The sequence below is a fragment of the Rhamphochromis sp. 'chilingali' genome (genome assembly GCF_963969265.1).
Source record: "Rhamphochromis sp. 'chilingali' genome assembly, chromosome: 3".
Classification (NCBI taxonomy): Eukaryota; Metazoa; Chordata; class Actinopteri; order Cichliformes; family Cichlidae; genus Rhamphochromis; species Rhamphochromis sp. 'chilingali'.
This window is the reverse complement of record NC_137931.1, coordinates 29,213,982-29,331,434: the sequence shown is the minus strand read 5'-3', so window position 1 is coordinate 29,331,434 and position 117,453 is coordinate 29,213,982. Positions and strand designations below refer to the sequence as shown.

Sequence of the window (117,453 nt, the reverse complement as noted above, 5' to 3'; positions counted from 1 at the left end):
GTGAGCAACGTAGTGACAAGCAAACCTATCAAGTCACATAAGTTGGAGGAAATTCGTAGAGCTACACAGAGGGACCCAGAGCTTCAAAAAGCAATCATCTTCATCAGACAAGGGTGGCCTCAGAGAATGGCAAAGAGCTCACCACTCCAAGGCTTTTATGCAGCCAGAAGCCACCTTTCAGAATCAGATGGTCTAGTGCTCTACCACGATCGCATCGTAATTCCCACAGCACTTAGACCCAGTATCCTTGACCAATTACATGAAGGCCACCAAGGACTAACTAAATGTAGAGAGCGCGCAAGATCAACAGTGTGGTGGCCCAACATTGGACTTCAAATAACACATAAGGTGAGGTCATGCAACTTTTGCAGAGAGCACAAGCCTACACAGCGACGGGAACCTCTCGTGACTACTCCTCTGCCCAATGGCCCCTGGCAAAAGATTGCAGCTGATCTTTGCGAGCTTGAGGGTAAGAACTTTCTTGTCGTTGTTGACTATTTTTCAAGAGACATTGAGATTGCTTCCCTCACTACAACAACCAGCAGACAGGTCATTAACAAGCTTAAACACATGTTCGTTAGATGGGGCATCCCGTTAGAACTGGTCAGTGACAATGGGACGCAGTTCACATCATCAGAGTTCCAAGACTTCAAACTGAGTTATGGCTTCACCCACACTACGTCGAGCCCTCATTACCCCCAGTCAAATGGAGCTGCTGAAAGAGCTGTCCAAACGGCCAAGTACATTCTCAAACAGCCTGACCCCTGCTTAGCCTTAATGAGTTACCGCTCTACACCAATTGCAGCAAGCCCAGCTCAACTTATGACAGGACGTCAAATCCGCACCACCGTCCCAGTACTCGAAAAGACATTGCTGCCCAGTCCAGTCAATAGGGACACAGTGTGCCAAAGAGATGCTGCAGCTAAGGACTCTTACAGATTCTTCTACAACCGCAGACATTCAGCTCGTCCACTTCCTGAGCTTCTCCCAGGCCAGGATGTTGTAGTGAAGCTTGACGGGGAAAAGGGGTGGACGACTCCAGCCAAGGTCATCAGTAAGTCTAAGGAGCCGAGATCCTACTTGGTGGAGATGGCGAATGGGAACGTGACTCGCCGCAACAGACGACACCTTCAGCCTGTCCCAGGCACCGCTGATCCTGAGGAGCAGCAGCAGAGCACTGTTCCAGCTACATCGACTACTCCAACTAAAGGGGCGGCCGCTTCCCAAGAACCACCAGTAAGGCAGACATTGCCAATCCCTGTCCCGGGGTCTCCTCTCCACCCTACCACACCTGTGAGAGTGAGTTCCAGGGGGCGGGAGATTAAAGTACCTCTCAGATTCAGAGACTGAGGACTATCTCCTTTCTATGTTCTAAGGGCAGAATAATCCCTTATCAGGACTGAGGGTAGTCTACCCCTGTGATGTCCTGCGTTCTGACAACACTGTTTTATGTTTAAAGTACTTTTGTTAAAGGGGGAGATGTTGTGAAATCTGTTTATGTTGTCCTAGTAAGGCTACCATGAGGGCAGCCACTAGAGGTCGCTAGGAGACCGGTGTGTATATGTGTTTTCCAGAAATTGATGTAGCCACGTACACTGCTGCTACAATTGAATAAAAAAGTGGTTCGTGCTTGAGAACCCTGCGTCTTATTGCCTCCGAACATGACAGGGAGGGATAACCATTGAAACAGCTCACATTCAGCTATCACACCTTTTCTCCTCATAGGGGTAAAAAAGTTTTTACTGTCCCCCTTTCCTGAGGAAAAGAAGCCAAATGCCAGCACACATCTGAGAGCGCATGTGGAGTGTGTAATCTGAAGGTTAAAGAAATAAGCTGTTTTACTTTATCAATTGCCGGACGCATTAATGAATCTTTTACAGTGACTTGCCTAATTTCGAGTTAGGGCTGATACAAGTGCAGGTTGGTTTCCCTTATATACATAACTTGTTATTTTACTGGAAAGAAATATTTATGTAAATTTCAAAATATTCTTCTAACTTTTTTTCTACATTCAGAATGTTATTGGGTTTTTTTTTCATGAATGCTGTTAAAAATTGACTTGACCCAACACAAATAATAACTGGTTGATTACTTTACATAATTTCAGTTGAGGTGTGGAAATGTGCTAGCATGTTCTTTTAACATTTCATGAAACATGTACTTATGCTTATAGAAGGATAGGCTCACACATTTTTTGTGCATGTCTCTTTGAGAGGTATTTTGATATGTAAGTGTTAAAATAGAAGTGATCACACTTTTGTTTAATCATTTTTTTGAACTTCCATGTCTGAGTCCAGGCTCTGCACAAGTCATACCACTGAAGACCAGTAACATGAAGCTGGCCTTGTACCTGCCAGTAGTAAGCATGACTTAATTAAAAAATCCAATTTGACATCTGCAAATACTTTCAGTTGATACAACCTTTTACATTTTGACATTATGCTTGGAGGTTATGCTTGATTTCCACAGCATGTGCTAGTTCTAGACATGGCTCATGGTAACGAATCAATTTGTGGGCCATATAACTGCAAACTTTACAAATGCAAATGTCCCTCTTCAGTGAATACCCACACACATTGCGTTGGTGACAGATGACGGGTATTAAGAGGAAGACACGGAAAAGGTGAAGCATTCTTATGTAACTCTAGGCATCAGATTAGGGGTTCAGGCTGCTGTAGGACAATACGTTTCCTGTCTGCACTAGTCCAAATTTAGATCCGACAAGTGGTTTCTCCATACTCATGCCCATTGTTTTCACTGGTGGCATATGCAGCGGGTCAAAGTCACTGTATGCCTCTGCTACCTGAAGCACTGACAGGTCAGGAAGAGGGCTAATCATTCTTCTGAAGAAATTTCAATTCAATTCAATCTTATTTATATAGCACCAAATCACAACAAAAGTTGCCTCAAGGTGCTTCATAGATACAGAGAAAAACCCAACAATCATATGACCCCCTATGAGCAAGCACTTTGGCGACAGTGGGAAGGAAAAACTCCCTTTTAACAGGAAGAAACCTCCGGCAGAACCAGGCTGCGACCGGTTGGGGTGAGAGAAGGAAGACAGGATAAAAGACATGCTGTGGAAGAGAGACAGAGGTTAATAACAGATATGATTCAATGCAGAGAGGTCTATTAACACATAGTGAGTGAGAAAGGTGACTGGAAAGGAAAACTCAATGCATCATGGGAATCCCCAGCAGCCTACGTTTATCGCAGCATAACTAAGGGAGGATTCAGGGTCACCTGGTCCAGCCCTAACTATATGCTTTAGCAAAAAAGAAAGTTTTAAGCCTAATCTTGAAAGTAGAGATAGTGTCTGGTTTATTCTAGTTCTGGTTCCACAGAAGAGGGGCCTGAAAACTGAAGGCTCTCCCTCCCATTCTACTTTTAAATACTCTAGGAACAACAAGTAGGCCTGCAGTGCAAGAGCAAGTGCTCTAATAGGGTGATATGGTACTACAAGGTCATTAAGATAAGATGGGGCCTGATTATTTAAGACCTTGTATGTGAGGAGCAGGATTTTGAATTCAATTCTGGATTTAACAGGAAGCCAATGAAGGGAAGCCAAAACAGGAGAAATATGCGCTCTCTTTCTAGTCCCTGTCAGTACTCTTGCTGCAGCATTTTGGATTAGCTGAAGGCTCTACAGGGAGTTTTTAGGACATCCTGATAATAATGAATTACAGTAGTCCAGCCTGGAAGTAATAAATGCATGAACTAGTTTTTCAGCGTCACTCTGAGACAGGATATTTCTAACTTTAGAGATGTTGCGCAAATGGAAGAAAGCAGTCTTACATATTTGTTTAATATGTGCGTTGAAGGACATGTCCTGGTCAAAAATGACTCCCAGGTTCCTCACAGCGTTACTGGAGGCCAAGGTAATGCCATCCAGAGTAAGAATCTGGTTAGATCTGATATTTCTAAGATTGTCAGGGCCGAGTACAATAACCTCAGTTTTATCTGAATTAAGAAGCAGAAAGTTAGCGGCCATCCAGGTGTTTATGTCTTTATGACATTCCTGCAGTTTAACTAATTGGTGTGTGTTATCTGGCTTCATAGATAGATAGAGCTGGGTGTCATCTGCATAGCAGTGAAAATGAATGCTATGTCTTCTAATGATGCTGCCTAGGGGAAGCATGTATAGTGTAAACAGAATTGGTCCTAGCACTGAACCCTGTGGAACTCCATAATTAACCTCTGTGTGTGAAGAGGACTCTCCATTTATATGTACCAATTGGAGTCTATTAGATAGATATGATACAAACCACTGCAGCACAGTACCTGTAATACCTACAGCATGTCCTAATCGCTCTAATAGGATATTATGGTCAACAGTATCGAACGCTGCACTAAGGTCTAGCAGGACAAGCACAGAGAGAAAGAAAGTGTTCCTTTGAATAAAACATATCACACAAGCGTATTATATTGACACCACAATGTGTGAGGCAGAAAAACAGCAAAAAGTTTCTGTGTTGACAATATTTACTCTAATCCTTCTCTACAGACTTGGCCCTGTACAAGCTTAACTACCAGCATCTTTGCATGTGGACCTGGTTTTATACCCAGTGAAGTTGAGAACTACAGATCCAGAGTAAAGGTTAGGTGCAATGTAATTTTTATTTTTACAAATACATTATAGTCATACTTGAGGACTGTCAATATAATAAACGTAGCTCAGAGCTAGCTATTACTGTTTGACAGGCATTTAAATTAACTATCCAGTAAGAAACATACACATGTGCACCACTTTAAAAGTTACATCTGTCCGAGGTTTGTGCCATTGCTGTTCTGATTAAGTACAGGTGTAAACCGGAGGAACCACTGGCACACTGAGCTGGGAGAAGTGGGCTGTCTGGAACAGCAAACCAACTGCATGGCTGCCATGTGCAAGCCACACAGGAGCACCTGCACATCATCATAATTACAGGAACTGCATTGTGGAGGACTACCTGGGGATGGGTGATTTTCAGTCACTGGTGCAGGGTGGTGGCTTGAGGGGCAGTGCCAGGGAGGCTGGCAGGGCAGCTGAAAGCAATTCAATAATTATGCTCTCCCTCTTACCGTGACGCCGGGAGGAAGGAGGAACAGGTCGAGACAGCTGGAAAGCTGTCAGGATAAGAAACTAAATAAATAAAATACAAAATTGTAAATAAAACCAATCACAAACAGTGTCTTGGGGTCTTACTGTGATCAAGCCATATTTTGCACAAACTGAACAGCTTGAACTGTAAACTTTCAGAACACTTCAAGTCGATCTCAGTCAGATTACCAGTGCTGCCCTATTTTACATTATGAGGCTTGTCGTGCTACTTCATGGATCTGAAGCAAAAAGCTGGTACAGTAATCTCTCCAGTTACCCTGCCTGTTTGACACTAACAACAACAAACACAGATTAAAGCAATAAGTACAAATAGAAATTTAAACCTGTATGATCAAATCTTACTCTTGAAATTATATCATTTTCCACTTTACTTCTATAACTTCTTTTACATCTGTATACTATTAACACAGAACACAATACCTGCTTCCTGTATTTACATCATCCAATCAGCGTGCTGAACATTCTCACGTGGTTTGCAGTGACGCGTTTAGGTTCGCTTGGAGTTCATTTAGATTTTTCTCCGTGTGAAAACCGCAGGATAAAGCTATAAGTTGACAAACTCGTCGGGTGAATCGGACCAGAGTAAACGAACTACATGTGTGAAAATTCCACGAAAGAGTGCCACCGTACACAGAATGCATCATCATCATCAGGAGGGGCGGGTTCCTTGGCAGCTGAGATGACGCTAACAGCAATCTCTCTAGGTGTTTCCTTCCTGCTCAAAGTTTCTTCTTCCTGAGGTTACTGTCTGATGATCGTGTCCGTGTGAAGGTAATGTTAGCAGTCTGTAATGTTTTCCTGGCTAACATTAGCTGTGTGCAGAAAGTTATTCAGGCTTATGATATTTCAACCAGCAGTTCGTAGCTGCTGACTGTAGTATAGAGACTTCTGGTAGACCTTAAATACCATTACTTAGCTTGGCTCTTAGCTTTCCTGTCAGCTTGGCACAGTTTAGAAAAGCAGTGAGACCTCATAACACGAAGCCAACATGACTTTATCAGTCCTGTATCAGTGAACTAATTAGCTTCCTCTGCTCTCACAGGGGCATGAGTCTATGCACCGCTGATACCTACAGTACAGTATCCATTAGACTGCCTTCAGACAGCGAAGCCTGTAACAAAACAGGTTATTGAGTATATTGAGACCATTTAAAGAAGATCGCATATGACTCACAGTTTACAGCTCAATGGAAGAATTCAGATGTTGAGATGCAACATATTTAAAATAGAATTTTTACCTTTTCCTTGCTTAGCTTAGTATTTTGAAAATATTACAGCTTGTTTTCTCTTCTTTTAACAGTCTTAAAATATTCAGTTGCCCCTTTTAAACAATAGAATAGCTACACTCTTGTTTTCACCACAAATGTTTAACATTTTATTATTACCTGGTTTGTTTTGATATGGCTGCATATCTTAAGGGCAGTTGCACTGAGTTATGCTGAACTCTTTGAATTTACTGTGTGAGAATGCTGGGCAGTATGCACAAAAAATAATCTGTTTTTATTTCTATTTCATATATAAGGATAACAATACATTTCATTATTTCTATTTTATATCTAATATCTCTGCTTTTCTTTATCTATATGGGTAACACCCCCTCCAATCCATTATCAGAATAGTTGTCCAAGAGCCAAGGAGCACTTGTGGAGAGTTATACAGGGAATGCAGAATTATTAGGCAAGTTGTATTTTTGAGGAATAATTTTTTTATTGAACAACAACCATGTTCTCAATGAACCCAAAAAACTCATTAATATCAAAGCTGAATGTTTTTGGAAGTAGTTTTTAGTTTTAGCTATTTTAGGGGGATATCTGTTTGCAGGTGACTATTACTGTGCTGGCAAATTAACAAAAAACAAATATATACCCATTTCAATTATTTATTTTTACCAGTGAAACCAATATAACATCTCCACATTCACAAATATGCATTTCTGACATTCAAAAACAAATCAGCGACCAATATAGCCACCTTTCTTTGCAAGGACACTCAAAAGCCTGCCATCCATGGATCCTGTCAGTGTTTTGATCTGTTCACCATCAACATTGCGTGCAGCAGCAACCACAGCCTCCCAGACACTGTTCAGAGAGGTGTACTGTTTTCCCTCCTTGTAAATCTCACATTTGATGATGGACCACAGGTTCTCAATGGGGTCCAGATCAGGTGAACAAGGAGGCCATGTCATTAGTTTTCTTCTTTTATACCCTTTCTTGCCAGCCACGCTGTGAAGTACTTGGATGCGTGTGATGGAGCATTGTCCTGCATGAAAATCACGTTTTTCTTGAAGGATGCAGACTTCTTCCTGTACCATTGCTTGAAGAAGGTGTCTTCCAGAAACTGGCAGTAGGACTGAGAGTTGAGCTTGACTCCATCCTCAACCCGAAAAGGCCCCACAAGCTCATCTTTGATGATACCAGCCCAAACCAGTACTCCACCTCCACCTTGCTGGCGTCTGAGTCGGACTGGAGCTCTCTGCCCTTTACCAATCCAGCCACGGGCCCATCCATCTGGCCCATCAAGACTCACTCTCATTTCATCAGTCCATAAAACCTTAGAAAAATCAGTCTTGAGATATTTCTTGGCCCAGTCTTGACGTTTCAGCTTGTGTGTCTTGTTCAGTGGTGGTCGTCTTTCAGCCTTTCTTACCTTGGCCATGTCTCTGAGTATTGCACACCTTGTGCTTTTGGGCACTCCAGTGATGTTGCAGCTCTGAAACATGGCCAAACTGGTGGCAAGTGGCATCTTGGCAGCTGCACGCTTGACTTTTCTCAGTTCATGGGCAGTTATTTTGCGCCTTGGTTTTTCCACACGCTTCTTGCGACCCTGTTGACTATTTTGAATGAAACGCTTGATTGTTCGATGATCACGCTTCAGAAGCTTTGCAATTTTGAGACTGCTGCATCCCTCTGCAAGAGATCTCACTATTTTTGACTTTTCTGAGCCTGTCAAGTCATTCTTTTGACCCATTTTGCCAAAGGAAAGGACGTTGCCTAATAATTATGCACACCTGATATTGGGTGTTGATGTCATTAGACCACACCCCTTCTCATTACAGAGATGCACATCACCTAATATGCTTAATTGGTAGTAGGCTTTCGAGCCTATACAGCTTGGAGTAAGACAACATGCATGAAGAGGATGATGTGGACAAAATACTCATTTGCCTAATAATTCTGCACTCCCTGTAGAAAGGAATCAGCATGTATCAGTGTTTCAATGCACTTAACCACCATCGACTGTATGAATGCTCACCACACATGATTCCATAGCGGAAGAAACGGCATGTTGAAGTGTGTTTTTGAAGTTTACTGATCAACATTTAGACAAGCCTGTGAAATGCTAGAAGAATAAAGTCTGATCATGTGAGACCAAAACTGAACTCTTTGGATGCCACACCATGTTTTGAGATCAAAAGGCACTCCATATCACCCAGTGAAGTCTGGAGGTGGGAACATCAAGCTGTGGGGCTGTTTTTCAGCATATGACACTGGCAAGCCTTATACAATTGAATGGAAAATGTATTGAGACATTCTTGATTTAAAAAAAAAAAAATCTGCTGCCGCCTACCAGGATGATGAAGATGAAACCAGTGTGAACATTTCACCAGGACAATGATCCCAAAAAGAGATTCAATGAAACTGTCAGTTGGTTTTGGAGACAGAAAATTAAGATGCTAGAATAAACCAGCCAATCACCTGACCTTAATCCAACTGAAAATCTATGGAAAGAACTAAAGCTCAGAGTTCATGGAAAGGCTCCACTAAACCTTCAGGATTTGAAGACCTTGTTTAAGAAAAATTAAACAAACTTTTCACATTGCGAGTCTAGCTTTTTCTTGTTGCGTTTGTATGCTTAACAAACTGATCCAAACACTTTCATCCTTGAAAGATTCTCCCTGTTAGTGTATAGTGTGGCGTTTGTACTACACATTTTTTTTTTTTTATTGCAAGAATGATACCCATCATTAATTTCAAAACTTATAGTGGTTAGATAGTAAAGTCTGTCATACAGTTGTTCTTGTGGATGCACCCGTTCATTGCACCCCTCACAGAGAGTGACTGAAGCTGCAATGGCTATCGCTGCTTTGACCAAGAAGATGTGGATATGAAAACAATGATTGTACAGCACTTGTCTCAGAGTTCCTGATGACTTCAATTCACCCCCTTCAATGCAATGCCAGTCCTTCTTGCTCTGCCAGTAAACTCCAGAAAATACTGTTATGGTTTAAAGGTCTCATTAAAGTCTATAAACTTCTCAATGTCTGTTATTATGTGTGACATTGCCCTAACATCAACCACAAGTCCTTTGTTTCAATCCGCAAACTTAGAATTCACCTATCTTGAATGCTAATGTGTTGTCTTCAGTGCCAGTTGTTTGTTTTGCATTGGCTTTCTTTCTTCATCTCCAGTTTGAATCTTTATGAGTGGAAGGGAAAAAAAAAAGTGCAGCACCATTTCTGTCCTCTGGACTTGCCAGGTTATTTATTTTTTTTGGCCACAATTATATCAGGTTAACATTACTTTACATTACCTCCTTCTATTTGTCTGTCCTTCTTACTGGGACACTTTGCCATAGTCTTCTTCATTTTTGTCATCTTTTTCATTGTCTTAATCCTCATTGGCCTCTCTCTTCCTTTAGAGGCACGGGTGGGGAACTCCAAGCCTCAAGGGCCGGTGTCCTGCGGGTTTTAGATCTGTCCTTGATCCAACGCAGCTGATTTAAATGACTAAATTACTCCCTCAACATGTCTTGAAGTTCTCCAGAGGCCTGTAATGAGCTAATCATTTGTTTGACCCAGGGTGATATCTAAAACCTGCAGGAAACCAGCCCTTGAGGTCTTGAGTTCCCCAGCCCTGCTCTAGAGGTGCCCCAGGAACTTTGCCTCACATAACACATAGTTTTTGTCATCTCTGTAGATGTATAATCTGTGTTAACTGCTCCCTTCTGGACTCATAACCTGTTGGCACAGCCATCATAATTAGATTTTTTTTTAATTTAATTTATTACACATGCACACTCATACATGTCATAGGTCAAGGTGTAAGTGTAAGAGCACATCCCCAACAATTTGTGCAACACTTAACAAAAGCTGAGTGTCTCACCTTCAAGTCTTTGTTTATAATTAAACTATGACTTGAATATGGTTTTGGTGAACACCTCAAATAAAAACAGCTTCTATGTCTGATCATAAATCCACTGAAGTTGATCAATAAATCCTCTAAATGTTTCATTGAGGCTGCAAAAAGTTTTAATGTTTAAAGTATCACCACACTTTAGAAATACTCAATTAAAGTGTGACTGCATTTAGAGTATGACTTCCGTTATATGCGTACATACTCATATAAGTTCTCAGCTGTGCTCTAATATTAATGTCACTGTAGTTTTCCGCGTGAGTCCATGGAGTTAACAACAGTTCAAAATCAGGACTTAATCTCTGATCATAAATAGTTATACAGAAGAAGTTCTCAGAGCTGCTATCAGTTTTCTGAATCCTCCTTTTTTCTGATCCTAAACACCACATTTAAAAGTTTGATTCTGTTCATCTGGACGTGGTGTTTTCATTGGGAGAAACGTTTCGTCACTTAACCAAGTGACTTCTTACGTCTCGGGTGACTGCAGGTTTCCCCAACCTTAAACAGTACATTTCCATAAACAATGAAACCAGCCCACTGAATGAATAATGGGCTGTGAGGTCAGTTTCTTGATCATTAATATGCAAACAGTCATGATCATTGATAAATAGCCATGAGTACCATTCACAGAGAGTTGGGGAATGGCTGCAATCACAACATTGTAAGATGGCAAAAGATGTACCCTTAGGCCCCCTCCTTGACATGGTCTTTCCCTTTTCATGTAAATGGCCGCCTTGTCTTGAGAAGGCCAGCTGTGGCAGAAAAGAAGCAGCTGATATGTGGACAGCACACACGATGAAAAGTAGGATTTCAATTGATGTGCACATGAATGATTTGTGTTTTCTCTGCAGGCAAAGGTAAAAAATGTGTGTGAGCTGATGTGGATGTGAATTCAGCAGCATGGATCAGTGTGAGGACATAGAGGAGGGAGTCCCTCCCTCTAAAAGAGACAGAGAGAGCCAGGACAAAGGTCAGAGGTGAGATGACCATCTCTAAATGTCCATGACTCTTCTCCATGTCACAGATCAGCACTCACATCACTGCACCATCATTATTCACAGGAACCAACCTGGACCTGAACCCAGCTGTTTTTCCTTCAAGAGTGACCAGTCGATTCCTTTTTATATTGGGTTTAAAGAAGGCTGCTGTTCTCCTGCAGAGAGGTAATGTGTGTCTTAATGCTTTTGGTGAGTTGGTGTCTGTGAATAAATCCTCCATCATGTTTAATGTCAGCTCAGCTCTTTCTTACACACATTTTTACACACATTGTCCTGCTGACAAGTTTGTTTTTATGGAGGTTTGTGGATTCTTGCAGGGATAAAATCAAGAGCAATTCAATTTATTTATATAGCACTCTTCACAGGATAAAAACCACAAAGTGCTTCACAGTCATATAAAACAGATATACATAAAATACACCAAAAATCAAACATACAGCAAAAAATCTAATTAAAAGCCAGTCTAAATAAATGAGTCTTAAACTGCTTTTTAAAAGAATAAATATAAGCAAGAGCATTAACGGTGAGCACTGAACATTTAATCTAAAACCAGAAGAAAAAAGTTTAGACTTTGTTTTGTCTAGAAACTGGTGTACTATAGTACAGTAAGTCCCTCAGTTCCAGCCTTCGTGTACATCCCCTCAGTGGCTTTAAATTGAAGCTAAGTTGATACTCATGTGTTTGTCTGCTTTAACAGAAAGAAATGGCTAATTAGAATAGTTACCTGTAAATATATCCAAAGATGAGTTACACAGGTTACCCGAGTTATTGGATAATTATATTTCTGTGAATGTGTTTCTGTGGTTGTCACTCACTCTTATTCAGTTTCCTGTTAATGAGCTAACAGAGAACAGCTTTTCTGCTGTTACTAAAGAAAATATTTCCCATCAATTTGTCAAAATGATAACTTAACTTTATGGTGACCTTTGAAGTTGCCCTATGGCATAGGCCCAATCCAGATCAGTCAAACGTGGCATGGTTTTAGCCAACCCCACTGTAGCAGGGTCCATGCTCACAGGCACCAGTCAGCTTCTGATTGTCAGTATCTGGGATACCAAAACCTCAAAACGGTAGTCAATAGCAGAATAATCTGTTTGAAATTAGCAGAGAAGACTTGGTAAGTTTTTCACTCATATACTCAACTATGCTGCTCAACCTATACCATGTTTGGCAGCACAGCATGACATGAACTTTGTGTTAGTGTTTTGAAAAACATGAGTCGTAAAGAATGCAAAAAGCCACTGACCTTCACTTAACTGTCTTTGCGTCAGATACTACAAGGCACTTTTAGAGCCCCAAGCATTCGCAGGAGACAGCTGTGTTGCTTTTATTTATTTATGTTTTCTTAAGGCACTGAGAACCATAAGCATCCTGGATAGCCAGCTCTATGTTTTCTCATTTATTCTTTACAATTCCTCCACAGGGTGGACCAGCAGAGCTCAGAGGTTCCCAGTGATCAGTCTGCCCAGCAGCATCAAACACAGCTGGACTCCATATTTATGGTCTGTACATGTACAACTGCTACAATACTACAATTCTTTTCTGTTCACTCATCTCCATGCTGGGTGTGTGGATTGTGTTGTAGTTTAGGAGATAGAGCCAGTTGCCTAGTTGTCTGCAGTAGTGGAGATGAGGTGAAGAAAATTGTATGAACAACCAGGCATGACCTATAGAGCAACACACACACACACACACATGCAGCACACACCTCATTGAATGGTTTTACTTCATTTTTACTACTTTCTACATTGCAGATATATACTGAAGACATCAAATACAGTGTCTTGAAAAGTATTCGACCCCCTTAAACTTTTCCACATTTTGTCACATTACAGCCACAAACATGAATCACTTTTATTGGAATTCCACGTGAAAGACCAACACAAAGTGGTGTACACGTGAGAAGTGGAACGAAAATCATACATGATTCCAAACATTTTTTTTACAAATAAATAACTGAAAAGTGGGGTGTGTGTAATTATTCAGCCCCCTGAGTCAATACTTTGTAGAACAAGCTTTTGTTGCAATTACAGCTGCCAGTCTTTTAGGGTATGTCTCCAGCTTTGCACATCTAGAGACTGAAATCCTTGCCCATTCTTCTTTGCAAAACAGCTCCAACTTATTCAGATTAGATGGACAGCGTTTGTGAACAGCAGTTTTCAGATCTTGCCACAGATTCTCGATTGGATTTAGATTTGGACTTTGACTGGGCCATTCTAACACATGGATGTGTTTTGTTTTAAACCATTCCATTGTTGCCCTGGCTTTATGTTTAGGGTTGTTGTCCTGCTGGAAGGTGAACCTCCGCCCCAGCCTCAAGTCTTTTGCAGACTCCAAGAGGTTTTCTTCTAAGATTGCCCTGTATTTGGCTCCATCCATCTTCCCATCAACTCTGACCAGCTTCCCTGTCCCTGCTGAAGAGAAGCACCCCCAGTTGTTAACAATGGCTTTCTTCTTGCCACTCTTCCATAAAGGCCAACTTTGTGCAGTGCACGACTAATAGTTGTCCTATGGACAGATTCCCCCACCTGAGCTGTAGATCACTGCAGCCCGTCCAGAGTCACCATGGGCCTCTTGGCTGCATTTCAGATCAGCGCTCTCCTTGTTCGGCCTGTGAGTTTAGGTGGACGGCCTTGTCTTGGTAGGTTTACAGTCGTGCCATACTCCTTCCATTTCCGAATAGTCGCTTGAACAGTGCTCTGTGGGATGTTCAAGGCTTGGGAAATCTTTTTGTAGCCTAAGCCTGCTTTAAATTTCTCGATAACTTAATCCCTGACCTGTCTGGTGTATTCTTTGGACTTCATGGTGTTGTTGCTCCCAATATTCTCTTGGACAACCTCTGAGGCCGTCACAGAGCAGCTGTATTTGTACTGACATTAGATTACACACAGTAATCACTCTATTTAGTCATTAGCACTCATCAGGCAATGTCTATGGGCAACTGACTGCACTCAGACCAAAGGGGGCTGAATAATTACGCACACCCCACTTTGCAGTTATTTATTTGTAAAAAGTATTTGGAATCATGTATGATTTTCGTTCCACTTCTCACGTGTACACCACTTTGTGTTGGTCTTTCACGTGGAATTCCAATAAAATTGATTCATTTTTGTGGCTGTAATGTGACAAAATGTGGGAAAGTTCAAGGGGTCCGAATATTTTTGCAAGCCACTGTATATGAAGAAAGATGTCAAAGTATCCACCCTTTGGCACTATAAACCCTTGGTCTTTTCTCAATGAGCTTCAGTCACCTGTGTAAGGTTTTCACTTACACTTGTTTCTTGTCATGGTTCATTTGTGGAATTTCTTGCCTTCTTAATGGGGTTGAGACCATCAGTTGTGCTATGTAGAAGCTTAGGCTGTCAGGTATTGTTCCAACCTATTTGAAAACTGTTAGCTGATTAGTTCTTGCCATAATATGAATTCTAAGTATAGAGAACAACAGTCCATCATTACTTTAAGAACTGACACTTTGAATGTGTCCCCAAGTGCAGTTGCAAAAATTATCAAGCGCTACAACAAGACTGGCTCACATGAGGACCGTCCCAGGAAAGGAAGACCGAGTCACCTCTGCTGCTGAGGATAAATTCATCAGTCACCAGCCTCAGAAACTTTCAGAACTTTTTTCCATAATAAATGAAATCATCTGTATAGATTTACTTTGGTTATTAGAAGTTTCGTAGTTCCCAGGCTTGTCAGGTCTTTGGTATATCTTTTCCACTCACCTTTTGCTTCTGAAGTGGTTGGTCAGGACAAGAGATGGCACCTTTATACCTGTATGCAAAAAAAAACACTGCACCCAAAATATGTCATAGTTGAGCAATACTGATCAATCTAATAAACTTAAATCTACACCATCCTCCGTGTTCTGGTATTCTAAACAGTGATTTGCAGAAATACTAAACAACCTAAATAATAGGGTTGCCAACTCCCAGCAAAAAAAATAGGGAACCACCTCCCCACCCGCCGCCTGATGATGCTTAATCAATGTAATCGACTTTTTTTTTAATGCACGTGTTTAAAAAAAAAAAAAAAAAAAATGCACAGAAATCAATTATTTTCCTACAATAATTAAATAGATTCAACATCTTTCTTCAACAAAATTGCAGACTGCACAGATGGTACCTTCTGGTAGTTGCACGTGAGTGAGTGTGTGTGAATGGGGGGTGCGGTTGTGTGACTTCCTGCTGATCACAAAAGGGTCACCTCCCTTACGATGTATATGGCTCAATTACTGTAACGGTCTACTATACACAAACACAGGTGAGGTCATAAATGGCAAGAAGTAAACATCCTCACTACATAAGAACAGAAACCGAACCTTCACATAGGATGTGCCTGTAGTTAAACACTATAGCTAATTACCCATTCAACAGGCTAGGGAGGAGGATAGAAACAGAAGAATGTCTTTGATCATACAGTTTAAGGCAAGGCTTACAAATGTAAGTAACACAGTGGCAACATTTAACTATTTCAACCTAACACCGGTAACTGCCAAATTTATTTGCCATTAAAACAGAAGGATGGTATCTCCATGAAACCTCTCTTGACATGTCTAGATGATATTAAAGTTTGGTTGGCTTTAAACCTTTTAAATAACCTTTTTATAAAAAGAAAACAGAGGTGTTGGTGTTTGGACCCAGTGGTCCCTGTGAGCCTTCCTCTGTTGATTTGGGACCCTTGGAAGTTTATTTTAAACCTGTTGTTTCTGACCTAGGTTTTAAGTTGGACAATGGTGGGTTTTTTTTTTTTTTTTTTTTTGTTTTTTTAAATTGGCCAGCCAAATTAGAGCAGTGAAGTCCAGCTTTTATCATTTAAAGCGACTGGCAAGAGTGAAATCTTTCTAGGCAGCACCTCGAAACAGTGATCCATGCATTTATTTCATTTATTTCTTTAATCAGTTTTCCATTTGACGTTTATTCAGCAGTGTGAAAACTTTAGAACTTTTAATCTCAGCCAAACTGGTTTACTCACAAATAAATAAAACACTGAAAAAAGCCAAACAATAACATTTTTAAGTTATATAAATGACCTATATTTATCATGTTTAACCTGAGTAGCGAAAAATGGGGTTTTAAAACGATGTGCCGGTAGCTCGCTGTTTTCACTGGCTTTAGTGAGCTGGCTAGCTATGGAGCTAGTGGGTAACAGACGTCTCCAAGACATTGGGAGCACTTTTGCAAGTATGTGATGTCTTGATAAACCGAGCAGATATTTGAAGTTTACACAGCTACATTCTCGCCTGAAAATATGTTAAAAATGTAATTTGTGATCCAGAAAGAATAAGAGTAATATTAAAACTAAGTAGCTGCCGCCATTGTTGGAAACTGCAATTGGCTGGGCCGCGCTATGAATTCTGAGATATGGTGGGTCATGAAGGATACACCCTACCCATCTTTCAAATCTGGGGAAAAGGAGGAAGCATTTGTCAACCGCATTTGGAGGAGTCTACAAATTTGGCCAGCCGCGTCGCTGTGACGTAATCGGCCTACAAATGCGGCCTCAGGAGGATGCAGCCCATGAATTTGGAACCCCCCCATCACTCTCTTAGGTCAGCTGACCAGCTGCTCCTGGAAGTACCGAAATCCAGAAGGAAGCTTGGAGGGGACAGGGCCTTTTCTATCGTGGCTCCTAAATTATGGAATAACTTGCCCTTGCACAATAGAGAGACCCCTTCACGCTCCACTTTTAAAACACATCTTAAAACAAATTTTTATTCTTTAGCTTTTGACCTCATTGAGACTCGTAATTAAATTAGTTATTTTATTAATTATTTTGCTTTTTCTCTTATTTGGCTTTGATTTAGATAAACCATATCCTAGTCATGAGAGATTAGGGATGGGTATCGTTTAGGTTTTATCCAAACCGGTACTTTTGAAACGGTGCCAGTGCTTAAACGGTGCTCGAACCCTTTAAAGCCGGTCGGAGTGGGCACGCTCTGTTTTGTGTAACTATTTTTAAATCCCGGTAGCACTGCAACCACGTAAGCTAGTGCAATAATTTTTTTTGAATATGAAACCAGAGGAGTTGTACTTACATCTTATGCCATCAGCTTGTCCTAGGTCACAGTTTCCTTCCACACATAGCTTTGCAAAAACTGCATAAAAAGTACTTGCAGCAACAAAAACATAATATTCCAGAAACACGCTTTGCTGATCCGATTAGTTCTTCTTAACACTTCCTACGTCCATCAGCGCGAACTATCGCATGTCCGCCATGACCTGCCCAAAACCGGAAGTGATGTCATTTTGCGGAAATGTAGTTTTTTACCATCAGGGCCTTATGAGCCTATACTGGTCTTTTTAAAAGTTATGTTTGACTTTATGACTTTCTGTGTCGTTTCTGGGATGCTTAAGACTCATATTGCACTGCTGGAAATAGTTCATTTTGATGCATATGCTGTTTTTTTGCAAATTTGCATTATAATATTTATTTTCGTTTGTCCTGCAGTATATAAAAAAACATGTATTTCAAAAATAAAACTATGAAGACACTTGAAATAAATTTCCTGTGATGGGAAACTATTTTGTGCAACTTTTTTGTATTTACAGTTTTGAGGGATAAGCCTCTTAAATTTCTCTAACTAGAAATATATGTTAAAAAAACAAAAATGATTTTCAAATTTTTTTTGTAGTTTATTGCAATTATTTTTGCAATGTATGTAATTACTATGCACTTAATGCATACATATTATTAAAATTTGGACTATAATGGTTGTATTGATGTATATCAACTTGAAATGCTCCCAAAAATGGCTCCACAACATGTAAAAATATAATATAAGCTCTGGCGGCCTTGGTTCTATGGTAGGTCTTAAAGGGTTAAAGAATGAAGAACACAAACTTTGTCCAAAAACCTATTATGTTTTTACTTTTAGCAGTCTCCTTTTTTTCCGCAAAATGATAACTAAGTTAGCCTTTTCTATTGATACAACATACCTCCTTTGTTTGGAACCGGTGCTTAAAAAATGGAAAACACAAACTTTGTCCTAAAACCTCTCATGTTTAATTGTTTTTTTTTGTTTGTTTTTTTTTTGTAAAAATATAACAATGTTAGCCTTTTCTGCAGCTATAGGGCATATATGGTATCACTCTTGGCTGGAAGCAGTGCTTAAACAAAAACACAAACTTTGTCCAAAAACCTCTCATGTTTAGCTTTTTCCTCTTTTTCTTTGGTCATTTTAGCCTTTTTGGCCAGGGTGAAGGGAGTATCTGCCATCAAACAAGAAGACAGCCGCATGTAACTACGACTGTGTTTGCTAGTTCACCTTACATGCATTAATTTAATAACATGGTGTGGTGAGAATAAGGCACGGTGGGTCCAGGGATCAGTGTTTAAAGCCATTTTATTTCCATCACCTCACACCACAACCACCCAACCCCTGAGTCCTCGTGTTTTTAACTTGGCGGACGTGATTAAGGATGCCGTGCAGGTGCGTCCGCCCTCCCTACACGGCACCGCTGGCCACGCCCCACCACATACCCCCATCGCCCGACTGAGGCCGGGGAGCCATCCGGCCGAACCTACTCATCCCCCACCGCAAGCGGGAGAGGGGATCAGCCCGGACCGTCGGCACCCCCGGACCCTGGCCTAGCGAGAGGGAGGTGTCTGTTCTGGTGGCCGCCCACTCATCCAGCGGCGCCGGTCATGAGGTGGGTCCGGGGGTCGCCCACGTATCCAATGGCAGCCCCGGAGCTGGACCGGAGGCGCAGCCGGCGTGACGTTGAGCCGGGGCTCATGGGCGGCTGAGCAGGCGTCCAGCACGCCGGACCACACCACACGCCGGCCTCTGGTGGAGGCGAGGCCGCTCTGCTCCGCCCGCCGACCTCGGGCTTCGGTGACGCGGACTCCCCTAGCACGGGCACCTCCGACATATCCCGCGGCTCCTCGGGCACCGCCTCCGCGGCTGCGGCTGTTGCTGCCGCCTCTCCTTCCAGCCGGCGCAGACCCTCGCCCACCTCGTCCTCTGCCTCCGATTGGAGCGGCTCCTCCACCGCTCCCGGCAGGAGCAGCCCTTCACCCGGCTGTTCCTCCTCCTCCGGCAGGCTCGGACCCCCGCGTGACTCGTCCACCACCTCCAGCTGCCGAGGTGCCCCACACAGCTCCTCCACCGCTTTCCCACAGTCAGTATACCCCGGTGGGGGTGGCGGCGTCGAGGTCGCCCAGGCCTGGAGCATCGCGGCCAGCTCTGCCATCTTCCCCAGGTGGCGTTCACTCTCCTTCCGCAGCTCTTCCTGTTGGCGACGCACCTCCGCCGCCTGCTCCCGCTGGGTGGCCGCCATTTCGGCCACCATCTCGGCCAGCTCTTTCCTTCCCTGGCTCTGGTAAGTACCCGCCATGCCGCCTCCTGGGTTTCGGCACCAGTGTGGTGAGAATAAGACACGGCGGGTCCATGGATCAGTGTTTAAAGCCATTTTATTTCCATCACCTCACACCACAACCACCCAACCTCGTGTTTTTAACTTGGCGGACGTGATTAAGGATGCCGTGCAGGTGAGTCCGCCCTCCCTGCATGGCACCGCCGGCCACGCCCCACCACACATGGTTAGCCTACTCAACATAAATTACAAACAAACAACATTAAGCTACTCACCCAGAGAAGAATGGCTGCTGCTGCCATCATCATCCGTCATCATTTCTGCTACACTGGCAGGTAGCAGAAGGTTCTTGGGGGATATCAGTACCCATCCCTATGAGAGATGGCATCCAACTTCACACTGTGAAGCTGGCATATAGAAATATACTATTTTTTATTTTTCTGTTAGGGCTCTGTATTTTTTTTTCTTTGGTTAGTTGTGAGTATTGCATGTTGTTTCTAGTTCTTGCACTGCACTGCAGTGATCGAAAGATGTTTTGCCGAATGTTTGCACTGGACATTAATGGGAAAAATGCAGCAGAGGTGAACCAACACACAACAATGACAACCTATGGATATCATAAACTATCCCTTAATTGTGTTGCTATAAGCTCAGGCTGAAAGGGGATTTCCTGTGATGCACTGAGCTTTTGTTCTTCACTGCCTTCTTTTTAATCCACAGGTGTTTCTCTACCTATGCCATTTCATTTAACTTAATTTAATCCTGCATTCTGTTCTAGCTTCTGGAGGAAAACATCATCACCTTTGTGAAGAATGAGCTGGGCAAGATCCAGAAGGTTCTGAGTCCGGATTATACGGAAGCCTTAGAGAGTCAGAGGGAAGATGAAGGTGATGAGCAGAAGTCGAGCAGAAAGGCATTTGTTGAGATCACAATGTACTTCCTGAGGAAAATGAAATATAAGAAGCTGGCTGATCATCTACAGAGCCGTAAGAAGATTCCTTTATTTAAGTGTGTGTGTGTGTGTGTGTGTGTGTGTGTGTGTGTGTGTGTGTGTGTGTATTTTTTTTCTTTTTAATCTATTGTTTCTTTCAGGAACTTGCACTAGGGATTACAAGTGGAGCCAGCATGAAATTAAATCTAATCTGCAGAAGAAGTTCCAGTGTGTGTTTGAGGGGATCGCTAAAGCAGGAAACCCAACCCTTCTGAATGAGATCTACACAGAGCTCTACATCACAGAGGGAGGGACTGCAGAGGTCAATGATGAGCATGAGGTCAGACAGATTGAAACAGCATCCAGGAAACCAGACAGACCAGAAACAACAATCAGACAAGAGGACATCTTTAAACCTTCATCTGGAAGAGTTACACCAATCAGAACAGTGCTGACAAAGGGTGTGGCTGGCATTGGGAAAACAGTCTTAACACAGAAATATGCCCTCGACTGGGCTGAAGACAAAGCCAACCAGGACATCCAGTTTATATTTCCATTCACTTTCAGAGAGCTGAATGTGCTGAAAGAGGAAAAGTTTAGCTTGGTGGAACTTGTTCATTACTACTTTACTGAAACCAAAGAAGCAGGAATTTGGAGGTTTGAAGACTTCCAGGTTGTGTTCATCTTTGATGGTTTGGATGAGTGTCGACTTCCTTTGGACTTCAACAACACAGCAACCCTGACTGATATTACAGAGTACACTTCAGTAAATGTTCTGCTTGTAAATCTCATCAGGGGGAACCTTTTTTCCTCTGCTCGCATCTGGATAACCACACGACCTGCAGCAGCCCATCTCATCCCTCCACAATGTGTTGATATGGTGACAGATGTCATGGGGTTCACTGATCAACAGAAGGAGGAGTACTTTAAGAAGAGATTTAGAGATAGGAAGCAGAGAAAAAGGATCATCTCCCACATCAAGACATCACGAAGTCTCCACATCATGTGCCACATCCCAGTCTTCTGCTGGATCACTGCTACAGTTCTGGAGGATGTGCTAAAAACCGGAGAGGGAGAACGGTTGCCCAAGACCCTGACTGAGATGTACATCCACTTCCTGGTGGTTCAGACCAAAGTGACGAAGGTCAAGTATGATGGAGGAGCTGAGACAGATCCACACTGGACTCCAGAGAACAGGAAGATGATTGATTCTCTGGGAAAACTGGCTTTTGATCAGCTGCAGAAAGGAAAGCTGATCTTCTATGAATCAGACCTGACGGAGTGTGGCATCGATATCAAAGCAGCCTCAGTGTACTCGGGAGTGTTCACACAAGTATTTAAAGAGGAAAGAGGGCTGTATCAAGACAAGGTGTTTTGCTTCATTCATTTAAGTGTTCAGGAGTTTCTGGCTGCTCTTCATGTCCATCTGACCTTTATCAATTCTGGAATAAATCTACTGGAAAAACAACAAACAACCTCCCAGACGTCTGAAACAAGCGAGCCTACATTCTTCTACCAGAGTGCTGTGGGCAAGGCCTTACAGAGTCCAAATGGACACCTGGACTTGTTCCTGCGCTTCCTCGTGGGTTTTTCACTCCAGACCAACCAAAGTCTCCTGCGAGGCCTGCTGATACAGACAGAAAACAGCTCACAGACCAATCAGGAAACAGTTCAGTACATCAAGAAGATGATCAATGAGAATCTGTCTGCAGAGAAAAGCATCAATCTGTTCCACTGTCTGAATGAACTGAATGATAGTTCTCTAGTGGAGGAGATCCAACAGTGCCTGAGTTCAGGACTTCTCTCCACAGATGAGCTGTCTCCTGCTCAGTGGTCAGCTCTGGTCTTCATCTTACTGTCATCCGAAAAAGATCTGGATGAATTTGACTTAAAGAAATTCTCAGCCTCTGAGGAGGCTCTTCTAAGGCTGCTGCCAGTGGTCAAAGCCTCCAACAAAGCTGTGTAAGTAAATATCCTCTTTTTATTTCTAAAATGTTAAAGCTATTTAAGAAGAAAGTCATGCAAATCAAAATCTAATCCTGTTAAAAATGTCAAATTTTTGAATATAATGATGTAATCACAGTCAAGTAAGTTTTAGTTCTAGTGTTTCATAACAGTAGAAAGTGCAAGTACTCCATATGACCCACCCAGGCTGATGAACAAAATCATATTTGTTTTTCTATTTAAAGGTTCCTGTTGCTGGATATAAGAAAAAATGTACTGATTCATGAAAAAAAAATCTATTTATCCAGCTACTCATTATACAATACATTCATTTTGTCCCTGTCATCAAGAAATGTTATCAATAGTGCTCCTGGAGAAATATTTTTTTTATCTTTTTCCAGACCACTTTGGTACACTTCCTTCAGATTAGTTCAGTTGTCAAGACCAAGCACCTCCATAAGCCATTTTACCAAAATAAGAACAGGTCTGAACACTCAGCCCCCTGTGCCTCAGGTTTTAAATTCACACACTTGACTTTAAGACATTCATGTAGTTTAACTTTATTGGTTTGTATCTTCTGTCTTCATGAGTAGACACAGCTGGATATCATCTGCATAACAATAAAAATGTATCTTATGTTTTTTTTTTTTAATAATACTGCCGAAGGAAGGCATGGATAATGTAAATAGAACTGATCCCATCACAGAACATGTGGAACTCAATGTGAAGAAGACTCCCAATTCACATTAACAAATCTGAGTTTATTAGATAGATGTGATTCAAACCCCTTCAGCGCAGGACCGTCCAATACCTATGGCATATTCGAATTTCTATAGTGAAATATCACAGCGCTGGGGTTGAACGCGACAAGAATAAAGGTGAGTCTACAGTCAGAGTTCATAAAAAGACCATTTGTAACCTTTAGACAAACCATTCTTATAAAGATGATCAGTTTAACTGCTCTTTTAAATATAAACGAAAGGTTCGAGATTGTCCCAGAATTAGCCTAGACAGGTGGGACGAGTAAAAGGTTTTTCAGCAATGGTTCAGTTGTGGAAATCTTAAAGGCCTCTGGTACATTATCCATCGATGCAGGTTAATTGATCATTTTTAAGATTTGGTTAAATTTTGTCGAGTCTTCTAGGAATGGTGTCTATGTACATCTTGATGGCAGTTGGTATGTGATTATATTATACCAAGAAAATTCAGTCATACAATAACAATATTTGCCTACGTTTCACGCAACTCAACAGCTGAATTGTAACGCAAAGTCCACCCTGAAACTGTTGCAAGGATACAGACTAAACATAATATCACAGACTTCAACCATGTTTCCCTCTCGTTCCACCTGATTGGATACACATCATTTGTTGACTGTCCTACACGAGAAAATAAAACCCTTAATCTGCAGTATGCCAATGTCAGTAAAGCTGACAATGTTACTACCTTGCCGCCACTTTGTAGAACAGAGTACATCAACTTCTGTGGAGACACAATTGTACCAACAAAGAGTGTATGCTGTTTCCACAACAACAAACCGTGGAACACAAGTAACATATAGACAAATCCTCAACCAGAAAAGGTCACTTTTAGAGATGGTGACAAAGATTGGTTCAAACAGGTGCAACATCAGCTGGTGAAGAGATTAAAAATAGCAAAAGTGGAATACAAAAAAACATTGAATGGAATCTACAATACAGCAGCATCCGTGAGGTGTGGAGAGGATTCTATATCACCTCTGACTCCGTGGCCACACCCACTTCCACTGCTTCTCCTCAGCCGGCTTCTTCTAATTGTCCTCCACAAGTGTGCTTCTCCACCACAGCTTCCCCTACTCGCATCTTGCGAGTAGAAAAGTATTTCTTTGTGCCCCCCTTTTCCCTGTTAATGCCCTACCTGGCCCCCTGGCAAAACTTTGCTAGACCCGCCCCTGCACAGTTACCAGCTGTCAGCTACTTAGAAAAGGATCCTGGTGTTATTTGTCTCTCAGAAACAGTTCATAACTTGCCTTCAACTCATTCATGTCACCTAAAAGGTAAACCTGTTTCATCTTCATGTTTCACTCACACCACATATCCAAACCTATATCATGGCCATCAGCTTACAGCTGTGGCTCCAGCAAACATCAGCTGATACTAGAAAGTAATATTAAATAAATTCTAACAACAGCTGATCAAGCTTAAACATGCTGCTGTTGTTTAATGCAACCTCTGCTGGTTTCCTGTTTCTGGCGCAAAGTGGGCGACAAACAAACAAGTACCCTCAGCTTTGGGGAAGTAGCAACAGGAGAGGGAGGGGGAGAGAATGAGAGAAGAAGAAACAGCTGCAGCGTAAAGATGCAGAATAACTCCAGCTTTGTGTCTTTTTCCATTTTAGCTGAAGTACAGGACAAAGTGCGTTCCTTTTCACCTCAATACGAAACGTGGAATATTTTCTCTGAATACGAGACGATTCCGTTTTTTACCGGATGGTAACTCTAATAACTAAACCTTATGAATGAAATAAAGTTCACTATCAGTAACATCATAGCACCCACCCAGCCGTTGGCTGTATAAAAACTCCGTCATGCTATCTAGTACGCAGTACGTGTTGTTGTAACTGACGTTAAAAATTCAGCACAACGAAAGTAAACTACACCTAAACTTAGTTTATATCTGACCCAGATAGACTGCAGGTCATAACTTCTTACTTGAAGTTCAGCTCATCTGACAGCAACCGCCTCGGGTCTCTCCTCCTCCTGCCTCCCCTTTCCCTCATCCACCTGCAAGCCCCTGTGAAAGCTCCGCCACAGCCACCACCAAGAGTTATTTTTACACATCAGCCAGCATCTGGCCAATCCCCACCACCTTTAATTGTTTATAGTATTAAATTCTGTTCTTTTGGATTCTTTAGGGCCAAGAAAGACACAACTCAAAAGTGTTCTTTTTACTTTAAAAAAAATTATCTTTATTTTACATACCCGGGATATGGAGACCTGAACACAAAACACACAACCTCAGGTTTGAAGTACAAACGGAAGCCTAGGTATTTATATACTTGCTCTGGAGTCTGGGCCTCTCTTATATAAACCAATATAATCAGCATATAAGCATTTCATTTCAATTCAATTCAATTTTCTTTATATAGCGCCAAATCACAACAAAAGTCGCCTCAAGGCGCTTCATAGATACAGAGAAAAACCCAACAATCATATGACCCCCTATGAGCAAGCACTTTGGCAACAGTGGGAAGGAAAAACTCCCTTTTAACAGGAAGAAACCTCCAGCAGAACCAGGCTCAGGGAGGGGCGGCCATCTGCTGCGACCGGTTGGGGTGAGAGAAGGAAGACAGGATAAAAGACATGCTGTGGAAGAGAGACAGAGGTTAATAACAGATATGATTCAATGCAGAGAGGTCTGTTAATACATAGTGAGTGAGAAAGGTGACTGGAAAAGGAAAAACTCAATGCATCATGGGAATCCCCCGGCAGCCTATGTCTATTGCAGCATGACTAAGGGAGGATTCAGGGTCACCTGGTCCAGCCCTAACTATATGCTTTAGCAAAAAGGAAAGTTTTAAGCCTAATCTTGAAAGTAGAGATAGTGTCTGTCTCCTGAATCCAAACTGGAAGCTGGTTCCATAGAAGAGGGGCCTAAAAACTGAAGGCTCTCCCTCCCATTCTACTTTTAAATATTCTAGGAACAACAAGTAGGCCTGCAGAGCGAGAGTTAAGTGCTCTAATAGGGTGATATGGTACTACAAGGTCATTAAGATAAGATGGGGCCTGATTATTTAAGACCTTGTATGTGAGGAGCAGGATTTTGAATTCAATTCTGGATTTAACAGGAAGCCAAGGAAGGGAAGCCAAAACCGGAGAAATATGCTCTCTCTTTCTAGTCCCTGTCAGTACTCTTGCTGCAGCATTTTGGATTAGCTGAAGGCTTTTCAGTGAGTATTTTGGACATCCTGATAATAATGAATTACAGTAGTCCAGCCTGGAAGTAATAAATGCATGAACTAGTTTTTCAGCGTCACTCTGAGACAGGATATTTCTAACTTTAGAGATGTTGCACAAATGGAAGAATGCAGTCTTACATATTTGTTTAATATGTGCATTGAAGGACATGTCCTGGTCAAAAATGACTCCAAGGTTCCTCACAGCGTTACTGGAGGCCAAGGTAATGCCATCCAGAGTAAGAATCTGGTTAGATACCATATTTCTAAGCTTTTCAGGGCCGAGTACAATAACCTCAGTTTTATCTGAATTAAGAAGCAGAAAGTTAGCGGCCATCCAGGTCTTTATGTCTTTAAGACATTCCTGCAGTTTAACTAATTGGTGTGTGTTATCTGGCTTCATGGACAGATAGAGCTGGGTGTCATCTGCATAGCAGTGAAAATGTTTGCTATGTCTTCTAATGATACTGCCTAGGGGAAGCATGTATAATGTAAACAGAATTGGTCCTAGCACTGAACCCTGTGGAACTCCATAATTAACCCCAGTGTGTGAAGAGGACTCTCCATTTACATGAACAGATTGGAGTCTATTAGATAGATATGATACAAACCACTGCAGTGCAGTACCTGTAATACATGTTCTAATCGCTCTAATAGGATATTATGGTCGACAGTATCGAATGCTGCACTAAGGTCTAGCAGGACAAGCACAGAGATGAGTCCACTGTCAGAGGCCATAAGAAGATCATTTGTAACCTTGACTAAAGCTGTTTCTGTGCTGTGATGAGCTCTGAAACCTGACTGAAACTCTTCAAATAAACCATTCCTCTGCAGATGATCTGTTAGCTGTTTGACAACTACTCTTTCAAAGATTTTTGATATGAAAGGAAGGTTGGAGATTGGCCTATAATTAGCTAAGACTGCTGGGTATGGAGATGGCTTTTTGAGTAAAGGTTTAACTACAGCTAGCTTGAAGGCCTGTGGTACATAGCCGATCGTTAGAGATAGGTTGATCATATTTAAGATCGAAGAATTAATTAATGGCAGGACTTCTTTGAGCAGTTTTGTAGGAATAGGGTCTAAAAGACACGTTGATGGTTTGGAGGAAGTAATTATTGAAGTTAACTCAGAAAGATCAATTGGAGAAAAAGAGTCTAACTTAACATCAATGGTACTAAGAGTAGCTGTAGATAATATTACATCTGTGGGATGATTACTGGTAATTTTTTCTCTAATGATAAAAATTTTATTTGTGAAGAAGTTCATGAAGTCATTACTAGTTAACGTTAAAGGGATTGTTGGCTCAAAAGAGCTCTGACTTTTTGTCAGCCTGGCTACAGTGCTGAAGAGAAACCTGGGGTTGTTCTTATTTTCTTCAATCAGTGATGAATAGTAAGATGTTCTGGCTTTGCGGAGGGCTTTCTTATAAAGCAGCAAACTATTTCTCCAGGCTAAATGATGATCCTCTAAATTTGTGACACGCCATTTCCTCTCCAGATTACGAGTCATCTGCTTTAGGGTACGTGTTTGAGAATTATACCACGGAGTCAGGTACTTCTGATTAGAGACCTTAGTTTTCACAGGAGCTACAGTATCCAGAGTCGTAACGTAGTGAGGAGGTGAAATTATTAACAAGATAATCGACTTCTGTTGGGGTAGCGTTCAGATAGCTGCTCTGCTCTATGTTGGTACAGGGCATTGAAGATGATAACAGTGGGTGGATTATAGTCTTAAACTTAGTTACAGCGCTTTCAGAAAGACATCTACTTTGATAAAGTCTACTCTCCACCGCTGTGTAATCAATTATTGTAAATGTAAATGTTATCAGGAAATGATCAGACAGGAGAGGGTTTTCAGGAAACACTGTTAAATGTTCAGTTTCTATGCCATATGTTAAAACAAGATCTAGAGTGTGATTAAAGTGGTGGGTGGGTTCTTTTACATTTTGAGAGAAACCAATTGAGTCTAATAACAGATTAAATTCCATGTTGAGGCTGTCATTTTTAGCATCTACATGGATGTTAAAATCACCCACAATAATTATTTTATCTGAGCTCAGAACTAAATTAGATATAAAGTCTGAGAAATCAGACAGAAACTCTGTGTAAGGCCCAGGTGGACGATAGATGATAACAAGTAAAACTGGTTTCTGAGTTTCACAGCTGGGGTGGACAATGTTAAGCATCAGGCTTTCAAATGAATTAAAAGTCTGTCTTGGTCTTTCATTAATTGATAGGCTGGTGTGAAAAATTGCTGCCACACCGCCCCCTCGGCCTGTGCTTCGAGATTTCTGGTAGTTAGAATGACTCGGGGGTGTTGATTCATTTAAACTAACATAATCATCCTGCTGCAACCAGGTTTCTGTAAGGCAGAGTAAATCAATTTGTTGATCAATTATTAAGTCATGTACTAACAGAGACTTGGAGGAGAGAGACCTAATATTTAATAATCCACATTTCACTGTTTTACTCTTTGGTTCAGATGTGGATACTTTATTGTTCTTTCTTTGTAATAGTTTATGTTTAAGTTGTTTGTTGCTGGTTTTTAGTTTGTTTTTTGTCTGTTTGGGAGCTGACACAGTCTCTATGGAGATGGTTTTTTTTGGGGGGGGGGGGGGGTAGCAGGAGGAGAGAAGCTGCAGAGAGGCGTGTAGGACTGCAACTCTGCTTCCTGGTCCCAACTCTGGATAGTCATATTTTGGGGGGTTTAATAAATTTGTCCATATTTCTAGAAATGAGAGCTGCTCCATCCAAATTGGGATGGATGCCGTCTCTCCTAACAAGTCCAGGTTTCCTCCAGAAGGTTTGCCAATTATCTATGAAGCCCACATCGTTTCTGGGACACCACTCAGACAGCCAGCAATTTAAGGAGAACATGCGGCTAAACATGTCACTCCTGGTCTGATTGGGGAGGGGACCAGAGAAAACTACAGAGTCCGACATTGTTTTGAAGTCAGTCACAACATTTAAGATTATATATTTATTACCTAACAATACCGTTACAAAAACAACAAATCACCATCACCGGTATGCCTGATGGCCAATCCAGCTATGGGCGTGCCATCAGTTAACCCTTCTCGTGCCAGCTGTGGCACGCGTGCCCAGGGTTGCCGACCCCTGTTCTACACTGACTGAGACTGATGTCAAAGACAAACTTGATCTCAGAGAGTGTGTGTACAAACAACACAATGAAGTGAATGATGCTCTTCCCTTACATCCTTCACCTCTACATGCACACATCCACACCCTTTCTCCATTCCTTTCGACATTTTATGCAGCAGACTTGAAATACAGTGGCATTTTCATTTGAGTCGTGCCACATGCAGAAATACTCAGATGACAGTGGCATTGTGGCATGTATGAGGAATGGACAGGAAACTGAATATAGGAATATTGTATAAATCTTTATCGATTGGAGTCAGTTGGGGGACCTTGGTCTTTGTCTGTGTTGGTTTTCCTAGTGGTGCAGGAGTTGGTGACCGTTGTGTTGCTCTGTCCTGTTTTGTCCACAGCTCTGAAATTGCTCTGTTATACATGTACTCATGTGAATAATAAGAATAATAATGAATAAAATAAATAAATAAACATGTGCCTTTAATACATTTAGATGTCTTTAACAGTGCATTAAAAGTATGATTCTGAGTCGAAAAGCTGATTTTTTTTTTTTTAATTTATTTGTTTTTTAAGAAAAAGAAAGGAAACGGGGGGGCAACTTTGTTTTATTGAGCTTTTTATTGAGCTTGTTTAACTTTGCTCAAGGCTAGAATTTAAAGGTTTTTGGTTAACCATGAATTTTAGAGCACAACGACACACACACACACACACATGAAAGACAGAGAACAATTCTTGACATATTTTAATGATAAGTGTTTTTTCTTTTTTCAGACTGAGTGGCTGTAACCTCTTGGAAAGAAGCTGTGAAGTTATGTCCTCAGTTGTCAACTTCCACTCCTCTACTCTGAAAGAGCTGGACCTGAGTAACAATGACCTACAGGATTCAGGAATGAAGCTTCTGTCTGCAGGACTGGCTAGTTCTCAATGTACACTAGAAACCCTCAGGTCAGAATTCAGAATTTTTCACAGATTGTTTATAATGTTACTTGGATTTTTTTCACAACTAACCCTTATAGAATTGTTTAGTGACCTATTGGCAGTTAAAGTTACATTTGGTGTTTTTGTCATTCTTTTCACTGCTTTTTGTTAACAGAGCAAGGAATTTTCAATATGGCATTTCTAAATATACTAGTGTTGTTTAAAAAGCACAGATTATTTATATTTGCACGTACTATTATTTCAGAAAAAAAATATTATGATCAACATTATTTCCCCCAAAAGAAATCAGTGTAGACTTGAGGAAAAATAATTGATATTCACAAATCAGGAGATGTATATACAAAGTTATCACAGCATTTCAAAGTCTCAAGAACCGAGACCACATGCTAGACCATAACAGATTTTGCTCTGTGTTAGCGTAAGGAGGGTGAAGAATTCTTCTGTGACTTTTAATCACCATCTAAACAGCCTCAGCTTTGGAGTGTTTGTCTAATTCAGCTCCAGGTGAACACACCTGGTTAAATTCTTTCCATTTCTCATTCACCTTTTGTTTATGAAGGCACCTTTCAAAACTGAACTAAACACTATATCTAATATAATATGGCCAGTAAGAGAAGAAATTGTAGAATGATAATCCAGATTTCATTATGCATATAAAAATTTTAAAAATAAATAAATAATTCTCTTCTCGCCCCTGCGGGCATTCTATCCTTCAAGCTTGGGTCCTCTTCCAGAGGCCTGCAGCTTGAGGGTCCTGTGCAATATCTTTGCTAATTCTAGGACTACACTCTTCTGGACAAAGATCTTGGATGTTGATACTTAGATCTGCTTGAGCCACTTGCCTAGCTTCGGGGGTCACTGCACTAGGTGCTCGAATTACCACTGGGACCACTATTGCCTTCACCCTCCACATCTTCATGAGCTCTTCTCTGAGCCCTTAGTACATTTCAAGCTTCTTCAGGAACTCATCAGGAACTCAGTGGGGATGTGGCATACAACACTAGAGGCCAACTTCAAGCCCATAGCACAAGTGACCATCAAGTGCAGGATCTCCCAAGGAGATGCTCTCTCCCCACTGTTGTTCTGCATAGGCCTGAACCCCTTTAGTGAGCTCATTATCAAGACTGGCTACGGATACAGACTATGGAATGGAGCAGTTGTCAGCTACCTCCTGTACATGGATGACATCAAGCTGTATACCGAGAGTGAATGAGACATCAGGTAATCAGAACTCAGGGGATCCAACTACCAGAAGGCAACATCGCAGGCAATGTGGAGAGCTACATGTACCTGTGAATCCCATAGGCAAATGGGAACTACAAAGAGGCTGCTAGGAAAGCTGCAGTGACCAAGTACCTGCAGAGGGTCAGGCAAGTCTTGAGGAGCCAGCTGAACGGTAAGAACAAGATTCAGGCTATCGTGATCAGGTATCCTGCTAGGATAATAAGCTGGCCAAAGGAGGAGATAGAAGCCACTGACATCAAGACAAGGAAGCTCCATCAACCATGCATGGAGGGTTTCACCCCAAGTCCAGCACCCTGAGGGGTGTATGCTAAGCAGAACCCGGGAGGCCGGGGACTAGTGAGTGTCAGCACCACAGTCTAGGATGAGACAGTGAACATCCATGAATACATCAGGAAGATGGCCCCAACCAACTGCATGCTCAGTGAATACCTCAGGCAGCAAAAACCCAAGAAGGAAGAGGAGCAAGAGGAGGAGCACTCATTGAAGGACAGGCACTGTATGTATCACCGGCAGATGAGGAATAGGCTGACATCCAGAAATTCTATTAGTGGCTGGATTGAAAGACAGCACGGAAGTACTAATCATGGCAGCACAAAACAAGCTCTCAGAACAATCCATAGAGGCTGGGGTCTATCCGCACCAGACAAGACCCCCAGTGCAGGCTGTTTAAAAAAGTCCCTAAGACTATCCACCGCATAACAGCTGGGTGCAAGATGCTAGCAGGCAAGGCAGACATGGAACGCTATAACCAAGTTGCCGGCATAGTATACAGAAACATCTGTGCTGAGTATGGCTTGGAAGTCGTGAGATCAAAACGGGACTTCCAGATACAGACGGAAAAAATGGTAATGTCTAACCAACCAGACATAGTAGTGGTAGACAAGCAGAGGATAGAGGATAGCTTGTGATAGACATAGCAATACTGACAGCAACATCAGGAAGAAGGAACATAAGATGTTAGTGAAATACTAAGGGCTCGGAGAAGAGCTCGAGAAGATGTGTAGGGTGAAGGTAACAGGGGTCCCAGTTGTATTCAATGCAATTGATGAAGTGACTCGCAAGCTAGGCGGCTGGCTTCAGCAGATCCCAGGAACAACATCCGAGATCTCTGTCCAGAAAAGCACAGTTCTAGGAACAGCAAAGATGCTGTGCAGGACACTCAAGCTACCAGACTTCTGGTAGGGTACCTTAGATTGAAAGATAAAGACCCCTGCAACTCAGTATAGTACAGTATAATACTACTCCATTCAACAAGCAACCTCTAACCCTGTAAGATTGTTTTAAATAGTCTGGTCAGAAAGTTCACTGCTCTGTCTCCTAGATATCGCCATACTGATACGAGTATGTCATCTGGACTGCCTTTAATCCTCTTTCTAGCTGCCATCACTTCTACCTTACTAATCCTCTGCACTACCTGATTCTAAACTAGATCAAGATACAAATCTTTTTTTCATCCTTCCTCACACATACACGTCTTTTCCTTTGCTTTTGCTATTTTTCTTTTGCTATACACCTTCCTATACCTTTGTCTTTCTTAATTTCTATAACTAGCCCCCTTTTCCTTTGTTAACCTCTTTCTTTCAATATTTGTGTGTATATTGTAATTCCATTATAAAGTAGAGATGGCACGATACCAATTTTTTATGTCCGATACAAGACCGATATCATAAATTTGTCTATCTGCCGATACCGATATGAATCCGATATAGTCTATTTTACAATCAATAAAACTGTTTTGTTTTTTTTTTATATCTTGCTGCATTTTGTATAGGTTCATACCCAAATTTAAAAAGACAAAACACTAAAGCTATTCTATTACACTCGTATGCAAAAAATACACTGCACCCAAAATATTTCGCAGTTCAGCAATACTTTTTTTTGAAGGACGGGGATAAAGGGCAAAAAACAAACAAAATAAGCAGACAAAAAATACATATATTGATCACCTTGATCGCCTGTTAATTAAGAAAAAAAGAGAAAACGAGCAGAAGGAAAAAAAAAAGAGCAACATAATAAACAACATCACGATGATCTATGGGAATATCACAGCATATACTAAATATTAAACATTATTGTGCAGCACATAAGATCGACAGCGCACAGTGTGCTTTGAGGTAGGAGCCAAAAAGGGTGTAGTTTGTGTGTGTGAGCACCCGTGTGTACACCTGTGAACATGAGCGTGCTTGTATTTAAAAGGTTCCTTCATGTAATGATCTGCTAGAGGGTGTGGGGAGCCACAGACCCGTCCTCCAGGGCATGAAGCAGGTATGGAGGAGATCAAAACTCCAGACATCCAAAGGCCCTCAGAACACAAGAGACCAAGGAAGACCAACAGAGGGGCAGCCGTGTCACTATCCCAGAAAGAGCTGAGGAGAGCCCCAGATGAGGGGTCACTCAGCAGCCGCGGAGCAGAAGCCACCACTTCCCCTGCCTACTGGCAGGGGAAGTGGTGGCGAAGATAGGCCTCCATACCTTGGAGGGCCTGAGATGTCCCTAGAGAGGTGGCGTCTGATACCCAACCTGACATACTGTTTAGACACAGACATACAGGCACACACAGATACAGACATCCATTCCCACCCTCATTCTCTCATATGCAATTACTCAACACTCACCCAACGTGGAGACAGACATAAAGAGACACTGTACACACAATCACACTCCCCAAGCGTACTCTATACCCCAGATCTAGGTACCCTTGCCCCTGGAGGGGGGAAACTGCACCCAGACCCAGATAGTGTTACCCTTTTCCCTGGGGTGAAGAGAAGCAGACTGCCCCGACTCAGGAGCAGCAGGGAAGCCCCACATTCCAGACCCTAATCGGATGGCCAACTCCTCCTAGCCTCCCCGCTCCAACAGGCAGCAGAGAATAGGGGTGTGTGAAGACTCCAAACCTCCCTCCGCCCGCTCATATGTAGTGTTGATGCATGTGTGTTCTAAGGTGCATTTATACTGTTCAGTTCAGCAATACTGATCTTTTTATTTAATCCTTTAGCAGAACTTTAAATCTTAAGTATTTAAAGTAATATTCAAAACGTATTTTAAAATGCATGTTTTATGCAGATTTCTAAAACTCTTCTGAAAGAAAGAGTTCTGAAAAAAGAAGTGCAATATCAGCACAAAATAATGTTTATAATTCACAACTTAAAAAAAAACCCAAGTTGTAGAATGGACCCTTTTATACTTAAAGTTTAACATAAATAGACATCCAGAGTGTAAAGCAGTACAAATCAATGCAAACACAGCTTCATGACATCTTTTATCAAGATGAATGTCAGTGTAAGCTGCTTCTATCACATTTAACCTTAAGTTGAATTTTATATAATTTCGATACAAAACTTAACACAAGTATGGGGGGGGGAAAAAAGTGTTTTTCATAGTTTTTTTTTTTTTTCTCAAACCAAGAATCTGTTTAACCTGCAACTCTGTTCTTTTCAAAGTAAAACTTGACTCTAACCATTGTATAGTCAGACTTAACAATCACAACGCACAGATGTCTCTGCTCCACATATCAGTTGTTAAGCTTAACGTGGGAATGCTTCACAAACATTCAGAGATGAACTTACACACTTGCTTTACTTCTCTGGGATAGCTTTCTGAAATGCCGGTTTGAAAGCATGTAGCGAGGTTGCAAATGCTTTCATTGTGAAGTAACGCCACACCGCCAACAGGTCTCGCACGCAACAGCTGCTCTATCATGTGACAAATACTGCTCCGACGTGCTAAGGTCACTGCCTGGGCTATGCCATGTGGCAAGTTTTGTGAGGTGCTTTTGTGATATTTAATGGATTGGGTTACATTTTTTATTTCTCACCCATATCCGATCCAATAATTTAGGAAAATATTTTGTTTTTGTTTTTTTATAAAGATGATAAGCTACGTCCTCTTCAGTTCCAGTCCATTTAATTTCACAACCCTTCTCCTGTCCTTCTATTTAGCAGTCCAGCACTCGCAGGGTCCCCAGGTTCTCTTTAACAGCTGCAGCACTACTTCTCCCATACGGGTTAACTGGATAGAATCATTTCTGTTCATTATCGATCATTTCCTCACTTTCCAAAAATAACAAATTTCCCCACATTTTTTTAAAGGAAGCATGTTTACTCTTTATCATGGACGTGAGTTTCTCCAAAGCAAGGGATTTTGACAATGTCGATAACCAAGTTCTCAAGTGTGGTCTACTAGTGGATCTCCATGATTTGGCTATGCTGTATTTCGCCTGTAGCAGGCAGAAGATTGTGGTTTTTTGGTTAACTTTTCTCAGCTGGATTTCGGCGGGGAAAATTCCTAGGATGCATAGTTTAGGGCATAGATTCAATTTGACACTTGTGATATGTGCAATTACTTCTAAAACTTCTTTCCAAAACTTTTGGATTTCTGAGCATTCCCACAGGCAGTGCATCAGTGTGCCTTTTTCCCCACATTTAACACATATGTCCGGAGTTTGGGGGTCAAATTTGTTTAATAATGTTGGGGTAATATATGTTCTCATTAACCATTTGTACTGGATTAGTTTAAATTGAGTGTTTATAGATTGTGTTTGGGCTTTCAAGCAAGCTTTTTGCCATTCCTCTGTAGTTATTCTGCACTCTAAGTCTTGACACCATGCAAGTCTTTCTTTTTCTGAGGATGTTTGAGAGCCCTCTCTGAGGTTACTGTAGAAGCGAGATATTAAACCCTTCTTCAGCTGATGGTTTATTGCTATATCCTCTAATGAGTTTAGAGTGGGCAATGTTGGGGATTTTTGGGTTTTTGAAATGAAGCTTCTAATTTGGAGAAATTTAAAGAAATGTTTGGTTGGGATGTCAAATTTCTGTGTCAAGCCATTGAAACATAGTAAGGTATCCTTGTCAAATAGGTCTGCAACTTTACACAGGCCTCTGTCGGCCCACATTTTAAAGCCCAAATCTTTCCAACCGGGTTTAAAGGCCCTATTGCCCCAGATAGGTGAGAATTGGGATAGTGCTGGCATTTCATTTTTAAACTTGAGTGCGTCGAACCACACACGAATGGTATTTTTAACGAAGAGGTTTGATGTATCTTTCATCAGATCTTTATACTTTGCAGAGTACAAGTACGTGCTGAGTGGTAAGGGGGTAGTACTTGTCCTTTCTAAATTTACCCAGGGTAGGGTTGTTGTTGAAAACCAGCATGAGGCCGCGGAGAGCTGTGCAGCCCAGTAGTACCGTTTGAGGTTTGGAACACAAAGACCTCCCCTGTCATACGGAAGATATAGTAGCGAAAGACGCAGTCTGGCTCGTCTGTTATTCCAAATGAATTTAATGAATATTGTTTTTGCCTTTGTGAAGAAGTCATCTGGAGGGCTGAGAGGAATGACTTGGAAGAGATATAGAAATTTTGGAAGGACGTTCATTTTGAGAATATTTACTCGTCCAATCAACGAGATTGGCAACATAGACCATCTATTGATTAAGTCAACAACAGAGTTGATAGTAGGAGAGTAATTTGCATGTACCAAATCATTAATTTTTGGAGTGATTTTTATACCTAGATAGGTAAAACTGTCTCTGGCAATTTGGAACGTTGTTTGAATAGGTGGTTTAGTTCTTTCAGAATGATTAAAGAAGAGGATGGCCGATTTGGATTCATTAATTTTATAACCGGAGATCTTGCCAAAGGAGTTAATTGTTTTAAGTAGCTGGGGAATTGAGCTCTTTAACTTAGATAGCATTAAAATAATATCATCCGCGAATAATCCAATTTTTAACTCAATATTATTTGTTCTAATACCAGAGATATTTTGATTGTTCCTTATCGCAATAGCCAATGGTTCTATTGCTAGGACGAAGAGAAGAGGCGAAAGGGGACAGCCTTGACGTGTACCTCTACCTAGATAGAATGGTCTAGATATGATGTTGTTAGTTCTAACTGAGGCTATAGGTTTATTATATAATATTTTGACCCAGGTCATGAAGTAACTGCCAAAGCCGAATTGAGACAGTACCTTATAGAGATAGTTATGTTCGATCCTATCAAAAGCTTTTTCTGCGTCTAAGGAAAGCAAAGCCATGTCTAGATGTTCTGAGTTTGAGTAAAGTACATTCAGTACTCTGCGAATACCATGCTGCGTTTGTCGGCCTTTTACAAAATCATTCTGGTCAGTATCAACGAGAAGATGAAGGTACCGTTCAAGTCTGTTTGCCAGTACTTTGCTTATTATCTTGGCGTCAGAGTTTATTAATGAGATTGGTCTATAAGATTCACATTTTGAAGGCGGTTTCCCAGGCTTAGGGAATACCGTTATGAGTGCATTACGCAAGGAAGGGGGAAGCTCTTTTAGATCATAACTTTCCACCAGCATGTCGTACAAAGGGGATATTAATTTGTCTTTAAATATTTTGAAAAGGTCTAGTGGAATTCCATCTGGGCCGGGAGTTTTTCCCATTTTTAATTTATCAATTGCGATCGACAGTTCATTCATAGATAACTGAGAGTCTAATTCACATCGAGCTTCTTCAAGGAGTGAAGGGGTACTTATTGAGTCAAAGAAGGATTCTAATGATTCTCGAGTCGTATCTCCTGTTGAGGTATATAGTTGTGAGTAATAGAGTTCAAAGAGTTCATTTATTCTATAAGGATCTGTGGTGTTTTCGTCTGCAGTTCTAATTTCATTTATTGTTTGTTCGTTCAGTAGCGTTTTTATGCGCCATGCTAAAAGTTTTCCTGCCTTTTCCCCTTGGTCATAGTAGGTCTGTCTCAGTCTAATGAGTCCTCCTGAGGCTTTCTCAGTAGTTAATTTATCATATTTTGCTTTTAATCTTAAAAGTTTTTGTTGGTTTTCTTTAGAGTCATTCAGGTTTATCTCAAGTTCCATTTCTTTTATTTGACCTTCGAGGTCCAACATCTCAGTATAATTTTTATTTGCTTTGCTTTTGGTGTAGCTTACCATCTGCCCACGAATAAAAACCTTAAAGGCTTCCCATCTTACTGAGGCTGTGGTTTCGGATTTATTAAAGTAAAAATAGTCATCAATATTTTTACCTACATATTCCAAAAATTTTTGATTTTGCAGCCAGTGTGGTTTTAAACGCCAAATAGGGTTACGTCTAAAAGCTGTTGTAACTGAAAAGTTAAGCGTAGTTAATGAGTGGTCAGATATAAGCACACTTTTATATGAACAGCTGTTAATTCTGGAAATAAGAAAGTTTGAAATCAGAAAATAATCTATGCGACTGCGGCTATTATGACTGGCTGAGTAGCAAGAGTATTCTCTCCCTGTTGGATTTCTTAATCTCCATATACAGTGGGGCAAAAAAGTATTTAGTCAGCCACCGATTGTGCAAGTTCCCCCACTTAAAATGATGACAGAGGTCAGTAATTTGCACCAGAGGTACACTTCAACTGTGAGAGACAGAATGTGAAAAAAAAATCCATGAATTCACATGGCAGGATTTGTAAAGAATTTATTCGTAAATTAGGGTGGAAAATAAGTATTTGGTCACCTCAAACAAGGAAAATCTCTGGCTCTCACAGACCTGTAACATCTTCTGTAAGAAGCTTTTCTGTCCCCCACTCGTTACCTGTATGAATGGCACCTGTTTGAACTCATCATCTGTATAAAAGACACCTGTCCACAGCCTCAAACAGTCAGACTCCAAACTCCGCCATGGCCAAGACCAAAGAGCTTTCGAAGGACACCAGGAAAAGTATTGTAGACCTGCACCAGACTGGGAAGAGTGAATCTACAATAGGCAAGCAGCTTGGTGTGAAAAAATCAACTGTGGGAGCAATCATCAGAAAATGGAAGACATACAAGACCACTGATAATCTCCCTCGATGTGGGGCTCCATGCTAGATCTCATCCTGTGGGGTCAAAATGATCATGAGAACGGTGAGCAAAGATCCCAGAACCACACGGGGGGACCTGGTGAATGACCTGCAGAGAGCTGGGACCAAAGTAACAAAGGTCACCATCAGTAACACACTACAACGGCAGGGAATCAAATCCCGCAGTGCCAGACGTGTTCCGCTGCTGAAGCCAGTGCATGTCCAGGCCCGTCTGAAGTTTGCCAGAGAGCACATGGATGATACAGCAGAGGATTGGGAGAATGTCATGTGGTCAGATGAAACCAAAGTAGAACTTTTTGGTATAAACTCAACTCGTCGTGTTTGGAGGAAGAAGAATACTGAGTTGCATCCCAAGAACACCATACCTACTGTGAAGCATGGGGGTGGAAACATCATGCTATGGGGCTGTTTTTCTGCCAAGGGGACAGGACGACTGATCCGTGTTAAGGACAGAATGAATGGGGCCATGTATCGTGAGATTTTGAGCCAAAACCTCCTTCCATCAGTGAGAACTTTGAAGATGAAACGAGGCTGGGTCTTCCAACATGACAATGATCCAAAACACACCGCCCGGGCAACAAAGGAGTGGCTCCGTAAGAAGCATTTGAAAGTCCTGGAGTGGCCTAGCCAGTCTCCAGACCTCAACCCCATAGAAAATCTGTGGCGGGAGTTGAAAGTCCGTGTTGCTCGGCGACAGCCCCAAAACATCACTGCTCTCGAGAAGATCTGCATGGAGGAATGGGCCAAAATACCAGCTACTGTGTGTGCAAACCTGGTAAAGACCTATAGTAAACGTTTGACCTCTGTTATTGCCAACAAAGGTTATGTTACAAAGTATTGAGTTGTATTTTTGTTATTGACCAAATACTTATTTTCCACCCTGATTTACGAATAAATTCTTTACAAATCCTATCATGTGGATTCATGGATTTTTTTTTTTCACATTCTGTCTCTCACAGTTGAAGTGTACCTCTGGTGCAAATTACTGACCTCTGTCATCATTTTAGGTGGGGGAACTTGCACAATCGGTGGCTGACTAAATACTTTTTTGCCCCACTGTATCTTTAAGATTAAATTCCGACATAAAGTGTTGTATGGCTTGTCTAGATTTTGGGTGGGAGGAGTCTAAACCTGATGATCTATCAAGCCTAGGCTCCAGGGTACAATTAAAGTCCCCCCCAATAATAATCTCACCGTGGAGGGCTGCAATAGAGAGGAATAGATTATTATAAAAGCTGGGGTCGTCAATATTGGGGCCATATACATTAACTAATATTAAATCTTGGTTCAGTACGGAGCATTGTAGAATAATGAATCTCCCTGCAGGGTCCAAGATGGTTTTTTTCATACACATGGGCACTGATTTATGAATGAGTGTTGCCACTCCTCTAGCATATGTTGAGAAGTGGCTAAAGAAAACCTGACCTGGCCATCTCCTCCTTATCCGGTCAGTTTCACTCGCGAGTAAGTGTGTTTCTTGAATAAAAACTATCTTTGGGTGATATTGTTTTATTCTATCCATTACTCTTTTCAGTTTAATATATTTCCTAAGGCCTCTTACATTCCAGGAAATTAGTTCAATATTTGAATAACTACTCATACAGTTTGTGCCCTTAGTGACCTGGGTTTGACTACATCTCGTCTCTCCTGTCGAAGCTCACAAATTCTTATTTCAAGAGCACTATACTTTAAAAACAATCTCTTATAAACAAAAAAAAAAACAAAAAACAACAACCCAGAGACCTCCCATGGGTGTAGGTCTCAAAACCTTCCCCCCCAAAGTCATTGCGGCTTGGTTATGCATCAGATCCATGTAAAGGAGCTGATGAAGCGTCCTCATGATTGAAGCTTCAAACTTAGGTCCGACCATATTAACTAAAGAAGTGGCCACACAATGTAAATGAATGAAAAGATTTAAACATAATATATCTAAGGCCATCTATATCATACCTGTACACCAGCAGCCATTGTATGTCCAATTTGGAATTGTTCATCAGAGTTACACGTATTTGATATGGTAGCGTTTCTGAGTGGGCGTGAAGTTTATCCCTCGTTTTGTTGCCGGACTTTTCGTATGAAATCTTCCACCTCCGCTGGTGTGTGGAAAAGGAGCCTGTTGTCATGTTGGAAAATCCTCATTTTTGCTGGAAAGATCAGTCCGAAGTTTATGTGCATTTCACGGAGTTGTTGTTTTACCTGGTTGTATTGTTTTCGCTGTTTCTGGACCTCCGTTGACAGATCAGGGAAAAACATAACGTGATATCTGTTGTGCGTTATTTTTCCCTTCAGACGTGCCGCTCTCATCACCCTCATCTTGTCTTGATAATTCAAGAATTTCATGATGATCACACGAGGTGGGCCAGTTGGAGTGTTTCGGCCTTGTAGCCTGTGTGCTCGTTCAATGATAGGTGGGGATAGGAGCGCGTCCCGTCCCAAAACATCCATTAACCATGTTTGCAAGAATATTGTAATTTCTCCTTGTTCAGTATTCTCGGGTAATCCAAAGAGTCTCAGATTGGATCTTCGGCTTCTATTTTCGAGGTCATCCACCTTTAGCTGGAGTTCCTGAAGTTTCTTATGAAGGGAAGCCTCTTTACTTGTGAGAGAAGAGACATCGTCTTCAACTTTACTGATGCGAGTTTCTGCTGAGGTGAGCCTCTCTGAAAACACTCCAATTACGTCTTTTATTTCTTGGTTTGATGTTAAAACTTCTTGCAGTTGAGCAGTGAAGTGAATTTTCAGCGACTAAATTGCGGCCAAAACACTCGCCTCGGTCTGTTGGGAGCTAGCTCTAGCTCCTTCCATTTTCTCGGTTTCAGGTTCGTTGCTAGGATCGTCGTCTGATCCATCCTTTCCGGCTGTTTTAGGCTTGGACCTATATTTAGTCGGCATCCTGGCTGTTTAGATCAAAGCAGAAGCTTAGGTCGGTGAGGCAGCCGCTAAGAGGTTGGCTTTTAACCGCTGTTTAGGCGTACTTAAAGGACGTTGAGGTCGGAGCTCGAAGTCTCACTACCGTTCAGGTGGACGCCATGACCCCCGATCCAATAATTTAGGTCAGTATCGGACCGATACTGATACTGTATATCAGATCGGTCCATCCCAATTATAAAGCCTTCTTGTCTTATTTCTTCTGTCCAGAGGATACGCCAGCCACCTTCTTCTGAGTTTCCTTCACAGCATCAGCTGTGCTTTTATAGTTATCTTGTAACTCTTTCCTACCACCCATAGCCTGACTCATTTCCTCCCCTGAATCCTTTCCAACATTCTTTCTTCACCATTTAATCCTTGCCTTAGCATTCCCTTGCTTTTTGTCCTTAATGGCTAACAACACAGCCTACGTGTTATTGTATTAAAAAAACAGTAATTAAAGTATAATTGTTGTTATAATAATAATAATAATAATAATAATAATAATAATAATTATTGTTATTATTCAGTGAAGTGTTTACAGACGTTTTGCTGCTTTGTGTGTCTGTAGTGTGTCAGGCTGTCTGATCACAGAGGAAGGCTGTACTTCACTAGCTTCAGCTCTCAGCTCCAACCCCTCCCATCTGAGAGAGCTCGACCTGAGCTACAACCATCCAGGAGACTCAGGAATGAAGCTGCTGTCGAGTGGGCTGAAGGATCCACGCTGGAGACTGGACACTCTCAGGTATGGAGAGAATGTCTGATAGAGGAGGAAGATCTGGAAACATTTTTTGTAGATGTGACATGAACAATCACAGACACACAGCTTTGATACAGACTTTACAAATGAAAAAATGAATGCAAGAGTCAAACAGCTGGAGGAGTCCGAAAGAAAATGAGTGAGTTTTCACTGAACCTGTTTCTGGAACAGGACCCAATTCATACACATTAATGTAAAGCCTAAATCTTTTAAAGGCATCATGCAGTTTGTCTTCTCACCACTAGTAGGGAAGAAAATCACCCCCAAATGACCCAAACTACTTCACAGTTATGTCCATGACATGTTGATTATCTTGGAAGTCTGCTGACCGTCATCATTTATCTGTTTTTAAGCATTGCCGGTGTTTTTCTAGTTAGAGCAATGACATTATATACAGGGTGGGCCATTTATATGGATACACCGTAATAAAATGGGAATGGTTGGTGATATTAAAGTCCTGTTTGTGGCACATTAGTATATGTGAGGGGGCAAACTCCTCAAGATGGGTGGTGACCATGGTGGCCATTTAGAAGTCGGCCATCTTGGATACAACTTTTGTTTTTTCAATAGGAAGAGGGCCATGTGACACATCAAACTTATTGGTAATGTCACAAGAAAAACAATGGTGTGCTTGGTTTCAACGTAACTTTATTATTTCATGAGTTATTTACAAGTTTCTGACCACTTATAAAATGTGTTCAGTGTGCTGCCCATTGTGTTGGATTGTCAATGCAACCCTCTTCTCCCACTCTTTACACACTGATAGCAACACCGCAGGAGAAATGCCAGCACAGGCATCCAGTATCCGTAGTTTCAGGTGCTGCACATCTCGTATCTTCACACCATAGACAATTGCCTTCAGATGACCCCAAAGATAAAAGTCTAAGGGGGTCAGATCGGGAGACCTTGGGGGCCATTCAACTAGCCCACAACGACCAATCCACTTTCCAGAAAACTGTTCATCTAGGAATGCTCTGACTTGGCACCCATAATGTGGTGGTGCACCATCTTGCTGGAAAAACTCAAGAAACATGCCAGCTTCAGTGAGAGGGTAACACGTCATCATGTAGCAATTTCAAATATCCAGTGGCCTTGAGGTTTCCATTGATGAAGAATGGACCCACTATCGTTGTACCCCATATATTACACCAAACCATCACTTTTGTTGTTCCAACAGTCTTGGAGGGATCCATCCAATGTGGGTTAGTGTCGGACCAATAGCGGTGGTTTTGTTTGTTAACTTCACCATTCACATAAAAGTTTCCCTCATCACTGAACAAAATCTTCTGCGTGAACTGAGGGTCCTGTTCCAATTTTTGTTTTGCCCATTCTGCAAATTCTGTGCGCCGATCTGGGTCATCTTCGTTGAGATGCTGCAGTAGCTGGAGTTGGTAAGGGTGCCATTTGTGATTAGCTAATATCCGCCAAAGGGATGTTCGACTAATGCTACTCTCCAGTGACATGCGGCGAGTGCTACGCTGTGGGTTCTTGCTAAATGAAGCTCGGACAGCCACTGATTTTTCTTCATTAGTGACAGTTTTCTTGCGTCCACATTTTGGCAAATCCAACACTGAACCAGTTTCATGAAACTTAGCAAGCAGTTTGCTAACTGTAGCATGGGAGATGGGTGGTCTCGTAGGGTGTCTTGCATTGAAATCTGCTGCAATGACCCGGTTACTGCGTTCACCAGATATCAACACAATTTCGATCCGGTCCTCACGTGTTAACCTCTTCGACATGTCAATGGCTGTGAACAAAGAGAAAGTTGTAAATAACTCATGAAAGAATAAAGTTATGTTGAAACCAATCACACCATTGCTTTTCTTGTGACATTACCAATAAGTTTGATGTGTCACATAGCCCTCTTCCTAAAAAAAAAAAAAAGTTGTATCCAAGATGGCCGACTTCTAAATAGTCACCACCCATCTTGAGGAGTTTGCCCCCTCATATATACTAATGTGCCACAAACAGGACTTTAATATCACCAACCATTCCCATTTTATTACGGTGTATCCATATAAATGGCCCACCCTGTAGAGCAATGACTGGTCCTTTAATCAGCTGTCATTCTTCACTTTCATAGATGAGTTGAAATGTTCCTACCTGCTTCCTTGAACAAATTCAAGCATTTGTATTTGTCTTTTGTTAATTCCAGAGCCTTTTAGAAGTAAGAGAAAAATAGGGGTTCAGAATGCGCCATCGCCACATGATATATGCAGATTTCAAATAGGTCATGACGTGCTTCATGAGCAGTTTGAAAGGGTGATAGATCTGTGTAAATTAATTTATTTACACAGATCTATCTACAATAGTTTTCATACTACACAGATCTTAATGTAGTTACATTTGTATAGTTTTCCTTCTTTTAATATAGTTAATGATAGCAGCTTTACCTGCATTCTTGGCACATTTTAAGCTTAGCTTAGTATGTAAGCTTAGTATTAGCACAGTCAGAACTTTTGGTGCTGCTAAGGATTTTTTTAAATTATTATGTACAGTTATCCCACTTTTTGTTCTCATCAAAACATGATGATTGAGAAGGTTTATGTTTGCTTTATTTACTGTCTCACTGTGGTTCCTCCTCTGGTTCCATTGTGGGGAAACAGTTTAATTTTAATTTAAAATATTTTTAATGTTATTTTAATCCATGGAGTGAAATTAAAGAATTTTCACTGGGAGCAGAAAGATCTAGACCAGCAGTTCACTGCAGTCAAACCACCTTCCATGTAATTTTGTTTTCTGTACATACTAGGCATTATGTAAACTCAGAGCTCAAACAAAAATAAGCCTCTTCTGGTGGATATGATTTCCACATTAGCAAGTCATTTAATCTGTAATCAGTGAGTTAATAATCATGATGTAAATACTAATATACACCTACACAAACAACTGAACACGTTCAAAGTTCAAAATTAAATAAATATTAAAATATGGAACTGCTCTGGCTAAATGAATGGTACAACACAGAAGAGCTACCTCATCAGGCTAGGACTTCATGTCTATTTACAGGCCAGTAAATATGGACGAAATGTAATAAGAGAAATTACAGAGGGTAAGAAAAAGTATGAAACGCATGAAGAAAGGAAGGTGCAAAAAGACATGCAAATTTACGACACCAGCTGAAATCTAAATTTATCAATAATAACAAAGCAGTCCTACCACTTTATGCAAATTAATATCATCTGGTTCAGTCCCAACTAATGGCCTATAAAATGGCATCTCATTACTAAGGTGTCACAAAAGAAACATTTCATGATGGGTAAAACCTCTCTCAAGACCTTTACAATCTTATTGTTGGAAAGTATACTGATGGCATTGGTTACAGAAGAATTTCTAAAATGCTGGAGCACTGTTGGGGCCATAAATCCAGAAGTGGAAAGAACATCATTTCACTAGAAACTGACTATGAACAGGTGGCTCCCCACAAAATTTCAGACAGAGTGGGGGAAAAAATTTACGGCTACCGTAGTCAGGAAAAACTCCATCTGCTTCAGGTCCCAAAGTGAAACAAACACTGCAGCATCACTGAGAGTCAAAAACTGTCTAAATTCTTTCATCTTTAATAAAATAATCAGCGTTGCTGCTTTACCAGGTGTAACGATTAAGTTTAACATCCAGGCATACATGAAAACAGAATTTATTACATTTGACAGAGTTAGAAGTTAGCAGAAAGTTAGCTCGCTAGCTTCCACCTAAACATGATATTGCATGTTCTGACTGAGAGATTTCTGAAAAATTCAAACGTACAGCTCTGCTATCACTTTCAACATAAATGAAGACAGAAAACTAAACAGTAGTGACGTTTGTAGGGTTACTGAAGTTGGGCTAGCTGGTATATAATGATGCTACGTGATCGCTAGCTACACAGCTATGTTAGCATTACATTAGCACAGTGAAGCTGGAGGATGAGCTCTAACTTTTTTCCACTCGATGAAAGTTAAAGTGAGAGTTTCTGGTGGTTAGGGGCAATCACATAGCAGGATGCTGTAAACGGACCAAACTTCAGTCGGGAGAACAGCTGAGATAATCCAGCCACAATACGAGGTTAGTCATTAATATACTGCACCAACATGGGAATAGAGCAGCTGCGAGAGAATTCAGCATTAATGAATCAATGGTAGGAAAGTGGACGAAGCTTAGGTTTCGGCTTTCCTCATTTTCCAAAAGTGCTTCGTCTCTTTGCGATTACTGTCGCCCGGCATAATTTGCAGATGATGTTGTTTGTAGCCGCTACATTGCTTTCGAGCAAAACAGGCGCAGCTTGATGACGCCATCAACATGCTCTATCGCGGTAGAGCGGTATAGTCAAAATCTCTACCGTTGCCCAAATTTATATTGTTTCAACCGTATACCGTTTACACCGCCCACCCCTATTCAAAGGCCTCGTTTCCAGAACTGACCCTTTCGACTTTGTAAGCGGGCACTAAACATGGGACATTAAAAGGTGGAAAAAAGTTTTATTCTCTGATGAGAAAAAAATTTATCTTGACCTGATGGTTTCCAACGTAACTGGCATGATTAACAGATCCCACCTGAGATGTTTTCTACATGCCATAGTGGAGGGAGCGCCAATGGTCTGAGGTGCTTTTTTTTTTTCTTGAGTGAAACAATGGAGCTTCAGGAGGTGCAGGGGCATCAAACAGCCGCTGGCTATGTCCAGATGTTGCAGAGAGCATTCCTCATGACTGACGGCCCTCGTCTGTGTGTTAACGACTGGGTTTTTCAACAGGACAACGCTACAGTACACAATGCCTGCAGGAGAAGGTTCTTCTTCCAGAAGAATAGCATCACTCTTTTGGACTACCCTGTGTATTCCCCTGATCTAAATCCAACTGAAAACCTTTCGAGATGGATGGCAAGGGAAGTTTATTTAAAAAAAAAAAAAAAAAAAAAGGACAACAGTTCCAGGCAGTAGATGCCCTTTGTGCGGCCTTCTTCACCACTGGAAGAAGTGTTCCCACTCACCTTATGGAAACTCAAGCATGCCGCAATAAATTTTTGAAGTGATCAACAATAACAGTAGAGCTACTCATTACAGAGTTCAAGTTTGGAACTTTGATTTCTTTTTGGGGGGTACGGGTTTTTGGAGGTGTGGTCCTAAACTTTTGATCAGCTATAAATCAGCTTATTTCAGGGTTTTTTTTTCTTTCAATAAATTGCATGCAAAAATTGTTTTGTTTCACTCCCATTTCTTCTTGTTGTATGTTTATGTTGAAGCTCTGCTTGGAACCTTGAGATCCAACCATGCAAAATAAGACTTTTTTTCCCATTTTTCAAGTGGTCTTAACGTTTTGATTGGAATGTATTTTCCAGACACATTGTAGTGACCGTTGTTACTCAACTGTAAAAGGCCTGTTAAACACTATAAGTTAAATCAGATTAAAGTTTATGAATCAGAGCAGGGAGGTGTCCTTTCCAGCTAAACAGAAGGGGAATATAAAGATAATGAAGGTCACAGTCTGAATCAGTCATATTTCATTCAATACAGTGGTGCACTGAAAGATTCAGGATCAGTCCAAATCATCAGGAATTTGATCCAGGTATGGATTGAAGTGTATTTGTGAAAATATTGGACTGTTCCTCTATCAGTGTCTAACAGTACGTGGATGAGAGTGATGTAATGTCCATGTGTCCATGCTGAAAGAGACTGTGCTGGACTGACCTCCCTCCTCCTTTCAGGGTGGAGCCTGCTGGAGTCCAATGGTTGACACCAGGTCTGAGGAAGTGTAAGTGTCTTTTTAATGTGATTCATGAAAACAAAGCAGTACACATTCAACCTCTTCAAACTGTCACATCACTCATTCACATCTCTGATGTCAGAAGTCATCATGAAAGTGTCAATCAATAAACAGATGATGGATCAATAACTGCAGCTGGATTGTGTTTGTTCTCTCCATCAGATTCCTGTCAACTCATAATCGACACAAACACCGTAAACAGAAAACTCCAACTGTCTGAAAACAACAGGAAGGTGACAGGTGTGGACAAAGTTCATTCATATCCGGATCATCCAGACAGATTTGATATCCGCCCAGAGTTGCTGTGTAAAAATGGTTTGACTGGTCGCTATTACTGGGAGGTTGACTGGAGAGGAAACGTTCATATATCAGTGAGTTACAGAGGAATTGGAAGGAAAGGAGACAGTACAGATTGTTTGTTTGGATTTAATGAGCAGTCCTGGAGTCTGAGGTGCTCTGATGATGGTCCTCGTCATATCTGGCATAATAACAAATCAAAGTCCATCTCCTCCTCCCCTTCCGTCTCTAACAGAGTAGCAGTGTATGTGGACTGGCCTGCTGGCACTCTGTCCTACTACATAGTCTCCTCTCACACTCTGATCCACCTCCACACCTTCAACACCACATTCACTGAACCTCTTTATCCTGGTTTTTATGTTTGGCCTGGTGCTTCAGTGTCTTTTTGCCAAGTTGAGTGTAAAGAGTGTCCCCCTGTTAGAGAAACACTCTGACTGTTGAACAGATAGTTCAGTCTGTACATGTCTGTCTCTTTTACTCAGAAACATGTTTTCAGATTCACGGATTCAATCAGTTGATGTTTTAAACTGTTCTAAATGATTCCTTGTAAACTTTTTCCTCCTCAGTCCTTTAAAGATGGAAGCTACGATTATGTTGTTTTTCTGTCTTTATCAACTCAAAGCTTTACAGTGAATATTAGTACAATGTTTGTTCCTGAAGCTTAGTTTACAACCAGCTCCTCTGCATTTTCAACAAGTCTGAGCTCGTGAAAATGTTTGATTTCTCTTTCTTAGTGTGATTTTTCCACACTGTCCACGTGCTCTTACTGTTTCAATCATTTTTGAAAATGTTTCAGACATAAGGGGAAAGTATTGGCTAAGTAATTTTTAATGGGGTTTTGACCATAATATGTTTGTATTAAGTGGCATGCATTATAATAACACATTGCAAAGACTGCATTAACTTATTGAAACTAGTCTTGCCTTTTTCTCAAAGACATATCAAGGTAGAATTTGGTACACTATGTAGGTAACGGCTTTATTATAATATTTATATAAATATATAAATATGCCTGTATAGAATTGGATATGTTGTGTATCTGTTTAGTTTGTGATAGTTTTCAAGTTTGATACAAAGTTCAAAGTTCTGGTGGTGAATCTGGTGTAATTTGGTGATAGACATTAGGTTTTTTGGGGGTGGGGGGGTTGTAATAAAACATTGCATCAAAAATGAAGAGGAATTGATGACAGACGTTTTTTTTCCCATAAAGGAAAGTTTCCTCTCTAAAGAGCCTTTTAAGCTACCTTCTGCCTGTACAGATCACTGAGTTTACCAAGTGATATTTGATGTAATTCCTGTTTTTGATGATTTCATTAATCTCTATCATATGTTGCTGTTTGATTTTGAATCCAAGCTTTTTGAAAATACCAGTTTATAGCGGTCTCTATTGCAGCAACAGCAGAACAGAGTGGTTTGAAGGGTACAGTCCCAGATCTGACTAAACATTCCTGTAGTGGGTCTTACTTACGTTTGTGTTGACGATTCATTTTACACTATGTATGAATTCAAAGATCTATATTTGAATTGAATTTATTCAGCTTTTTTGACAGACGGCCATACTGAGACCTGGGACGCCATCTAGTTTTCACTGAAAGATGAAAAGGTTCAAACAGCTTACAGTTTAATCACATGAGTTTAGTTCGATTGCTTTGACTTAAACCCTGACACATTTGATTCATCAGAATGAAATACTGAGACCGAATCATTTTGACGCTAATAGCCCCTTGTCAATTACCTAGTTGGATTGACTCTGCACAGTCGCCACAATTTTCACAGTTTTCCATTAGGATCTTGTACCTTGTGAAAGATCCACAACAGACCCGTCCACATACTCCTGCTTTTGAGCATACTTTCAGTAACTGCAGTCGCTGTTACACAAAACTCGGCTATAGCTCTGCATCTCACGGCCGGGCACATACCAACAACCACCCCAGGACCTAATTCAGACTTTTTATGGTGGTGAGGCATTATTGTGGACGTCCGTCCAAGTGCGTCTGCCTCCCTCACAGGTGTGACTCAGACCATGCCCCTCCACATACCTGGTGCGAGGTACTTTTTTTTTTTTTTTTTTTTAAGACCGAGAAGGTACTGAAATGTGACATTGTCAGACTGCATGCCACCGAATGGCTGGTCAGTAGCATCACTGGATAAGTCATGAAAGCAATTCATTCACAAAAATCAAAACAAACATTTTTGAAACCTGGCAACAAGGGAAATGTCTACAAAAATTATGCATATTAATTACGTTGCAGGACCCTCTGATGCGCAGAGGATGTAGAGACTTTAATGCTCATAGCACACTCTGGGGAGAAGAAAGTGTGTTTCAGCAAATACTTTTTCCTCCCTCTGATTGCATACATGCGGCTGTTTCAGCTGCTCAGTAATTTAGTAATTCAGACTCATGTCTAAAATCTATGTCTGTGAAGGTTCTCAGTCATCCAGGTCATCGTAGTCAAAGGAGCTTGCAAAGAAAAGCGTCTGAACTCCTTTAAGTTACTTGAAGACGTTTCACCTCTCACCCGAGAAGCTTCTTCAGTTCTAAGGTCAAATGGTGGAGAGTCCCAGATATAAACCTAGTGGGAGTACCCCCCACAGAGGGACAAAAGGACCCCCTGATGATCCTCTAATCGCCTGAGCCAAGGTGTAAAACTGGGTGTGGGTCCCAATCAGCCAGAGTTTCGGGTGAGTTCATTGTGAAACCTGGCCGCACCTTATCATGCGAATTCCTGAGGTCAGATGGCCCAGGATGTGGGTGGGCATTAAGGCGTCTGGGGAGGGAACTCAAAACTGGATTATAGATGGCAGAGAGTTGGTGTCGTAAACCACCGCCTCTGTTCAAAGATGGTCGCTCACAGTGGACATAGATGGCTCCTTTCACTCCTCTTTCAAAGTCTAAAATCTAGTCAGAAAACACTGCTGTGGTTGTTGTGATCAGCACACAAGGTTTCAGCTGTTTTGGGGCTTCTCACCAGCTTTGGAAAAAAAAAACCTCAGACATTGGAAGTGTTTGGTTCACTTGCAGCTTTCTGGGAGTAGGTGTCATCAGGTTTGTTCTACACACTGTCAAACAAAGCTGCCGTGACTTTAACATTGATGGTCTTCACAGGCCACAGCTACAATAATAATGATGGGGTATTATTTTCTTTTATACATATGTGTTTCTGCTTGGGATAAATAGAATTGCTAGGATCAAAAACATTCATTCAGTAATTTCAAGGCTCAGCCCAGATGACTCTAGTTGATACATCTGGGTATCCTGGTTGCTCCCTGCCTAGAAGCAGCAGGTAAGCCACCTGTCCAAACTGGATGTGTGTTTAAAGTCAGCTGTGTATAGATGTATAATATTCATTACAAAGACAATTTGACTGTCTGAAAGAAACTGAGGACAATTATAGATCCTAAGGCCCATTCAGAGTCTCCTTAACATCAAATCCAACTTCGTGTTTATCTTTCATCAAAGCAGGAAGCTTAGTTCAGGAAATCCATTTATTATTGTCCTGCTTGAAGTCCCAATGAGGAAAGCAACACTTATTATGATGTTGATGGGCGAACGTGGCTCAAGAGTTGGGAGTTCGCCTTGTAATCGGAAGGTTGCCGGTTTGAGCCCCAGCTTGGACAGTCTCGGTCATTGTGTCCTTGGGCAAGACACTTCACCCGTTGCCTACTGGTGGTGGTCAGAGGGCCCGGTGGCGCCAGTGTCCGGCAGCCTCGCCTCTGTCAGTGCGCCCCAGGGTGGCTGTGGCTACAATGTAGCTTGCCATCACCAGTGTGTGAATGTGTGTGTGTGAATGGGTGGATGACTGGATATGTAAAGCGCTTTGGGGTCCTTAGGGATTAGTAAAGCGCTATATAAATACAGGCCATTGATTATTATTAGCAGAAAGGAAGAGCCTATCATTCCTCAGAGTCATGTTTATCATCACATTATCATTAAAGGCCCAAACCATAAAAACATATTTATCAGTATTCTAAACATTTGTTTCACAGCAAAATTAAAGAGCTTTTTACACATTTCACTTTTCATCTGCTCTTTCAAATCAAAAAGTTCACAGAGTCAAATTTAGTTTAAAAGTCAAAAAAATCCCAAATTTCAATCTTAATGAATGAAACAACTTTAATAAAGTAAATCAGCTGTTTTTTGCTTTATACTCTTACTTGTTGTGTTAAAGGCTGTAGCTTCATCTCTTATGGATGACTCGGTTTCCATGGAGAATGATGAGATGAGGCTCCGCCCAGCGATGGTTTGGACGGCGTCCTCGAAACCTGACGTGGAGACGTTTCCACAGACTTCATTCAATTTTATCATTTTAAAAGATTTTGGGAAAAAAAGTGAAGAACAAAGTGTTACAGATTTATAACAGTGTTACAAGTACAGATAATGAACTTTACTAAACGAACAAATGCACGATTGTGTCCAAATAGAAAGCATACAATTAAAGAAGGAAAGGAAAAAGGAAGTAAAATGAGGAGATGAGACAGAGAGAGGGAGGAAGGAAAGGAGAGAATAGGAAGAAAGGGAGCACAGAGCTCTGCTGCTATTCTACAGTAGAATATGACAGGAAGCTGGAAAGACTCACAGGAAGTCTTCCTGTACAACTCCTCCATCTAATGCACAGTACACACAGCAGTAGTTGCACCCTCTTTGTGGGATTCTGGATATTTACCACTGAGCTATTTATATAAATTAGAACTATTGCTTATATTTTATAACTTTACTATATTGTATTATTTCATTTAGTTCAGTCTGTTACTGTTCTTATTGTCTTGGAGGAACTGTAACCACATAATTTCTGTGTTCTAATTCCAAAAATTTGACAAAAAAGAAATTTTCCTGCAAACATCCATGCTACAAGCTATAACACAGCCAAAATGATAGCTAAATCAAAAAAAAAAACAAAAAACTAAAAGATGTACAAAAGGTAAGGGTTAATTGGATCCAGTTTATCTTGTTAAATTTCTCAATAGTGAAGCAAGATGAGATGATAAGGAAGATGAGGGGTTTTTGGTGCGTATTAGGGGTGGGGTGAGCATGATCACTGCTTGCCTTTCTGTAGAAGTCGCCACACACCACTGCTGTGATGTTGGTCTGTGGACGCCTCTCTGTGTTTTCCGCCCTGCTCAAGGTTTACTCTCACCTTCCTGAACTTCCTGTTTGTTGTGACTGATGCTGATCAACTCTGTGTGAAACTCCATGTGAAGGTAATGGAAGCAGCTTGTAATGTTTTCCTGGCTAACATCAGCTTTGTGCAGCTTAGTTCCAGCACAAATCTGCCACTCCATAGTTCACAGTAATGGACTTAGAGCTCGACCAATGACCAGTGTTGGACCAACCGTTAAACACTTTTCCTCCTGTTAGTGTTTATGAGTATGTGTGTGTTAAAATTAAATCTGTCTAAGCAGGTGTAAGTGATTATTTTCTCTGTAGACTATCTTTAACCTGTATATAAGAGATGATTGAAGACAGTGTTCATGTTTTTACTTCTATTTAGAATTTTCAAGTTGAGTGTTTTGTCTACTTCTTCTGGAAGTTTCAGCTGCTGTTTACAGGCAGGTTTATAGAATTCAAAGGAAAAAAGGCTCCGTGATGAGTCAGTTTGAATGTTTTCAGCGATCAGCTGTAGAAAAATAACAGTGATGACTTCTTCAGTTCTCAGTAGAGGGTGGAGTTTGTGGTTCAGCATGTAGGTCAGTTTGCAGATGAAGGCAGCAGCTTTGTAGGCCAGCAGTTTTATTTTTTGACTGATTTCATATTTATTTTTTTAAACCTGTCTTGTCCAGTAGTTGTAGCAAGCAGACATATGGTCTTATCTAGCCTTAATAACAATATCCCAAAGGGATCAAGGCCCAGTGTGCCCTAGACCCACACCTGACCAAGCGCACACACTCAAACAAAAACCCCTAGAATTTCTACCCCACCCTCTGAAGTGTGTATGGACAGGTGCCCTCCAATAACAAGCCATGACCAGTGATGCAGTTAACCCAGGCACCAGTTGAAAAAATTGTAATGCAATGTAGAAATTCTTGATGATGATTTCTATAGTCTAGAAGCCATCATCAAGAATTTCTTGATGCTACTTACAGATAAGCAGATGTGTTTTCAGTGGCTGAAAACATATGTTTATCCATGAGCAGCTAAACTAAATAAAGGCTGAAATTCTGTTGTTGTTGTTTTTTTTAAATTATTATTATGAAATGTACAACATACAGAATAGAGCAGGATAGATTAGGAAACTTGCAGACAAGACAGTTGGTAAAAAAAAATACAAGTATGATTGTGACTGTGTGTAGTGAGGGTGTTAATTTCTATTCAGTCCAAAGCAACATTAATTCAGTATTATCACCATCATCACCAATGATCATAATAATGACAATAATGATAGCAATAACTGTGTCCAGTGACCAACTATGAACAGTAATAGTAATCACAATTATAACAATAAAACCATTATAAGAAGAGTAAAGAGAATAACTCATGCGTCACCCGAGGGTTTGCTGGGGAAGGTCATCAGTAATAATGTTCTATGGTTAGTTTTTTTTTTTCCTTCCTCTCTTCCCTTTTCCTTTTTCCCTTTTCCTCATTGGCCCTTCTTCGTTTTCTCCCTCCCCTAGCCAATAAACTGTTGGCAAAATGTTTCTTGTTTTCAGAGCTAAATAGAGGTGAGAGGATGAGATAATAAGGATTAAATATAATGCTGAATAACTAAATGCTGCTAGTATGTGATGTAACTCCCAGCAGTATCACATCATTTCTTTACTTTGACCTTCAACACTAGTTTGCTTAGCTAGCAGAACAGCCAGCAGTTAGAATATGAACTCTGTAAGCAGTCAGCTTGGCCCTGGGCATTGTTACTAAAATAAAGCTGCTCTTCTACAGCCATGTTTGACCTGCTTACTTGTAGGACTACAGTAATGGAGGGATTTGGAGGCTGAAGTCGGCTCTGTGAACTGTAATGGTGAACTGATGAAAGCTGTGTCTCAGATGGAGTGCAGGTTAGTCCAACACATCAGACATGACCTGTGCAGTTCTCAGTTGTTGTGCACATGAATGATTTGTGTTTCGTCTGCAGGTGATGGTAGAAGTGTGTGTGAGCTGATGTGGATGTGAATTCAGCAGCATGGATCAGTGTGAGGACAGAGAGGAGGGAGTCCCTCCCTCTAAAACCACTCTGTGTGGGGAACATGAGAGCCAGACCAAAGATCAGAGGTGAGATGACCATCTCTAACTGTCCATGACTCTTCTTCATGTCACAGCTCAGCACTCACATCACTGCTCCATCATTATTCACAGGAACCAACCTGGACCTCCACCCAGCTGCGTGTCCTTAAAGAGTGACAAAGTGAAGGATATCATCAAGAAATTTGAACCAACACGACCATTTCAGAAAAAGTAAGTTAATGTCAGTATTAACATGTCTTGTATTTACATCACATCTAAACTGTGTCTATACCTTGGCTATATATATTTTTGTTATTTTGTATTTTTCTTTTTATATTTTTTTATTTTTTATATATATTTTTTAGGATCCATCAGAAACTCAAACCTGAACCCAGCTGTGTGTCCTTACAGAGTGCCCAAGTGAAAAAGCTAATTAATACATTGGAACAAAGAGAGCCAAGTGGGAAAAGGTTTGCTAATGTCGATAATATCAGTAATATGTGATTAACCTTTTATTGAAGATCTGAACTTTTTTAGCAACCATCAGAGACTCAAACATGAACCTGAACTCACCTGTGTGTCTCTCAAGAGTGACGCGTCAAAGGGTGATAGTTGTTCTCCTGCAGACAAGTGTGTGTAAATGTTGTTGGTCAGTCAGTGTTTGTGAATAAATCCTCCATCAGGTTTAATATCAGCTCAGCTCTTTTTCATGCACGTTTCCATGATCATATGTGAAGCGGTGTGTGTTCGAGTGTTTCCACAAACACAGCAGTCAGAGTGTAAAGAATGGATGTTATAGGAGATGTTTCTGTAGTGAAGAGGCTGAGCATCTGTAGGACTCCAGCTGCTCCAGCAGGTGTCTCCTTTGTGCTTTGCTTCAAACAAAGTGTAGGGAGGAACTTCCACTCAGGTCTTTCAGGTTTTGCTGGATGTCAGAGGACAAACAGTTGTGCACTGTTGTAGCATAAGTGCATCAGTTCAGGGTCTGTGTGTCAAGTTTTGCCCAGACGGCAGAATGACAGGACCCAATCGCAGAACTCTTCTAAACAGTAAGGAGAAGAGACGGGAAGTTGGGATGGAGGGAAAACAAAAACAAACTGGCTGGTCATGCTAGTGAGGACAGGGGAACGATGACACTGTGTGTGCAGCTGTCAGTGGTTCTAAGTTGAAGCTTGGCTGATACCCTTGTCCTCCAAGGACCAGAGTTATGATATCATCATGTTGTTGGTAATTTAAAATATATTTTAACTGTAATTATTATGAATTCCTCCTTAGTACCACATTTCTGATTCTAGAGCAGATTTAGAAACCTCTTTTAAACCAGTGTCTAAATCTTGATTAAAAACTAATTAGCGTGCTTATCTTTTTCTGCTGGAGTCTTGTACTTTTATTTTATTTATTTGACTTAATTTTTTCATTCATATTTCTATTTTTTAATAAGTGGTAAATGGCCTGTATTTGTATAGTGCTTTACTAGTCCCTAAGGATCCCAAAGCGCTTTACACATCCAGTCATCCACCCATTCACACACACATTCACACACTTAAGTGATATGATTTGTAGAAATGTCAGTTGATTTTAAGTTGTTTTCTAAAGATTGTGAGCCCTCTTTGTTTTCTGTTGAAAGTTTAATTCGATAAGTATCTCTTTAATTTATATATTAACAGCATTGTTAGAGTTGAAGTTGCATTAGGTAAAATATACATGACAACTAGAGGGCACTGTGAAGTATACTAAAAGCTAAAAACGTAGATGTGATGAGACATGTTTTATGTTTTACAGGTCAGAGATGGAGAAGGCCTTACCAGTGCAGCTACTGGAAATGCTGAAGAAAATGGGAGAGGAGGAGCTGAAGCTTTTCCACTTTTACCTGCAGTATGAACCTGGAGATGACTTCCCCAAACTCTATAAGTACCAGCTGGAGAACGCAGACAGACTGAAAACAGTAGAAGTGATGGTGCAGGCATATTCAGACCGTGTGATGCAGGGGGCGAGGTTGATTTTAGAGAAGATGAATGAAGGTAAGTCAGAGGAAAAAGACACATTAAACATTTAGTACGGTATGCAGATATGACATTGTCACAGTTTATTTTATGAAATGTATCAAAATATTATAGTCTGACTTGTTATATTTATATATTTCTGATGCCACGCAGGTTGTCATTTTTAAAAAGACCAGTTTACGATTCAAAGTGCACTTTCCCTAACAGGAAGTCCCCCAGCCCAGGAAGCTTCAACAGTTTCATCAGAAGGTAAGAATACATTAGTTTGTCTCAGTAGATAATAATAAAGCAGAAACACACGAAGCCTGAGCTGAACAATGAGAGCTTTGATTGTTTCCATGTGGTGTCTCTGTAGCCTCACTGTAGCTCTGCTGTATGACTGTAAGCTTGAGCTCTAATGAATGAACAGTTGGCTGGTTTAATAATCTCTAACTTTATTTCACTGGGTGTAACAGCAAACAACATTAAAAGGGAGGGTTACAGAGCTTTAGATGAGATGTGAGGATGGTTCATAGCAGATTAGAAAAAAAATCTAGAAAAGCATCTAACATATTTGGAATCTGAAATAGTCTTACAAGCCATACTTTTAGAAAATTGTACAATGACTTTATAAAACATTCAAACATTTACTCTTTATGTTTTCAAATTACTTTTAATTTTAAACCAGAGATTTTAGAAATAAGTAAATATGTAAAATTATATAACAAAAGACTTAAAGACATATTTTAACACTGTGCTGTCCATTATGCTATTTGTTTAAAATTATCAAAGCAAATAACAACCCCCCAAAATGTTGAAGATGAGGTCTTTCTAAAACCTGATTCGGAATCAGAAACTTTATTAATTCCAGATGGAAATTGAGTTGTCACAGCAGCAAATACACAAAAACAACATGCACTCCTATAAAATGAGTGTAGAAACAGAGTTATGATAGATGAATATTAAGATAAATAGATAAATATAAAGATAAAGGTATAAATATAAATATACAATGAATATAAAAGGACAAGTATGTGTGGAAATATATCTTGTGGTGTATGAAGGAAACGGTTTCCAGGGCCTAATCCGTGGATCGACTTCCTTCGAGGCGTGGACGTCTATCAGCAGAGAATGTACCTTCACCTATCAGCAGAGAATGTCCCTTAGTCTGTAACACAGTCAAATATATTCTCAAGTAATATTCAAGCATGCCATTCAGCGTGTTAGTATGAGCTCGGGAGCAGCTTGGGAGAACAAGAAAACAGAGACTGCTTTAGATTGTCTTCCCAAAGTGACTCAACTTTATTCACAAGTACAACAGTTTATATAGAGGGTAAAATTCATGAGACAGCAGATTATCAGTTTAAACCAGTACAGACCAAGATAAGGGAGCGTCTTCCTGCCCTTGGGTGAAGAAGCATCCTTTGTGTAGTTTATTAGTTCAGCTACAATTGTGATTATCTCAGCGACATATTTTCAAGGCACAAAACAAAGAGTTCTTTCATTAGTGAAAACTGAAACAAACCATTTGGCCTTCAACAGGCGTCTAAAAGATTAAGAAACTAATGTAGCTGAGGGAGTGATCTCTGTGGTATTTCAACCTTGTACCAGCCTGTGATTCTCACACATCAATTCTTGGGTCAAAGAGAAAAATAACTAAAACAAAGGGGCCTTATTGAATGACAGAGTTTTCCTGCATAATGTCACTATAAAACAATATCCAGTAAATGCTACCATGGTACTAAAATACCTAACAGTGTACAAAAGTGACAGGCTGCATTGAGGTGTAATTAATTCTGTTCCACATGTGTGGACCTGACCCAAGTGGATGAATTAAAGATTCTGATAGCAGCAGAAGGAACAATTTCCTGTAACGTTCCGTCAGACAGCGAGGTTGAAGGAACCTGTTGCTGAAATTTCTCTTCAGATTATCCAGTGTGTTATGGAAGGGATGGGACTTATTGTCCATGATTGCCAGCAATTTTTCCAGCATTCTATAACTGATCACCTCATCCAGGGTGGCAATCTTCATGCCAACAACAGACTCAACCTTCCTGATGAGTTTGTTCAGTCTATTTGCATCCTTTGCTTGGGTGCCTGCACGCCATCGCAAAGAAGATGGTGTTCGCAATAACAGACTGATAAAACATATAGAGCAGCCTGCTGTATACACTGAAGGATCTGAGCCTTTGTAGAAAGTAAAGCCAGCTCTGACCACTGGCAGACCACTCCAGCCTGTGATCCAATTGATCACATTGCTGATTGGCTGAGGAGAAAAAGTATTCATGGTATACCAATAGCATGACCAATTTACGGTGACATAGCAACAAGATGTTATGTCCACCCAAGACAACCCCAATTCTAATTTTTTGTGTAAAAAGTGTGGACTTCAAACTATATGCCTGTTTTTAAATTGTGTTGATAGGCCACGAAAAACCAGAGTTATGATAAAAAATGCAATGTTTTTTTCCTGAATACTATTGTTGTTTATGTTTACTGCGGGAAGAAATGGTAAAAACTGCATTTTCTAAGGAAAGCCCTCAAAAGCACTCTCCGCTTGTGAGCAAAAACAAAAACCAAAAAACCCCCCCACCCTTTCCTATTGGTGGAAAAATGTACCATGTCGACCAATCAAAAAATGATATGGCAGCATGGCATTTAGTAGAGGTGGGAATCACCATACATCCCACGATACGATATTATCACAATACTTAACGCACGATATGATATTATTGCAATTTTTTAAAATATTTTGCGATATTCAGATTCTGTACATAAAGGTAAACTTTATCAATATTCATTTTATCTAATATCAAAGTCTCACACTCAGTCTTTCTCTCATTTCAGTCAGTTTTATTGTTGACAAACTGAACGGCTTGTATTATAGTCTAGTCCAACTTAACTGAATGCAACCATCTGGTACAATTATAGCTATTCTGAACTATGCAACTTATGAAAACTATGCAGCCCATTCAGCAACTGAATAATTTGAAAGTAAATTAAAACAAAATATAATTTTACATTAAATAAAAAAGTTTTAAACTTAATTAAAATAAAACATGTCTTAAATTAAAATAAGTAAACTGTCATGTTTATTGCTGCCAAAAAAAAAGTTAAACACATTTGGACAGTGAAGGAATGTCAGGATTCTTGCTCAGAAAAAGGAGCTGATCAACATACTCTGAAGTCAGAGCATGTTCCAGTCCACAAAAACCTTTTTTGCAACAAAATATCGATTTCTGCTGTCCCTGTATCGATACATTATTAGCAAACAAAATATCACGATACTACACAGTATTGATTTTTTCCCCCACCCCTAGCATTTAGGTGTTTAGGAGTGATGGCAGCGAGAAAGCGAAAAAGCGAGAGAGAGAGAGAGAGAGAGAGAGAGAGAGAATTTTGAGATGTGGGAGATTTGTGACAAGTCTAAAGTTGGTGTGTTGTGTTGTGTAGTTAGTGTGTAGTGTAGTCAATAAGAGTTTTTTTGTGTGTCAGAACAATGAGGAGAGTGCTGAATGTCACAGTTGCTGGCAAAAAGACACCAAAGGCAAATTAGAGTGTAAACGCTGTCTCCAGGTGGAAAACAGGATGAGTGATACACCTCCTGCTGTCAGGCCTGCAGGTATCAGGCTTGTGATGTTCTCCTTTATCTTATAGTGGAATGAAATAATTTTTGGAATTGCATAAATAATTTGTGTGGCATCTTATTTGACGAGAACACCTGATTGTTCTGTAAATAGTTTGAAATGTTTATATAATAAAAACCCATATTTCCTGCATTTTTAGATAAATAGCTGCATATAACTTTGTTGTTTTCAGTTACTTTTTTGAAGAAGTAACTAGTTACTATAGTTAATTACTTTTTCAAAGTAACTTGCACAACAATCGTCATTATATACTGTATTTTGCAGACAAAAAGTTACAGGACTCACTCACAGACGACAGTCGGACAATCTCACCCAGTGCACAGCAGGAGCTTCACACAGACTCATACTCATAATACAAGTCAGAGCTTTATGTGTGTTTTTGAAATTTTTGTTCAATTTATCTTTGCTTCCAATAGTGTTAACATACTACACAGGTCATGAACAATTTTTTTTTAAATTTTCATTATAAGTGTGCTAAAGTACCTAATTAAAAGTATTCTAACAGAAATGTAAATGCTGTAATTTTATTCTTTTAATAAACCATGTAACTTGGATGGATGCAATGGACGTGGCCACAGTGCACACGTCTGATGTTGCTCACAGTGGTCCAAGGGAACACTCAGGTAGTTTGTGTGTTTGCTCAGACACATTAAAATTTAGAGGGAACATCGCTAATAGGATGTGACTATTTCGATATCAGTCCCACCAATGCAGACAGGGGAGGGTCAGGAGCCGTTTCTGCCAAATTCCACCACGAGCTCCTTTGATTTGGACACATTCAACTGCAGGTGGTTCACCTCACACCACCTCACAAAGCGATCAATCGGTCTTCTGTACTCCTCTTCCCATCCCATCTCCACACTTCCAATAATGGCTGTGTCATCAGAGAATTTCTGGAGGAGACAAGTTTCTGTGATCTACTTGAAGTTGGTCATATAGATGGTGAAGAGGAAAGGGATAAGAGTTCCCTGGGGTGCTCCGATGTTGTTCTTCAGATTCTCTGACACACAGCTCTGCCGTCTTACAAACTGCGGCCTGCCTGTCAGGTAGTGCTGATCAACTGGACCAGTGGAGCCTCCACTTACATGTCTTCCAACTTTTCCCTCAACAGCCTGGGCCGGACTGTGTTAACCCTTTAAGACCTACCATAGAACCAAGTCCGCCAGAGCTCATATTATATTTTTACATGCTGTAGTGCCATTTTTGGGAGCATTTCAAGTTGCTATACATCAATACAACCATTCTAGCCCAAATTTTAATAATATGTATGCATTAACTGCATAGTAATTACATAAATTTCAAAAAAGTGCAATAAAGTACAAAAAACTTGAAAATCGTTTTTGTCTTTTTAACATATATTTCTAGTTAGAGAAATTTAAGAGGCTTATCCCTCAAAACTGCAAATACAAAAGAGTTGCACAAAGTAGTCTCCCATCACAGGAAATTTATTTTGAGTGTCTTTATATTTTTATTTTTGAAATACACCAATTTTTATACACTGCAGGAAAAATGAAAATAAATATTATGATGCAAATTTGCAAAAAAATAGTTTATTTTGATGAATATGCTATTTCCAGCAGTGCAATTTGAGTCCTAAACATCCCAGAAATGATACAGAAAGTCATGAAGTCAAACATAACTTTTAAAAACACCAGTATAGGCTCATTAGGCCCTGAAGGCAAAAAACTACATTTCCGCAAAATGACGTCACTTCCAGTTTCGGGCAGGTCATGGCGGACATGTAATAGTTCGCGCTGATGGACATAGGAAGTGTTACGAACAGCTGATCGGATCGGCAAAGCGTGTTTCTGGAATATTATGTTTTTGTTGCTGCATGTGCTTTTTATGCAGTTTTTGCAAAACTATATGTGGAAGGAAACTGTGACCTAGGACAAGCTGATGGCATAAGATGTAAGTACAACTCCTCTGGTTTCATATGCAAAAAAAATTATTGCGCTAGCTTACGTGGTTGCAGATCTACCGGGATTTAAAAATAGTTACGCAAAACAGAGCGCGCCCTTTCTGACCGGTTTTAAGGGTTAAAGACGCTAGAGAAGTCGAAGAACATTATCCGAACTGTGGTGGTCGTATCACTGTATCACTGCATTGCCCACTCCCAAGTGGGGCTGGTATGCAGTGTTGGGAAGGTTACTTTTAAAATTTATTCCATTACAGAATACACAATACATGCCCCAAAATGTATTCTGTAACGTATTCCGTTACGTTACTCAATGACAGTAACGTATTCTGAATACTTTGGATTGCTTAATATATTCCATCCATCCATCCATCTTCATCCGCTTTATCCGGGGCCGGGTTGCGGGGGCAGCAGCCTAAGCAAAGAGGCCCAGACCTCCCTCTCCCCAGCCACCTCCTCCAGCTTATCCGGGGGAATACCAAGGCGTTCCCAGGCCAGCCGAGAGATATAATCTCTCCAGCGTGTCCTGGGTCTGCCCCGGGGCCTCCTCCCGGTGGGACATGCCTGGAACACCTCAACCAGGAGGCGCCCAGGGGGCATCCTTGTCAGATGCCCGAACCACCTCAGCTGGCTCCTTTCGATGTGGAGCAGCAGCTGCTCTACTCTGAGCCCCTCCCGGATGGCTGAACTTCTCACCCTATCTCTAAGGGAGAGGCCAGCCACCCTTCGGAGGAAGCTCATTTCTGCCGCTTGTATCCGCGATCTCGTTCTTTCGGTCACTACCCACAGCTCGTGGCCATAGGTGAGGGTAGGGACGTAGATCGACCGGTAAATTGAGAGCTTCGCTTTTACACTCAGCTCCCTCTTCACCACGACGGACCGGTGCAGCGTCTGCATTACTGCAGCTGCAGCCCCAATCCGTCTGTCGATCTCCGGCTCCCTTCTCCCATCACTCGCGAACAAGACCCCGAGATACTTGAACTCCTCCACTTGGGGCAGGAACTCATCCCCGACCCGGAGTGGGCACTCCACCCTTTTCCGGCTGAGAACCATGGCCTCAGATTTGGAGGTGCTGATCCTCATTCCCGCTGCTTCACACTCGGCTGCGAACCGTTCCAGTGCGAGCTGGAGGCCCTCACCCGATGAAGCCAACAGAACCACATCATCTGCAAAAATCAGAGATGAGATTCTGAGGCCACCAAAGCGAAAGTCCATAAAAATTATGATATATATTATCATGCTTTTTACAACAACGTGAATGTACTATTGCTGTGTGATTTATTACTATTACTGAAGGTCCTCGTCTCCAAACTGTAGTAAAGGGACCTCTGACTAATACGGCGGGGTCCCTGTCGGCTCGTAGCCGAAAAATAGCTTTACTTTGTTGTGTGGGTCAACTTTTCTTACGAGAGACAGAGAGAGGCGTTGAAAGACTGCTCCAACGGAACTTATTGTTTTCGGAGGAAAACAGGAACACGGTGTACAGTCGAGTCTTAATAGCTTACTTACAACTGGGCTCGTCAGGCACTCTTCTTGGCTGAAGTGGTTATTATTATATTTACATGACAACTCGTACCTTTCCACTCCCCTTTTTCTCCCTCCTCGCTTACAGACCCATAACGTGTATGGCAGTCCATTCTCCCTGCAACACGGACTACACTGCCCATGATGCTACATTCTTTAGAGCTATGCTTGTAGCATTCTGCCTGTTAGCTTAGCACAACAACAACAACGAAAAGGCGCTCTCTCACCCAGGAAACACACAGTCGCAGAGAGAGAGAGAGAGCGTCGCCCTGTAACCATGGCAACCGTAACGCTGCTGCCTGGAACAACAGAACGTAGCTGTCAAACAAAACCCAAACATTCCTGACCCGCGACAATATGAAACAGGAAAGTACCGCAGTGTAATCCATTTATTTCAACAAAGTAACTGTATTCTGAATACCACCTTTTTAAACGGTAACTGTAACGGAATACAGTTACTCATATTTTGTATTTTAAATACGTAACGGCGGTACATGTATTCCGTTACTCCCCAACACTGCTGGTATGGAAACTGCAGAGGGTCTTGTGACTTGCTCACCAGGGGTCTGAGGTGCTCCAGGATAAATCTCTCCAAAACCTTCGTAATATGAGAGGTCAGTCCTAGAGACCTGTAGTCACCAGGGATGATGTTTTCTATAGCACTGGGACTCTCTGGAAGTGCAGGCTCAGGTTGTATAGGTGATGGAGTACTCCACAAAGCTGCCTAGCACAGGCTTTCAACACTCTGGGACTGATGATTTGTTTTGTCTGGAAATGTATTTGTACTCTATTATCGTACCCATATGTAATTAATTTTATTTCATATTTTATGATTGAGAAGCACTTTGGTGTACCTCTGGTCTTTAAATGTGCTATATAAATAAAGCATGCTGTTGGGTCCTGCTGCTTTCCCCTGTCTGAGCCTCCCCAGCTTTCTTCTCACCTGAGTAGGTGTGATATGCAGGTTGGTTTGTGGGGCGACTGTGTGGAAAGCGGCGGTGTCACAGCAGGCGTGGACATGACCCTAGGCTAACAGGCGGCTTGGCAGGTGGCCAGCATGCAGGACCAGACGAGGCAGGACCAGACGAGGCAGGACCAGAGGGCTCACTGACCTCCGGATCGGGCTGAACAAGTCCCTCTTGCATGCTGACCTCCCTCTTGGGCTGAGCAGGTGCCTCCTGTGTGCGGACCTCTGGCTCAGACTGAGCAGATCCCTCAAGTGCACAGGGACACCACTGGGGCCAGCGGCACTGTCGGCAAGAACCCAAGCCAAGCTACCAGATTTTATAATATGGTGCTCATGTAAGGGAGGCATGATGAGGTTCTGGTGTGTGTCAGCCTCCCCTGCAGCCCTGGCACAAACCACGTCCCGCCACAAACTTGTTTACCCTCTGTACATCCTGCACAGTTTCACCCACACCTTTCTTCTGAAAGCCAGTGATATCTCTCAACACTCTGATTGGAATTCACATAAAATCCAGCCGTCTCCTGTCACCTCAGGCGGCTATATATTTTAAGGTACAGACCCTATTTATACACTTATACAATTATACATAGAAATTTTTAACAATGAGACGACTAACTGGGTGGTCTAACTGGGTGATATGGCACTATAAGGTAATTTAGATAAGATTGGGCCTGATTATTTAAGATGTTGTATGTGAGTAGCAGGTTTTTGATTTGCGGATTTAACAGGGAGTCAATGAAGGGAAGCCAATATATGACAAATCTGCTCTCTCTTTCTAGTCCCTGTCAGGACTCTTGCTGCAGCATTTTGGATCAACTGAAGGCTTTTCAGAAAGAATTACAGTAGTCCAGCCTAAGAGTAATAAATGCATGAACTACTTTTTCAGCTTCACTCTGAAAGTCACTCTGTTTCTGATCTTAGAGCACAAATGGAAGAAAGCAGTCCTATATCAGTTAGCTGTTTTACAACTACTCTTTTTCAAAAAAAAATTGAAATAAAAGGAAGGTTGGATATTTGCCTATGTCTAGCTAAGACAGTTGGGTCAAGTGATGATTTTTTAACTAATTGTTTAACAACTGCCAGCTTGAAGGCCTGTGCTATGTAGCTGATAAATAGAGATAGACTGATAGATTTTCTCTCATGGTTAAAATTTTATTTGTGAAGAAATTTATTAACTCATTACTAGTTAAGTTTAAAGGAAATCTCGGCTCAACAGGGATCTGACTTTCTGTCAGCTTGGCTAAAATGCTAAAGAGAAACCTAGGGTTGTTCTTATTTATTTCAACCATTGATGAATATTAAGATGTCATGACTTTAGAGAGGGCTTTTCTTTTTTTGACAAACAAACTGTCTCTTCAGGCTAAATTAAGATCTTCTACATTAGTGAGACATCATTTTCATCAGATTATGGATTTTCTGCTTTAGGATGTGAGTTTGTGAGTTATACCAGGGAGTCAAGCACTTCTCATCCGAAGCTTTCTTTTTGCTTCACTTTTGGAGCCTGATGCTACAATCTTTTGAATATTTTTTTATTTTAATAGTCTTTACTCAATACACCATAATGACAAACTGAAAACATGATTCCAATTTTTTTTAATTAAAAAAATATATCATAAAAACAATGTTTAGATAAGTATTCAAGCTTTCCGCTTTTCTTGACTGCTTAGAAGTTTCTACACCTTGAGTGGAAGCCACTTGTAGTACAATAAAAATTGACTGATTATGTTTTGGAAAGGTACACCCCTCTCTATAGAAGACATCGCAGCTGACAAATCAGAGCAAAGCCATGAAGTCAAACCTAAGAGATAGGGTTGTTGCAATGCACAGATGTGGAGGAGGCCACAGAAAACTTCTTGCCTTTATAATTCTCTAATGGTAGAGACTATAAGGATTCTCCCAAGATTGTCTTAGTGAGAGAGATGACCAAGAGCCTGAAATTCACTCTGAGCTTCACAGAGCCTCTGTGAAGATGGGACTATGTTCCAGAAGGACAACAATCACTGCAGCACCGCCACAGGTTTCGGCTTTATGGCAGAGTTGTTTGACACAGGCCTCTCCTCAGTGCAAAACACATGAAAGCCCATTTGGAGTTCAAAAAAGCACCTGAAGGACTCTCGGACTGTGAGGAACAAGACTTTCTGCTTTAATAAAATCAATTCTTCAATTCTAAAGTCTTTCTCTGGAAGAAACCAGGCATCACTCATCATCTACCCGATACTATCCCAACAGCAAAGCACGGTGGGGGTAGCATCATGCTGTGGTGGTGTATCTCAGCTGCAAGGACTGGGAGACTGGTCAAGGTTGATGGAAAGCTGTATGGTACAAAGATATCCTTAATGAAGGCCTCCTCCATAGTGCTGAAGGTAAAACTTCCAAAACAACAATGACCCTAAGTACACAGCGAGGACATCACAGCTGTGGCTTAGGAACAGCTCCGCAAATGTCTGAGACTAACCCAGTGAGAGCTGACTTCAACCCTGTCAAACATCTCTGTAGTGACCTGAAAATGACTGCCTGATGGTTACATCTAGCCTAAATGAGTTTAAAAGGATTTGCAAACAAGAGTCGCAAAAATTCCTCTGTAACACCCTGTTAGAAAAATAAGATAAGACAAACGGAGACAGAGCAGAGGCGAAGCTTTACTTTATCTTACAAAAAGGGGTGGCTGTAGCTCAGGTGGCAGAGCAGGTCAGCCACTAATCAGAAGGTCGGTGGTTCGATCTCAGGCTGCCTCCTGGCTGCATTTCAAATATCCTTGGGCAAGATACTAACCCCATGTTTGCCTACTGGTGGTGGTCAGAGGGCCCGGTGGCGCCAGTGTCCGGCAGCCTCGCCTCTGTCAGTATGCCCCAGGGCAGCTGTGGCTACAATGTAGCTTGCCATCGCCAGTGTGTGAATGTGTGTGTGAATGGGTCAATGACTGAATGTAGTGTGAAGCGCTTTGGGGTCCTTAGGGACTAGAAAAGCGCTATACAAATGCCATTTACCATTTACCATTTTTATCAAAAAGGAGTCACAGAATGCACAGAGTCTATTCAGGAACCTCAAATTGGGGAAGTCTGTCTGTCACTCTTTATGCAGTTACCCCCTCCTCCTAGTGACCCAACACCAGGAATTCCTTCGCCATATGACGACATGTTTAGGATAGAGTTAATAGTGGGAGAGAATGTCATGGCGACAGGTATGTGCTATGTTTAGCTGGTTCATCATATGTGATATAACACAACAGACTCAAACAACTTAACTCTTTTAGCGTTTTTCAATAAAAGCAATGCTGTGTTTATTTATGATTAATTAAGTCCATGTATCTCCTTATCCTTATCAGTTTTCAACACGTTACAATCCAGCATATGCTGAGATGTCATATGAGACATCTTCATCAGCCAGACAGAGTTGGTCATTCATGTAATTGGTCTTGGTAAGCGCCGTGTCAATTAGTCGGGGAATTGGTGCTCAAATAAATGGAATGTGGCAGCAGCCACACAGCATCAGCAAGGCGGCTGCAACTGCAATAGATACTAAGAGAGAAGAGATTAGACCATTCTACTTTCAAAACCATTGGTCTTGGAAGTCCTTAAATGGATCATTGATCCCAGAATTTCAGCTAGTTCTTCTGCCAACGTGTCACAGAGCCATCTGGAGAGGTGTTGTTTGGGATGAATGTGCAACAGCTGCTACCAAACATTCTGCAAACACCCCCTTTCTCAGCTAGCAAAATGTCCAGTGCCATTCTATTCTGCCAAATCATGAGTGATGCAGCATGCAGCTGTTCAGAGTCCCTTTTTCTGTATCTCTGGTATTATTCAGGAAACGCTGTTGAATATAATACAGAGAGTTAATCCAATCTATATTCACATTTATTGTGACCCACTAGAAAAATGGTGACTCAAATCCCATAGTTATCTCTTTGCAAGCATTGTATTCCACCAGTGCTATGGTTTACAAACCAATCTTTTTAGTAAGAGGCTGAGTTGTCTGTCACAGTCACAGTTGCACCATGATAGGTGACCCAAATTCCAGTCTTGCCCCAATCTAGTAAAACGTGTAACTTTCTACATAAGCTTGAGCATTGAGTGGAGTGTCTGGCTTTAAAGGTGGATAAGAGGTAATGTAGAGTGCAACAAGAGGTATTACTTGGTCTCACCTTGAGGCGACTATTGTTGTGATTTAGTGCTGTATAATAATGGTCTAAACACGTATGTATGTATGCATGTGTATATGTGTATATACACACACACACATGTGTGTGTGTGTGTGTGTATATATATATATATATATATATATATATATATATATATTAGGGGTGCAACGATACTCGTATCGATATTGAACCGTTCGATACAGTGCTTTCGGTTCGGTATGCATATGTATCGAACAATACAAAATAAATTTTTAATTTATTTGATCAACTTTCCTTCTGACGATGCTGTCTGTGTTGAGCGCTCAGTGAATCTGCGCTTGACAGTGCAGCCTAGGCGGAGTAGTCGAACGCAGATTCACTGAGCGCAGGGCAAGCTAGCGAGACAGAAGTTAAGCTCTCCTTGCAACATGGCAAATTGAACCTGCCCCACCCTCATTCAGATCTGGCGTTTGGAACTATTTTGGTTTTCATGTGACGTATGACCCTGAAGGTAAGCACGTCATGGACTAAAGTAAAACAGTATGTTGGATGTGCCACGCAATGCTCAATTACATGGGTGGGAGCTAGTGTGTTAGCGCAGTTAGCTCGTTAACGTGTTGGCCGTCCAGCCCCATGCACAGGCCATCCGCGGTAGCTCGTTAAGGGAGATTTGCCGTGTTGTGGCGTTAACGTCATTTCAACGAGATTTACGCTGACAGCACTAGTGGGAACACAACAAATATGACTGCACATTTACACCGACATCATCCTAGTACAAAGACAAGTGGAAGCAGACAAAAACAACAAGCACGCATGCTACAAACTTTACCCGAGTCATTTAGACAGCCATTAGCCCGACGTCCTGGGGCTAGCGATTTTTCCAGTCGGGCTACCGGTGAGGTCGGCTGCGGTCACGACTGCTCCGACCACTTTTTCTTTGTCTTTGTTTTTTAAGTTAGTTTTCAGCGTTTCTAAATCGGCAAAATCACCACCATTGGGTACATTAGGTATGACAGTGACACTCTTGTTTCTATTGGTTTACAATGTACTCACAATTCGAAGTTTTTAACTCCAGATCCGAGCTGGCCGAGTGAGATCTTGAGGGAGAACAAAGGGAAGCGGCGGCAGCCTAGAGGGAAGCGAGCCGGCGTCAGGAACAGACTGAGAGCTCGTGCACACCGCACACCTCTGCCTAGCATCCTGCTCGCCAACGTCCAGTCACTGGAGAACAAGCTTGACGACCTCAGGGCCAGGGTAAAGTTCCAGAGAGACATTCGGGACTGCAATCTCCTCTGCTTCACCGAGACATGGCTGAACCCAGCGGTGCCGGACCACGCCATCCAGCCGGCCGAGTTCTTCTCGGTTCACCGCATGGACAGGACACGGGACTCGGGGAAGTCAAGGGGAGGCGGCGTGTGTTTAATGGTGAACAACAACTGGTGCAACAGTGCGAACGTTGTTCCTCTCACACGCTCCTGCACACCAAATCTGGAACTACTGTCCATCATGTGTCGTCCTTTTTATCTACCTCGGGAATTTACATTGGTCATTATAAGTGCCGTTTATATTCCACCACAAGCGGACACGGTCACCGCCTTATGCGAGCTGCATGAGGCACTCACACAGCACCAGACACAACACCGGGACGCTGCGCTTATTGTGACGGGGGACTTTAATAGCGCGAACCTCAAACGCGCAGCGCCGAACTTTTATCAACACATCTCCTGCCCCACCAGAGGTGAAAGGACACTGGACCACTGCTACACTACGGTCAAGGACGGCTACAAGGCACAATCCCGCCCTCCTTTTGGCAAATCTGATCACGCCGCCATCTTCCTCATCCCAAAATACAAACAAAGGCTGAAACAGGAAGTTCCGGTTCAGAGGAAGGTCGCGCGCTGGACGGATCAATCGGTGGCCGCGTTACAGGACGCACTCGATGACGCAGACTGGGGCATGTTCAGAAACAGCTCCGATGATGATGTCAACGTGTTTACGGAAGCGGTTGTGGGATTCATCGGGAAACTAGCGGATGATACCGTGGAGACAAAGACTATCACAACGTTTCCCAACCAGAAGCCGTGGGTGGATAAAACCATCCGCGACGCTCTGAGATCCCGCACCGCTGCCTACAACACGGGACTCATGACGGGGGACATGGACCCGTACAAAGCCGCGTCATATAACGTGCGGAGGGCGGTGAAAGAGGCGAAGCAGCGCTACGGGAGGAAACTAGAGTCACAACTCCAACAGAGTGACTCTAGGAGCCTGTGGCGGGGACTAAGGACAATAACGGACTATAAAGCACCAACAACCGGTATGACGAACGCGGCCGTGACTCTGGCAGACGAGCTGAACACTTTCTATGCTTGCTTCGAGGCTGCAGCTAAGGTCTCCAACAATGCTAGTGCTAGCGGCGCTAACGGCTGCAGACAGGAAGATACTGCCAGCACCGGAAGCGTGCTCGTCATCTCCGAGCATGAAGTAAGGAGAACCTTCAAGAGAGTGAACACCAGGAAAGCAGCAGGACCAGACGGCATCCCAGGTCGTATCCTAAGAGACTGCGCATACCAGCTAGCTCCTGTGTTCACTGAGATATTCAACATCTCTCTATCTCAGTCGGTGATCCCCACATGCTTCAAAGAGTCCATCATTGTTCCTGTCCCGAAGAAACCCCACCCTGCTTCTCTTAATGACTATCGCCCTGTAGCCCTCACCTCAGTAGTGATGAAGTGCTTTGAACGCCTGGTCAGAGACTTCATCATTTCTTCACTACCAGACACACTGGACCCACTACAGTTTGCTTACCGTCCAAATCGTTCCACAGACGATGCCATCTCTCATCTCCTCCACACATCACTCACTCACTTGGACACTAGAAAGGGGAATTATGTTAAAATGCTCTTCATAGACTACAGCTCTGCATTTAACACCATAATTCCCTCCACACTCACCACCAAGCTGGAGCATCTGGGACTCAGCTCATCTATGTGTCTGTGGATCTCCAACTTCCTAACTGGCAGACCACAGGCAGTAAGGATGGGCGGACATGTCTCAGCCTCCACCACTCTCAGCACTGGAGCCCCCCAGGGGTGTGTTCTGAGCCCCCTGCTGTACTCTTTGTACACACATGACTGTGTGGCCACTACCAGCTCCACCACCATCATCAAGTTTGCTGACGACACCGTCGTGGTGGGCCTGATCTCTGATAACAATGAGACGGCCTACCTGAAGGAGATTAGGAATCTGGAGAACTGGTGCCAGAGGAACAACCTCCTTCTAAACGTCAGTAAGACAAAGGAGCTGATAGTGGACTTCAGCACTAAGCAGGAGAGGAACTACCAGACCCCTGTCATCAACGAGTGCCCAGTGGAGAGAGTGGACAGCTTCAAATACCTCGGAGTTCACATCACGCAGGACCTGTCATGGTCCTGTCACATCAACACCGTGGTGAAAAAGGCCCGTCAGCGTCTCTACCACCTCAGATGCTTGAGAGACTTCCAACTGCCCTCCAAGGTGCTCAGGAACTTTTACTCCTGCACCATAGAGAGCATCCTGACGGGAAACATCTTAACCTGGTTCGGGAACAGCACCATGCAGGACAGACGAGCTCTACAGAGGGTTGTGCGGTCAGCTGAGCGCACCATCCGCTCCGAGCTCCCTGACCTGCACTCAATCTACAGCAGGCGGTGCTGGACCAAGGCCAGGAAGATCGTGAAGGACCTCAGCCATCCCAACAACAGACTGTTCTCTCTGTTGAGGTCAGGAAAGCGATTCCGCTCCCTGAAGACCAACACAGAGAGACTGAGGAGGAGCTTCTTCCCGCAGGCGATACGGTCTCTCAATCACACCACCACACAGTACTGACCCACACATACAGTTCTTACACACACTGGACATTCTGGACATTGTTTTCACTTCATTACTTAAATCACGCTGCTGTTATTGTGTATATGCTGCTGTTATTGTGTATATATTTATTTATATTTCTTCATACATTCTTATATAGTTCTATATTGTGTATTTTGTTGTACAGTTATTTTATTTTCAACTTTAATTTATATATTTTATCTTATTCTCCCAGTTAAATTTACCCTTCATTCTAATTTGTGTTGTACAGTTATTTCATTTTTAACCTTAATTTATATTTTATTCCTTCCTAGTTAAATTTACCCTTTTTAATTTTTCATATTTATTTCCTATCTTATTCATAGCCTTTTCCTTTTTTGTTTTCTTTAGGTCACGAGCAGTTGTCCAAGCATTTCACTACATATCGTACTGTGTATGACTGTGTACGTGACAAATAAAATTTGAATTTGAATTTGAATTTAGGAAGGAAAAATATATGTCAATGCTTTTGCATTCTTTCAGAAATGTAGCTGGGTAATTATGTCATTGGCATCGGTGAGCCACTGTCAATATGTGACATATTGAAATCGCATTTGAATTTGCGCTTGTTTTTTGCTTTCACTTTGCAATCGCGCGAACTGTGTATAGAGAGCGACAGCACTGATTGGTGAGTGATGATAATTTGCGCACCAATTCCTCTGACATTGTCTTATCAATCGTTAGCTTACTATGCAAACATGACAAGTGAAATCTTAAACATGCTTAAACATGTGAGAGGTTGATCGCGCAGAGAATCGCTGAGCGTTATGTGAGTGCGTGTGTAAAAGCAGCGGGATATATATTGTAGCGGGTCAGGTCTGTTCGGGGTTCTGTTTGTACAGTTATGTTTTGTTTATGTTGCCATAGTGACGGGTGACGCCCTCTCGCTGCGACGGTGTGTCCTTCCAGGGTCAGAGGGCGCCCTGTGTGTTGTTGTTGTTGTTGTTGCTGTGCTGTTGCCGCGCTGAGCAGTTAGCTAGCGGCAGTGTTCTTCTGCAGATGTCAATAAACGGCTGTGCTCCCTGGCTAGCTCACGGGAAGCAAGACCAAACGATACCTCCGTCTCCTCCTTGTCTGAGCTCGCCACATTGGTGTCAGAAGTGGGATGATGGTGGCACCCCATGTTCTGACCCGAGTGACTTTTCCCCCGCCGGTCGTGACCGGCCGGTGCGCCAAAAGAAGGCACCTGGACATTTGCAGGACTTTGTGTGGGGTAATGGGGTCGTTGGGGGCGACTGACCCCTTAGGTGGGGGCTATGTAGCGGGTCAGGGCTGTTCGGGGTTCTTTTTGTACAGTTATGTGTTGTTTATGTTGCCATAGTGACGGGTGACGCCCTCTCGCTGCGACGGTGTATCCATCCGGGGTCAGAGGGCGCCCTGTGTGTTGTTGTTGTTGTTGCTGTGCGGTTGCCGCGCTGAGCAGTTAGCTAGCGGCAGTGTTCTTCTGCAGATGTCAATAAACGGCTGTGCTCCCTGGCTAGCTCACGGGAAGCAAGACCAAACGACACCTCCATCTCCTCCTTGTCTGAGCTCGCCACAATATTTTAGTTCTGCTGAGCCAAATAAGACAGGTCAGGGTGAAGAAGTGACAGCCAAAGAAAAGCTTACCACAAAACGGAAAAGTTATGACAAATCAGACTATAAGGCAAAAAGAAAGTGCAGCTTTATGGTTTCATGGACAAAAGAATTTCTGTGGCTGCAATATGACAAGCGAAATAACCAGGGCTGCACATAAGTGGTCCGCAGGTGCGCATTCGCTGTCAAAATAAACATTTTTTTTGTATCGAAAAAATATCGAACCGTAACACCAAAGTATCGAACCGAACCGAACCGTGAATTTTGTGTATTGTTGCACCCCCAATATATATATATATATATATATACACATATATATATATATATATATATACATATATATATATATATATATATATATATATATATATACATACACATATATATATACACATATATATATATATATATATACACATATATATATATATGTATATATATATATATATACACACATATGTATATATACACATATATATATATATATATATATATATGTGTATATACATATATATATATATATATATATATATATGTATATGTATATATGTGTGTGTGTGTGTATATATGTGTGTGTGTGTGTGTATATATGTGTGTGTGTATATGTGTGTGTGTGTATATGTGTGTGTGTGTATATATATATATATATATATATATATGTGTATATATATGTGTGTGTGTGTGTGTGTGTGTGTGTGTGTGTGTGTGTGTGTATATATATATGTGTGTGTGTGTGTGTGTGTGTGTGTGTGTGTGTGTATATATATATATGTGTATATATATATATATATTAGGGGTGCAACGATATTCGTATCGATATTGAACCGTTCGATACAGTGCTTTCGGTTCGGTACGCATATGTATCGAACAATACAACATTTGTAATTTATTTTATCAATTTTCCTTCTGACGATGCTGTCTGTGTGGAGCGCTCAGTGAATCTGCGTTCGACTACTCCGCCTAGGCTGCACTGTCGAGCGCAGATCCACTGAGTGCTCCACACAGACAGCATAGTCAGAAGGAAGAGCGCAGGGCACCTCCCCCACCCTCATTCAGATCTGGCGTTTGGAATTAGTTTGGTTTTCATGTGACGTATGACCCTGAAGGTAAGCGAGTCATGGACTAAAGTAAAACAGTATGTTGGATGTGCCGTGCAATGCTCAATTACATGGGTGGGAACTAGTGTGTTAGCGCAGTTAGCTCGTTAACGTGTTAGCCGTCTAGCCCCATGCACGGGGCGATCGGCGGTAGCTCGTTAACGGAGATTTGCCGTGTTGTGGTGTTAAGGTCATTTCAACGAGATTAACCTGAAAGCACTAGTGGGAACACAACGAATATGACTGCACATTTACGCCGACATCATCCTAGTGCAAAGACAAAAACAACAAGCATGCTACTAACTTTAGCCGAGTCATTTAGACAGCTGTTAGCACATGATTCTCCTTATGCTGCTGAGAATATAGCCCAGAAGAAGCGGATAGTATAGCTTTTATTTTGGAAAGAGACATTTCTCTGTAATAAACTCTCTTTTCCAAAGATGAGTGATTCCTCAATCAGATATAGGGCTTGCAATATCGCTAGCCTGACGTCCTGGGGCTAGCGATTTTTTCAGTCGGGCTACCCTGCCCGTCGGGCTATTGTAGGAAGGAAAAATATATGTCAATGCTTTTGCATTCTTTCAGAAATGTAGCTGGGTAATTATGTCATTGGCATCGGTGAGCCACTGTCAATATGTGACATATTGAAATCGCGTTTGAATTTGCGCTTGTTTTTTTGCTTTCACTTTGCAATCGTGCGAACTGTGTATAGAGAGCGACAGCACTGATCTGTGAGTGATGATAATTTGCGCACCAATTCCTCTGACATCGTCTTATTAATCGTTAGCTTACTATGCAAACATGACAAGTGAAATCTCCCGCAGCAAGCTAAACATGTGAGAGGTTGATCGCGCAGAGAATCGCTGAGAATCGCTGAGCTTATGTGAGTGCGTGTGTAAAAGCATTTCAGTTCTGCTGAGCCAAACAAGACAGGTCAGGGTGAAGAAGTGACAGCCAAAGAAAAGCTTACCACAAAACGGAGAAGTTATGACAAATCAGACTATAAGGCAAAAAGAAAGTGCAGCTTTATGGTTTCATGGACAAAATAATTTCTGTGGCTGCAATATGACGAGCTAAATAACCAGGGCTGCACATAAGTGGTCCGCAGGTGCGCATTCGCTGTCAAAATAAAAAACACGCACAAGGGTTAGGGTTAAATTTAAAAACTGTACTTTTGAGTTAAAATATATATTTATAATTTTAATAAATGACAAATTAAAAAGGCATGAACATTTTTTTTGTATCGAAAAAATATCGAACCGTGACACCAAAGTATCGAACCGAACCGTGAATTTTATGTATCGTTGCACCCCTAATATATATATATATGTGTATATGTGTGTGTGTGTGTATTATATTATTCTTCATTCTATATAAAATGGATTACACTAATCATCTTGTTTCCTGTTTTAAATTCAGAGGGTCTTCAAAACTGTCAGTTTAAACTCAAATCTAACCTGAAGGAGAGGTTCCAGTGTGTGTTTGAGGGGGTTGCTAAAGCAGGAAACCCAACGCTTCTGAATCAGATCCACACAGAGCTCTACATCACAGAGGGAGAGACTGCAGAGATCAATGATGAACATGAGGCCAGAATGATTGAAACTGTGTTCAAGAAACCTGCCAGACCAGAAACAACAATCAGGCAAGAAGACATCTTTAAAGCATCACCTGGAAGACATGAACCAATCAGAACAGTGCTGACAAAGGGAGTGACTGGTATTGGGAAAACAATCTTAATACAAAAGTTCACTCTGGACTGGGCTGAAGACAAAGTCAACCAGGACATCCAGTTCATATTTCCATTCACTTTCAGAGAGCTGAATGTGCTGAAGGAGGAAAAGTTCAGCTTGGTGGAACTTGTTCATCACTTCTTTACTGAAACCAAAAAAGCAGGAATTTGCAGCTTTGAAGACTTCCAAGTTGTGTTCATCTTTGATGGTCTAGATGAGTCTCGAATTCCTCTGGACTTCCACAAAACTACAATCCTAACTGACCCTAGAAAGTCCACCTCAGTGAATGTGCTGCTGACAAACCTCATCAGGGGGTACCTGCTTCCCTCTGCTCGCATCTGGATAACCACACGACCTGCAGCAGCCAATCAGATCCCTCCACAATGTGTTAATATGGTGACAGAGATTAGAGGGTACACTGATCCACAGATGGAGGAGTACTTTAGGAAGAGATCCAGAGATGAGGAGCAGGCCAGCAGGATCATCTCCCACATCAAGACATCACGAAGCCTCCACATCATGTGCCACATCCCAGTCTTCTGCTGGATCACTGCTACAGTTCTGGAGGATGTGCTGCAAACCAGAGAGAAAGGAACACTGCCCAAGACCCTGACTGAGATGTACATCCACTTCCTGGTGGTTCAGGCCAAAATAAGGAAGGTCAAGTATGATGGAGGAGCTGAGACAGATCCACACTGGACTCCAGAGAGCAGGAGGACGGTTGAGTCTTTGGGAAAACTGGCTTTTGATCAGCTGCAGAAAGGAAACCTGATCTTCTATGAATCAGACCTGACAGAGTGTGGCATCGATATCAGAGCAGCCTCAGTGTACTCAGGAGTGCTCACACAGATCTTTAAAGAAGAGAGAGGACTGTACCAGGACAAGGTGTTCTGCTTCATCCATCTGAGTGTTCAGGAGTTTCTGGCTGCTCTTCATGTCCACATGACCTTCATCAACTCTGCAGTCAATCTGCTGGAAGAACAACAGACATCGTCCTGGTGGTCAAAATTTTTTAATGCACCAAAACTACAGTATGTCCACCAGAGTGCTGTGGACAAGGCTTTACAGAGTCCAAATGGACACCTGGACTTGTTCCTGCGCTTCCTCCTGGGTCTTTCAATGCAGCCCAATCAGATTCTCCTACGAAATTTTTTGCCAGACACACTAAGTAGCTCACAGACTATTCAGGAAACAGTCCAGTACATTAAGAAGAAACTCAGTATGAATCTGTCTGCAGAGAAAAGCATCAATCTGTTCCACTGTCTGAATGAACTGAATGATCGTTCTCTAGTAGAGGAGATCCAACAGTCACTGACTTCAGGAAGTTTCTCCACAGATGAGCTGTCTCCTGCTCAGTGGTCAGCTCTGGTCTTCATCTTACTCTCATCAGAAAAAGATCTGGATGTATTTGACCTGAAGAAATACTCAGCTTCAGAGGAGGCTCTTCGGAGGCTACTGCCAGTGGTCAAAGCCTCCAACAAAGCTGTGTAAGTACATTTGTACTGATCCCTCTACTTTTATCATGCAGTTGAGTCTGTAATTTATTTAATCAGACTTTCCATCTTTGTAAGAATTTGTGTCCCAAAGCATGGCAATTACTCTAAAACAACTGTAACCTTTTTAATGTCTCATAAACTCAATGTTCTTGTGATGCAACATCCAAAAACTATGGCAGTATCATTATTAGTGCTGCTGCTGTGTTACTGGTCTTTTAAAAAAAACCAAACAATCAAACTTTACTTTCCATGTGTTCATGCACCAGTTTTGCATTTAATCATTAGTTTTTACTACACTGTGCCTTGGGCTTCAGTGTTTGTTTACTATTCTTGACCTGAGCTCTCCCCTCACCCCAAACTGTTAACAGCAGATGGTTGTACCTCCTGAGCCTCATTCTCCTGGAGTTTTTCCTTCACACTGTTGCCAAGTGGGAGTTGTCAAATTGTTGGTGCAGACTTTGGTGCATATCAAACAAGCAGTTCTAGCTCCTTCCGTCTTAAGCATACTTTCCCTGGTTGTCTCTTCTATGGCTGCCATAAAATTTCCTCCAGATTATAATCCGCCCACAAAAATCAAAAATACAAAAACAACTCAGACTTCATGCCATTTATTGCCAACATGGTGTCCTTTTTGCCAGCCTTTGATGATAAACTGCACCACTATCCATAATAAGCTTTTCCATTGCTTTTAATGATTTTAGACTTTACACATGTACATTGTCTTTCTTTTTATTGTGGGCACACAGATAACAGCTCTTCTTTTGTTACAACTGAATTGAAAACACAACTCAGATCAGGGAAAATCTCCTAATTTGGATGATTTTCCAGGTGGTATCTGGGATCAAAAGTTGAAATCAGCTTGGATAGCCTGTACAATGAGTACAGTGGCTCACTCCTTGGGCAAGAAGACCATTCAGTCTAAATGCTTTTTTCCCCTTTCGTGGCTGCTGATGAGGTTGTTTTTGGATTGGCTCATAGCCATTCTCATCGTCTTCAAATTAACTGACAAACTGCTGACTGCTGCTATAGTTTACTGAGTATGTGACTCATGTACTAAAGGTTAGAGTTGTGACTCCAGTGCTTGAGTTTGAGTCTGCCCAAGACATTTCCTTTGTGTCCATCTCCTCACTTCTCCCTCCTTTTCTGACTTCCATACTTTACACAGTGAAGTCAAAGTGCCTAGTGTTCTGAGAAATCTTCACCTCCTGCATCTCCCAAATCTTCTCTGTCATATGAAATCAACAATATTCTCTGAGTATAGAATCTTTTCACGATCTTGAATGATAAGGATCCACATGGGCACAGTTATTTCTTTCTTTTCTATTTAAAGAGCAATGACATTGTCTAGCCAGATGCTCTTAGTACAACCGAGGTCTCGATTAAAGCGTAGAGGAGATCAGGCCTTTGCAGTTGCAGTGCCTAGACTCTGGACTAACTTGACAGATGATATTCGTACTTCAGAGTCTAGTCAGTCTTTAGAAGCATGCCTTAAAACTCATTTTTTTTATGTTGGTTTTTAATTCGAGTTCAGTTTGAGTACCATCAGGCCTTTTTTTCTGTTTGCTATTTTTGTCTTGTTTTTATGTTGTATACATTGTCATTGCCTCATCTCGTTTATCTGTATTTGTTTTTCTATTGTTTTCTCATGTTCTGAACTAATTGCGAAGCACTTTGGTCAACTCTGTTGCTTTTAAAAGTGCTATAGAAATCGATTTGATTTGATTTGAAGGGTTCCACCTGTGATTTGTAGCTGGAATAGAGTGTGGAAAAACTTTAGTTTAGAGGAAAAACTTGAATGAGGTACATGTTTCTTGATATCAGAGTAACTCATCCACAAGGTGTAGAAAGAGCAGCAGTAGGGTAGGACAATATGTCCAAAAATATTTATATATTTGAAAATTTGCGGTAACGATATAACTGACAATATAATTGACGCGAGACAAAATACTTAACAACTCTACAACTTTATTAGTGCAAAAAAAAAAAACCCGAACAATGTATTTTAACTTAAACAAGCAGCTGGTTTTTTTATGTGCATTAAAGCTATATAAAAATGTTACAGTGCAAATGCAAATTCCATGCTGACAGTTAAACCAAAGGGCATTTTCAGTAGAAATGGGCCGACATATCCTAAGCATAACCATGTATAATGTCCACAAAACTTAAAAAGAGGTTATACACACACAATACTAATATTATGTTGAATCACAGTAGGTATTACTCCATAAGGCACGTGACTATGGTAGCCGTAATGCTCCGACAATCAATCAAGCGGTGCGGCTTCATAGCTTAACAAAGTAGTATTAAAATCAGTGCTCTCAGCAATCTCGTTAAAATGACATGGCAAATCACCGTTAGCAAGTTAACGCGGATCGCCCCGTGTGTGGGGCTGGACGGCGCTAACGCTTTGACCTTGTGCAGCCCCAGGTTTTTCAGCCCGCTTGCATGTTCTACCAAAAATTGGTGGGTATCTGACAGACAAAAACCTCACCAGTTCCACACTACTGAAGTTGGCCCCGTTTTTACAAACCAATTTTGGTTCATCTGTTTTATTCAACGATCTGCTTTCGCCCTTCTCATTCTCCGTCACTGCCATACTTTTTCTGACATGTGCGTATGAAAACAAATGCACTGCACATGCACATTTTACTTATATTCTATCGCAATATTTCATTTTCTTATCATTGCCTAACATTATACCAGTATTATCGTGAACGGTATGATATTGCCCAGCCCTAAGCAGCAGAAGAGTACAAATCATGTCTTACCAAAAAGCCACAACAACTAGAATTTACCTACCTTTGGTATTTCCTGACAGCATAATATTTACTGAAAAGATGTCTTCTCTCATCTTTGTTGCTATGAATGTTCCTGTTTCGGCTGTCCACTTGGCTCTAAATTGTACAAATAGATCTGAGAAGATTACGTTTCTAATCACAAATCAGAAATTATGTTTTTATTAGATTTGCAGTTTGTATTCATGTCTTCTGAATCAGAAGGTGGGGGAAGTGGACCTTACAAGGACTAAGTGCTGATCTAGAAGGGCAATTGTGTTTTAATGAAGTTATTTTGTTAACCATTAATTGTGTTGCATGTTGGCATTTTTACATTTTTTCACAAATTTTGTTTTATTTATTGATTTCATTAGTTTGTTTGTTTGTTTTTTCAGACTGAGTCACTGTAACCTCTCAGAGAGAAGCTGTGGTGCGCTGTCCTCATTTCTCAACTCCCAGTCCTGTAGTCTGAGAGAGCTGGACCTGAGTAACAATGATCTACATGATTTAGGAGTGACACTTCTGTCTGCTGCTCTACTGAGTCCATACTGTACACTGGAAACTCTCAGGTCAGCAGTTACTGTATTTAAATTACTTTTCCACTGAAAAAGTAGAGTAACTAATTACTGTTCATTTTTAGGTATTTTAAATACAGTTACTTACAATGTACTTGCGTTACATTGTAAAATAACTAAACTCGCTGAAAATCATTATTTAATTTCAATAATTTATCTTCTAAAGGTAAAAATAAACTCTGCCGCTTTAACATCGCTGTAGTGCAGCTGCACGTCATTTCGCGCCAGTTTGCCGCATAGTCGTATTCTACAGCGGAAGATGTCGGACTCGGCTGAAGCGAGGGCCTGTTTTATGAAATGGAAATATTCCCGTCACTTTACTTTTCTACATACAGTACATACAGCATGCAGGAAATATGGTGCTCATTGGTTTGAGGAAGTTTCAGAGGAATTCTGTTTGTTAACCAAAGTTCAGAATTAACTTCACTTTGTTGAATCACATGACATGATTACATACATTATGTATGAATATGTTACTCATTGCTTTAAAAATGTAAAAATTTTAATGTTTACTGCGTGAAATATGTCATGTATAACATTTCTTAAGTTAAGCTTTTTTGTTATTCAGATATGTTGCAGAAAAATATATTTGTTATTCTGGAATTGTGTTTCTTAGCTAAAGAAAGTTACATTCCTTACTAAAAAATGTTAAAGAATGTTTTTTTTATAGAATGTAATAAAGATGATTCAGGAAGCAAAAAGGCTAAACTATTTCATGTTGACTCGTATTTTTTTAAAAATTATTTATTATTTAAAGAGTTTAATTTCTATTGTTTGTCCACTCAAGGTTTATGGGGATTTTAATAAGTATTTAGTTAAATTACTTATTGAGTAATTAAGTTACTTTTCAGGCACAGTAATTAGATAAGTATTTTAAATACAATATTGATTAAGTAATTAGTAATAGTAATTAATTACTTTTTTAAAGTAACTTACCCAACACTGCACGTCAGGAGTGAAATATTTCACTGCTGATCATTTACAGTCTGAATGATTTGCATCTATAAACAACTATGCTTTATAGCCTTGTCAAGTGGCCTTTTATTTAGGACTCTGATTTTGGGTAGCAGAATAAGTGAGATATCATTTTGGTTTCTGAGATATAGTGATGTTGTTTTCTTAACTAATTTATTTAATTTAAAATTGTGTGTTAGAGTTATTTATATTTCATTTAAGGTATTTTCTTAAGAAGTCTGACACATAACAAAGATGTTTCGGTGATGCAAAAACACCTTAGTAGGATTAACTGCTGAAAGGTATAATTCTACATGTGGAGACACTGGTATTAATTTCAGTAACATTAGTATCATTTTTGTGATGTCTGAACTGTTATTTTATGTATGGCAAGTCACTAAATTTCAAAACCCAAGCCTCGCGCTCAGTCCTGCATTACCCATGTGATCTTGTGTGAATACCAGCTGGACTGGTCGGGTGCAACAATAGCTGCAGTCATTTAAATAATCTCTGACAGTGGAAAATATTGTATCTTTTGCTTGCTGCGGGCGTGATAGTTGCTACTAGGAGAGATTTTTTTCAGGAGCAGAGATGTTACCAAAACAAGTTTAAAAAATTAAAGTGTTACTGTTTTACATTGTCTGAATGTGCTATTAAAATGTACAAATGGATCTGAGAAGATTGCATTTCCAGTCACAAGTCAGAGATTATGTCTTTAGTAGTTTTACAGGATTTTTACGTATTTTCAAATTTTTGTTTTATTTGACTGATTTCATTTGTTTGTGTGTTTCTTTCAGACTGACTCACTGTAACCTCTCAGAGAGAAGCTGCGGTGCCCTGTCTTCAGTTCTCAACTCCCAGTCCTGTAGTCTGAGAGAGCTGGACCTGAGTAACAATGATCTACAGGATTTAGGAGTCAAGCTTCTGTCTGCTGCACTACAGAGTCCACATTGTACACTGGAAACTCTCAGGTCAGGAGTGAAATATTTCACCGCTGATCATTTCAGTTCTGAATGGTATTATTTGATAAACAACTAAGCGTTTTAAAATTGTCAAGTGACCTTTAATTTAACTTTGGATAGATTATTAAATAAATTAAATAAATACAATTTTATTTATATAGCACCTTTCTAGGCAGAATCACAAAGTAATTGTTTTTAAAAATAACTGCTAAGCCCACAGTTCTTAAGGTTTGGGGGAGAGAGTTCCACAGTCTAGGGGCCACAGTGGCAAAAACTCTGTCCCCCTTAGTTCTCATCTTAGTATGTTTTAAAGCAAGTAAGCCCTGATCAGACGACCTCAGGGATCTCCTAGGGCAGTGGTTCCCAAACTTTTTTTGCTGGGCCCCCCTTTGTTCTACAAAAAAATAGTTTGCGTGCCCCCCCCCACACACACACACATCCTCCAACCACACACACCCATATTTTGCTCCATTGCGGTTTATTTGACACCTCAAACATTTTGTAAACAATTAATCAAATACAAGTAATCTGCAATAAATTACAGGTAGTAATAAAATAAACTCTTTTACACACCTACACAGGTATTTTTGAAAACGCAGCTGTTTCGTCCACACGTAAACGGCATTTCAAATCACTGAAAACTGAGACTTTTAAAACTCCTTTTTTGCGTTTACGTGTGGACAAGGAATACAGAGTTTGTCACGCAGCATCAAAGGTATGTGCGTTTTTCACGTCACGCTGTGCGCACGTTATTGTTTACATGAGATGAATTGCAGAATGGCAGATAGAGACAAAATACTGTTAATCTGACTATCTGCAGGTTTTACACGCTTACTTATACACACGCAGTTACTGTCCCTCCATTTACAAAGGCAGAGGTGTCACGGTGTAATTGTTTTACATGTATTTGTTTTTTTTTCCTGTGTAATAATATTCAACATTGCTATCAATACATTTTTCAAAAAATGTCTCTCTGTGCAAAATGGGTTTAAAAACATAAACAGCTGTGGGATTTGAACCGAGGGAACAAATCGTGGCAGGATCAGCCTGATGTTATTTGTATCCCGCTGTAACTTTACTGTATAAAGTATAGTATAGTATGTATATCTCCAAAATGTCAGGAGTAGTTAGTCATTACAAGAAGTGTTTGTGAACTAAAAATCACAAATGTGGGGTACTGTTTGTCCGTGATTTAAACAGCCCAGCGCTGCTCCCAATGAAGAGAAAACCAATTCTGCAGGGGAGACCTACCTTGGCACTTGTGCAGGTGAAGCCAAAGGGAAGATATGCTTCACCATATTTTCTAGTGTTTGGCTTAGAATGAAGTTGGTTTGGAAACATATTCAGCGATGCTTCATCTCCTGCTTTGCGTTTCTGTAGGCGCCCGTGCTAGCAGTGTCCAAGCGTCTTGTTTTTTTCCCCCCCTTTTCAACCCACGCCCCCCTGCCATGGCTCTGCGCCCCCCCCCCCCCCCCCCCCCCCCCAGGGGGGGGGCCCCACACTTTGGGAAGGTCTGTCCTAGGGAGATAGAACTGTAGCAGATCAGAGATGTAGGATGGTGCCAGTCAATGCGAAGCTATAAAAGTCAAGATCAGGATCTTAAAATGGACTCTAAATTCCACAGGAAGCCAGTGCAGCTGAGATAGCAACGGTGTCACATGTGAATACTTAAAAGATTTTGTCAGAAGCCTAGCTGCAGTGTTTTGCACAACCCGCCAACAATCCACAGAACCTTTGCTTAGATACATAAACATAACAGTGAGTTACAATAGTCCAAGCGTGAGGAAATAAATACATGTATAACATCTCCAAGTCAGAGCGATATAAAATAGGGCTTAACTTAGCCACATCTCATAAATGACAAAAACACAAGACCGAACCAGAGACTTCACACGACCATCCAGTGTAAGAGTCGAGTCCAAAGTGACACATAAATTCCTGATATAGGATTTAACCTAAAGTAGGAGAGAGGACCAAGGGCTTTCACTATCTGGGATAAAATTCTGTCATGAGCGCATACAAGGGCTGTGTCCCAAATCAGGGTCTGCATGCTTGAAGTACGCATTTTAAGCGCGATTACGTCACCGCCACGCGACGACGGCTGTCCCAATTCAAAGTGTACTTCAAATGCGTACTCCAAATGCGCCGTCGATTTCCCCAAATATCAAGCGTGGTCCGGTGCACGCTTCGTGGTCCCATATATCCCACAATTCATAGCGCGGCGGTGGGTGTGGATAATTTTGCCGCAAAATACGGCAGAAGGGAGCGGCCAAAGAGTGAACTGTCAAAAGTAAGTACTGACTATGACGTCACTTATTTATGCGCGAATGTTTAATAAGGAAGAACATTAAAACATTGCTGTTGGCCACATGTCGGCACAGTTGTGTGACATTAGTGATGTTTGTTGTTTCAGAGCCTCTAGATATATATATATATATATATGTATATATATATATATATATATATATATATATATATATATATATATATATATATATATATATATATATATTAGGGGTGCAACGATACACAAAATTCACGGTTTGGTTCGATACTCTGGTGTCACGGTTTGATATTTTTTCGATACAAAATAAAATGTTCATGCCTTTTTAATTTGTCATTTATTAAAATTATAAATATATATTTTAACTCAAAAGTACAGTTTTTAAATTTAACCCTAACCCTTGTGCGTGTTTTTTACTTTGACAGCGAATGCGCACCTGCGGACCACTTATGTGCACCCCTGGTTATTTAGCTCATCATATCGCAGCCACAGAAATTCTTTTGTCCATGAAACCATAAAGCTGCACTTTCTTTTTGCCTTATAGTCTGATTTGTCATAACTTTTCTGTTTTGCGGTAAGCTTTTCTTTGGCTGTCACTTCTTCACCCTGACCTGTCTTATTTGGCTCAGCAGAACTGAAATATATATCCTGCTGCTTTTACACACGCACTCACATAAGCTCAGCGATTCTCTGCGCGATCAACCTCTCACATGTTTAAGCTTGCTGCGGGAGATTTCACTTGTCATGTGTTGGGTCTGTGTTTCCACAAACCCCGCTAATTCTAGAGACTTATTCATCATGAAGAAAACAAGACAGTCGATCGATCCATTACTTGCACAAGGGAGGCCTCGTCTGTGTCCAGCACGACAAAGAACCCCAAAATGGTGGCCTCCTCTCGCTGCCTTTTATTGACAAACTTCAAACAATAGTTTACAAAGCACCTCCCCTTGCAACCCCCCTTTGGTTACAAAGACAAGGCACTGTATGTAAATGTATACACTGAGAGTGTGTGTGTGTGTGTGTGTGTGTGTGTGTGTGTGTGTGTGTGTGTGTGTGTGTGTGTGTGTGTGTGTGTGTGTGTGTGAGACCTCCTGCTGACCAAAGGGTCATAAACCCAGGAAGCTTACATCAAAAGAAACAGATCTTTCAGATAGGATGTATCTACAATAAAACCTCCCCCAGCACAGAGTGGCTGGAGAGGTGGTCAGAATCAAAGGAATGGCTTTGATCCTACTGCTTAAACTAAGACTGTACAAATTTAAGAAACACAATGGCAACATTCAACAATTAGACTTAACATCATGTTTGCGTAGTAAGCTAAAGATTAATAAGACAATGTCAGAGGAATTGGTGCACAAATTATCATCACTCACCAAACAGTACTGTCGCTCTCTATACACAGTTCACGCGATTGCAAAGTGAAAGCAAAAAAACAAGCGCAAATTCAAACGCGATTTCAATATGTCACATATTGACAGTGGCTCACCGATGCCAATGACATAATTACCCAGCTACATTTCTGAAAGAATGCAAAAGCATTGACATATATTTTTCCTTCCTACAATAGCCGGACGGGCAGGGCAGAGATAGATTTTGGTAGCCCGACTGGAAAAATCGCTAGCCCCAGGACGTCGGGCTAGCGATTTTGCAAGCCCTGTATCTGATTGAGGAATCACTCATCTTTGGAAAAGAGAGTTTATTACAGAGAAATGGCTCTTTCCAAAATAAAAGCTATACTATCCGCTTCTTCTGGGCTATATTCTCAGCAGCACATTAAACATATCAGGTCCACATAAGGAGAATCATGTGCTAACGGCTGTCTAAATGACTCGGGTAAAGTTTGTAGCATGCATGCTTGTTGGTTTTGTCTTTGCACTAGGATGATGTCGGCGTAAATGTGCAGTCATATTTGTTGTGTTCCCACTAGTGCTTTCAGGTTAACCTCGTTAAAATGACCTTAACGCCATTACACGGCAAATCTCCGTTAACGAGCTACCGCCGATCGCTCCGTGCATGGGGCTAGACGGCCAACACGTTAACGAGCTAACTGCGCTAACACACTAGTTCCCACCCATGTAATTGAGCATTGCATGGCACATCCAACATACTGTTTTACTTTAGTCCATGACTCGCTTACCTTCAGGGTCATACGTCACATGAAAACCAAAATAATTCCAAACACCAGATCTGAATGAGGGTGGGGGAGGTCCATGTTGCAAGGAGAGCTTAACTTCTGTCTCGCTAGCTTGCTCTTCCTTCTGACGATGCTGTCTGTGTTGAGCGCTCAGTGGATCTGCGCTCGACAGTGCAGCCTAGGCGGAGTAGTCGAACGCAGATTCACTGAGCGCTCAACACAGACAGCATCGTCAGAAGGAAAGTTGATAAAATAAATTACAAATTTTGTTTTGTTCGATACATATGCGTACCGAACCGAAAGCACTGTATCGAACGGTTCAATATCGATACGAATATTGTTGCACCCCTAATATATATATATATATATATATATATATATATATATATATATATATATATGTATATATATATATGTATATATAATATTCTGACAATACTATAATATTGGCCATATTATATTTACATTACCACAGTGAGAGGATTTTAGTCTCATGAACAACATTAGCTAATTGTTATTTACTAACTAATCTTAAATGACTGTTCAGTACAGAAGTGAAGCCCAACAATCATGTTTTACAGTCCCGTGGTCTCAGCCTCAGATACTCAACTAATCAAAGTGATGTCATGACAAAAATGAATGACCAACAAAACTTTTTTTCTTCCTTCATTTATGTCAAACAATGCTGTATGTAACGTTTCTCGCGGTTAGTATCATGGTTGCTAGGCAACCTGAACAGCGCGACGAAGGCTAGACCGTCCCATTTCACAAGCCTCTCACTTCCGCACTTCTCGTACTTATAGTACGCACCGTACGTAGTGCGCGTAGTACGCATAGTGCGCATAGTGCGCGTACTTCAAGCGTGCAGACCCTGAATTGGGACACAGCCAAGGACTTCAGTTTTCCCCTCATTAAGCTGGTGTAAATTTGCAGCCATCCATCTATTAGGTTCTAAGTACTGTGAGAAGAATTTTTACAGTCAATTTTTTGTTTAATTAGTAACAGAAAAGTACGGTACGGGTTATGTTTCTTGTGGCATGTTTTGTTTAATCAGGCCATTTGTTCTACAGCAATCAATGTGGTAGTTGAGTTTGTGCTGATGTACCTGAATTAATTTAGCCAACAAAAGGCCTGTTCCTCTCAGTTGTTCTGCTCACGCGTCACTGATTCAAAACAGATTCAGACAACAGCGATGTGGATTCTGATGGTGCTGTTGAGAGTGAGGACAGCCAGGCAATTAGAGATGGGCGACCGTGGCTCAGGGGGTTGGGAATCACATCTGTAACCGGAAGGTCGCCGGTTCGATCCCCGGGCTCTCTGTCCTGGTCGTTGTGTCCTTGGGCAAGACACTTTACCCTACTTGCCTACTGGTGTTGGCCAGAGGGGCCGATGGCGCGATATGGCAGCCTCGCTTCTGTCAGTCTGCCCCAGGGCAGCTGTGGCTACAACTGTAGCTGCCTCCACCAGTGTGTGAATGTGAGAGTGACTGAATAGTGGCATTGTAAAGCGCTTTGGGTGCCTTGAAAAGCGCTATATAAATCCAATCCATTATTATTATTATTATGGGTTGGAAGGCCAGAACTATATTCAATTTCCGAGTATCCACCGAAAAAAACAACTTCTCATTTCTCACGCACAGAGTAAAAAAAAAGACAGTGTTTCATAAATGGCAGGTTTTAGTTTAGAGTTTTAATATCAGTTCCACAAATTCGTAATTCAGCTTTTGCTACAATCCAAATATTGAATTTGAGGAGTTTGTTGCTCAAGAAAAATAAACAGTTTTGCTCATGAACAAGTTTGTTCATGAAGGTAAAAAATATATAAATTAAAATACACAAGATACAATAACAACAATGCCAAGTTATAGTATTTCTAAAACTTATTTAACTTTAATATTTAAACTTTGAAGTTTAAAGTTCAATTAATATTTAACTTGTGTCCCCTCTCTCCTTCATTTGTGTTTTGTTCTTGTCTCTCTGCTTATTTCTTCTATTTACCATAATCCCTTAAACCTCTTCCTGAAGCCTGTTGTTATTGGAAGGATCTTTATTTATAAGGGAGTTCTTCCTTTCCACAGTTACCAAGTGCTGCTCAAAGCAGATTGTCTGAGAGTTTGGGCTTTCTCTCTAATAATTTAGCGGGTTGGCTCATAGTGTAAAAAAGCTTGACATGACAATGACTGTCTGTTTAAAATTGTCCTTTTTAAATAAAATAAAATAAAATAGAATGGATAGAATTGGATAGACATTATTGTATGACAAACACAAAATCATTGTTCAGAGGTGGATTGTTGTTTTGTGTGTCTGCAGTCTGTCAGGCTGTCTGATCACAGAGGAAGGCTGTACGTCACTGGCCTCAGCTCTGAGCTCCAACCCCTTCCAAATTAGAAAACTGGACCTGGGCTACAATCATTCAGGTGACTCAGGAATGAAGCTGCTTTTGGCTGGACTGAAGGATCCATGCTGGAGACTGGACACTCTTAGGTATGGAGAGAATATCTGATAGAGGAGGAAGACTTAGAAACATTCCCTGTCTCTTTCACACACTTCCTCTTTGTTTCATGCAGATGTTTTAAATTTAATTTATATTAAACATATTTTAAAAGAGAGAGAAAGAAAGAAATGAATTCAAAAATCCAGGATTTCTTTCTGGTATTTGAAAAGGCAATTCCACTCCTCATTTGAAAATCCATTTCCCTTTCCTGTCAGCTCACAGATTAGCTAATATATTAGTATATTATATTAGGTATCGGATTAGCTCTGGAATTAACTATTGGATCAGCTATCAGATTGGTTATTGGATTATCTCATTTCCAAAACCCTGAAGCAATGCAAACTAGCCACGCAGTGTGATTTAAGGTACTCACAGGCACAGGCTGGTTGCCTGGATTTTTATACACTGCTATTTGTACTCATAGCTTTGCAATGCTAGAAAGTGTGTGTGCTTGCAAAAAGGCCATTCAGCCTTCAGATGTACTCTCTGCCCGACATGGATATGTGAAGAATGAAGGGACTCTACAGTAAAATGGAGAGCTGAACCTCCTAATGTACGCCTTTAGACTCAGCCTGACCAGGTGTTAAAGGTAACGTGCTAACATGGCTAATGCTAGTGTCACAGCACATAGACCCACTCTTTTAAGATCATGCTGCTGTGCTCTTCACAAACAAAGCTTAAAGCAGCTCAGACTATTAGAACCAGCACTGAGCCCTGTTACATTTATACAGTGTTAGATCGAAGGGTGCAACCTACCGCCTTTAAACTAGTGGTTAAAATGCTGTCTGTAAACACATCAGTCCACATGTTACCACATTACTTTATGATACTTAGAATTAAAAGAACTGAGACAGGCTGATATAAATAATAGCTGTCAGTTCTCTCCCTCCTTATATTATCTCCAGTCTTAGCAGATATTATTGACTTTATTTATTTTAATATGTGAGTGCACACATTTATTCTGAACTGGACATAAATGATGATCACAGAGTGTGTAATATTAATTTTTATATAATATTACATACATATTTATTAATGTAATTTAATCAAAATCCAAACACAGTGTGCTGAATCTTAACATTGAATGTCTAGTATATTCCAAAGAGCATAATTTAAGCATTCACTGCACCTACAGTACCTACACCTAGTCAAGTGTGGTAAAGATACAGATAATGAAATTTAATTATTAATGAAATATGCATAATGAAAAACAAAACTGGGCAGCACAGTGGTTAGCACTGTTAACTCACCGTGACAAGGTCCTGAGTTCAATTCCACCATCAGGCTGAGGTCTTTCGATGTGGAATGATTCTATGTGTGTCTGTGTCTATGTGTTTGGCCTGCAAAAGACTGGCGACCTGTCCAGGGTGTACCCTGCCTCTCGCCCTAAGACAGCTTGGATAGGCTCCTGCGACCCTGAAAAGGATAAGCGGAAGAAAATTGATTTATGGATGGAAAAACAAAAGCTGAAACTGATTCACTTTAGTACTATGCTCCGTGCTTATACAGACCCTTGATGCTGTGATATATACTGTAAATCATATGGAAATAATTTTCACAGACCTCATAAAGTAAGTAAGTTACTGCTGATTTTTGGTTGATGTTTATATTTTCAGGTGTTTTTGTGTGTGCATGGTTTTTTTTTTTTATGACAACAATTGGAATTCCTCTGGGAGATGAGGACACACCCACATCTGTTCCATATCATAGTCATTTAGGATGTTATAGCTCTGAGTCTGTTTTGTGGCATCAGACACCCACACAGGAAAACGAGCACCTGAACTTTATGCAGGAGAGACTGCATCAGTGATGGTTGACTCTGCATCTTCTGCATCCTCTTCTGCATGTCCTTTAACTCACAGTTCAAATCACTTCAAAAGAGTTGTGTATATTTACCTAGAAGGACATCTGTAACTTGTACAGATTAGTAGTTTTGCTTGTTTTATGAGTTACATTTAAAAAGAGAGAGGGAGGATATGAAACTTATCATTCCCCTGCAGAACACAATCTTAAGTGCTTATTCTTTTGATCTTATGAATTCCACTCTGATGTGAATTCACTTTTTGTCTGATGATTGGCACAAAGTTTAAACTGGTTTTCTTCTGAGAGATGCTGCTGAGGCTGAAAATGAGCCAATTGAAACAATAACTGAAAAAAAAATCTATACATAAAAAAATCTCTTAATTCCTGAATTACAGGCAAAGACATGCCCAAAAGTTTAGTTTCTCCGGATGTTTTATCACTCATCTAAGTGACTTCTTCTGTTATACAGATAAGTAATGGAATGTTTCTTGGAAGGAAAACTGATGTGTACAGTTGAATTCAATCTACTTTTTTAAGGTTTTTAAAGTTAAGCGAGTAGTTAACGCTCCATCACCTACATCGTAGTTCTTTGGGCTGGGGTTAGGCGACGAGAAAAAAAAGCCACATGGCTGAAGCTTTGCTTGGCGACCTGAACGCTGGGAAAGTCATACAATCTTGTGGGTTGGTAGCGAGACAGCCTTTTGTTTGCTGAACACCTCCTGTAGGTCACGGTCCTCTAATGGGATGGAGGTAAGAGCTAGAGCCATTCTATATGAGAGTTAACCAGTGGAAACCGAGAATAAGTTGGGAAAATTGAATGGGGAAAAAGGTAAGTGACTCTCCTGGCTGTTCATTATTATTATTATTATTATTATTATTACAGGATCTAACTAGCATGACAGTTTCAGTTTGATGAGTGATGTGGGCAAACACTTGATTATTTATTTTGATTGTGATTAATAGCTTTGGGTAGTATGGGAAGTTCGAGTGCTAGGAGAGGAGTGTGCAACTGTTTAGCTAACTCTCAATCAACAAGTCTCTGCCCGACACCGAAATCAGCGAGAGCCTGAAGGGGTTGGAGTAGCCTGGTAAGCCTGCAAAAACACAGGGAGCAGTAGCCAGGGTTTAATATTAGTAACTGATCTGCCCACCTGTATCCCAGAACATACCTGCAGGTGGAGCTTTTTAACCATTTGGGGCAGGATACTAGAAAGTGATCAGGCAAACCACCTTACGGGGTGGCTGTAGCTCAGGTGGCAGAGCAGGTCAGCCACTAATCAGAAGGTCGGTGGTTCGATCCCAGTGATGGTTCACTCTGCATCCTCTTGCATGCAGGCAGGCTGCCTCCTGGCTGGTTTCCAAATATCCTTGGGCAAGATAGTAACCCCATGTTTGCCCACTGGTGGTGGTCAGAGGGCCCGGTGGCGCCAGTGTCCGGCAGCCTCGCCTCTGTCAGTGCGCCCCAGGGCAGCTGTGGCTACAATGTACAATGTAGCTTGCCATTGCCAGTGTGTGAATGACTGAATGTAGTGTAAAGCACTTTGGGGTCCTTAGGGACTGAGTAAAGCACTATACAAATGCAGGCCATTTTTTTTACCATTAAAAATAGTTGAGAGCTGGAAATGCACAATTTGCATCGGTTCCAGCACAGAATCTGTGACAGAAGAGGCAATAACTGGGGTGGATGTTTGTACTGGTAGTGCAGCGGAAGTCAACCCGAAGACAGCGAGGAAATGACCTGCGGAGTCTGTTTTTCTCTCAGCTTCCCTCTTCCTCAGGCGTTGTCTATCTGGAGGGAAAGGGAAACTAAATCCTTGAAAGAGGCGGGTTCATCGCGAGAAGCGAGCTGATCTTTTATGCACTTTTAGTGCTTGCAAATAAATGTAGTGCCTGACCTGGCCAGCCTACCTCTTCCAATACCAGCCACCTCAGTGGACTGGCCAGTGGGGCTGTGGGAGGAATCCAGAGTAAACCTGTGCAACCTCCAAATAGAAAGGACCTGGCCAGGTGATGGAATGGATCTCAGCACCTTCTTGCTGTTAGGCAACAGTGCTAATCACCACACCAAGTGCTGCCATAACTGGAATGTATAATTTCAAAGATGTACTGTATAAAATAGAAACAATATATACCAGATTTGGTGTGATGCTTGACCCTACAAAACTCCATGGTACTTTATCAACTTTGAATGCCTAGATTTGTGGTTCCTGGTTTAAATGCATTCACTCTTTAGATTCAGAAATCAAAGCAATAAGAAGCCAGATCATCAACAGTTTGATCCACGTATGGATTGATGTGTAGTTGTGAAAATGTTGGACTGTTCCTTTATTAGTGTCTAACAGTATGTGTATGAGAGTGATGTAATGTCCATATGTGCATGCTGACAGTGTTGGGGAGTAACGGAATACATGTACCGCCGTTACGTATTTAAAATACAAAATATGAGTAACTGTATTCCGTTACAGTTACCGTTTAAAAAGGTGGTATTCAGAATACAGTTACTTTGTTGAAATAAATGGATTACACTGCGGTACTTTCCTGTTTCATTTTGTCGCGGGTCAGGACTGTTTGGGTTTTGTTTGACAGCTACGTTCTGTTGTTCCAGGCGGCAGCGTTACGGTTGCCATGGTTACAGGGCGACGCTCTCTCTCTCTCTGCGACTGTGTGTTTCCTGGGTGAGAGAGCACCTTTTCGTTGTTGTTGTTGTTGTGCTAAGCTAACAGGCAGAATGCTACAAGCATAGCTCTAAAGAATGTAGCATCATGGGCAGTGTAGTCCGTGTTGCAGGGAGAATGGACTGCCATACACGTTATGGGTCTGTGAGCGCGAGGAGGGAGAAAAAGGGGAGTGGAAAGGTACGAGTTGTCATCGAGGAAAAACGGGAGCTGGAAGCATGTAAATATAATAATAACCACTTCAGCCAAGAAGAGTGCCTGACGAGCCCAGTTGTAAGTAAGCTATTAAGACTCGACTGTACACCGTGTTCGTGTTTTCCTCCAAAAACAATAAGTTCCGTTGGAGCAGTCTTTCAACGCCTCTCTCTGTCTCTCGCAAGAAAAGTTGACCCACACAACAGAGTGAAGCTATTTTTCGGCTACGAGCCGACAGGGACCCCGCCGTATTAGTCAGAGGTCCCTTTACTACAGTTCGGAGTCGCGGACCTTCAGTAATAGTAATAAATCACACAGCAATAGTACATTCACGTTGTTGTAAAAAGCATGATAATATATTAAGTAATCCAAAGTATTCAGAATACGTTACTGTCATTGAGTAACGTAACGGAATACGTTACAGAATACATTTTGGGGCATGTATTCTGTATTCTGTAATGGAATACATTTTAAAAGTAACCTTCCCAACACTGCATGCTGAAAGAGACTGTGCTGGTCTGACCCCCCTCCTCCTTTCAGGGTGGAGCCTGCTGGAGTCCGATGGTTGAGACCAGGTCTGAGGAAGTGTAAGTGTGCTTTTAATGTGATTCATGAAAACAAAGCATCACTCATTCACATCTCTGATGTCAGGACTCATGATCAAAGTGTCAATCAATGAACAGATGATGGATCAATAACTGCAGCTGGATTGTGTTTGTTCTCTCCATCAGATTCCTGTCAACTCACAATCGACACAAACACAGTACACACAAACCTCAAAATGTCTGACAACAACAGGAAGGTGACACGTGTGGAGGAGGTTCAATCATATCCTGATCATCCAGACAGATTTGATGTTTATGAGCAGTTGCTGTGTAGAAATGGTCTGACTGGTCGCTGTTACTGGGAGGTCGAGTGGAGAATAACAGTTATTATATCAGTGAGTTACAGCAAAATCAGAAGGAAAGGACTCAGTTATGACTGTTTGTTTGGAAACAATGATCAGTCCTGGAGTCTGTACTGCACTGATGATGGTCCTCATTATGTCTGTCACAATAAGAAAGAGACATCCATCTCCTCCTCATCCTCCTCTGTCTCTAACAGAGTAGCAGTGTATCTGGACTGTCCTGCTGGCACTCTGTCCTTCTACAGAGTCTCCTCTGACACTCTGATCCACCTCCACACCTTCAACACCACATTCACTGAAACCCTTTATCCTGGGTTTATGCTCATGTCTCCTGGTTCCTCAGTAACTCTGTGCCGAGTTGAGTGTAAAGAGTGTCCTCCTGTTAGAGAAACACTCTGACTGTTGAACAGATAGTTCAGTCTGTACATGTTTGTCTCTTTCACTCAGAAACACATTTTCAGATTCATGGATTCAATCAGTTGACGTATAAAACTGTTCTAAATGATTCCTTGTAAACATTGTTAAGGTTCAAAATTGAGGAGGGAGAGTACAAACCACCCTTGGTCCAGAAGTTCTTGGTCAAACAATGATTTTAATGAATACACGCGTGGGAAGACAACTCTGTACGCAGACAGCCAGTAGTCCTCGACTTAATCAAAGCATGAACAAATATTTTATAGCATCAGGGTTTGATTTACTGACGCCCCTTCATGCGTCACAGATACATTTTATACATAGATCAGATCAACACCAAAATGACTTTTCACCCAGAAAATCATCTTCTATTTTCATGGCTGGTACTTTCCGTTCTTGTCTTAAAGTGAATTGTTCCTCTTTCTTGCCGAGACAACAAGGACGGTTCCTCTTTTACCGAGACACTTTTGCAGTTACAACCAGACATGACTAATCTCTCCTCTAAATAAATTTAACTCATGTGTGTGTGTCACGACCTCACATGCTCTTTCTCAATTCACCTGTTGCACTTCTGACCTTTCACCAGACCAGAGGCTCACTGAGACTATGTGTATGTCTTCTACTAAATAAATGTTTTAATCAAGAACCCCTACTAAAAGCTTAATACAAGAATATGAACATATAAAAGATATTAAAATGAACTGTTGTGTAAGCATGTACTGCAATTCCTTCTATGTTCTAGTTTTCCCTCAGCATGGATCATCTAGACACTCTCACTAGATGAAGCTTAAGACCATTAATGAACCTGAACATCAACTCAAATAAGCACAGATATGCATTGTGTATAAAATAGTCATAACTGCTTAAGGCCTTCTTAAAGCTATCTGTTACATTGTTAAAGCCTCGTCTTAGCCTGCTGCTCAAAATAACTTCCACTTCTGCAAAACTCTCCAAGCCTGTTTCCTGTCCTGTTACTTTTAGCCTTTCTGAAAGACACACACTGTTCAACCCCTGAATGCAATATAAACTCCAGATTATATTATTAATGCAATGGTAATGATGACAATTATTTAACAATAGCAGTAAAATAATTTCCCTGCTCCACACTCCCTCTCTCGACCTCTGGAACACCAGAGGTCGCAATACATTGTGTCCTCGCTCAGACCCTCTCTAGCCGTCCTCTGGCTCAACCAGCTCCCATTCGAGAACACTCCATGTGTAAGCTTTGGTTTTCTCGGTCCCTCTCTGGTGGTTCAGCAGGCCTCGAGATCTCCAGGATCCTCGCCCCTCCTGTGGTCGCCGAGATCGATCTTCTGCAAAGGAAACAAAACACCTTTTCCTGCCTCTCCCTAACTTATCCTATCTGGGACTCTTTAATCAAAAGCATGATCCTAATTATGCTCTTAACTTATTGACTTGTATTTATGTATATTCTTCAACGTTCCTCATCACTTTAAAACTCTTTAAGCCCTGCTTTCACGTCCGGTTGCTCGCTCTATTTTTCCCTTATCTGATCATCAACATCCTGTGCACAAATTGTCGCTGCTGCAAGTTCCTCTACTCTAAAAGATCCAAAAGAAAACAACCACTTTAATCAATTAAGTTTAAGCATATAAGCAATTACTCCTGTATACATTTCATCATAGCTAAATGCTGCCTTGAAACAACTCCTATGTGTTAACTTCATTTTAACCTCACATTTCCTATGTTATCACCTGTTTTTGGTATAGCCTTTTTATTTCATTTGCTCCCTTTAATGTAACAATACCTTCTAATTCTAATTTATCAGACTTAACCAAAATATATGCTTTCCTTCCTCTTTGGTCCTTCTTTAAGTTCAGTTAAAAGCTAAATGAATTTGAGGCCTTTTGCCTGGAATCAATACTGTCATGTGTGTTTCTTAACTCTGTGTCTGTAAACACGTGCAATCCTTCAATAACTTCAATAACTCATATCAAAAAATGCAATATGTATAAAAATCATTTCTATTTATAAGCTCTCCCCTTTATCCTAAAAATACCTCCTATGTAATATCTGTATGTGTAAGCCTACATTATAACCACTACTTCTAGAAATCAAAAAGAAATCAAAGCTGTTCTACTCCTTCAACCCTCACTAATTTTCCCTCTAAGAATTATTCACAGCTTTGAAAAACCGGCATTGTATCTTCTAAACAGGATTCAGTTCTGTCATGGTCCTGGGCCATGTTGGCCCAGTATTCTTGGTTCCTTGTATTTTCGCTCCTTATTTAGGCCAGGTTTTCTGAGGTGTCCTGTTGTGGTGTTCCCTAAGTGTTTTTTCCCTTTGTGACTCTTACCCCCTTGTGCCCCTCTGTATATTTATGAGCTCTCGTCTCTCTTTGTGTTTATTCCATGTTTCCCCCAGCCTGTTATGTCTGTGTTCTCCCCGTGCTCTCTGGGTGTATTTAAGTTGTGTCTTCTGTTATGGTAGTTGCTGGTTCGTCTGTGTTGTTTCCCCTCGGTCTCCCTGCGTCTCTTGTGTATTTCCCCGGACCTCCCTGCATCCTCGTTTCTGGTTTGTGTTATTAGCTTACCCAGTTTAGGTTTCCGGTTTCTTGTTTTTCCACCAGTGCTGTTTTGTGCCCACCGTTGTAAATAAATATTCACCTGCACCAGAGCTGCCGCCTTTTGGGTCCTTTTCTACAACTCCACACGGCTTGCCCCGCAAACCGTGACAAGTTCACTTTAATCCTTTAACCTTAACTTAAAAATAACAGTTTCAGTTTTACCATATCCAAATGATCAAAAACCCCAAAAGTCCTAAAATGATCCTAAATTATTAAACAATTAAATTAATAAACCCTAAACCCCCCTTTATCTTGATACATTTCATGTGTCAAGATACTATACAAAACTTAAAAATGCTCAGTATTGCCCACTCATGTTCCAATCTATATCTTACAAATAAACTTAAAACAGAACAATTATCAGTCATGTGTTTCTACAATTAATGGTAACTGAGTTACATCAAAATATTTCCCCTTTAACATTTGGCATTCTCCCAACAATATACTATAATCCCATAATCTAACCCCAGTCAACAAAACAAAACAGAAATTTTCTCTGGTAAAAGCAAATTTGTCTGTCCACATGTATTCATCCACACCTTCATCCAGTCACACATTCACATGCAGTCACACCATATATTTGCTAATAGTGGAGCGTCCCGCGCCAGATTCTCCACCCTCAGCAAAATGAGCTCAGTCATTTTTTATTTTCCATAGGAAAATATTTCTTTATGCTTTTGGACTGGATTGACTCGCATAAAATCCTTTTTACAGGGACTTACGACCTGAATAGTCCCCAGGTAGCTTTCTCCTCAGCCAATTGTAATCTGGAAAGCCCCCTTATATTTGCTCCTCCCGAGAATTTTCAGCGCCGTTATTCACTGTTGCAGGCCTCCTTAAAACAGAAATGAAAAAAAAATAGAGCTGATTGTTAGCTCATAAAAACAAAACAAAATCACCTGGCAGGTTTTCTTTAAGTGCACTGTTACAAAATAATGGGCCCAATTTTTAGACATGTCCATGTTTCCTAAAACTCCCTCTATTAAAAACAAAAACAACAACAACCCGAACCTTAAACACACAAAAGTTTTGCCACCACATAATTTCACCTCCTCAATACACCGAAAGTCTCATTAAAACCACACAATTTGCACACAAAAATCACCCCCTTATGCTCTGTAACATACTTACATTCAGCATAAGACCCCCTTACAACAACATATCACTAAACTATAAATTATTTCCCACCCAAATCTGCACTCCTCTTGTCTGCCGTGCTTCCTCTCCTGAAAGTCACTTCCTCAGTCACACACACACAGGAAGTTCCTTCGTCACCACTCACTCCAACTAATTTGCATACTGAGTCATCTCTCAATGAGTTGCTGTAACAACAGAAACATATGTTTAAACATTACCACCTTATTAAATTATTTTATTTCTTTCTACAGTGATCACTGGTTTTGATCACTTAGTACGAGAGAGCACTCCTAAGTCACTCTTTTTAAAACTACTTTAATCACTTTTTGTTTACATAACTCACTCCCTTTGTCATATGGCTTCTTCTATTCCTCAATTACAAACTCAAATGTATTTTATTAAACATTCACACCATTGTATCATTCATACAAAATAGCAAGCTGTTCTTCATTGCATATGTTTGTGTTCTTAGCCAGGTTTAATCAGTGTCTATGCATTAAACTCCATGAGCTTGTCTTGTCTTTATAAGGTTAATGCATTTTCTGTTTGTGTATGTGAATTTGCATATGTTGCTTTTGCAGTGTGTCAGACTCCTGCACAATTCTCCACTCAAGCCGTCAGTTGTCTTTCCCAAATCTGCTAACCCAAATTTTAAGTTCCCACCTTATTAACAGCATTCCTGCTCCTCAGCCAGAAGTTAGGGCCCACTTGTCAGGTTTATGGAGACATGGCGCTGTGAACAATTCAACCAGAAACTTGCCTTGGCATGTCCAGTCAAGTTAACCTACAGGTTTCTTCCGACCGCTGCATGGGGAGAATTGATCCAGGTCTCTTTCGCCCCTAAAGAAACACAACTGAGACATTTTCATTATTATCATAAGTACTTAAACTACCCGTTTCCCTCTCTCTGGTCAGAAATCCCAACTTATGTCATGTATATACGTGTAAGCAGGTCTTCATTGCTTTTCCTATGTATTTTGTTAACGTTCAGTGAGTGTAAGCTGCTTTCTTCATTGCCTCTATATGTTATAGTCAGGTTTAATTCATGCATCTTTTCCCTGATTTCTTAATTCAAAACTATCTCACTTCTGATTCTTTCCAGAAATAATTTCACATGTAACACTTTGTGTATGTGTGTTTTCTATTGTTGGTTACCTCTTTGTTTGTGACGGTGGACATCTCTAAACCATCATGAGTTCAAGCTTCACTTTCAGTCCAATTACACCCTGTATTCTCACAGTCGAACTCGTCCTGCTTCACCTTTCACTGGTCCCTGACCTCTTCTCTCAGTGTCCTTTTGTTGTCTTGAATTCCAGCAAACACAGTCTGTTTCTTCTCTGTTTCTCTTCAGTATTTTCCTTTTGGATCAAGTCCCAGCCTGGCAAAATACCACATTCAGTGCCTTTAAACAGTCATGTCACACTGTTCTTACCAGCCTGCTGTCCACCGTGCATGTTTCATCACGTAGTTTCTTCTTTTCTGTTGATCCTTTCACTCGTTTCTTTCAAGATTACTCCAAGCATGGCAAATCTGACAATCAGTGTCCAGTGCTTTACCACCGTTCATTATCCCACTGTTCAACTGCCCAGCCTGTAATTTACAGTACATGTTTCCACCTCGTGGTTCCTTACATGCTGCTGCTGGTGTCGTCAGTGTGGTTTCAGTTGCACTGTCTTTTGCCTGCTATTAATTCTTCTCAAGTCCACGATGTTCTGTTGGTCTTCATCAGGAGATTAACTGTCCTTTGAGCTTCTTCTCAGGATGGGGACAAGTGCGAGGTCAAGCTGTAAAATTTAAAGCCAAAATCTGGCCTGTTTTCTCCCAATTATGCTACTCTAGTGGTTTTGGCGCCGTACTCAAAATTCCAGGTTGAGAGAAGTCCACCTTTATTTATCTGTAATCTGTGTTGACACACTAAAACATACAATTAATATCCTTTTCATTTCTTTTCTCAAAACCTCCATTCGCTTTATCTGCCTAAAGTTTAACTCATCTGTTTCTCTCTCTGGGTGCTCACTCGTCACCTTATATGGGCATGCAAACTTCCTGTCACCCACACCATTTCCTGTTACACACACACAGCACGCAGCTGCTCAGAGCAGCTCAAGCTGCTTTTCTGTTTCTGCAGGTTAATCAAACTTATTTTGTATTTACAATCTACAAACCCTCTGTAATTCTACTAACTTTTGATCTAAAATGTAGCATCATTCACACAATGATTTCATAATCCTCTCACACACACACCTTTTAAATAAACTAAACTCTTATAACATCACTCATGCATCTCTTAAATTAAAAACACTTTCAAACTTTAAAACATCCTACTTTACATCACCAAAGAAATACCTCTCACACCTTTATTCATCATTCAAAACCTTCTAGTCACCGCATTCACACACTTAAAGTGTGACCAGAGTTGAGGAATATAACTCAAAACACACTTTCCTAAGAGTATTTTAGACATGCTTGTCATAATCAAAAAGAGCAAGTAAAAAACAAACAAACAAAAAATTGAAACCTCCATTAATTCTCACCGCACACACAAGAAATTGAAAAAATAAAACACACCAGCAACTATTGCTGGAGAGAAGTTACTACTGAAAGTAATATGTTAATCTTAAGTATACACAGTGCACTCAATATATTTATATATCTACATCCAACTTCAGTCAATTACTATACATCCCCTACGGCAACTCAAAACTTTATTTATAGTCCTCTAATAAACATAAATGGCATTTTAAACACACACTCAACAATGTTTGCAGCAGTATTTGTAAAACCAACTGTGGTTTAAACAGTTCACTGCTTACTCATTTGCATTTTCACACTCACACACACACATCTAAAAATAGCAGCAGGCAGTCAGTGCATTACTGACTCGACACACAGAGATCTCTCACACCAAATGTTCTTATTCTATATTACAACGACGTCTTATATTTACAACCACTGTCAGATCTGTCAGCTTTAGCGCCTACACAATTTCGACAAATTTAAAATAACCGCCCAGCGGATAAACTCCCTGAGTTTTTTGCGACCAATTCACCAGTATCTGTCCAACAGTTTCTGGCCTCATCTCCAAAGTCCCTAACACAATTTAAAAGTGTCAACCAACCCAAACTTTGCCTGAAGCTCTATTTTTGGCGTTTCACAGCCAAGGCTTACCCCGAAGTGTTAGGTTAAAGTTACACGCCCGAAGTCCAACTTCTCCTGTCCAAAAAAGCGCAGACTACCGTTCCAAACGGTAAGGAGACTCTAACTCCTAGCTATTTTGGAGGTTCCCAAGTTCTCCCCGGTTGCCAACCGTACTAACCCTATTCGCCGATAGGTCAGGGCCAAGCGTCCTTGGCCGGGAGGGAGCATTACCTCCGAGAACTGCGCTTCCTAGCAGACTCGAACTGCCGTCCTAGAATAATTTATAATACTTTGAAACAACAATCAACACCCAACACAAGTGTATGACTGAGGCAGATGCAACCTAGTGGTCAATTTGACCGCTCAGGTCCACTCTTATGACCAAATTTGGACTCTATCCAACAAAATAACCAATTCCCTACCAAACTACTTGAGACTCGAACTCAATTTCTTTGGGACTTCAACCCAGTATTTAAACTTTTCTTATCAGACTCTTAACTGCTTTCATTTCTTCTTAGCAGAACTCTAACTGCTTCAACTCATGAGATTTTTCATCAAAATCAAACAGACATCCACCAGTAACTTCAGTGAGTAGACTTAAATTTTATCATGTCCAATTTGGCACACTTTGGAAATAATTCAACAGGTAGTGCCTTACCTTTTGGATAAGCCGGCTTATGCCCACTCACTTCGACCACTGGAATTCATGTCTGCCCGTCAGACCACCTAAGACCAAATTTCTCCATCTACACCTCCAATTCTCCCTCCTCAACCACCGGACGAGCCCCCAAATGTTAAGGTTCAAAATTGAGGAGGGAGAGTACAAACCACCCTTGGTCCAGAAGCTCTTGGTCAAACAATGATTTTAATGAATACACGCGTGGGAAGACAACTCTGTACGCAGACAGCCAGTAGTCCTCGACTTAATCAAAGCATGAACAAATATTTTATAGCATCAGGGTTTGATTTACTGACGCCCCTTCATGCGTCACAGATACATTTTATACATAGATCAGATCAACACCAAAATGACTTTTCACCCAGAAAATCATCTTCTATTTTCATGGCTGGTACTTTCCGTTCTTGTCTTAAAGTGAATTGTTCCTCTTTCTTGCCGAGACAACAAGGACGGTTCCTCTTTTACCGAGACACTTTTGCAGTTACAACCAGACATGACTAATCTCTCCTCTAAATAAATTTAACTCATGTGTGTGTGTCACGACCTCACATGCTCTTTCTCAATTCACCTGTTGCACTTCTGACCTTTCACCAGACCAGAGGCTCACTGAGACTATGTGTATGTCTTCTACTAAATAAATGTTTTAATCAAGAACCCCTACTAAAAGCTTAATACAAGAATATGAACATATAAAAGATATTAAAATGAACTGTTGTGTAAGCATGTACTGCAATTCCTTCTATGTTCTAGTTTTCCCTCAGCATGGATCATCTAGACACTCTCACTAGATGAAGCTTAAGACCATTAATGAACCTGAACATCAACTCAAATAAGCACAGATATGCATTGTGTATAAAATAGTCATAACTGCTTAAGGCCTTCTTAAAGCTATCTGTTACATTGTTAAAGCCTCGTCTTAGCCTGCTGCTCAAAATAACTTCCACTTCTGCAAAACTCTCCAAGCCTGTTTCCTGTCCTGTTACTTTTAGCCTTTCTGAAAGACACACACTGTTCAACCCCTGAATGCAATATAAACTCCAGATTATATTATTAATGCAATGGTAATGATGACAATTATTTAACAATAGCAGTAAAATAATTTCCCTGCTCCACAACATCTTCAACTCAGCAAGGTCCACTTACATGTTCATGACCAGCTGATGTGATTGACATCAGTCACTATGGTAATTTGCCTGGTAAAAAGAGCCAGTGCTGCCATGTAGCCATCCTGCCTCACTGACAGGCTTTTGGACTGTTCCAATTAAACTATCAGTTCCCTAACATCACAATGTGTGGCTGTTATGCATGTCAAAGTGATGTCATTTTAGGCTTAAATGTCCAAGTTGCTCAGTCACATTCATTACCATAGTGTAACATTACTCAGCTAATCAGAAAGGAAAAGCTAAACATGTCTATGGCCTTCACATTACTCAGTCTGAAGCAGGTCTCTGATCCAGATTAAATCCAAGGTATAGATATAGTGCTGCTATGACTGAATCTTCTTTGTTCTTATTTGCTTTTTCTTTGTTGTATTTCAAATCCCAGGAAGAGATGCCTTGGAAGTGGAAGTATTGCCCTGTTAACTTTCAAAAGAGGGCAGCTATTTAAGCATTACAGGCTAAAACATTGGATTTTTGCAGCAACCAAAGTATTTCCTTGTTTACAGATACGCCAGTTCTGTTTTGCTGTATGTCATGTGGGTTTGCTGTTCTTGTTCGGAGACTGTCTGTTGTACCCACCTGTGTACTGCACACTTCAAAGTACAACATAAAGTCAGGTGCCCTTATAAAGGCTGTAAGTTTGAAAGCTGAATCTGCTGCACCGAACAAAACAGACTAGGAACACAACTGGAAGAGATACAGAGACTGATTTTCATATAGCACTTTTCTACTCTTCTGGAGTACTCAAAGCACTTAATACAGCATGCCACATCCTTCTATGATTTTTAAGTACCGTACTTACTAACTAACATTCCCACCCTGATGGATGCATCAGAGAGCAATGTAAAGTAAATATTTTGCCCAAGGACATTTGGCATGCAGACTAGGAATCAAACCATCAACCTTACAACCAGTAAATGACCTGCTCTACCTCCTGAGCTAAAACCACCATGAAGTGATTGGTTGTGACCTAAGTAACGACAGAGATGGTGCACAAGAGCAAATGCTGATAATATGGAGGGGTGCCCTCAGGCCTCTGGGTCTGAAGCTCGGTCCTCTCTGGCACAGCTGGCTGCCGGCAGAGCCTGCGGGCACGCCACTGCAACCCCCTCTGGCCTCTGCTCCATAGCTGCTGGGTGACCTCTCGTTTGGGGCTCTACTCAGCTCTTCCCAGGAGGGTGGCACGGTTCCCCCCCCTTTTGGTGGTCCTCCTCGGGTCCTCGTACTCTGGGGCCTCTGGATATCTGGGGCCTGGATCTCCTCGATACCTGCTTCATGCCCTGGGGACGGGGCTATGGCTCCCTACACTCTCTAGCAGATCGTTACATGGAGAAACCTTTGGAATACAAGCATGCTGATCCACACAGGTATGCACACAGGTGTACACACGGGTGTTCACAGACGCGGACTACACCTTTCTTGGCTGCTACCTCAAAGCACATTGTGTGCTGTCTATCTTGCGTGCTGCACAATATCGTTTAATATTTAGTATCTACTGATATCTACTGCTAGCTAGTTTATTGTGATGGTGCTGTATTTATTATGTTGCTCTTTTTTTTGTTTGCTTTCTCTTCTGTTTTTTTTTCTCCATACAGGTGATCCAGGTGTTTTTTTTTTTTTGTTTTTTTTTCTTTCTTCCCCCCCTTTCTCACCGTCTCTTCTCCCCTCTGGTTTTCTTTCTCTCCCTCTCTCTTTCATTCTTTCTCCCTGTCCTATCCCCCAGTCATGTCTGTCCCATTTGTAGCAACCGAAAATAAAATAAATACATAATTATAATAAAGGTCAATCAAATGGACCAATATGGCAAGGCCATGATGATTCACTTGGTAAAATAAATCCACTTGGCATCTTTCTTGGCCTTAAGACAACAATTCTGATGGCTAAAGATCCAAACGGGGCACAAAAAAGAAAAAAAAAAGATAATATGGAGGAATTGCCTCTTCTTTCTCCTTTGGTTTCATGTTTTCTCCTGGATTTTTCCAAGGATCAGATTTGTAGATAAAATGTGGAATGTACAACACACAATACAGAAAAAGCTTTAATAAAACTGATTCTTCCAAAATGTACCTTAAATTCAAAAAGTACTAAAGAGATAACAGTAATGAGCACACACTCAAACAGCAGTAATGATGACTAAGAAGTTCTTCAAATGACACTGTAACTGTATTTAACAGGAACATGGTCATTGAAAGCAACACACTTGATGAAATAGTCACATGATGTTCATCTGTCTCAGCTGAAATGTTTAAAATTTGTTCCAATGTGTTAAATTGACTGAATATTTATGGAATGAAGCTTCCAGTGAAAAGTGAATCAGTGTAGGTCAATGACTGCATCGTGTGTATGATTGCAAACAAAAAATTGAAAGAATTTCAAGAAGACAGTACAAAAAATATATTTGAGCAGTGAAACAGACAGCAGGTAGATGTGTGATGTTTCCCTGTGGTCTGCAGGTCCAGGCCCAGAGTGATGGATCTACATCAGACAACTGAAGTAAAGTCAGTTGTTAGCAGCACAGAAATAACCACAAAGCATAAAAACGTAGAACGCCTAGCACGCAGCAGCTACAAGCATCTTGTGTACATTTACTCAGCATGATAGCAACAACCTGAACTATATTTATGATACACTATTTCAGACCATTCAGCTCCTTACCAAAGACTGTGTGTCACATCCTTCTCTCCTGTCCACCTCACAGACTGTCTGCTCAGCTAACCTGAAATATCATCTGGACGAACTGTTACAGTGAAGCCTGAACTCACAGTGAGTGAACCTCTGCAGCCAGATGTGTACAGCTGTTTCACTGAGTGAAACTCACTGGCAGCAACATAAACACATTTTATAAAATTAAGTTTAATCAATAGACTAAGAAACAGTTTGACCTTTTTCTTAGGATTGATGCATGCTTCCCATCCCAGAAGTGATGTGATACTGTCCAACAGATTAATGAGACAGCAGAGCAGATGCTTGAGGACATGCCTTTGAATCCTCTGGTTTAAAATATTTCAAGCAAGATAATATATTAAGTAATCCAAAGTATTCAGAATACGTTACTGTCATTGAGTAACGTAACGGAATACGTTACAGAATACATATTGGGGCATGTATTCTGTATTCTGTAATGGAATACATTTTAAAAGTAACCTTCCCAACACTGCATGCCGAAAGAGACTGTGCTGGTCTGACCCCCCTCCTCCTTTCAGGGTGGAGCCTGCTGGAGTCCGATGGTTGAGACCAGGTCTGAGGAAGTGTAAGTGTGCTTTTAATGTGATTCATGAAAACAAAGCATCACTCATTCACATCTCTGATGTCAGGACTCATGATCAAAGTGTCAATCAATGAACAGATGATGGATCAATAACTGCAGCTGGATTGTGTTTGCTCTGGTTTAAAATATTTCTTCAACATTCTATAATCCAGTGACAGTTGTCAGTATTTCCACTAATGCACAACAAACAATAACTTCTGATAATTCATTCGGCAAATTTTATTTTTCAAATTGTAAACAAATACAGTTTAAAACAGCGTTTCTATTGCTGCCACAGTGTAACTCAGTTTAGCAGCAACCTGAAGTGTCCATCGCAGTGACCAATCACATTAGGATGCCACCCTCTTGGCCACCCCCCCCCCCCCCCCCGGCTTCTGCTCCGCGGCTGCTGAGTGAGCCCTCATCTGGGACTCTCCTCAGCTCTTTCTGGGACAGTGGCACGGCTGCCCCTCTGTTGGTCTTCCTTGGTCTCTTGTGTTCTGGGGGCCTCTGGATGTCTGGAGTTTTGATCTCCTCCATACCTGCTTCATGCCCTGGAGGACGGGGCAGTGGCCCCCCCACACCCTCTAGCAGATCATTACATGAAGGAACCTTTTAAAAAAACAAGCGTGTCCATGCTCACAGGTGTACACACTATGGAATGCCAGGACTGCCATAATGAATTAATTAAATACACCATTAAATAATTAATTAAATGTGTCAATAATTAATTAAAATTGGAATTAATTAAATAAATAAATAGTTATGACACATGTAATTAATTAATTATTGACACATTTAATTAATTATTTATGTATTTCACATTTTAATTAATTATTGACACATTTAATTACTTATTGACAAATTTAATTAATTATTTAATGATATATTTATTTATTTCATTTTGGCAGTCCTGGCGCCTGGCTCTCATCATGAAATAATTTTATCTGTCAGCCTCACCCATCAAACTCAGGGGGCGGGGTTAACGCTGATCGAGTCAAAACCATTGCTTTGGCCTGGTGGCCATTGTTTCTAGCACACAACAACCGGCATGTGGAAGCTAACAAAACTGAACTTTGAAAAACCCTGTTTGTGTGTCACAAAATACCGTTTTAATATTTTTTTAGCCGAGAATGTAGTGGTTTAATCTTCATGTGTCTGGTCGGTTTGTCAAGATACAGCCTCTTTGCAAAAGTGCTTCGATGATTTCGGAGATGTCGTCCCAGTCTCACGGCAAAGCTTGGGATAGACCCGCTCGCCTCGCAAGCAATCCCACCGACAAAGCGCAGGCCCCGGTACACAGCTGTAGTAACCCCCGCTGACTTCTTTTACTGAGGTTATATTTATCGGTGTTTTATTTCCTGAAGTTCTTATGTGTCCTACGTGTTTCAGTCGCCAATTCTGAATTATAACTAACATTAAAAAATGTTTAAGGAGGAGAGAGAGCAAATAAATCTGTTTAACATCTGATCTTTGGGTTTTTGTTCAGTAATCAGCGTGACCTGTGTATAAACGCATAAAAGAGATAACGTTGGTGTTTCTGTCATGTAGTAACTGCTGGCTTTAACTGTACAAAGGTTGTTCGACACTATGAAACACATACAGACTTCATGATGTTCGGCTAATATTTTTATTGTGAATATTAATCATGAGGGTAAACGGCCCTGTACACCACGGAGCGAGGTCAGCATATCCACGATATCCTCAGCTCCATGAGTTAACACAGAGTTTCCCAGCTGACTATCTAACTGCCAACTATTCCAGAGACATGAAAATATACAGCATAAAGAAAAGTGTAAGAGACTCAGCAGCATATTAGAATAACAGTTATAGATTTAATAAATCACCAAATGAATCCAAGAAACAAGCAAACCTGTTCCGACAATTTGAGTTTGTATTCCCTCAGCTGCAGACTCGCTGCTGTTTAAATGTTTGAAAAGGAAGATTAGATATAAAAAACGTCAAACATAGACTCAGTCTGCCTTCACATTTGATATGAGGCCAGCACGTATAGTGGCTGTGTCCTGTTTTAATATCATACATGTAAAATTGTTGTCTGACCTCCGTCGATCCAGCCGCTCAGAGTCCGTGGTTACCATGGTTACTGCATAAGCGGCTATAATGTTAACAGCTGGCACTGAGAAAACCTACCGGCAGCATGGGTGTTTATGTTTTTCATTGCAAAAGAACTGTCTGAAAGGTTAACTGAAGTTAACTTGGATAAATTATAGCTAAGGAGTATCACAGATATCGCCTACGTGAGCTGTGCGACTGTTCACCACACTGAAATCAGCAGGCTATTACTGAAATACACGTGCTATATCATAAACTATGATATAAATAGGGAGGTCCTATTAACATGTTTAGTTTTAAAGGACACCTTCCTGCCTTTAGTCTCATTCATGAGCAGTATTAGTTTTCTTCTAACATCCAGAAGTCTGCACGATGTGTTTCATAGTTTGTAACAAGCCTTTGACAGGTAAACATAACATGACCGAAAAAGCCAAAAAAAAAAAAGAGAGAGAGAGAGAGAGAGTGTTGACATAGGAAGAGAAAATGCTCTCAATTATGGAGACAGGCAAATGGTTCATTTATGTTTGATGTGTGTTTATTCCTCCCTAAATATCGTCGGTGAAGTTCGCCATGCACGTAAGATTTTCCTGCGCATTTTTATACCTCTGCCAACAGAGAGAGAGAAAAAAATCACATTCTAACAGACAGCTGGTGCTTAGAATACAGTTGAATAACTATTAAAAAACAGATGATATTTAGATGATAGTTCAGTCTAACACATGTGCCAGTGAACCATTAAACGTCTGTGAAACTATGCAGTTATGAAACGTAACTTTAACCTCAGCCTACGGTGGCCCCTAGAGACAAAGCACGTACAAACTCCAAAACACATGCAAAATCCAAAACACATGCAAACTCCAAAGCACATGCAAAATACAAAACACACGCAAAATACAAAGCACACGCAAAATACAAAGCACATGCAAAATACAAAACACATGCAAAATACAAAGCACAACGGAAGTGCTCCAGGACGCTAGGGGCAGTGTTGAGTTTTTGTTACCTAGTGGCTACATAAGCCATGACGTTTCTAATGACCGGATTTGGTGCGTGGCAGTAAAAGGTAAATGAACCTTCTTTTTTTTTTAATTATTTGAATATATATTAGTGTTTGTCTATAAATCAACAACTAATACACATATGCTCTCAATTGTGTAATTTAAGTTATGTAGGTAGTTGTGTTTTGGAAGTTCTGTTTTACGCTAGCAACGTAGCTGTTGTGTTGGAAATGCGTTTGTGTATATACACTTTAGCTTAGGTCTGCCCTTTGCCGTTTTAATACTCTATTTTAAAAGAAAAATGCTGTTTCTTTCAGGATAAGAATGTTTTGTCCATATTGTGGCCATAACGTGGGAGAAGTTGTCAAGTTCTGCGGTTCATGTGGCAAACATATTGAGTTTTTGGCGTTTGTCGACAACAGTAAGTATTTCACAAATTACATATTAAAAAAAAGGTTGTCTCAACCAGTTCACAAAGCTGCCATTTGGCTGTTTACAGTTTATTTACATTTGAATGCAGTCCTTATGTACTATATTATTTTTATGTTATATAAATTGCATACACGTTATTTTGCAATCATTTAAACCATTAAGGTATATCTGTGAAGATTCTTAGTCGTCCAGGTTAGGGTTATAGTTGTAGACTTTATTTGTCTTGAATTTACTGAGGCCCAAAGAAGCAACATATTAATTTAGTTTAATAATGAAACAATACATTGGTTTTAAAATGTCATTGTTATTTAAAACTGCACATTTCTTGTCTGATGATCTATTTTACCATTTCCCATCTTTTTTTTTTTTTTTTCTGTTTATAAGGATCAATTCAAGAAAACATTTCCATCGAAGACCTCATTCAGAAATATTTCAGAGACGGTTACTCCTATAATGAAACTTTGGACATTTTGGCCTCAAAACATAAACAGAAGATCAGTCTGACCACACTTAAATGTAGATTAAGAAGTTTATCACTGTCCCGCAAAAAAGATTACTCAAGTCAGGCCTTGATTCGTGCTGCAATAATAGAAGAGCTGAAGGGACCTGGTCAACATTATGGATACCGTTCAATGTGGCAGACACTGCGTCAGAAACGCCATCTTTCTGTGAAAAGGCATGATGTCATGGTGATAATGGCAGAGCTCGACCCATCTGGAGTCCAAAAGCGCTCAAGGAAAAAGTTTGTACGAAGAGTTTACGATTCACCTGGACCAAACCACACTTGGCATGTTGATGGATATGACAAATTAAAGCCATATGGTTTGACTATCAGTGGTTGTATTGATGGCTATTCGCGGAAGGTATTATGGTTGGTTTGCGGAGCAACTAACAGCAACCCAGAAGTCATAGCTCAACACTACGTTCAGTGTGCTTCAGAGTTTGGAGTCATACCAGTGCGACTTCGCACAGACTGCGGCACTGAAAATGGGACGATGGCAGCAATGCATTGTGCCTTACGGTCATCTCATCAGGATTTTTTTGCAGGAGCTGCCAGTCATATGTATGGATCTTCAATAACAAATCAAAGAATTGAAAGCTGGTGGTCGTACTTCAGAAAACAGCGGTAGGTTTTAAAAATTTTCAAGAAACAACTATATTAAGCAGATAAAAGTGTGGCTGTAATATATAGTCTGTGATGCAGAAGCCTTGATGTGTATTACACCACCTTTCCTTTATAGCTTCAATGTGTAGCCATTATGTTACATACAAGTATAAGATAGAAAATATAAACTGTAATAGTCAATAAAGAAAGAGAGATGAATAGAAATCCGAAATGCACGCACTTTACGTCAACTCAAGAAACAATTTCATAAATGTAAGAAATAGTGAGGCTTTGAAGGCTGGTGATTTGTGAACTGATGGTATGTTTTTGTCTTTTTTAGAACACAGTTCTGGATGGACCTTTTGAGTGACATGAAGGAAATGCACCTCTTTAATGGTAGTCATGAACACATGTGCTTGGTGCGCTTCATTTTCATGGCTGTGCTTCAGAGGGATCTGGATGAATGCAAAAGAAAGTGGAACACGCACCTGATCCGTCCAGTTAGCCAGTCACGCTGTCCATCTGGTAAACCGGATGTGATGTATTACCTGCCTCATAGGTTTGTATCACTTGTCAATTAAAAATGTGAAAAATCAAAATTCTTTAATTTAAGTAGAAATCAGAAAAATGACTTTTTTTTTTTTTAGCACCTTTTAATCTATAAACGGTAAATGTCCTGTATTTATATAGCGCTTTTCTAGTCCCTAAGGACCCCAAAGCGCTTTACACAACCAGTCATCCACCCATTCACACACTGGTGATGGCAAGCTACATTGTAGCCACAGCCACCCTGGGGCGCACTGATCTATGCACTTGATCATATAGTCTTCTTTTACTGTATGGTCATAAAAAACAGACACCACAGTGTTTGTACCACCAAAAATTTGGACTAAATAGGTCTACTTTTTTTCTACAAGGATGTTGTTGCGTTTTCTTAGTATTTTAATAGTAAAGATTTTCCTTGTACAAACTTTTAGGTTTGGTGGACGCGACTGTGGCCTTGCAGTTGGACATCAAGAGCTGAGCCAGTTCAGGATGAGTTCAACTCCCGATTTCTGTGGAGACCCTCACCTACAGGAATATTTTGAAGGACTAAACAGTGGCTTCAGTTCATCACAGACATTGGAATCTTGTGTGGAGAACTACATCAGACTAAAAAGGCTTGCTGGGTTGTAATGCCAAGGTTCCCACACATCCCAGAACTGTGGATTCCACTTTGTGGTTATAGTAATGCACCACCTGCACTTTTGTTAAGGCTAAAAAAAATGTTTTTTGCTTCAAGTAGAACACAATTATAGTTCATCAGTTTATAGTCACTTAAAAAAATTGCCTTTGTGTTTTTCCAAATAAGAATATCAGTTGTGACAGTGCGATCAAATAAATTATTTCTCCTAACAGATGATATTGTGAAGACTCTCTTAACCTCCACCTTAAATGCAAGACACGTGTTGGTATTATTAGCTTTATTAATACAGGTTGATATAAAATAAAGGAGTAAAAAACACTCTCATTTAAGTAATAAGATTTATTGGTAACCTTAACAAGGCAAATTACACTTTGCACTGACATACAAATTGTGTAAAATGTACAATATCTATGAATACTACTATTCACCATTTAGAATAGATATAAAGGGAATTCTTTCTAAAGCTAAGGGTACTAAAAGTAATCATTTCAAATCACAGACATTTACTTTAGCATTGTAACTAAAACAAAGGCCTTGGCCCAACAGATATCTAGTCAATTTCTTTAAACAAACCTTTTTGTATAAGAACAAAAACACAGTTGACATGAAGACTATATTACAGTATGAGGATCAAACTGTAAGTCGATCAATACAGACCAAAACCAGGAGAGTTTAATATTCCAAAGTCCATATCATCCTGGAACTGCTTATATGACTGAGCCATTGGTATCACAATGGTGTTTGCACGTTTTCCCAATTGGGAAACGTGATGCATCACCAAACAGCAATCTTGGTCTTGGTTCCATTCCAGCTGGTGGAATGCTGTTTAGGCCCGTGGCAAACATCAGTATGTCTTGTAGGGAGACTGCTGTTTTGGTATCTAGAATTAAATAGAATGTAGCTAAAGATAAATCTTTATTTTCTAAAAATTTCAAATACAAAGCAGAATATCAGAAACTTGGATCCTCAAATGTTCCAAAGTATTATGTTTTTCCTTTTTTTCCAAGATTAATAGCACAAATACCTGTTCTATAGCAGAAATATCACCTGACAGTTTAAACTTAAAAAACATCATAAAAGTAATATTCATGAAAGAGCTGCTTTATTGGTTTGCACTGATCGTAGTAATTTGTTTGCAGTACAAGTTTTGTATTATACAAACCTTCAGCGTCTATCAGATAGTCTCGCCAGAATCCAAGCACCCTGGTTTCTTCCTGCCGTCTTGAACTGCCAGGTTCGCTCAGGACCACTGCAAACATGTCCTCTAAAAAGTCAGATGT

At 40.9% G+C, this 117,453-nt stretch overlaps 3 protein-coding genes across 5 annotated transcripts; all 3 read left to right on the top strand.

Annotated features, from left to right (window-relative positions):
- Window positions 1–5,589: 5,589 nt before the first annotated feature.
- On the top strand, window positions 5,590–50,537 carry LOC308394517 (NLR family CARD domain-containing protein 3-like). Of its 2 annotated transcripts, none has more exons than XM_080878873.1 (10): window positions 5,590–5,872; window positions 11,084–11,202; window positions 11,294–11,395; window positions 12,654–12,732; window positions 20,327–20,534; window positions 20,641–22,441; window positions 30,241–30,414; window positions 42,938–43,111; window positions 48,806–48,852; window positions 49,027–50,537. In XM_080878873.1, the coding sequence occupies exons 4-10, from the start codon at window positions 12,730–12,732 to the stop codon at window positions 49,593–49,595; spliced, it is 2,976 nt and encodes a 991-aa protein (XP_080734999.1). In that variant the 5' UTR covers window positions 5,590–5,872; window positions 11,084–11,202; window positions 11,294–11,395; window positions 12,654–12,729; the 3' UTR covers window positions 49,596–50,537. The 2 variants fall into 2 exon arrangements, with proteins under 2 accessions (XP_080734999.1, XP_080734998.1); XM_080878872.1 differs by having other exon boundaries at window positions 11,084–11,209.
- Window positions 50,538–55,828: 5,291 nt separating this feature from the next.
- Window positions 55,829–98,526, top strand: LOC308394519 (uncharacterized protein). Its single transcript, XM_080878875.1, has 12 exons — window positions 55,829–56,151; window positions 56,229–56,365; window positions 56,450–56,548; window positions 56,683–56,787; window positions 58,100–58,338; window positions 58,528–58,569; window positions 80,102–80,252; window positions 83,431–83,604; window positions 85,362–85,535; window positions 92,254–92,427; window positions 97,651–97,697; window positions 97,842–98,526. Exons 2-12 carry the CDS (start codon window positions 56,277–56,279, stop codon window positions 98,414–98,416), a joined length of 1,869 nt encoding a protein of 622 aa, XP_080735001.1. The 5' UTR covers window positions 55,829–56,151; window positions 56,229–56,276; the 3' UTR covers window positions 98,417–98,526.
- Window positions 98,527–106,221: 7,695 nt separating this feature from the next.
- LOC308394521 (uncharacterized protein) lies at window positions 106,222–116,308 on the top strand. Of its 2 annotated transcripts, XM_080878881.1 has the most exons (7): window positions 106,222–108,499; window positions 109,831–109,895; window positions 110,336–110,382; window positions 113,768–113,871; window positions 114,267–115,008; window positions 115,328–115,546; window positions 115,965–116,308. In XM_080878881.1, exons 3-7 carry the CDS (start codon window positions 110,357–110,359, stop codon window positions 116,161–116,163), a joined length of 1,290 nt encoding a protein of 429 aa, XP_080735007.1. In that variant the 5' UTR covers window positions 106,222–108,499; window positions 109,831–109,895; window positions 110,336–110,356; the 3' UTR covers window positions 116,164–116,308. The 2 variants fall into 2 exon arrangements, with proteins under 2 accessions (XP_080735007.1, XP_080735006.1); XM_080878880.1 differs by having other exon boundaries at window positions 106,222–109,895.
- Window positions 116,309–117,453: the final 1,145 nt, after the last annotated feature.

Coding starts and splice junctions, on each gene's coding strand:
- LOC308394517 (XM_080878872.1), top strand. CDS start 11,133: ATGGATCAGTGTGAGGACATAGAGGAGGGAGTCCCTCCCTCTAAAAGA. Junction 22,442..30,240: donor AAAGCCTCCAACAAAGCTGT/GTAAGTAAATAT, acceptor TTCTTTTTTCAG/ACTGAGTGGCTGTAACCTCT. Junction 48,853..49,026: donor GACACCAGGTCTGAGGAAGT/GTAAGTGTCTTT, acceptor TCTCTCCATCAG/ATTCCTGTCAACTCATAATC.
- LOC308394519 (XM_080878875.1), top strand. CDS start 56,277: ATGGATCAGTGTGAGGACAGAGAGGAGGGAGTCCCTCCCTCTAAAACC. Junction 83,605..85,361: donor TGTACACTGGAAACTCTCAG/GTCAGCAGTTAC, acceptor TGTTTCTTTCAG/ACTGACTCACTGTAACCTCT. Junction 92,428..97,650: donor TGGAGACTGGACACTCTTAG/GTATGGAGAGAA, acceptor TCCTCCTTTCAG/GGTGGAGCCTGCTGGAGTCC.
- LOC308394521 (XM_080878881.1), top strand. CDS start 110,357: ATGGTTGAGACCAGGTCTGAGGAAGT. Junction 115,009..115,327: donor TCGTACTTCAGAAAACAGCG/GTAGGTTTTAAA, acceptor TGTCTTTTTTAG/AACACAGTTCTGGATGGACC. Junction 115,547..115,964: donor ATGTATTACCTGCCTCATAG/GTTTGTATCACT, acceptor ACAAACTTTTAG/GTTTGGTGGACGCGACTGTG.